Below are 142,908 nucleotides of genomic sequence, written 5' to 3'. Positions count from 1 at the left end.
GAAAGTCTTCGCTTTGCCAGAGTACAGCACGCATTGTAAAAGTAATTCTACACCATAGCAATGACATGATCAAGGGAACTTTGAGCAGGCTTTGTGACCAAGAGCATTTAACAAGTATGTGAAAAGCTTCCAAAGAGCCCTCGTGAAAGACAGAAAGGTTATAACAATAGGAGAGGCAGTTTGATAGTGGTAAATTAAGAGTCATAGGAGTGACTCTAATCAGGTTAAGCTTTAAAGAAAGAGAAGCACCTTTATATATCTTGGGTACAGGCCTGAGTGCATTAAGAACTGTTGAATTTGTGTTGGGAAGTACCCAAATCCCTGTGGGCATTCAGCAGTTGCTCCTCCTTGGGCTGAAGAATTCGACTCTGCAAAGAGAAAGGCTTTCTAGGCAAAATAAGTAAAACTGCAGAACTGGACTGAGTACCTTGGAAAAAGACTATTGAATTTTTGGGGTTTTTTAGTTACTATCTAGACCTCTTTAGGAGTTCTTATCTTTCATTTTGTTCCCTGTGGAAACCTTCTGGCAGTTCCAGTGCAAGCATGGGGACAGTATGTGCATAAAAGTAATGATGAACAATCCACACGTTACTGGTTTTTAGGATCGGTGGAGCCTGAGCCAGATGCTGCCCTGAGCTATACCCCAGTGAAGTGCATCATGTACCACATGCAAGTGACAAATATTTATATATACCATGTGTACTCATAGGCACATTGGGTACAATGGTTCTGAGCATATCATTAAAACTTTGTGTTGGTAAAGAATGTCTATAGAGATGTACACTTTAATAGAGAGTCCGGATATCCAAATAACAGCTAGAGACAGACCTTCAAGTTGTGAGAGTTAGTTTTGTTGTTTCTCACATATGGCTTATTCAACAACTTTTATGTATCTGTTACTGTGAAAAATGCTTAGAATTTATTTTGCCAAGAAAAAAGGTTATAACTTGTCTTTGTTGGGGAAAAAAAAAAGAAACTAAAAACTTGGGGCTGCCTCAATTTTGCAATTGACAGGGACACCTACAGGAAGACAAAATGAACACATTGGCATATTGGGTGTTTTCTGCTTTATTTGTTCACAGCTTGAGCCTATTACCTAATAGAGACACAAGAAAATGGCCCATCTGTTTGCAGTGGGCAAATGTGTGAGTAGCACTCTCTGGGGCTTCGTGGGAGAAGGGCTGCTTTTCAAGGATGTATTTACTTTACTCTCTGTTTTCTCAGCGGTGTATATAACTCAATACTAAAAGGCTAATTTGTTTAAGAAAACCAAACCTGACTTCTTCAGTTAATTGCTTGCAGAAAAGCTGTAGGTATTGCTTGGATTCTGTGTGCTTTGCTGAGTGTACTGGAGTGGCCTCCACTGTGTGGCCAGAGAGGATGACTAAAAGCCATGTCGATGGCAGCAAAGCACTCATTGTTCCTGTCCTGCCTGCTCTGGTGGGGCTGCAGCTCTTGGAAAAGACTGGGGATGTGTAAGGAGTGTGAGAGAGATGGAAGTCTGTCTATCAAGGAATGGGGATGAGGCAGCTGGGAGGGAGAGTCTGCTCAGGGGCATGTGGGATTTGGGATATGATTAATGCTTTGGCAAAATGTTAACGAGAACAGGATCTGGCAACTGAGAGGAAATGCCTATGTGTTCTCTTGCAACCAGCCTCGAGCCGGAATAGGAGCCTGTGCTTGTGCCAAAGTGAATCCAAGCATTTACATGTACATGAGTGGAAACAGGCTGTAATAGAAAACATGGAATTTGGAGACCCACATCCTGCTGGACCCATTCCTCCAGTGGGAGCTGGGTCTGCTTTGTAGCTCCTTTTATCAAAGAGAGACAGAAGGGAGTCTTGGTAAACAGTAATGCTCTCTCCAAACAGTGTCAGCAGTCGCTGCATCTTATCCTCATCATCTTCACCACTCAAGCTTTAAAAATAGTTTTTAAACTCCTCCAGTCAAAACCACCAATGCCAGAGGTAGGCTTTACTTCTCTCCAGCCTGCAGGGGCAGAACTGCTTGAAGGTATTAGCTATGCTAAGCTTCTTAAATAACCATTAAACACATAAAACTATTAAATGCACACAAATCCTGTGTAGCAAATGGCAAACAATAAGGAAAAGCTGATCAACCATTATACAGCAATTTAATCTATGCAATTTGCATAATTTTGCCCAACAGAAGGAGGCTATGGCAGAATTGCTTTCTGAAGAAAAGCAGAGATGCTGTACTAAACAGGTAAACAATCAGGAACGAGGATTTTGCAAGTCCTTGGCAAATTCTTGGCATATGGACAAAGGGAGTGTGATATAATTGCAAGGGATATGATGCAGATGAACCGGAGGAGACAAAAGACAAGTTGAGAGCATAAAAAAAAGTCATTTTGCAATCAAATTAGGGAATTTAGAACAAAGGTTGAATATGTACCTTTAGCTCAGTCCTTCTGTATCATTGCAGTTGACTTAGGTGTTGGCATCCTGTACCTGAGCCATAGAACTCAAAATTCCCACAGACAAACTGCAGCTACCTGCAACACCTGTGCATGTGCAGCACCTTTGTGTTTGGAGAGATCAAAGACTGGTGGATTTCAAACATTCTGCTTTACTGATGGCCACAAGGCAAAGAAGCCACCAGGACCAGCGGCCACCTCACAATATAGCCTATGTCTCCTCTGGGGCTCCTACAGAAACTGTTTTCTCTGGTTTACAGTCTGCAAGGTGGGTTTGTATTTCTGGTAATATGCCTAGCACATTGTGGACTCCACAACTCACATGTTTAGTATGCAGATATTTCAGATATTGCTTGTAAGTAAACAACTGGAGGCTGCATGTCACTGCAGAGAGCCACCTGCTTAGGGTCAGTCCCTGCACCCCATGAATTTACACCAGGAACTCATTAACAACTTCGTGTTGGGCTGCAACGCAACCTTTTTTTTTTTTTTTTTTTTTCCAGGAATATCCACTATTATATTCCCAGCAATCTGGTGGCCATCAATGCCTTGCTGATAAACTGGAAATCCTCACCTTCTTCAATCCTCACCTCTCCATGAAAGAGTCTTGGAGATCAAAGAAATCCTCTTCTGTTGTTATCCTTCGGACAGAAAACTGATGGGATTTAGCACCCATGTGGGAATATGAGCATTGGTAACTGGGGAGTGGTAGGGGTGGAAAATGATTGGGGGAGGTGGTGATGGAAGAGCCCAGAAGATGAATTACCTGGGGAGGAGGTGCATACTGAATTGTGGTCTCCATAGCAAGTGTGAGAGCACAGGAGAGAAATTACTTCCTCTGCCCCAAATAAAGATCAAGGAGTATTTGCATTCCAAGGGGTTGGGTTGTGCACGTACCTCTTTGTCCCCCTTTTTTAACTGGAAATCCTCACTAATTAATCGCTTTGCAAGTTCTGCTTCTGCACATCATATAACTGAAGGGCTTGCTTGTTCCTCCGGTGCTGACTGCATGTGTTCCTTGCCCTTGCATTTTGCTCTCCAAAGCCAAATTAAAAGTTTAAAGGAAATAGGTGAGAAAATCAGGGGATTCTATGACATTTTTAAAAGATCCTTCAATTCCAATATGTTAAAGTATAGGCCTATGTGCTACAGACAACCAAACAAAATGTCCAGTAAGAGTTATCCATTGTTCTTCCTATTTTTTTTCCCCAGCAAGTTTAGGTTTTATCTTGAATTCAACTTGTGGTCTTTTCACAGCACCTTAGGCAGACTAAAGTGGAACTGATGAATAATAAGTGATGCAACAGCTGTTATCCAGAGATAACAGAGAACTTCAGGCTGCAGATGTGCATGGGGTCAAGGGAGACAATGTTGTGCATGAAAAAGTAATACAATGGAGTTCTGTGTATTTTCCTCAGATTTCAAGAACAAAGAAGCAACGACTTTTTGTCTGCTGCTGTCATCCCCTGCTTCACCATTAAGGTAGTTTTCTTTTCTTTTTTTTTCCTTAATGGGAGGTATTTTGAAATAGACCCCTGTCAATCATGCCCTGAAAAAGATGAGCCCATCCCTGAGCAGAAGCCTTTTAAAAAGTTTAAAAATACCAAATGCCAAAACATGTGGCAGTAAGGTTAACATAGGACTTTGAATACATGTGATGTGAATATATTTATTTCAAAGACAGGTTCTTTTTTAATCACTAAGTATGTCAACTTTTAAAGGAGAAATGAAAAATCGGAGAAAACAAGACTTGTGTTCAGTGAAGATCTTTCCAGCCTCCAATAGTGATTAGGAGAACTGTGTAAGGGAGACAATTCTTCCTATGTATCCTCCTGGTACCTGGCATTCTGTGAATTGAGAATTTCTGAGTTCATGTTGTATCCATATCTTTGTGTTTAATTGCACTTATAGACCATCCTTATCTAGCTTTGTTTCTTTGTGTTTGATACTATACAGGAAGAGATAACATTCTCTGTTTCGACCTTGCTGTCTCGTTGTTTCAGGTGAAGTCCATTAATATTTTTATTGTGAGAATTGGTGAAAAACTTTTCCCTTGTTGCCTATGTTTGCCGCAATGTTACATATCACTACTGTTGCTCAGTTAGAGTCTGTGTGCTCAGACTCCCCTTTCTCAAAAATCACCTCTTCTTTTAAGCAGAAAAAAAATCACCTCTGCTTTGTGCAGTTCTTCGCCCAGTTCCTGTGTGGCTGGGCTAGGAAGCGCGGGCAAGTGCTGGGCTGTGCCCTTGTCCTGTGGAACATGCCAGGCTTGCCTGAGCCACAAGCAGTACCTGGCAATGCGGAGGGAGCAGGCAGCTCCTCCCGGCCTCTCCTGCAGGAGTGAGTGCCAAACCCCTGAAACTCTGCAGTGCCAGGTGGAAGCATGCAAGGATAAATTTGTGTAATGCTGCGCCACGGGGACAGCTTGCCAGGAAAGCCAGTGCACGTCGCCTGAGGCTGGGCATAAACCTCTGCCTTCCTCTTGTCGGGAAGGAGTGCAGCTGTGTGTTCAGGAGCCCCAGAGCAGAGCCCTGTGCCAGCTGTGTGCCAGCTGCGTGCCTGGAGCTGGGCATGCTGCCGCCTGTGAGCACCCCAGCCCAAACCTTTCCCTGGAGCTGGCCCCAGGCTGTACCACACGTTTGGCCGCCAGTCCCTGTCCCACATCCCCACCGCCCTGCCATGCAGCAATTATTTATTTCTCACCTGAGAGCCTTAACAAAGTAATTGCATTCTAACTGATGGGATTTTTTTTTTAAGGAAGGTGAGTGCTCAAGGATCATCTCCCCAGCTAGGCAGGGGTGCACTCACCCTCTGTGGAGAATCCAGCATATTTAGAAGAGTCAGAGTTGTGTTGGTCTTAGATGAGAAATGTGATTGAGAGCACACAGCAGCTATGTTCCCAGCCCAGTTGATTTTTTATGGTTCCCATCCCCAACAGAGGACAATGGCTTCTGTTGCTCGTACAATCCATGAGAAGCTGGTGTTTGACAGTACACTCCCAACGCTTCAGTTTTTTTTTTTTTTTTTCTGTTTGGGTTTTATTTTACTGTCATTTTACGATATTAGCTCTTTTTTGTTGTTGTTTTGCTTTTTTAAATTGCTTTCTCCCCTCTCCCACACTTCATTCTTTTGGTATAGGACTGCCACTCACCAGCTGTTCACAATTCCTTCACCCCTTCTGTTTTTCAGTACCACACCACGCAGGAGGCTTTCCACACCCACTGAATACATTTAATAAAAATACTTTTCTCTCTCTTTCCTACCTTGGAGAAAAGTTAATAAACCTATACTTCTTACAAAATTCAGATTGACCAATCTATCATCCTCAAACTGCCTAAGTTTGATTTATTGAATGGTTTTAGATCCTTGAATGACTTATTTTTCTCTCTTCTTGATAGAACAAGCTTATCCACAAAGTGAGTACGCAGTAAGTACTTTTCAACAAAATTTTGCTCATCCCCCCATAAATCTGATGTTTAATTCCCTGCTCTTTCCATTTTTCTTTGTGTAGTAGGATTTTTTCCTAGGCTGAAGCTTGCCCAAAAATCAGCACATTCACACATATCAGCCAATGGTACCAAAAAGAGGAAAACTGGGATGACATTGTGAAGCAATCAGTTGCAGCAGAGCTGTCTCCTGAAGGAAGAAGAGCTATCACTGGGCAATGTGCAGAGTATGGTAACTCCCACTGTTTCTAATGGGAGAAGAGGCTGCTGAACTACTCTCAGGAATGTAGTTTCAATTTCTAATTGAGTTATTTGTTCACTTGTTAAAGAACTCATTTCTTAGGGCAGCGACTCTCAAAGACAATAATAGTGACTGCATGCAGCCATCACGGAATTCATTGCAGCTACAAGACAAAAACTTGCTCTGTTTTTTCTGTTGTTTTGATTTTAGCCATCAAAACTGTGGCCACCATCAATGTATTGTAATCACATGTCACAGCTGCTTGTCTGAGAGTTCCTGGTTAGTCCCCTCTCTCTTTTAGGCTCTTGGAGCAGGAATGCCCAAGGTGAAGTTTATTGGACCACATGAATTCATCTGCTAAGCCATTCTAACACATTTCATGTGTGTTCTATGCCACATTGGCACTGTGTCTCTCATGCTTGGAGAAGGAGCATGGACGGACTCAGGGTGCTCTGTGGCTCCAGAGGAAGTGGGGACCCATCACACTAACACCTCATGTTTGCTCTCAGAGCAGATGTCTGTCAGTTCCCACTCACAAGTTCCTTCTTATGTCTAGGTTCCCTGTCCCTAGGTTGCATGTTCCAGGTGTATCCTTTGCCTGTGGAGCAACCTCACAGGCATCAAAACAGCCCCAAAGCCTGTATTTCTAAGGAAACAGCCATGCCAGACTGTGTGTAAAAAAAGACTCTAATCCAAGGGTCTCTCAAACGAGACTGGCTCAGGCCTAATTCCCTTTAAAAAAAGATCCTACTGATGAGATGGCTTTTCTTTCACTGCTGATGGACAATGACAAAATTAAACACATCATACAAATATGTTTTCCAAAGGCAAATTTGCAAAATTTCACAAAAAAGAGGCACATTATTTTTATTAGTTTTACTATTTTCTTGTTTTTTTCCTTTGGTCCTTGGAGAAACGAGTGCACAAGGAGAACCAGGAGCATGCTTCTGTGATGAAATCTGAAGGGCAACATCTTCCCTGTTTTATTGCACAATGTTCTATACTGTTCCCTTACCTTAACTGTTCCTCACATTAAAGTTTTCTCTCCTTTAAATGTTCAGGTTTTTATTGATTTTTTATTATTTACCAGCATAACATCAAACCCTCTGTTTTAACAGCCTCTATCTAAAGCCCAACTCTAGAGAAGCATTTGCTTGCACGGCTTAACGAAGGACTTGCATGTGGGTCAAGACCTGCAAAAAATAACCCAAAAGAGCAAAAGTAACTCAAGAACATCGGCTTTAAGGAAAAGCATTGACTATGGACAAATAATGTCCTAACAGTGAGATAAGAAGGTATTGATTTGCTACTGTATGAGAGCTGCTTGCAAAAGGAAAACAGGAGACCTCTGAAATTCCTGAGACATGACCAAGCACTCAGTTGGAAACTTTGTACAAAATCTGCAGCCCAGTGAAGTGAGGTATCCAGGAAAGGCTGCAGCTGAGTTCAGTAAATGCTGATGAAGGAAAGTCAACAACAACATGGGTAGGCCAGAAACAGCAGTGGGAAATGGATGCTGCTTCTGGGTTTGGGGTTCTTCACAGGGGAAAGCTGGATGAGACTCCCTGTAGAAGAGGTGAAGGCTCAGGACCAGTGAAGCTTGGATAAGGAGATGCCAAAGGCTGGCATCTGAATTACTGTGTTTTAGGAGGAGAGTTTGATCTTTCTGGCCTTGTGAACTCTTTCAGTGTTTGGGCAGATAGTCCAGGTGCATGTGCATGATCTGTGTAGGATGTGTGCAGGGGACTGGATGAGCTCTCCCTGCACAAACCTGCAGTGCAGCATGCAGGGTGTGTCTGTTGCTGCTTGAACCTCAGTTTGTCCTCTCCATGAATGCTGGGGAGTCTCCAGGGTAGATGGGGTGATGGTACCCAGGTCTGCAGCATCTGCAGTGGCCAGTAGAGGTTACTGTCTTGCCTGTGGGTTATGACATGCTCACAGTACACTGGAACAAGGCTTCTGAGCAAGAGAGGTGCTGCATTTGTGGCACATGTCCTTGTTTGCTGGTGATGAAGGAGCATGCTGCCAGCACCAGGCTGCTGTGCCTGCCTCCAGCTGCTGACAGAGCCCCTATTCTGCTGCCTCTCGTTCCTCTCAGGTAGGTGGTACATGTCTGCAAAATGCACAAGTGGCTTAAGTCCCTCAAAGTCTCACTTGCTTCTCCTTGATGTGTAGAGGCTGAGTTCAAGAGATCCAAGGAAGTTACCTGTAGCCAGATGGGACTTTGTGCCCAGACCCTCCCCAGGGATAAAGAAGGCAGCCCTTCCTTCTCCTTTACTCTCTCAAGCAAAACAAAAAAACAGTGATTACTCTTTTTTAAGGGTCACGTGTATTAAGACAGCCAGCCCAGTTGTGTCCGACACTGTAAATAAGGCTAAGGAAATTTAGAACCTTCTAAGATGAGGCAGCAGCTAAGCATATGCTTTATTTTGGTTTTTTGGATTTTTTTTTTTTTTTTTTTACAAATAATGACTTTGTTTTTATTTTTTTAATAAAGGAGCCAGTTTTCTCTAAATCACAATCTCTTTCTGTTCACATCCCTCCCCCACCCCAAACAGAATGTAATAAAATGAAGCTGGGTCAAAATGCCTTTGTGATGCTTCCTAAAATGCCACTGAGAACCCATGTCTTCTATGGCAAGTCACTTTTAAGGTTGAGATGTATATCTGTTTTGTGGGATGCTGTGGGCTAGTATTTGATGGTGGATGCATCCCAGACCACAGAACTGCAGCTTCAGAATCTTCAACTAAGCAAGTCCACCTTTATCCAGAATAGTTTCTGCTTTCAGCAGTGAAGGCAGCTTACATACTGTGAAACTGCTGAAGGAAACCCAAAACCATGAAAGTTTTTCCCCATACTAATACTTCAGTTCCAAAATGCACCAAGCCAACAGCAGCGTAAGGACACTGAGCAGTAGCATATGATTGCAATATAGGGCATTCTCAGCTATTACATGATCTCCTCTGTTTCAGAAAGGATAAAGTTTTCTGGTATTTTAAGCTCAAATCTGATTTTACTAGATTTGTTTTATCTTGAATTCACTGTTTTGCACCTATTTCTAGCACACATATGACATACCAATTAGAAGACACAGGTGTGCTGGAGAAGCCAATGTGCAAAATAATGGTGTATGCTGGCTAACACTAGGCACAAGGGAGAGGCATGGCAGCTTGCTTCTGTGCTTATCCAAATCCTTTGCTCCCCAAGAAGTGCCAGTGATCAAAACTGGGCTTCTTCCAGGTGAGAAGGGCACTGGGGTGAGGAGGGCACTGGAGTGTGGACCAGCTCTGCCAATTTCCCAGGGCTCATCTGCACAAACAGAAGGGCTGCAGCAAGCCCGCCCTTTCACACAAGGGAGGGAGCTGGGGGGTGCAACCTCCGTGCTTGTCAATCCATAGCCATGTGACAATATTTTATGCTTCTCTGGCAGATTTGATATGATCAGCTTTGTTTTCAAGTACTGTTGTGGAGATTTGTCATCAATTTCTCCATCGCATCATCACTCTGTCCTCCTCCCCTCCCTGCCCTCTGCCCCCTTATCAGTGCCCCTCCACCTTCCCCCTGCTCAATTGCACTCAACAACACATTCTGAATTTTCCATATCTATTTTTTTTTTCTTTTCCCCCTCTTTTGTCTTCTGGCAACAGTGTTTGGCATTTTCCAGACAGCCCGTACTCCATAAGGCCTCAGTGTCTGAATACGAGGACGGCTTGAACGTTGCCTGCTGAGACTGAAGAAGAACTTGAGTTAAAATAATCCTCTCTTTTGTTCCGCTTGGGTTGCTTTTTGTTTGCCTGACAGATGTTCGGCCCCTGTGCATGTGCAAGGAGCGGCTCCTCCGCCGGGCCCTCTGATCTGCCAGCTTATTGATTTCTGCCTATCTGTGCGGCTTGTTTCCAGCTCTTACAGATGCGAGGGCTGGGGCGGCAGCCTCTCTCCTTCTCACACAAATAGGGCAATCCTCTATTGTGAGGGGGCCAGCGGAGGAGAGTGAGCCTCGCTCCCTCTTGAGCCATTGTGACAAGTTCAGGCGGGTTTTGCAGGGCAGAGGGGAGATTAGGCGTGAAGCATGGATGCTGCGTTCTGACAGCTTGTGACGCTACTGCACAGGTGCCTGAGGAAACGGGAAGGAAGTGGCTGAGGGCATGAAGGCCTTAGAGCTCTTCACTGTGCCTGTGACCCATATTTCAGTCATTTTACTGGGGAACATAAGGATCAAAGTTGTGGCTAGGGAAAATGTTGAAAACCATAGTTTTGCTCTGCTCCTCCTAAATGGCCTTGCTGTCCACTGCTCCAAGTTTCACTGACTGGACTGACCATGCACTGCGTGCAAGACTTCCATCTTGCAGTTAATGGCATTGCAAGCCACATGTAATACTTTTCTTCTATCTTGCTTTGCTTGTTTTGTTTTGGTTTGTTTTTTGACTTGATTTTCTGCCTCCTGAGAAGTGTGTCAGATAAGCACACTGTAGACCTGCATCCATGTTTTGGCATACAGTTGCAAGCTCACTTTGCTGCTGACAGCAGCTTGGCTTTTGTTTAACCCTTGACATAAGCCTGCAGAGGTCTGACCTGTCACCGGCTCTAGTGCTCTGGATGGAGTGTGGAAAAGGAGGCAGTTGTTGTGCAGCACTCAGCTGTCTCTCCTCGTTAAGCCCATGTCCCTGGAAAGCAGTCATTGTGCATGCTGCCCACCACATCCCTGTGACAGCAACTCTTCACTGGTGTCTGTGATGCACGTGCATGGAGGATGCACTCACAAGGAACACCCCTTTCTCTGGGGTTGGGGCAAAGGCCATAAGAGCAGCTCCAGGGTGTGTATCTCCCACCCTGCCAACCTTTTGCAGCTGCAGTGAGCTCACTGTCTGCAGAGCAGCTATTCTACTCTGTGCCAAGTTGCTCTGCCTTGTCTTCCCTCTCTCTGAAGCACATAATTTGTTGCTGTGCATATCAGAATCTCCAGAGCTATTACTCTGTGGTGGCCAGGAATGGCACATCCTTTGGCTTCACTGATGCTACCAGGCACTAGGTTGTCATTTACTGCCATGGTAGCTGGATACCAATTTATTGAAAGCTACCTAGTTATGTGTTAATGACCTGCTGCTTGACAGAATATTTTACCCCACAGAAACAAATATAGACACGTTAAGTGTTGGTCTTTGCTCACAAGGGTTGGGGTAGCTCAGTTTGGACTTGTTAAGGCAAAATTCCCACTCTGACATGTTGTGGTCTGCTGGATCTCACTGAGAGGCTGTCAAGAGCTGGCAGAGGTACTTCACATGGTGTCAAGTGATTTATACTAACATGAAAAGCAGGCAGAGAGTTTTGAGCCTGTGATGGCCTGAGTTGCAGCTCCAGCTATGTTATAGTTACTGGATCTAAGACAGAAACCACAGCATGGTGCCTCAGTCCTTGGTGGATGCTTCCCACCAACAGCTTACTGGGACAGGGCTCAGTCAGAGCTGATGGCAAAGGAGGTGGCTCTGTGTAATATCTCTTTGAATAATGACTAGCAGTAGGCTGGGAAGAGAGACTTGGACAGCATATACGGGGCAGAACAGATGTTCCACACAGTCACATGCAGCCCTGCTGCCCACAACCTTCTCAGTGTACTACAGTATCACAGGGGTCCCCTTCACTCTCATGAGTAACAGGAACAAAGTGTCCTCTCAGCATCAGCTCAGGTCTTGAGATTTGCTTTTATGATCTGTGTGTCATGCAGTCCAAGAGGGGTGTGTTTATAGATCTTTAATTTAGGGAAAATTATTTTGACAAGCCACAGTGAATTCTGGAGCTAGCAACTTTCATTACTCTGTTAGTCTTGGATCCTCCTTGACACATATTTAAAAATAAGGCAAAGTGGCTCATTTGGAAAGAAGAGCTTTGTAAAATGCTCTCTGGTTTGACAAGCAGGACCTTGCCATGCCTGTGGGACCTTCTCTTTGATGTCTCTTTCAGCATCAGCAGAAGAGGATTGTTACCACTGAGAACTGCTCAATGCATACTCTGCAAAGGAAATTTTAACTTGGAAGCATCACCCAAACACTCCATTGATTGGATTGTGTCCTAGTGACATTTAAGATGTTGGCCTCAACATGCTGAAAACAAGTGAGACCTTACCTGTAGCAAGCTGTGGGAATGGCCAGACTCCTAGTTCAAACCAGGAGGGACAGCAGGTGATGTATGAACTGGTACCCAAGAGAGGAGGAAGAGACAAAATTCCAAAACCCATATCCCTTGATCCTCTGCAGGGATCACACCTGCAAGTCAGAGTGTGGAGTGATAAAAATTTCCTCTGGCTTTCAGGAAGGAAATGCCTTGTGGGTGAAGGTGGATCAGTGAATACAGCCCTGTGTATCAGTTGGTATCTGTAGGACAATGTAATGCACTGCCTGGCACAAGTGATTTTATATATGTGCATTTTTGCAAAGGCCATGCTATAACTCTCTGTAGACTCTGTTGGACCAATAATACAGTGGGAGTTACGTACAGCAGTTGGTGTTTCAGAGATGGTACCTGAAACCCAAGCTGTGCCCATGCTGAGTGTTAGAAAGAGAAAAATCAGTATTTGGATTAATTCCTTTCACTTGTTTTTACTTTACGCTTACCGCCTTTCCCCTTGCTCCACAGCCTGTGGGTGATGTTGTTGTTTGCAGGGCTGTGTGCGAGCTATTCTGTGACTTTTCTTTAATAGCAGTTCTTTGAAATTCTGCTGCTCCTGCAATGGGGGTTGAGCGCAGTTACGTCACTGTTGTGATGCTCTGTCAAGCCATCTAATTGGTTTGTCTCATTAAAACTTACAACTGGCGTTTACAAGGCAGCAGTCCTGTAGTCCAACACTGTAGCTGGAGCCACACTAGCTGACCAAGTGCTTGCACGTGGGTTTTGGGATATGGATGGAAAACTGTGTCTCTTGTGAATTCATCCCACAGCTCCTAAGATAAATCTGGAATGTATCAGACCACCTCTGACTTCACCTTCTCTGTAGTGAGACTAACTGGAGGAATTCACTTAAAATCAACAAACAGCTGGCTTTTAATCTCCAGTTCAGAGCCAAGACTGCTGGGATCTCAAACGGGACACTCAAGGGCTATCCATGAGTTGCTGTTGGATAACTTGGCCTGTTAGATATTCTTTTGTTGACAAGAGTTTGAGGAAGAAATGGTGCAAGAAAAGGGCAGATTTGTGCAGCCTCTGATAGAAACTAAATTCTTGGAGTAGTTCCAAAATGCATTTTGGCTTTGAATGGAAACATTCGTGAAAACAACCCTCTACCTGTGCAGGTCAAAATATTAGTTAAAACACTGCAAATGCATTCTCTTATGAGAAGTCTATTTTTTATTTTATTTTTAATCTGAGCCAACTAGTCAAAAGGACCTCACTTACTTCAGAAGTCTGATTCATTTTCCTTTTATAATTTAAATTGTAATGATGACTTCTGGCAGCATACCAATGCTTACCTTGTGCTTGAGAGCACAAATTAGAGTTCAGAGCTCTAGGTTTGTGCAGAGAATGAATATCAGTGTAGCTTTTCTGCTAACACTGGGCTTAAACTAAGTAGTGGGCTTAAACTAAACACCAGAATCTCCTGTTAAATGTTTGTCCAGGAATTTTACGGGTTAAATTTAGGCATGTGAATGCCAGCATATAGATACTGCTTTGGCCACTGTAACTTCCCAGCTCCTTGGAGAAGAGCATCTTGTCTGTTTGATGCTTTGCTTTGTTTGATGGAGAGTGTTCCTTTGATAGAGAAGCATCTTAACAGAGGTGAAGGGCACCACAGCCACTGACTTTAACAGCTGTAGAGCCAAACAAAATACATTGAGTGGTTTAGATGTAACAGCCTGCACTGAATCAAGAGTCTCTCTATTCAAGGCTGTAAGCTCAACAGCTCTGCACTGAGAGGCTGGAAAAATGAGGAGGAAACGAGGTCCCCCGGTTCCTCTGGAAATGCTTTTGTCTGCAATCGAGCTATGTACCAGCTGAAAACACTTTGCATCACCCTTTAAAATGTTTTCACTTCAAATTTTGAAGGTTAGCTCAGGGTAAGTATTTCTCTTGGCTTTTGAGAAAAGCCATAAAAACCTAGAATTTGTGACCTATTTTAAATCAGAGAATGAAAACATATTTCATGGCCCTTCCAAAGACAAATTATCTTCAATTTTTAAAAATCTGTATTTTAAAAATATGCTGCCCATCTAATTGTCATTAATCAAGCCATCCCCTGTGCTAATAAGATGGAGGCAGAGAATGGAATGCAAATCTGGCTCAGGCAGCTGTTGTGCATGTCAACCAGTTTCAAAACGCTTTGCAAAAGTTGTAAATGCAGTTCTAATGAGATTGGCTTGTCTGCAACTAGCAAACACACACCAGCCGCACCAAAATGTTTGTTTGCCCTGGGACTAAGTGGAGATTGTGTTGACTGTTCTGCATTCAAGGGTACATGTCAAGAAAAGTTCAGATCAAGCACAAGGCAGTGACACTGGAATGCAGCTTTCTCCAGAGCAGTCACTTATATAAACCCTGACAAAAAGCTTCCACCTCAGTTCATGGTTTTTGTCATGTGTGGGGGCTGTTTCCCCATCACGACTCTTGACTTTCTGGTATCTCAGTGCACAAGGTTCTCTGCATAGGCTGCATAAGCAAGCTACAAACAGAAGTGTGTTTGCTACTGGGATGTTTGAGGATAGGCTCCTGGTAGGAGACCAACTTCCAAGGCATTCTACAGCATCTCTCACCTGCCAGGTACCTCCAGCTGGTTATGCCTCCATCAGCTGCCCAGGATGGAGAGGAGGTGCTCAGGGGCTGAGCCACCCTGGGGCTCCAGTGTGGGAGTGTAGCCCTGAAAGAACAATGACCAGCTCAATCATCCACCCAGCCTGACTGCCAAGCTCATCACAGCCAGTTCCACAAAGCCTGGTTAAACAGAGGATTGGTCCAGAGGGGCTGCAATCCCATTCAGCTAAGCCACCTCAGTGAGCCAGGCACTGTGGTGTCACATACCCACACCTGGATGGGCACCTAGGTGAATCAGCACATTGGTGACTTCTTGTAGAGCCATCAAGGAAATCACCAAACCTGTGCAGCTGCACAAAGCTGAGCAACAGAAATACCTATGTTTCAGAGAAGCCAAGTCTCAGGAAAGTCAATAGCACTTTACCTCAACCATGAAGTATCTATGTAACACCACAAGCTTTGACACCTTGTTCCTTTTCCTCAGCACAAAAGGGAATCCTGTTTTTTAACTTTCCTTTTATGGTTCTTTGAGCTAAAGTAGAAAGGACTGGTTACATTTCTGGTACCGTGACTACTCTCTTGCCAGTAGCCCTTTAATCTGTGCCTTGTGCCAAAGAATATTAATTATTGTAGGCTGCAGTGAAGTCCATCCCTACTCCCACTTGAGCCTCTGAAATGAACAGTGAAGATGAACTTTGCCAGCAACTGTTAGGAAAGGGGCCAAGAACAGCTTAACAGGAAAGATACTCGGGATTTTTTGTTTGTTTTTTCTGCTAAACCATGTTTTTGTAATTATGAATACTTTGTTGAAATTGCTTGGAAAAGGAAGTACACAGAAAATGGTCCATACAATTAAACTAACTACATATTAATGTTGAAAGAATATAAAATTGGTCTCACTCTGTTGCACTCACACAGACAAAACCTCTTCTCAGAAGGAATTTGGCTTGAGAAGAGAGATCTGGAGACAAATCTTAGTTAACTTCAGGCCCATGTGCCTTATTGTCTGGTTTAAGACTGCCCCAAATGGCCTAAAAGTAAAGGACATTCACACTAAACAAAAGCAAGGGCTGAAAGAAAGAGAAAAGAGGAATTTGAAAGCTGTCATTTCCAAATCCCTTCTACTCAAAAGTTGATTCCTGACTTTCCATAAGGAACCCTGAATAAGGCAGCAGTTACTTTATACTCCTAAAAACTATCTTCAACTAGACTGGAGAGAAGGACTACTTTATTCTGCTTGGATGCATGTGAATGCTGCTTTAATCAGTCCCCACTTGCTTCTGCCACCTTTCCCCAAGTTTAGGTTTGTAAAATCCCGAATTGCTAAATATAGAGAAAAAAAAATTGCCAAAGCAGCTTTCTAGGATGCATGAGTACAGGGTATCAAAAAAGGTTTATCAAATGTCAAAAATTACAACTTTGTCCCCTAAGTTAATAAATACTTAAGAATATAAAGGAGTAAGATGCAGTAGGACCACTTCAAACTACTGTACTTCACATAGTGTTTTATAATTTCCATTTAAATGGTTTTCTCTAGTCAGCAGCCTGGACCTGGCTCCCATCACACTAAGGCATATGTAGTGTTACAGGCATATCACAGTGTAAAAGGAGAAACATCACCCTACAGTGAGAAAGCTTGGTACTTGGTTTATATAACAACATCTTATGATTCAACCTCAAGAAAGTCTTGGTTTTAGTTAAAATAAACTGAAACTTATTAAGTTTAATAAAATTAAACTTAAAATTAAATTGACTGATACAGTGAACTAAGCTTTTAGAAGCATATATGCAATATTTATGTCCTGTCAAGCACTTTCCATAGTAGCAAGCCCCCTCTTTGGTACATAAAATGGATTTAATGTATAAACAATGTTGCTGAAAACAGGTCCAAAATCAGTAAAGAAAACTTTGCTTTACAAATCTAGTTTTTTAAGCCTGATTGTGACCTTGTACAGTCCCTTACACAAGCAAAGGTACACAGCATTTGGCTGAGATCAAAATAAAGCCTCCCATCTTCTCAACAAACAGTACCCCAAAGTGCATTACAGTGGGACGCTGGGAAGTGCGTATGGCTATTTCCACCCGCCCCGCGGGGAATTGTGCCGAGACCTGCGAGAGCAAGCGGCTAGTGCCACCTTAGGGCGGCCCTTAGTACTGCTGCAGGTGAAGCGAAGCTGCCTGCTCCTGTCTTGTTGTACACCCTTAGAGCTGAAAGTGCTTGCTCCAAGGTTATTCCAATCCTGCAGCGCAACCCTCTCTCAAAAGGTACACATGTTTAAAATCAATAAAAGGTTTTCAAGATGAACATTTTCGCTCTCTCTTCTTACATGAAATTGTATTAAAGATGCCTAATCTCCATCCAAGTAGATCTGCCACACCCAGCCCTTTGCTTCTAGCACCTCTAAGTGGCGTTGTTGTTACAATTGTTTTGCCTAGCTGCACCTCTGTAGCCCGTCTAGGCAGTTCTGTAACCACGTAAGGCTCAAAATGCTTCATAAACTGTTAATTTACACTGCAGACACAGTGCTAGATGAATACTAAGCTGATTTATACATGGCAAGTACAGGCACGGTACTAAGGAGAGCTGCAGACAGTCAGGGCCTTCCCACCTTTCATCCTGAGGTGATGGGAGTCTTCAGAGTCTTCACAAACCAAGCCAGGGAGTGTGGTGGATCAAAAAAAAAAAAAAGGCTTTCATCCATAATATACATCTGACATTTGGGATGTTTTAATATGACTAAGCAAGTAACTTCTAGCTGAGCAGCCTGTGAATACTTTTGTACTCACACATCTCCTGTCACTCCTGCAACTCCTTACTCAGAGCACAAACAGTGATGGCATCAGGGTAGGGCATAACTGCAAAGTTAAAAATGTGGGAAACAAGCCTCCCCATCTCACTGGTTCCAAACCCATCCACAAAGGGAGTGGACACAGTGCTACATTCTTTGATGAAAAAAACTTGGTATTTTCAGTCCAATGAGCCTGTGAAAAAGCTTCCTTTCCTGCTGGTTCTTCAGCTGGAAGAGAAGAAGGGAAATCGGCAGGGAAATCTGAAAAGGAGACAAAATGGCCGTCTCACATCAGTGCAAGTGCACCAACAGGATGGCACAGAATCAAAACAGGTACCTGCTCTTATACCTCTTCTGAGACTGCAAATGACACCTGAACTTACAGAGGCAAGCCTAGCCACATCAAACTAAAGCCAGTAACTCCTAACATCTGTCAACATGCATTTATTTTGGATGTAAAATCTACCCTTAAATATAAGAGCAGCCAAATTTATCAGAACTTTTGAGTTAAATCACTGCAACTCTTCTATATGTCTGGCATCCTGCAAGAACCTTGAATTAGTTCATGTAGAAATTAGATCGTTCCCCTTGTTTGTTGCTCTTCACTGTTTAGACCTTATATATTGCAAACAGACCCGTCCAAAAGGCAGGCATATGAACACCTCCCGCTTTTCTTTCCAACTGAAATGCTATTTAGTTTCATTAGATTTCAACACTTTTGCATAAAACCCCAATAGCCTATTGTGAAATGCTTGAGCAATTCAACATAAATCTGGTATCAAAGACAGGTGATTTTAAGGTGCTTTAACTTAATTTTACAGATGTAACAGAGCAGGTATTTAATTCGGTATTACTGATTTTTATTTTAAATAGGCACAGGCTGTTTCTTAGAATTATTGCATTGCATCCCATTTGCTCAGTACAGACAGCATACAGCTATAGTCATTTATACAATCAACCTTGTCCAGCTGAGATGACTTTTGCAAATGTTAAACATTTCCTTAACACACCTGAACATGCCTGAAGTTCTAACTTGCGTAGCCAAGTGACTTCAGCCACAGCATTACTCAGACTGAGGTGCTGCGTGCCTTTCTTTATGCCCAACTACCTAGGAAGGTGCTGCTCCCTCCTTACCTGGTCCAACACTGGCACCCAGTGGTCAAGTGCCTTCACAAACACCTCGGGAGAGTTGATGGATTTCCTGAACACAGTCAGTCTGTTTAAAAGCACTAGTTGTTCGTTTACTGATGTTCAAAATGCTACCCACTATCTAAACTGTCTACAAAGCCTGAGACTGTCATCTCTAGTCAAGACCAGCCAGAGCTAGGAATAAAGCATGGCACCCAAAATGCTGCACTGAAATCAGCCAGTCACATCCAAACAAGAGACAATGTTACCATAGGGTCAAGCATATCAGCAAAATTGTTACATTAAGGAACTAGTATGCCACCTGAAGCAACGAGATATTTTATATGTCCTTTTTTAAGGAGCTACAGACTGTGAAAGGACTCTTGGACAAGAGAAAACTATCTTGTCCTTGATGCTGCAGCTGTTTTTCTAAAGGTCCTAATACTGAAGCCAATTTCCAGGACTGTGATACAGCACATCAAACAAACTACACTTGATGCAATTTCCCAAGAATCAAAGGCAGCAGTATGCCTAACAAAGGACCCAGGCATTAAAAGGCACTCAGGAATCCCCATTCTAAGTTATTTTCGCAAGGGGACAATGCTTCAAATTCGGGGCCTTAACCAAACAGAAACACGCAGAGGTGAACCCAGAGGCAGAGTCCAGGACTAAAATTTGAAAGATTCCATTTAACATTCTTCCCTCTAACACAGTAATATTGGTTTCAGATGACCAATAGAGTCTTTGCAAATAAGTACACAAAATCAAATGTCAGGATAGCACATCAGAGAAATAAAGGAGAAGATAGGAAAACGAAGCTATGGAAGTGCAGAAAAGGCAGTATGAACAGAGCAAATGTTTTACTCGCTAAATCAAGACTGAACTGAAAGAATTATCAGTATAGTCTGTGAGCCTAAATTTTAATACTCCCCCATAGTTCAGCATAAGGGATTGTGAGAAGGGGATTAAACTTCCATTAGAATTAGCCTGATTGATAGATTAAGATATGATGAAGGAAACTGACTTGTAACTTTAAGCTGCTTCCTCACCATGAACTGCTCTAGTTTCTTAAAAAAACAACTTCTAACAAAGACAGAAAATACTCAGCACCACAGTAGTTGAACTTCTTGAAAAAAATTTAATTGGACAAATGTCTTCATTACACAGGTAAATTGTACATCACAGATAAGTTGCTTACACATGAATTGAATTAGTCTTTTCGTAACTGGACAGTTTGCTCTTTAATTCCATCTTTTGTGACAATGCAAATCTTTAGTGCATCCCCAGTGTACACATCTCTCTCAGCAGCAGAAATGAAGACGTCCTTAACCAGCTGCAAAGCCTTTTCCAGGGTTAGAGGTACATGCTCCACATTTTGCATGTTCTTGAAGCCAATCTAAGAAAATATGAAAATTTATTTTATCCATCTATGAAAACTGATTCAGTCTCTGCACTAGAATAAACAGATTTAGATGAATTAAAAAGAAGAAATGGCCCATCTATTTTAAAAACCCCAAAGCTGAAAAATCATTCCTCCACACAGTTTACAGTTGGGAACTTTGCCAATACCAATACTCTGAGAAAATTACCTAGAAGCAGATCCAATATACAGCCAGCATAGCTCCTCCTGCTCATTCAGCATGTACAAGATCACAATGAACATTTGGATCTGATCTAACTCCTACACACAAGGTTGGCAGTACCAGAACTGTACATGAGTGTTTTTTTCTCTGGTCACTTGTAGTTAGGAACATTTCTTAAAAGCAAATATTCCCTAAGATACCGAGACTTCAAAACTAAGTCTACATTGGAGCATATCTGGTCCTACCAAATAGCATTATTAGCTCATAAATACAGGTGTCAACTTAAGCATCAGAACAGGTAAAGGAGAAGAGTCCCATGTTTTGCCTGAAACCCATAAGCAATAAAAAATTACTTATGACAACTTGGGTTTTGCAGAACATATTTCCTTCAGTTAATAGAGTTAAAAAAAAAAAAAGAAAAAAAAGGAAATACTCTATTCCTTTCTCATCTGGTAAGAGTCGAGAATGCTTACCACTTTTCTAAGCACAAAAGCTGGTGAACATCAGGTTCAAGTGACTAAATACCAACACCAATGTCAAAAACTTAAAATAAGTAAAATATGTTTTGGCATTTCTCCCATTCAATTATTAACAGCTTCAACTAAATATGAAAATATTCTTCAAGAATTTCAGACAGATTTAACTGAATGAGTTTCCAGCAGTTTTATGTAAGAACACTCTTTCTAAAAAATGGTATCTGAGTGGTACAAAACTGAAGACTTAAACAAGGGTATGTTAAATTATGAAATGTATGTATTAATTCTATCTTCTTAATTTGGTATTATTTCATACTAAGTAACAGACACATTTATGTTATCAGCCAAGAAAAAACTCCCAAAACCCAGAAAAAAACCCCTTCCCAACAACTTCTGGGATAAACATAATTCCCCAATTAAAACATTTCTGTCTTTTAAACAGGCACTGCAAATACAAATAATGTATTAAAAACCTGAACAGATCCCAAAGCAAAACTTTTATTTCTCCTGAGAAAGTAAAGCCACATAGTATATAAATGTATGGATTACCAGATCCTACCTGGGTAATAGATTTAAAACTTCTCTCAAAAGTAATATTCTGCAGAAGTAAAGCTACATTAATTTGAATGTCACAAGTCTTTACTGAGATAAGGAAAAAACCAAACCAAAACAAAAGCCAACAAGCTATTTTACCTGGTTATCCAGCAAAGGCTGTAACATTGCACTTGCTGATCCACCTGCTTTGAAAGTATCTCTCTCATAAGAGCCCACTGGATCAAAGCTATAAACTGCTCCCTTCCCTGAAAAAAACCCAAAGAATTAATATGTAATCACAATTCAGAAAGCTGCCCAATACTGACGAGCATCTTCAACAAAACCAGCTCTCTGGATAAGCAGTATCTGGAACACTGCAGATCCCAGTAAACCTTTACCAAACAACACTATGTTCAGATGATGCTTTTTACGAAGACTCGCTATGGCTGCAGCCTGGTACAATATCCAAGGTTATTTTCTTTATTTAAGCCACAACTATGCTTCAACAGATGTTTCCTACAGTACTTACCACAGAAAAAGTGCTGATCAGAGTAATCAAAGCAGAAAAATGAACTAGAGTATAGTGCTGCACAAAAAAAAAAAAGCCACAGGGGTTCCGAGGCAAACACAAACAAGCAGCTCAGACATCGTTCCTCAATGATACACTTCTTGAATTACCTCCAGAAAGCGTGCCTGGATGCCTCTGCATTGAACTCCCAGAACCAGGGATGATGCTCTGGTCTCTTGCATACTTCCCTCTGAAGCCAGACCAGGTGGTGCAAAGCTTACTGGCTTGCACCAACACCAGAGGTACAGACACACTGTAGCTCTGAAGCATTAGGGTTTGACTAGGACATGCCAGTCAGAATGCAGCAGCTGGCCAAGCCCAGCCTTTCTGTTCAGACAGGCTGCACCCAATTCAATTAACTGGCCAGTGCCCTTGGCAGCAGAGCACAGGAGCTGAACAGCTCTGAGAAAGCCAGCCAAATCAACAATCAATCTTGCTAGACCCTCATTTAGTCCATGCAAGCAAACCTGCACTCTGATTCTTATCAGCTGCCCTTATAATCCAAGATTTACCATTATGGAGGGCAGACTAATCCCCTGCCAGATCCCAGAAATCATAGACATGTCTTAGCAAGACTGGGAAAGCAGTATAACTTACTGGTAAAAATAAACTGCAGGGGATGGCTAAAATTATCCAAACAAGACCACCTCTGAGCTCCTTCACAAAGCCAGACAACACAGTATTTCAGCAACTCAACCAAATCACTGGGCAGGTGCCGAATAAGTTCTGGAAGGGCTGTACATTATACTACAGCTTCTGTGTAGAAGTCATGATTTTCATTAGAGATTAGTTAACATTTAGAAATAACTTTGTAGAAACCTGCATCTGGAGTAAGTCTTCATATTAAATAGTCTTTACCACACTCACAGGTCTGAGTGAAACATATACAATTTTACTGGTGACATCTACTTTAAAGATGCAATTAAAAAATCTAGCAAAACAGTTGTAAAATGTTCCAGTCTAAAGTATGAATTATTTCACTTTAGAGATTTTATTTGTAATCAAATAATTATAACATAGCTTTTAAGACTTTCAGACCTTTAGAAATGAAAAATCAAATTAATAACAAAAACTAGGAAACAAGCCAGATACACAGTATGTATTAAATCTGTCAAAGTACCATAATGCCTAAAGGCAGGTGTTAGGAATAGCAACACCAACTTTGTTATTCAATCAGTACACTTGAAATGTAAAGGAATAGCTATCCACCCACAGAAATGCAGTATTTTTCCTTTTTTTTTTCTGTTTGAAGTCTTACCTTCTTCATCAAGTCCACCAATTATATTGTAAACGTAGTAGGGAAAGAAACGTCGAGAGTAGAGGATTGTAGACAGCATTGCTGCAATAGCCCCTGTAGTCATGGCCTTGTTGTTGGAATGCTTGTACATCTGCCAGTGGTAGAGCACATCCAAGAAGAAAGTCAAACACTAAAGCTGACATTCAACCAAAATTACATTTCCTGTAACCTTGCTACAGAAGAATCTGACTCTAAACAAAATTATTAACCAGCACAATTAGTGAGAACAGGCTGGTCTAAAAGGTAAAGCCTCTTTACAAGCCAAAGATTAACATATCTTCAAATTTTTGTAATTAATAGGTGTTGCCTCATTTACAATATTCCTTTCCAGCTCTTCCATTCTATAAATTTGTCACACTTAATAAGAACACAGCACCAATTTTCCCTGCCAGATCTTTCACTAGCAAAACAGTTATGATACAAACACTTGGGAAAAAACAGCAGAAAAGTTATATATAAAACATTATATTATTAGTCTCAAGTATAATATTAAGAATCTAAGTTTCTAAATACAGTAACATTCGTCGTTACCTTTAATCTGGCTTCAATAATTTTAGTAAGGGTAAGGCAGTCTCCATGGAAACCAGTGCATCCAATGACAGTTTGTTCTGTTCTGAAAAATGTAAAATTTTATTGCAATTTTAGGCTTAGCACAAACTACAGCAATTTCTTATACAGTAGGTTATTACGAAAACACCAAATGTATTTTCAGTTTTTCTAGTGCTGCCAAAACCAGTAGTAACGTAGTAACAAATCTGTGGTGTATAAAAGACAACTGCAACCTACATCTTGAAGAGGACTCAATAAACGCAGAACCATGCAGATGTCTTTCTTCAACCACTTCCTTCTTCAGCTGTCAGTAAGACTGAAAAAAAGAAATTCTCCATTTCTTCATGCACCCCTGACTCCAGCTGTAGCAATTCAGTCTTAGACTGTTATACACTGGGGAGCCACAGATCCTATCACTCAGTCCAATTTTTACTCCATCAGACCAGAGGGCTGCATTAAGCTTGTATAATGGTTATGTGACATTTATGGTTTTGGTGGCTTCTGTCAGCACAAACAGAAGTTACCTGGCTGCAGATGCACTAGAGAAGCTTAGCTCTCTGCTCAATTTTGAAATGTTTTATGAACACTAACCATGGGAACACACTTGAAATTTTAATTCTAGGAAATAAAAGAGTCTAGAAACATTAATACACACCGACCAACCCAAAGCAGTCATTCAGAAAATATCTTAAAACAAAATCTTCTCTCAGCCTGTCACTAGAATTACAAAAAAGCCACCGTGTGCAATATGTATACTGTACCAGACTAATCTCCATCTGGACAGTATCAGAGAGTCAAACATATAGTAGTAACAAGTTAGCCAGGAGAAACCAAGTTATTTTGATTTCATGTCATCAATTTAGAAAAAGTAACAATAACCCAGACAAAAAAAAATGTTTACGTAGTTGATGACAGCCTACAAGGCAAGTACCTGCTGCAGTAAAATAAACGTAAATAATGTGTAGCTGTAAACCAAGAAGATGCTACCCAGGTGAGTCAAACTAAGCATAAAATGAGACTAGAAAGTTCAATTCTGGAACTACTGATAGGTTTACCTCCCCTAAAACAAACACATCTCTAAAGTGCCAGGTAATTAACTAGAGAGATACAGTACAACGGGCAGCAGTGGGCACACTTGCATACCATCACCAGATCTCCTGATGAAGTAGAATGAGTTATCATAGGATTAAGTTTTGCTACAGTTAAGTTAAAAATTTTTCCGATTATCCAGCCAAAAAGCTCCATGTTAAGGTTTGTTTAATGCTAAAAATGTTCTGTTCTCACTTAACTTCAAGAGCATGAAACAAGAAATAAGGCTATATTTACAACATCACATCACATATTGCATTACAGCAAAGGTCACCACAACTCCAAAATCTACTTTGTTACTGTGCTTTTTCTTCTAAGAATTCTGCTTAAATCAGGAGACAGGTGACATGGTCAGCAAAACAAAAAATTTTTCATCTTTTTCAATCCTTGCAGATCTGGACTTACAGCTTGTAGCATTTTGGACTGTCTCGGGAGTGAATTGAATAGCCTTCACTCAGACGCGTGTCAGAGGCAATGATACAAAAGTCTTCTCCAGCAATCGCCAGCACAGTCCTTAAAAAAAGAGTATTGGTAAATCATGGCCTTCAGCACAAGCATCTTCTTAAGCAACACAGAAACAAGCTAGATAGTAATTCTACACCCAAACTCACATTCTGTCAAGTATCTTACATTCCTTGCTATGTTTCCCACTATGCACATTCCTACTCAAGACAAAAGGAAGAAGACACTAAACAGATTGAAGAAAATATACACATGTGGCCCTCTACTCTGATTTAAACTGTATGGAAACTTGGTAAAAGAGAGACTCTACACCAGGCAAGAACCAGACCCAATGGATGAGGTATTTTATATGCCTGATAACTCATCCTTCGAAAACAAGCAAAGTACTGAGCAACAGTATCTCTACACTTAAATAAATGTCACTTTTAAAATCTGATGTTATTACTTGCTAACAACTAGTACTGTGATCACCACAGGTGTACTACCATTAAGTAACAAAGAGATGTCCTTTATAAAGCAGTAGTCATCGTAAGGAAAAAAACCTACCTGGCCAGATCATGCCACCAACTCAGGTGTGTAAAACATCACCTGCCTTTAACAGTTTACAGCAACGTAGCATTCAACCCAGGAAGACGTTTACCAGCAGCTTGGTAAAAAGCAAAGGCCATAAACTAAAACACAAGAAGTTCCACCTCAACATCAGGAAGAACTTCTTAACTTTGAGGGTGGCAGACCACTGGAACAGGCTGCCCAGGGAAGTCGTGGAGTCTCCCTCTCTGAAGACATTCAAAACCCACCTGGACACATTGTGGTGTCACCTGCTCGAGGTGACCCTGCCTTAGTAGGGGGGTTGGATTGGATGATCTTCACAGCACCCGTCCAGCCCTAACATCTCTGTTACAGGACTCTGTAACAGAACCATTACCTGGGTTTCCTAAGCCACTATAAAGAAGCAACCCTGCGGGGAACAAAAGATGCGTACTTTAAGACCAATCGGAGTTTAGGGAGCCCGAGTGTTCCAAAAGCCACACGGACAGGCAAGAACACCCTGAAAGGCTGCAAGGCCTCAAGGCAAGCCCGAGCCTAGCTCCTGCTTGTGCTGCCGCTCTCTCCCTACAAAGAGGAGACCGTGAGGGGAGATAAACCCGCACTGGGCACCGAGGAGAAGCAGGAGTAAGGCAAACCCCCATCCCCGGCGCCGCTCTCCCCTGGGCCCCATGCCCCGGGCCGCGGATGCTCCATCCCGCCCGCTGCCTGCCCGGGCCCCTCACCCTCCGTTGAAGGTGTACGGCGAGAAGCGGTAATGCTGCACGGGCGCCTCCAGTCCCGTCTCAGGGCGGGAGAGCCCGCATCCCGCGGTGGACAGCATCGCGGCCACCCGATCGCTGCTGTCTCACGGCGAAATGGCGGCACCGGAGGCGGAAGCGGAGCCGCTCTGGGAGGAGAGAGCAGCACCGCCTCCTCTCGGCTGCTCGGCCGGGCGGCGAGTGCCGGGGCCTGGCCGGAGGGCGGCGGGGCCGCCGTGGAGCGGAACGCGGCCCGGCCCCGCCTGCGGCAAGGTGTGTGCCTGGGCTCCAGGGCAGCGCCGGCATCGGCTCTTGTCCAAGCGCTGCCCTGTCGCCTGCGTGCCCGCTCGTGGAAACACGCAGGCTGATCAGAAGCTGTGGTGAGGCCATCACACACCAATCGTGTTTGGGCGGGTGGGCAGGAGCGTGGCTCCTGTTATGTAGGGAGAGCACTTTTGGAACCACCGTGAAGAGCAAGAGTCGGGAATCATATAATCATCGAGTGGTTGGAGTTGGAAGGGACCTTAAAGATCATCTATCCTTTCACAGGCAGGGACACCTTTCACTAGACCAAGCCGCTCAGAGCTCCATCCTGCTTGGCATTGAACACTTCCAGGGATGGGGCACCCACAACTTCCCTGGGCAACCTATGCCAGTATTGCACCACCCTCACAACAAAGAACTTCTTCCTAATAGTTAATCTAAACCGTCTCTCTTTCAGTTTGAGGCCATTCCCCCTTGTCCTGTCACTACATGCTCTTGTGAAAAGTCCCTCTCCACCTTTCTAGTAGGTCACCCTGAAGCCTTCTCTTATCCAGGCTGAATAATCAAAATTATCTCAGCTTTTCCTTGTGCTTCATCCCTCTAAGCATCTTGGAGGCCCTCCTCTCAACTTGCTCCAACAGGTCCAGGCCTTTCTTGAGCTGGACACAGTACTGCAGATGGGGTCTCAGCAGGTCCTCGAGGTTGGCCATAGGTTGTGGTGCCAGGCACCATGGCACAAGTGGAAACAAGTGGGAAGGACTGGGATAGAAGCTCGAAGAGGTACTAGGGGAGGACAGGGCGGGACAGTGAGATGCAGGGGACACATGGTGCTCCTGAGGAAAAGTGTGTTGGCCAGAAGTGTGTTGCCAGCACAGCCGTGGTGGCTGCAGTCTCCATGGGCACTGTGCAGACACAGCGGCGAGATCTGCAGGTGGCAGCACAGCAGTGTAGAACTTTGTACAGCTCCAATGCGAGGAACCACAGCTCCTGTGAGGGCCTGGTGCACTGCCAGGGACCCCCACAGATTCACAGGATTTGGAAGGGACCACAGGGGGTCATCTGGAGCAACCTTTTTTGCTCAAGCAGGGCCATCCTAGAGCACCTGACACAGGGTTGTGTCCAGATGGTTCTTGAACATCTCCAGTGAGGGAAACTCCACAACCTCTCAGGACAATCTACTCCAGTGCTTGGTCACCTGCACAATAAAGAAGTTCTTCCTTATATCCAGGTGGAACTTCCCATGCATCTGTATCTGCCCATTGCCTCTTGTCCTACTGCTTGGCACCACCAAGATAAGCCCAGATGAATCCTCTTCACACCCACCCTTTAGATATTTATTCACATTTATGAGGTCCCCTCTCAGTCGTGTCTTCTCGAGGCTGAACAGGCCCAGGTCCCTCAGCCTTTCCTCATAAGTGGATGCTCCAATCTTTAATCATCTCTGTAGTCCTCTGCTGCATCTGCCCCAGGAGCTCCATGTCTCTCCTGTCCTGAAGAGCCCAGAACAGGACACAGCACTCCAGACGTGGTCTCGCCAGGGCTGAGTAGAGGGGCAGGATCGACCTGCTGGCAATGCTCTTCCTAATGCACCCCAGGGAGCCCCAGGTGCTTCTCCACAGAGCTGCTTCCCAGCAGTGCATGGTGCATATGGTTACGCCTCTCCAGGTGCAGGACCCTGCACTCGCCCTCGAAAATTTCCGAAGTCCCTCCCTGCGAAGGCTCTTGTCCCGCTGGCGGCGGGAAGTGACGCGCCGGGCGCGCCGGTGGTGCGGGGGCGGGGCGAGGCGAGGCCGGGCTCCGGCGGGCGCTGAGCGCGGCGGGAGCGGAGCGAGCGCCAGGTACCGAGTGCCCGCCGCTCCCCCGCGGCCGTCGCTCGCCCCCCGCCCGCGGACAGGCTGGTGGGGCGCGATGGTGTGGGGCAGGCCGGGCCTGGAGGGCGGGGACGATGCGCGGGCCGGGCTCGCTCCGCACCTCCCGGGCGGCCTGAGCCGCGGCCGGGGGAAGCGGGGAGGGACTCCCGCGGCGCGGAGGCGGCGGCCGCCTTTCTCTCCCCCGCCGCGGCTCGGGGACGAGAGGCGGCGGTGGTGCCGGCCGCGGGATGGGCGCGGGCAGCGGCGGGACCCTACGAGGGCGGGCGGGGGCTGCGCGGGGCCGGGGCCGGTGTTGGATGGGGAGCGAGGAGGGCTGGGGGGCGCGGGCAGGCTGTGGCCGCACGCCGAGCGCTGCTGTGTGGCTGGTGGCGAGCCCGAAAAGGGCCTCTCGGTGGTGGGTCGGGGCCTCCTCCGGGCTGTCTGCGGCTTCTGGACTCTGTTCCCTCGACCGAAATGTCGTCCGACGTTTGTAGTGGAGATCCGAGCAAGCCGCCTTAAGTGGGTAGAGGAGGGACCTCTTCGTAGATGGTGCCCTGGGTGCAGGTTTTGGCATGCCTGGTATCCAGCCTTCTTACTAAATAGCTGGGCTGTCGAGGAGTTGACTTTGTTTCTTCCAGGATAATATTTAGGCCTCTAATGTACCCACGTTGTAAAACCTGGGTGCTCTGCTTGATATCTTTGGTGAAGGTAAAGATGATAATATCTTATGGCCATGGGTGGAAAAAAGCAGGCCTTTCTAGCTGCAGTGTAAATATTAATGTAGTTTTAAGCTCTCATATCTTAAAAAAAAGAGAGGCTGCATAGGCTGTCTTCAGATTTTGAGATGGTCTGATAATGACCTTGAGTATTTCTTGGCAATAGTTAAGAAACTTACAAATAATGGGATAATATTTTATATCATTGGTATAGTAACATTTAAATTCTCTACTTCTGTTTATTTCCATAACACAGCAACAGAAGTATAGCTTAAAATGAAAGAAAATCATTGTATGTTTCACTTCTGTACTTGGAATTGGTTTTCACATATTTCTTTTTTCCTCACAAAATGCATGTCATTACAGTTTGAAATCTGTCAGTGCTTTGTTTTATGGAACTGGATAGAAGAGGTTTTCCTAGCTGTGATTTGAGCTGCGATGCTTTTCTCATAGAAGAAAAAAAGTAATTTTTGAAAGCCCAAGCCTTAAAATGGCCAGCAAGAGACTTACAAGCAATGTCAATTAGTAGCCAAGGGAATTAAATTCTTAAAAAATCAGTGCTTTTGCAGCTGAAGTGAAGCTTGGAGTAGAATGAACATCAACAGCTTGAGCTGTTAGTGCTGGAGGGTTTGGTTAGACAGAGGCCTGCCCATGTGAGTCAGGTGACCTGCCAGGGACTTCAGCAGAATCATAGTGCAAAGTTTCTATGGAGTGTGCCTGAAAAAGGTTATTTTTATGGATTCTGCATGCATGTGTGCGTGAATGTTCTTATATGTATTTGTACGTGGGTGTCTCTTATCTGAGTCAGCAGCTGATAGGTTTGCTTTTGGGTTTGTGTTTAGATATTATTCTCAAGATACTACTTTTTTTCTTTCCAGACTTTGGTTAGTGTTGTAGACTCATATTTCTCTGAAGCTGATGTTTTCCTAACACTTTCAGCTTGGCTTTAAAAGCTAGTTCGCTGGAATGTTTTAAATGGTTAAAAAATCTCTAGGATTTGAAGTTTATTTAAATTAATTGAAGGAAATTCTTCTGGCCTCACCAAAGAAATAACTGGAATCATGGATCAGAACAACAGTTTGCCACCCTACGCTCAAGGCTTAGCCTCCCCTCAGGTAAAAACAAATTATTTAAAATGTAACTGTGATCTGAATTTCCTTTATGAAAGTGCTTTCCTCTTTCTTGCATCTAGTTTCACTTTTTTTTTGTTTACAGATCTGAAAAATTCTGCTAGGTATCGAATAATACTAGTATAAAGCAGATTTTTGAAACCATTGCTGTCTGTATTTAGAAGTATAAGAAACACATGGTTTCTTATACACAGAGTGTAAGAATATAAGTGTGATTTCTTAATGGGGTTCCTCTTAAGTTGACACATGACTGACAGGTTGGAAAGATTAATTTAATTTAGGTGGTTGCTCCTTAAACTGTGTACATAATGGATTGTTGCTGGGCTATGAATGCAGTGGGTACAGTGAGCACAGTTGGTGTTCAGACAGTTTCAAGTTAAATTGTGGGTCAAAGTTGAGATATACTTGCAAGGTAGTGTGAGAAGCATGTCATGTTCCCTAGATTCCTTTGGGTAATATTTTATTCTTTAGAATAAAATGCATTTCCATGGATTTTCTGATTTTAATGATTTACTACTATATACTTCAGGTTTGATATGAGCAACTCAGCTAACAGATTTTTTTTTGACTCCTCCCGAAAACTTTTGTCTCTTAAAAACAAAATGGAGTCGTCATGATCTGTGGTTTTCATGTCATGTTCTGTAGGGTGCAATGACTCCAGGAATTCCAATTTTCAGCCCGATGATGCCCTATGGCACAGGACTGACACCACAGCCTGTCCAGAGCACCAACAGTCTGTCCATACTGGAGGAACAGCAGCGGCAGCAGCAGCAAGCAGCACAGCAATCCACGTCACAGCAAGCAACACAGGGAACATCTGGTCAAACCCCCCAGCTCTTCCATTCACAGACTCTTACCACAGCCCCTTTACCGGGAACCACACCTCTGTACTCCTCTCCAATGACTCCAATGACTCCCATAACTCCTGCAACACCGGCATCAGAGAGCTCTGGCATAGTGCCACAACTACAGTGAGTGCCCCATGTGTTAGTGCATCATGTCCTTTCTCAGATAGCCCTTTAAAGACTTAGGACCAAAGTCACATCAGGAATTAGGTACTGCATTTTGGTGGGATGGGAGGTCCTGAGAAATTATGAGTCTCCTGTAGCAATATGAGTAATTTTTACTTTTATTTTTAGCTTCGCTTCATTACTAAACCACTTAGTAATATAAACAGTTTCTTAGTGATTTGTTAACGGTCCATCTTTGGAGCATACCAATGGAGGGTTATATATGTCTTCATTTAACACCATGGTAATTTTTAACTCCTTGCACTTTAGGAGTTCAAGATGTTTTGTTTTCCAATGCATGGCTAACACTGAGTTTGTGAGAAGGTAAAAAAACCTAGAACTAGTTCTAAGTTCAGGTATGGAAGTATTTTCAGTGAACTTCAGTTTTAAAGAAAAAGTTACTTCAGAAATTTATGGAAGGGAAAACAAGAAATGGTTGATACCAAGAATTGAAAGAGTAGTTTCTCATATTTTTCTTACTTTTTTTCCCTCATCGAGGACCTTTATATTTCAGGTTTTTCCCAGAAAACAAAGTTTTTATCTAGTAACCTTTTAAAACTTTCTGGAGACCTGCTATCCCATCTCCTGGCAATGCATTTACCTCCTGGTTCATTCCCACTTAGTTTTGCTCCTTGAAGGGCATAGCAAGGAAAATTTCAGATGGTACTATCTCATTTTCTCCTATTTCCAGCAGCTTCCCTGATTGTGGTGAGGGCTCTCAGCATCAGTAAATTTTCCTGCCAAACTGAAATAGAGATTCTTCTCCTGGGACACTTTTCATAACAGCTGACAGATAAGCAGACAGAATCAGTAATTATGCCTTAGGAGCTTCACAAAAGGAGGTTCCTGAGCCAAAACACTGCTCAGTGCTCCTGTTAGTAGGAAAGATGCCATTCAAACTTGCTTGGAGAAACAAAATAATCAAAAAAACAAAATTGATTAGGCTTGGTTAAAAATAAGGAAGACACATGAATTCCTTACTGTTTTTTTAATATATTTCTCTGATCTGTCTTTAGGAATATTGTGTCCACAGTGAATCTTGGTTGCAAACTTGACCTAAAAACTATTGCACTTCGTGCCCGAAATGCTGAATATAATCCCAAGGTAAGAGAAATGTATTAAGAGTTCATTCTATAACAGATAAATTAAAGGCACAGGTTGTGGCTGCAGGCTGCTGCAATAGGCTGAAAAACCTACCTGCTATATATGCAGTTTTATACTGTAGTTAAAAGGAAAGCTTTAATAAACTTAGGATGTTCAAATTAGTAAAAAGCATTTTTATGCTGAGGTAGCTGTGCACCAGGTTGTAAGTTGTTAGATTTAGAAAAAACTTAACCAACAGTGTAGTATACTGGCCAGGCTTTTTGTGGAGGAGTTGGCCTCTGCGTTCATATGGCATATTTGTTTGTAGTGCTCAGTGAGCTCTTTTTGCTTATTACTGTGAAATATATGATGATTAAATCTTGTTCCCTATCTCCCAACAAGGAGAAAGAAAAGAAGAACTAAAATCCTGGACTCCTGCCTGAGCTGTGGTTTCTTCCACCTAGCTGCTCCTCTGGAATTCTTACTGTCTCAGGGCATTCGCTTATTTTTCATAGCCTCGCTTCCCTCTGTTCTTTCATGTTCTCCTCCAGTACTTCTGCCATCTCATTGCTTCTGACGGCTGAGTTTGATGGAACATTAAAATGGATCAAAATCAATTAAATTGATTTTTTTACATACTGACTTCAAAGTTGCCTGCTGCTTCTTAATAGTAGTAGGGTTCTAAATAAGTAGTATCTTTTTAGCTTGGGAAATCTGAACAGGTCCAGCAAAGGACCTGGAGCATTAATCAAGAAAATAATGTTGCTTCATGTTTCTTTTGGGTGGCTCCTCTTGAAAATGTATCTTTGCAACAACAGTAGCTGGACACTAATAAAAGTTTAGATGTTGCATAGTTGAATTGGCTTGTCTTGGGAAGGCTTCAGTTTTCCTGGGGGGTGTGTGTGTTTTTCTTGTTTTAGCATTTAATATTTTGCTGCAGTTGACCTGCTCTGCTCTCAAAGGTTAAAGCACACATGCAGGCATATATGATAAATGACTGTTCTGTAAGTTAATACCAGTGATGCTGTTACATAATTGCGAGTAAGATATTAGAGCAGCAAAAATTTGAGCATGCCTTGGTAACTCCTAATGTAGGGGGTAGGTGGCTGTGTAAAAATTGTAGGCTAGAATAATCAATGTGAAACACTGTTTCCTATGGCAGAGGGATAGAAGGGTTATGTAACATACTCCTGGCATTTAGTCAGTAGATTCATCTATCAAAGAAAGCTGTTGCTTGGCTGTATTATTTAAGTCATATTTTGACAAATGTACTGTTGGGTAACCCACGCTACTTCCTTGGTTATGTCAGCAGAACAATTCATGGGACTGCAGGGTGAGCTGTTTCAAGTTAAATTTAACAAACAGGGTTTTTTTTTGTGTGTGTGTGTGCCCACCTCAATTTCCAGTATCTCTTGCTTCAAGGAACTTAAGAATATTTGGAAATGCTTACTGAGAATAAAAAGTTAGAGCTAATCAGGCTGCTGTGTCCTACAGTGGTAGCTGAGGTGACTTCTGTTTACACAGGACTTTGATCTCCAGCTGTTCTGTTTGCTGGTAATGTAGCCCTGTCCATTTTTTTTTATAGTCTTCCATCCGACTTACAAGAGATAAAATTCCAACATATGGAGGAATTTTTTAAAATTTATTTTTAAAATTGTTTCTATTGCTCTGATGCAAATGTTAGTGTTATTTATATGTTGCATATATAGTAATGAGAGATGAACAAGAATGCAGTGGTAAATATCCTTTCTGCCTGTCTCTATCTCTCAGTGTGTGTGCTTGAAGGTACTTATGGTTTAAGCGTGTCAAGTAAACTTTGAGTGATCTGTAAGTATGTTTGACCTTAGTTTTCCTTGCACTGCAGTGTAACTTACATGATGCAGATTTGGTTTTAATGTAATAATGACAGCAGTATATCACTAACAGTCTCAATGCTCACACTTCAGCGTTTTGCTGCTGTTATTATGAGAATAAGAGAACCACGTACTACTGCACTGATATTCAGCTCTGGAAAAATGGTGTGCACAGGAGCAAAAAGGTATGTTTAGGCATTATGAGGAAACTAACTCAGGCTGTCTTTTCTCATGTACCATGATGCTTGTTTATATAGACACATCAAAGTTGTACAGGTACAACTAATCTTGCTTCACAGTTACCTCAGGTTATACACATTTCTACAGAAAATGCCTGTTTGTGATTGAAGGGACTTCCTAACTTATGGGGAAATGGTAGTTCTATTTCTGAAGCGCTTTTATTCAGTCTGATAAACTGGTTTGCAGAGGTTATTATATTCTTTTTTTTTTTGGCTTTGCAGTTATCTGCTTTTTCTAATAATTTAAAAAATTCAGCAACTATGCATTGGAACTGCTTAAAGTGTAAGGACGGTGTCAGAAGGATTTTATATTTGAATAGCTTCATTCATCACAGGACAAGAGCTCCAAATATCTGGTTCCTGTAATCTGATCCTGTAGTGATCATGTAGTTCTTAACATGACCATTGAAGCACAAGAATTGAAAACTAAACATAAGCTTAACTCCAGTGGGCGGGAAAAAAATTCTGCTCTGAAGAAGTCTAGTAAGAATCCAGAAGGAAAAAACTAATAAGCAGAGATGAATGAATAGATCTGTACAGGGAAACACTTTCTCTGCCTGGTGACACTTGAAATTCAAGTTGTCTTACTCTGTGTCAGCAACAAACAGATTCTCAGCTATTTACAAACCTGAAGCAAACTGAATTCTGCAACAGTTGGTAAGGCTGTGCAGTTGTATTAAACCCATGTTTGAATGCCTGGGCTGAATCAAGCAGAAGATTTTGCCAGTTGACAGATTTTTATAGAAATACGTATTTTCTAGCAGTAGTAGTTCAAGGTTGTTCTAAGGTGAAAACTTAAGTAACAATCTTAATGTCCCATTGGAGGGACTCTGGCCAATATTTTAAAAATGTAAAATTTATGGATTTATAATTTACTGTTTTATGTCTCGTGAACAGTGAGTGCAATACTAATGGTGACCAGACGCCTATTACCAAAATTAGCATGAAAACCAGTCAGTGCTAGCTGTTAATTTTGGATGCAAAAGTTTTGCATTTGAACTCCCCTCTCCCCCCACACAGACTTTTTTCCCCAGTTAGGTATTTGTGGTTTAATGCTGTTTGCTTGAAGTAATACTTAACTGAGGCAGTAATATGGATATCCTTTTCTCACTTCAGTGAGGAGCAATCCAGACTGGCTGCAAGGAAGTATGCAAGAGTTGTCCAGAAACTGGGTTTTCCTGCAAAATTTTTGGATTTTAAAATTCAGAATATGGTGGGCAGCTGTGATGTGAAATTTCCCATCAGATTGGAAGGATTGGTACTCACACACCAGCAGTTCAGCAGGTAAAAAAAGGCTTGCTTATGTTTCATTCTTGTTACATACTATCTTAGAAGGTAACATCTGTTTAGATTATTCCCTTGCACCACAGGGAAACCTGCATCTTTGTTCCCATCTCTGCACTGCCTCAGGTGTAACTGAGGCTGCCCAATGTGAACCTGTCAAAATGATGTTCCCTGCTACACTCCCCAAGTTTCATATCAAACCTGAAGTATATAGTTTCAGGGAAGTCTGCATCTGCTCTGCCTGGTCCTAGACTGGGCCCAGAAGATAGGGTGGAACATGGGTCTGCAAGCATGTTTAAACACACTCTCTTCTCTTACAGCTACGAGCCGGAATTGTTTCCTGGCTTAATCTACAGAATGATTAAGCCAAGAATTGTTCTGCTTATTTTTGTTTCTGGAAAAGTGGTTTTAACTGGTAAGTGAAGACAGTATCTTACTCCAAGAGGTGAGACTGTATGACAGAGGACAGGGATACATAAGCTGCTAGGTACTTTTCCTTTAGAGATGACAGTACTGAGAAAGGAGTGTTAATAGAGTATTCCATGAATGGCGATGTTAAGGAAACTTCCCTGTGCAGCCATCCAGCAGCCAATCTGGCAAGTCAGAGCCACACCAGCTGCAGCAGGACCAAAGCCTGTTTGCAGCGGGCAGCTCCAGTGAAGCCAACAGGTGTCCTGCTTGACTCCCCACACTCAGCACCAGGCTTTGTTATGCAAAGATTCAGCAGTTCAGGCCTCTTGCCTGGGTGTCCTTCACCCAGAGCTCAACCTACAGCTCAGCACTGCCACTGCACACACAGCTACCTGCACTATGTTCCTTAACAGATGGGAATGCACAAAGCAACAGCACATTTGGCTAGATGAAAGGAACAATCATCGTGAACCTATCATCAGGTGCCCAAAAAGCTGTAAGAATGCAGGTGATTTTTCTGGCAAAATCAGAAAGACTGTTTCTGTGGCTGAGCATGTGACTGAGCTAGCTTTTCTCTGGCAGCTTGGTTGCAGGCTGCTGCCATGCTCTATGATATAGCAACCAAAGAAGGGGAGATACTTGAGCTCTAGGACTTCCTCAGCCTAGAGTGCTCAATCTATTCCCTCCATTTTTTCTCATGCTGTGTCTTACTATGAAGAAGAAATCCACAAGACCCACAGACAAAAGGATCATGTCCCTGCAGTGTGGGGAAATGCAGTTCTCTGCAGTGGTCTCCGTTACCAGACGTCCCTCCCCCTGATACTCACACTCTCAAAAAAAGCTCCACCAGTTAGGCCGTTCTGCACAAACATCCTACAGGGCTGTGCTTTGTTGTTGGGTCTCCTGTGGCAATCATGTATATGAAAATTCCATTTGCAACCTAGCATCATCACAGAGATGCTAGTGAAAGTTTTAGCAGTTGTCAGATTAAACAGAGAAGGCTGGTAATGTAAGCTCTCTATGAAATGTCTTAAAAAGGATTGTAAAAATGGAGATTTATGGAAACACGTAGGTTTTATATAGAGTTGCATTCAAATACACATTCTAAAAGTTAAGTATTTGGCAAAAGGTACAAACTAATTTAATCCCTTCTCTTTTTCCAGGTGCTAAAGTACGAGCAGAAATCTATGAAGCATTTGAAAACATCTATCCTATTTTAAAGGGATTCAGAAAGACAACGTAACAGTTTCTATGCATTTCAGAGAAATCAGGGGTATATTTTAAAAGGTATTGTGTATGGCACAGCACTAACAAGAAACGGATTTCCAGTGCAACTGCAACACCAGGACTTGGACTATTTCCCAGTTAGTGCCTACTTCCCTAATGCTCAAGGGGAACTGTTTTCTTGAATATGTCTACGGAGTTACTGTGAGTTGCTTTACTGGGCTGTTCCTGGAGCAGCCCCTCCAACTTTTATTTATATTCTAGATTTTAAATAGATTTAATGCCAGTTCTATTAATAGAAAATCTGTAAGTTGGTTTAAAGACAAATGCAACTTCGTCACTCAGTGTATAAACCACTTTAATTGCCGTGTATATATGTTTTAAGTTCCTTCCATAAGACCATGGTTTTTATAATTTACAGAACTTTAGCTTTTAAATTTTTTCAATTTTAAATTTCTTTGGTGCCAGACACATTCCCTCTTTCCAGTGTTAAGCAAGATAGAATAAATTTACTAATTGAAATGGCTCATTGTACATATATATATAATATATACCTTTCTTCTCTTCTTCAACTCCACATGTACAATAAACCCTGTTTATACAACTATGGGAACTGTCTTAATAAATTTTAAAATTACCCAGCTGGTAGAATGAAATACATTGAATTACTTTTTTTATTTAAGAGATTATTTAATATCAGATGTACTGCTGTAAGTGACATGTTGCTTTGAGAGAATCTTAGCAGTGCTCTGCCTTGCATACCAGCAGTCACATCCTTGGCAATGTCTACCTTGAATATTTCCAATATGTTAAAGCAAAAGAGATGACTGGTTAAACTAGCTTGTGTTTGAGTAGTTGCCTTATGTTCAACAGATGGGATTTAGGCAAATCTTAAATAGCTGCACTTGACTGAAACAATAGATCCCTGCTTAGCTTCTAGAATTTCTTTAAATTACTACCTTTGTATTTTACCAGCTATGACAGCCTCACTATATTAGTGTTCCTGTAAAATGTCAAAGCCCTTTCAATATGTACATAATCTTCCTTCTGAATGATGCTTGAAGCCTAATAGGCTCAGAGCTAAAAACAGACTTTTTTTTTTCTTCAGTACATTTCCAGGAATAATAACCTCTCTATGACTTACACATTATTTCAAACAGCTTTTATCTGAAACTAACCCAAATGTAAATAATGGTCTCATTACTAAGTTGGTGTTTCATTCCAGACAAAATTAAGTTTTGGCTGGCTTTGATACTGCTCCACTTGCAAATCCTGAGTGACCTTAATCTTCAGTCTTCTCTCTACACCAGTGTCTCTCCAGGTGTTTTAGTGACTGGTTTAATGGATCTTATTAATGTATACTCAAACAGGATATACTCAAACACTGTGTTGCCTTCAGTGCTGTGCCACTCTGTGCTGTGAGCTCATGAATGTTCCTGAGAGCTCTTGGCTATAACTGTATGGCTGTCCATGGTTTTGCAGGACCTGAACTATTACCAACTTACGTGCAAAACCCTTCAACTCTTCAGAAATCTTGAAGCCTTAAGAAACCATAGGACAGTTTTCAACAAAATCAGTTGTGCTCTACTACAGTGACTTAAGACAGTTTGCTCTTTCACAACACGGACCAGGGCTTCAAACTACCCTGCTAGAAATTAAGTTCTGTGATAACAAAACCGCTTCCAGGTACAGCATTCTCTGCCTGCTTATTTGAGTACTTTCAACATCTAAATGATTTCAAAAACCCCACAGAGTCACAGGTAAGCAGCCATGAATGGTTGGAGCAGGGTAAGGGAATATGTAACTGAAGTCAATTCTATAGGGAAACACATAAAAAAAGCCTTTTTTGGAAATACCACTATAGCCGTAGGAGTAGTTAAGCAACTACCACAGTAAAGCTCAGCTTTATGGTTTCACTGTTGTCTTGCTTCAGCTATATGGCAGTCATACAGTTGAGGAATCCCTACAGAGGACACTTATTTTTAAACTTCACCAATTATGGCAGACTTAAGGTACAATTCAGCTGAAAATCTGCTGCTACAGGCACTGTGTAACAAGACAAATGTGTTCTGGTAGAGCTGACTTTAACTGCCTCTGCACCAGGAATGGAGTTAAACTACTTCTGCATGGGGCAAATAGTTTTAAAGTCAGATAAAACACTTAATTTTGTGCATTTTACCTCAAATAACCACTCAGAACACGTGACAAACTCCCAAGTTAGGTTTAGTGTACCTGTTGAGAAAGGGAAGCGGATTTAAATTCCACATCAAAAGGCTATGCAGCTTTGTTTTAGCTGACTCCTGTCAGCTCTTCAACATAAGCACTCAAATGGGTTTACAGTAGTCTGCTTTTCTTTGAATGAATGTTAATTTTTGAGAAGCCCAATGAAAATCCTGACAGACTACAATCTTTTTAAGTTTTTGGAGTTCCATAACCAACAAAAGATAATTTCACCAATCCAAAAGCTTTTCATATTTATTTAATAAGCTTCCAGAAATGAGATTTGAAATTAAGCTTTCTGAACAAATGCATCTGGTTTCATCACCATGTTGAAGTAAAAGCTCCTCTGGAGCACAAGAGAGGCTGGCAAGGTCTAGTTACAGCAGTTTATCACTGTTACAAGATGCAGTTATCAGTGACTTCAGTTCAACTACCTGTTTGCATAGTGCAGAGATGCAATGAAACAAATCAAGTTTTCCATTTGGATGACACAGCTTCATAAAGTACAGCCCATGGAATAGTCTTGTTTCCATATGAACTCTTCCAGGTATTCACTTCCCCCACTGCAGCTCTCAGCACAAGTGTACACCACCAGCGTTCCCCAGTCAATGCTCTCTCCAAGGCTGTCAACCTGAAGGTGATTCAGGAGCTGTGGCATAATCTTCAAGGAAAACCAAAAGGTTTAGAGACAGGCCACAGACTTCTCCCCTCTCCCCACTTCTCCTCCTGAAGAACAATCCTGTGTTTGGTGTAAGAATTTATATTCTCTTACACCAAAATCCCAGCTGAAGCTACTATGTATATGGCAACTTAAGTAAAACAAATTTGGAATTCTAGGTAAGTTTTATTTGGCCTTGTAAGACTTGCCTGATCTGTGAGCCTCCCACCGTTTGTAATTCCATTAGTAACTATGTTTTGCCTTTGCTTGACATTAAGCGTGTTCACCATACATACACCTCTAGCATTCAAAGTTCTACAGCTGAATGCTTCCAGCCAAACTTATTTATAATGCACATAATAAAGTGAAAAAGCACTTATAAGAGTAAATAAAGGCTCTGTACAATAATTTAGTGTAGTTAGTTTGTTGCAACTTCAACCTTGCTCAAACTACAAGACAACACTCTATACAATCAGATCCTGAGTCAGAACTACATTACCTGTGTTATTTTAAAATGCGCTTACATACCTGGAATTCAAATATCCTTTTGGCACCACATATACAATTTGGGATATCTTTTTCTTCAGGCCTGTTTTCACCTGACACCCAGAGTGGACCTTCTCCTCCTCTGCAGTATCTAATAATCTGAAATACAGCAGAAATTTAAGTTCTCACGACTATCCTTTCATCTTGGTATAAAAGAGGTATTTAGTGACACAGACAAAACTGTAGATGGAGCAGAAAAAGGTCAGTTCTTTGAAGTAATAACCATGGCATAATATCATTTGCAAATGCACCATTCTAAATAAGACAGGTTGCTTATATGAGTTTTCTTAACTATGTGAATCATGCAAGTATTCATAGCACATTTTTTCAGTGATCCAGGGATTATCTGCAGTGATTTGTAATTCCCTAACCAAGGGACCCGGAAATGCAAGGTTGTGTATGTTACAGTCTTGAGACAGAGAAAAAGCAGCTGGATAATCAGCATACAGACCTGCACACAGTCAGGAATGCAATCCAGATCTTTCTGTCTGCAGTTCTGCATCTAAATACAAGCAGATTATCCTATTGTTCAAGAAGGTATTTTCAGACATATCCTTTGTTTTTCAGCTACTAGCAAATCACACATTATCGGCAAAAGGACACTTGGACAGATCAGTCAGTACAGATGGTCAGAGAGAGTGATGTACATACCTAAGGCAGAGAAGGGAATAGACTCAAAGTCTCCTACTTTCTGAGTGTGTACCTTAACCCCTCAACTATCAGGCAAAACATGGAGAGAATTTCTTCTTCACCACTTTGATGGATTTAGGACTGTGTCTTCTCTGAATGAAACCAGGGACCATGGTTTTGTTTGACAATGTAGCTTTTTAGCCTTTTGCAGTAATAAGAAATAGCATGGGGGGAAAATTTCTGTTTTAAATAGTGGAAATTCTAAAGCCATCCTTCAACCTTAAAAAAAGCCAAGCCACCCCCCACTGCAGCTGGTGACAGTGACAGAGCTCTTCTCTGCATTTTTTTTTCTGCTGGAAGGAAAGCTAACATGGCTGCAGGCTGGGGAACAATGCAGTGGTTCCCCACATCCTTTGGTTCAAACCACATCACAGGATGGTGGCTCCTTCCACACTGTGGGGGATTCAGCACCCTCGTGCCACCTCATCCTGACCAGCAGCTATTTAAGATGGATGAGCAGGTGCTAAACTCTTACTTCAGCATGAATTAAGTTCAGCACATAAGGAAGATGAGAGTGTGTGGGTTAGGTGTGTGGAGGATGAGAAGGCATCCCCATTTCTAACTAGGTACAAAAGGCAGTGAAACATTGCAGATGCAGCAGGGTGCTGTGTCAGAACCACTACATTCAAAGGCCGCCCGATCTTCTGACCTGCTCTGGTTCAGCAGCTACTTGTTTTTTAAACATTTGGAAGATCTTTTCTTCTTCAGTCTCATGTTTTGCCATTGCTTCCAATGTCTCTTCATCTAAGGACTGAAATGCTTCATCTGAGCAAGAAAAAAGAACAGTAAAACTTACAGGCTGATATAAGACACTGAAAAACAGTATTAGCACGTGTAAATTTATTTTGCTTCATAAGTAATTCCTGGCATAAATCTAAGATTTTTTTTTTTTTTCTTTTCATGGCATGTTAAGATTTGGTCACACATAGGTCCATTTACTAATTTTAGTTGCATTTTAAACACAGATGTCAGTACTGGAATACTGGAAAGGGAAGGAGTTAATCTACCAAAGTTTATGGCTCCCAGCAGGTATCACTGAGACTACAGAACTTTCAGGATACAACATCTGAAAAAGGCTCGTGTGCTGCGCATGTGCCAGACTTCAGTTTTTAGCACTGAAGAGTGTATCTGTTACACTCCAACAACCAAATCAACTGGGGGCACTAAACACTCGTGAGACAGCTTTGAACCACAGCAAGGGACCACCAGGAACCCAGCATAATTCCCTGGCACCACCACAAACTCTCCACCCTGGGTGTGCTCAAAGCCAGTGTGGTTGCAGCAAACCCATCATGAATTTAGGGGGAGCAGGGAGGAAGGAGCCTGCACTACAACTGCTTCAAAGTCAGTTAAAATATCCTCAAACCAGTTTTCTGCTAGCACAGAGAAGGAAATTTTATTTTCCATAAAGTAAGACAAATTGACCTAAGTCAAGCCAAGACAATCTAACAATTTCCTGATTTCAACAGCATCCAGCAGGTGCTCAGTCCTGTCCTTCTCACTTGAGTTGTTCCTTACCTATTGGAAGCACACAGGGACACAGTGTAACTCCAAGCTATCTGCAGCAACAGCTGCTTCAACAGCTCAGGGGGTCAGAGCTTAGTAAGTCTCTCCCATAAAAGCAACTTATGGGATGTCTACAACAAACTAGCATTGCAAATGACTGCACATTTAGCCTTTTTTCACCAGTAGTTTACAAGGAACGGTTAAAAATCACAGTATTTGATATTTTAAAGATGTGATAATAGGCATAACTGGGAAGAATTACAGGCAGCACTTTATTTCTGACCTGCAGTGCCTGCAGCTCTAAGTTCCTCTTGTTCTTTTGTGTCTTTCGATGTTTCTTCAGCTTCTTGTTCATCATCAGTGCTGTCAGCAGGAAATTCTGGTTCCTCAGGTTCTATCAAAATTTCATATTCTGGAAAAAGGAATTCATTATGCTCTGGAATTGAATCTGCCGAGTCATCTATAAAACAGAAGAGATACCACTTCACAACGTCATCTTGTATTTCACGTCCTTCTCCTCATAAAGCTACACATCAAATTACATAGCAGAAACACTGCACGAGCAAGCAAGATTTACATCACTGCTAGACCTGACCTGAAGGTAGGAAACACTGTTATGTTAAGGACAGTGGAAAACTGCAACAGGCGTCCTGTTGTTTTGAACCTCTGTAAATCCACGTGGCGCCGAAGGCACACCAAACAGTGCTAGCAGCAGCATTTAAGGACTCAAAAGCTGCGGCTCGGCAGCTAGGTGCAGTATTAACCACAGGCTGGCACGCGTGTCGAGTTCCACCATCCCAGAGGTCCCTGATGGCCACGGACTTACCTCCGGCGGCGTGCTGGCCGCAGGAGCGGCGGTGCCCGCGCCGCCAGTCCAGTGCCTGGTGCTCGGGCCCGCAGTAGGCGGCGCGGCGGCAGCGCCCGCAGCAGCGCGGCCCGAGGCAGCCGCATACACGGCAGAGCGCGGCGCCGCTGCCCAGCCGCCGCGGGGGCGCGGGGGCCGGGCCCGGGGGCGGCTCCTCGGGGGGCGGCTCCTCGGGGTACGTGTCGTTCCACCGCGGCAGCTGGTTCCGGAACACTGCGGGAGAGACGTGCCGGTCAGCGGAGCGGCGGCCGGCGGCCCTCGCCCCGTCCCTCCCTGCATCCCCGCGCCTCACCGCGGAAAGGCCCGCACGGGCCCGCCAGGCGGTAGCAGGCGGGGCTGCGGCAGGCGAACACGAAGAGGGTGCGGTGAAAGGCGTCGGGGCGGCCGGGCAGTGGCGCGTACAGCTGGAGCAGGAAGGCGCAGGGCTGCTGGCAGCGGCCGCAGCGCAGAATGGCGGGGCCCGGCAGCCCGGACTCGCCCAGCCACGCCGGCCGCCCCCCGACCTTGCTGGGGAAGTAGGTGCTGTGCAGCCGCCAGGCACCGCCCGGGCCCTCCGCCGCCGCCGCGAAACCCAGCTCCACGCCGGGAGCCATGCCGTTTCCCGTCGGCCGCCAGGCACCGAGAGGGGCGGGCGCTGCGCCGGCCCCGCCCGGCCCGGCCGGCAGCGTCCCCGGCTCGGCCCGCTCTCCCCGCCAGCCCCCTTCCGGGCTGAGCCCCGCCCCTGCCCCGGCTCTGCCTTGGTAACGCGGCAGCAGGCAGAGGACTGGGAAAAATAAAAATCCTGGAAGACGAGGGCAGAACTCTGTCGCCTTAAGGTACAGCGCAATCAGCGGTGAGACGGAGGGAGAGACGACAGACACGTAATCGACGGTGCTTTAATTCAATGTTTAAATATAACATTCATTAAGTAATTAAAATAATGCCAAGCTGCCTTAAAAAAACCAAAATCAACAAAACCAAAACCAACCCAAACACAAATTACCAAAACACAAAACCCGACAGATTTATCAGTTCTAGTTATTGCCCAAGGTTTGATTTGTGCTCTTTATTCATGAGGGCCTCGCCTCACATTTAGCCAGCCAGCAACATTTTTTTTCTAAATATTAATTTTAATAGCAAGTCTTTTAATTCCCTGTTACATTTCACATCCATGAAATATTTGAAACCAATCACATTCCTTGTTACAAGCCTAGAAAAATGTATTTAGGTAGCCATTGCTGTGCACATCTCTTTCAATATTTATTAAAAAAAGAGACAATGTTTAATCTGTTTTTAAAAACAAAACACGGTGAGGATGTACATACACCTCTAAGCCCCTCAGCAGCAATTCCTAAGTGGCAATGGAGAGCTGTGCAGCTGAAGAAACAGTTCTGTGCCTCCCACGCTTGCAGGCTGGCTGGGCAAGAGGGGAACCTTATCTGTTCCTATCCCTGCTCCAGCAGGGCAGTGGTCCATGTTCTCAGCAGGAGCTTACATCCACTCACAGCATCAGAAACCATTTAGAGTCGTGCAGCCACAGGTTTCTGTACAGGTATCCGAGCATCTAACAAAAAAACCCATACTAAATATTTCTGATCAACATGCTGTAAACACCACGCGCATAAACGATTTCTTACTTTACTGCCCTCAGCCACTGGATTGCACAGTATGTGAAATAAAGAAGGGAGATTCAAAGCTGCAGCTAATGATATTGGAAAAAGCATTGTAAAAAAGTATTACTAAGATTTTTATGCAATTAAGTCTTGGAATTACTATAATGGAATTACTAGTTAAAAAGCACTACATCTAACATATGTGCATTCTCCAAAGTAATTTATAACTTGAGAAGCTCACTTCAAATTAGAGAACACTTACCAAACATGTCCAGGATTTTACTAACAGCCTCTTGATTTACATTGTAAGTGAATCCATTGGGCCTACAGTTACAAAAAGAAAGTTTACTCAACAAGTATTTCTTATTCCAGTAATTTCTACACAAATAATCAGAATTAAACATTTTCATAATTACATAGTATTTTTCATCCTACCAGCATACATATCAAATTTAAGGACATGTTAGACTTCAACTGAAGAACAGTCATGGTTTCTTTACCTTTTTTCTTGTTTACAGTCCCCAAATTCTCTTGCACACAATTTATTCCTTTTACTTGAAGGGGAATTTAGCTATAGATATTTATCTTAATCTATTAATTTCATCAACAGAGGCATAAGGAAATAGCTCAGGTCATCAGTTGCCAACTATGTTCTGTGAAACACTCAAGACACTTCAGAGATTGTTTTATTGGGGACTTCCATGATCATACTTTTAAACACAGTAAGAAGCACCACAACACAAATTCTCTTGGTAACAGAATAATGCAAAATACAGCAACAGCTGCATTTTAATCTTAGGCCTATAAACCATGAGCTGTGTAAAAAGACTAGAATGATTAAGCTTTCAGTTTAACTGCTTTGAGATTAGTTCAGTGCTGAAGTCCCCCAAAACTAGCAGTATTCCTGATTATTGCTTGCATTGCCTGACAAGGCTTACTGTAGCACACAAAGAAGCAGTGCTGTTCTTTTCTTATCAGAGCCTTGGGAGGACAGTTGAAAACCAAAGGGTAAAGGGAATCAGAAGCAGCCTAATAGTGAGTTAATTAATTTTGTTGTTAGGTCCCACAGGAGTCTTTCCACTATGAGGGCATGCCATTACACTTCCACATCATGTACAGAAAGGAACTCCATGACTCCAGTAAATCCAGTCAACCTCTGGTGCTCAGGCAGTTGGGGTTCTGCGGTTCTCCTAGGAGCTCAGACATTAAGAATTGCCATTAAGACTTCTATGCACCAGAAATTTAACATTACTTACATTTTCTTCTTCTTCATTGCACCTAGTTGCACAAGAGCTGATAAGGCATTTTTCTGCATGTCAGAAGACAGCGCTTCATAACATTGTGTACTCCCTATGCAAAAGGTAGAAACACAATTAAAATTTTTATAATTTTCAATTAACAGGCTACTCTTGTAAAATCATATTGAGTAACAGCTGTACAAACCCTTCTCCAGAAGTTGAAAAACAAAGTTGCGGATTCCAGGTATAAACTGCTTCTCAGTAAATGCTTCTTTCATTTCCTTTGAGAGGTATCTGAAAATTAACTAACAGGTTCAAGAAAATGAGCATTCCTTTCTTTTAGATTGTCAGCTTGTAATGAGTTAAAAACAGACGTGTCCTTGTACGTAACACTATTCCACTTTGAAAAGCATAGGAGAGGAACTACATAGGGCATCTGAAAGTTTTATTACTGTTTTACAGGTAAGAGAATCCCAATATTAAAGTAAGACTCCGTATTTCTATAATAGCTACTTTAGACATTAATTTTACATTCTTGTTCCTACAACCAAAAACAGTTTAGCTTTTTTAAAGCAATACCTGTTCTGAAGATGAGAAAAAACGGGCACATCAGTACACCTCCACTCACCTCACACATAAGATCACTAACTACATTCCACTATGTTAAACACCTAGTCTCACCAATCTTATACTGACTTACCTGAGATTTTAGCCTTCTGAGTTTGTATGTATTACTAACTACAGGAATGTAAATGTTTAATCTTATAAAAACCTTGGGAAAACCAGAAGAATTTAAAGAAATATGGATGGAATTAATGTCTCCCATAAAAGCTGTCAGATAGGAGATACAAACTCATTTCCACACCTGGCAGGACAACCACATAAAATGAATTAAGCAAGAGCTCCTCATAAAAAAGAACAATGAACCTGGTAGCAGCACACTCCCTGTGAATCTTATAAACCCACAATGAGCCATCACATTACACAGTAGTTATTGCTTTAGTAAATTGGACAAGTCTAAGCCAAAAGCTAAAATTGGAATCCTTGGGGGAGGGTGATGTTTTAGATTCATTACTGCTATTTCTTAATTTTTGCATTTCTCAGCCTATTTACACGGAAGTATCACAGCTCTCTTACTTTCCCTATAAAACACAGGGGAAAAAAAGAGATAATTTTCTGAAGGACAACATACCTGATAACCTTCCACAAAAGGTCTGAACATAGCTGACAAGAAAGACACTGTACCACTTCCTTTGTCAGTAGGGTAAATCTCCTGTTGACTCGTTTGAATGGCATCACATTTTGTGAGTAGAAAACATCCTTCCTCAAAATCCTGGGTAAGAAATGCATAACTAAAATTCTAACATTTACAGAAGTGCAGCTACCATTTCCCACAAAATCAACAACAGAAACCACAACAGGGCACCACTTTCATTTCTGAACTCAGTTGTCAAGAGACTTGAACCAAAATTTTCCTGTCTCCCAAAAATACCCATATAAAAAGGCAGTGAGAACATGTTCTTAAACACAGCAGTTCCTCAATGCACAATAGACCTTGGCACAAAGAAAGTGGCTGTAGTTGCTATTGCAATAGCCAGCCTGCTCCGTCAGGATTTTGTCAAAACAGGGTCAGGTTGTCCAGTTTAGGGTTTTTTCCTGTGGGTGTTTTAAATTTATTTATCTATTTTTAAACTAAGGGTTTGCCTTTATCTCATGTCCAGTGTTTGCAATAAATGATAATACAGATCACCAACCTGCCCTCTACCAAACAGAAAACAAATGGCCAAAAACTTACAAAGTATGGAAATGTCAAGGTCAAAACCATTTTACTGCCAATATGGGCAAAAGCAGGACAGATTACACAAAGGGATGGGACAAGAACATGACAGACATATGAATGAATAAAGCAGTGAGTGGGTGGCTAAAAGATCCCTTAGCATCACAGAAACTATTTCATCTGACTCCCGCAAAGTCAATCATAGCCAGCCACCTTCCTGCTACCTGCTGCTTTCTGCTATTTCAAGAAAGCTGCAAGAGGCAACAATTGTCAACAAATAAAACTTAACAGTGCCAGTCAGCCTTTAAAAAGGCCCAATTCTCATCTATATAAAAATCTATGAGATTTTAATACATTTGCAAGTCTTGAACATTCTTGTGAAAATTATACTTCTCTCTTTTTTAATGCAGGAAAGATCATAACTATCACCATCATATATTTGTCCTCAGCATTGATAAAATAACATTCAATCAGTTTAAAATCCAATTAAAAAGTACACATACCAATTTATATTGGGTGTGAGGCTGATCCAGTTTTTTTACTGATAAACTTGTTTTCACCTGCATTTCAAGCAGGCTGGACCAGAGCTAGCTCTGACCCAGCAGGTTTATGTACAAACTGACAGAGGAAGTCCTGCAGAGAGCCAAGGACTGCCTGCAGTTTTCCCAGCTTGCCTGTATCCAGCTGTGCCAGGAGTGCACACAGGCACACTGAGCCCTGGAATAAGGCAGTGTGCAGGAACAATACTGGCTTTGTCTGACTGATGCCTGCATGGGGCAGGAGGTAAAATGAAGGGAAACTCTTTTCAAGCAAAAAAGGATGCAAGTAAAGCTTCCAAAGACTCTAAGAGGGAAACTATTATGCCATTAGGAAAGCTCTCACTTCAAAAACCTACACAGGCTGTACCCCTAACAGCATTTACACTTCATTGAAAAGACTGTTTTAACATGGATTTTCAGATCTGTGGTGGAAGACTGTTAGCTTTATGCGAAAAAGCCGAACTTGTGCTATAGTTCATTTTAATAGTTCAGAATTGGGCAATTTCATGATTTTTAGTTTTTTTACTGGATTGGAGAAAAAAATTGCATCAGCAACCTTGTGGATTCAGATAATGTTTTGCAATCAACATAACGAAGTTCTCCCTTTGAAGTTCTCCCTCCCACTTATAGATCAAGGTGATATCCCTGTGGGTGTTTTTTACAAAGCACTTGTTTGGCAGAGCCCTGGAATCATGCTATTTTAATTGGTTGCATTACTATGAGTATTTTTGTATAAGGGATGTTTTTACCTTCAATGAAATGCCAGGAAAGAAGATGAACTCATCAGAAAAAACATCTCTTAAGAAATTGAAGCAGCTATAGACTTCATCTGAAAAAAATATTGTAAATGCAAGTGAAGAGCCATTTACTCCTTATTTAAGAGTACCTACTTCAAATAAAATATGGACTTGACATTTGAAGCATACATACAATGGCAGAAACCCCAACATAACAGCAAGTACGCAAAGCACTTTATTCAACTGTTAAGCAAAGGAAAGAGCAGAGGCTTGCAGCTTCTCAGAACATGCATTAAATGCCACAATCAAATCCTACAAAAGGATCAAAGGGTAAACAAAAAAAAGGCAAGCAAAATATCCCCACGCCCTCCCAACACATCCACCATATCCCAAGTATAACAGTCTCGCATAGCTCCTGCTAGCAGTCACAGGAACCTGGTGCTCATCTCCCAGCTGATGGCACAAGGAGCAAAGCCAGCAGCTTCTCAGAACCCCAGCATACCTTTTCTGAAGCTGGGTGCCATCTGCAAGGCGATTGCCACCAGGGCCGGGCGCACGAAGACGTTCAGCAGCTGGTTCCTGTAAGTGGCACACATGAGCACGGCCAGCGCGTGCCTGAAGACAATTTCCCCTATGGCTCCATCTTCCACTCCCCTGTCATTCAGGACCACGTGGCCATCAACAAGGCGAGCGACGTTGGAATGCAGGGTAAGGCCAGACAGGACTGCTTTTTTGGCACACAGGTTATCTAGGAGGAAAGTACAATACTTAGGAAGTTGCAAAAGGGAGCATGACTCTATTGGAACAGCCTAAAATGCACCAATATTTCAGACACTACACCGAACTTTCAGTTAGAGAGATGTTCCAATATAATCCATACCAGGAATTGGCAAACTAGGCATAGTATGATATGGAGAAAACAAATTTCAGAATTTCTGTAATTAAAACACTTTGAATTCTTCCACTTACTAACAGCTGCAAATGGTAATTGTTCCTTTGTCTCTGGAACAAATATTCTGAGCCTCCAAATACAAAAAGGATATATCTGTTTGATGGAAACATTCATTAGTAAGGAAATGGAGACTGTACTTCTGCTTAAGCATTTCCAACACTACAAGTTTTGAATCAGAGGTACAAGTCTTTTTATAAACTCTTTCATCAACTCTCATACATAAGCACGGCCTCGTCCCAAATTAAATTTATAAAAATTCTTAACATAAATATTGTTATATAACATACCTACTCAATGAGAAACATTCTCTGCATCAAATTGGAATCAATGCGACAAGCAAGCAATAAAAACTTCATACCGAATGCTAAAATACACTTTACATGTTCAGAGCACCACAGGCATATCACTATAGCCTCTGACAAAAAAAGCCCATCATATTCCTTTCCCTTAATACAGATTTCATGTATAGTCTCCTTGCATCTTATTTACTCTTTCAACCTACTTTGTTTGAATTTTGCTAAAGCTCCCAAGTTTCTCAATGCAATAGGAAGCAGAAGTCTGTGCAAGTAATTTTGCAGTTCCTGTTTTGAATATAAAATTTTGCAAATGTTCTGCCTGTAACAACCAACCAGCATGACAAGATCAGAAATAACCAGCTGTTTGGAGACCGAAGAATGGAGAGCATACATGCAGTTGCTGGCATCAGCAAATTGGCCTTTAAAATGTATTTCTTCTTTCAAATTGACAATCCAAACCAAAACAACAAACCCAGTATGCAGGTGATGCCTTGAGCAAAGACAGCACACTTCAACAAAATCCACTCAGCTGTTTTCACTCCTCCATTTCATTACCATGCCTATTTGCTATTCCCTGACTACATCACAACTCTACTAAAGCAAATGCTTACATATTGTTGCTAAGAAAATGAACAAAATAAATAACCAAATCTCGATGTAGTATGTATTTCAGTTTACTGTGTAGTAAGATTCTAAATGTTGTTTAAGTATTGCCATGAAATTCTTGCTTTTACCAGCCTGGCAGAAACAGACCTTGCCTGCATTCCTTGCAGTGCTGATCCCTCAAAAAAGTAGTTTTTTTTCCAGAGGTGACAGAGTTCTTTTATATCAGTAGCCTGCTCCTAATTCTTTATTGTAGCAGTGAGAGGGATCCTCGATTATACATAGGACTACAAAAGCAAAGATCCTTGGCTTAAGTCTACCTACAGCAGAAAGGTAAATGTACTTGCATTACACAATACTGTTCTTTGCTAGCTTTACCACTTACATCCTGAGGTTCTAAAATTGCCTGTGTCACTCTGGCTAACAGAGGGAAGTTTCAAACACAGTTTGAAAGCACAATCAACCTTTCAGCAGCCAATATATACACTATATATATATATATATATATATATATATATATATATATATAAAAAAAAGGGGATGTGTATGCAAGTATATAAATAAAACCACCAAAGAAGCCTTCCCTTAAAAGTCGTAATTGTTTCTGAAGATAAAGTGAAATTTAAAAATAAATAGACAACTGAGAGTTTTGATTTCCTCTACCCATTTGTTTCTGCTAGTTCTTTGCACCAGTAACAACTTATACTGTAGTCAGTAACAAGCAGGAAATGTAGCATTACACGGCATTAAGTGGTGCAGATCAGGCAACTGCCTGTGACTTAGACACAGTTCAGAAAGACAGACACTACACAAACCATAGTACTCTGATAAAGTACCTGATAATTTCCCTCTCACACGATAATTTCCCTCCCTTCATGATACTAGAGTAAAATGTCTGTTCTGTTTCCACCTAACTGTTTTTCAAAGTATTATCTTCAACAGGTTAAGTCAAAACCTGTCAGGTTTCAGTATGATTTTTAGCATATCCTAAAATCCATTTATAACTGTTAGAATTCTGTAAAGCTGTTACCATATATTCCTTCCATAGAAATATAATTTATCTTTCATAAGCAACAAGAGGAACAGAAATAACACTTTCTCTGCATACCAGGCCATTCAATGAATCCTCCAAAAGTCTGTGTTAAGCCTTTAAGCCACAGAGTCTTTTCTATTAGAAGCTCAAATTCCATGGCTGGCAAATTCTGGAGCAGAACAGCAGCAACTAGCACCCATGGACTCAAAACCATGTTTTCTATTTGCAGGAGCTCCATTTTATAAGCTACGTCACTGACAAATTCCTGGATATCCTCAGATGGCTTTTGGGGAAGATGCCTGAAAAAACAATGCAATTTAAGGTAAAGAGCTCAAAAAGTCTAACATAAATAACACCCCTCTTTATTTCTTTCATATTGTTCCTAGATCTGTAACTTTACAGCACCTAACATCTGCAGGGTGATTCTATGTGCAATGTAAAACAGAAGTATAGAGCGAAGCATCAGTAGCTGCATGACAGTACCTCAAGCACAGACCTCTGTACTGATGCTGTACATTTGCTGTCTTCAAACAAAATTCAAAAGCATTATGTTTTATAGAAAAAATTGCAAAAGCAACACAATCCAGTCACAGCTACAGCTCTCCCTGACATATGGTCACTTAGCAGCTTGCAGGAATAATGCAAGAAGTGAGAGAAAGGTGAAAATTTTAAGTGGCAAAAGCACCACATTCTCAGAAAACAGAGTTTTGCCTGGTGCATGCATCACCATTACATTTTAAAGTGGCGTCTTCTCAACACAGGTAAAGCCACAAGTAACAATTCATTTCAAAAACACCCAGTCACAAGCACAATAAGCCTCTGCTCAGACCAAACAGGTTCAGCAGTCTGAACAGTCAGATGGAGGGAGATGAGAGAAGATGAAAACAAAGTACAAGAGAACATCTTACTTAGTTCACATAGGTGTAGACTAAACAAATGTTTTTCCTGTGCATACACCATGGAAAGATGCAGTACCTGGGAACCAAATTGTATGGGCACCGATTGATCCTCCCAGATGCCAAGGTTCTAAGGGATACTGGCTGGCCAACGTAGATATGTATGGTACCAAAATTGTCACTGAGGATTCTCCTGGCTTTTAACAACCCCTATGAAAACAGGAAGAGGAAAACTTAAATTCTGGTGCTACAGCATGTGTATACATCCACTTATGTTCTGTTTTTAAGGAATTTACATACAGATGTAGATTCTTTGGGCTTTGGGACTCCTAGGAGTTCATATGCATAGAGAGATTCTTCTAATATCCTCTCATAGCTGATGCTGATGGGAACAAGGTACGTGTCAAAGACTTCACGTTTGAAAAAGGGTTCCATCACAATGCTGAGAAGACCTGACAATTGGGAAAAAAAAAACATGAATCACCCTTCTCTTTCAAAGAGGGAAAAGCAACTGCAATTTCACTTTGAAAAGGATATCTCTGCATTTTAGAAACTGCTAATAGGTGTGCACTGTGCCTGTTCTCTCTTCAAGCAAGCAGAAGCAAAAGACATTGCCCAAACCTTAAAACAGAAGGTAAATGGAAGCAACACTCTTGGACAGCTGTTTGTGCTCTTTTCAGCAGCACTGCTCTGTGCTTGCACGGCATCTTCCTTCTAAAGATTCCCTGTTACTTTTGCAGTTAGAACTACAATATTTCTCTGCTGGCCAGGGGATGCCTATTGTCTAGGAAGAAAATGGTGAAGAGTAATTGAATTTAATACACAATGGGGCAAAGGGAGCAAAAGCAGCAGAGTGCAAGTGAAATGTATTGCTGTTCTTTCTATGGCCTTGGAACCAAGGCATGGTGTTTTCCATACTCGCACAGACCTCCCCAGTTTCCCTCTACATTAACATCCCTTTCTATCCAAAGAACTTACAAAGCACATAGCCACTAATGAAAATGCTAATAATATTAGAAGTTCCAAATCTTAAATAAACATACCAAATTTTGGAGTCAGAGTCTTGGCAGTGCGGCTTCTAGTCCCCTCAAGGAAAAATTCAATTGGGGCATAGCCACTCTTCAAAAGTAAAACAAACAAAAAGCTACTCAGAGAAAACATTACTTCTTTATTTTCCACAAACAGTTTTAAGTACTTCAAATGTAAGTAAGTTGTTTTTTTTTAATGAAAGACAAACATATCTAACTTCAGTCATCTATAAGCCTACATTCATCCATTTGCCACACCATATAGTTTAATTAATGAAAATAATGTGTCTGTCATGAGATATGGACACACAATCCAAAGCAACAGTAATTTATCACTTACTGAACTGCGTCATAATAATAGAGTGCACACATGGTCCTCAGCTACATCAAATCTGAGGTAAAAAGCACTTAATCAGATCACCATGAAGATTTTCAATCACACAGCCAAGACATCCTGCATATCTCACAAGAATTGTTCCAATAGAGTATTTCTTAAGTATACATCTTGAGAGCTCAGCAAGTTATTTACCCTTAACATGGTTTTTACATATTCAGCAAACACTGCCCAGTAGAGTCTGTTCCCACCAAAGGAACGTCGCATAAAAAAGGCACCTGCCCTTCGTAGCAGCTCACCGACTATTTTCATTCCTAGGAAATCTGAAAAACAATCAAAGAAAAAACAGAACCTTACACACAAAATTTATTGATTAATATCAGCCAGCAGAATCAACCACAAAATTTCTAGCATGCTGACTACCAGAATACAGAAGATCTCTTTCAAGGATTCCTTTATTGCCAACATATTTATTTGCTTTCAAATTGTCTAGCAAGGCTTGTACAGACAAGAATGGCATAGCATAATATGCTTTCCATTATTTTTAAGCTGCATTCACTTAGAGCAATTTATTTTCATAACTTAGATGGCCAGAGTTCAGCCATAATAAAGACTGCATTTCTGAAGTACATTGTCTCACTCATCTTTAGAAAAAAGCAGCTCCTACTGAACATATTCCAGAAGACACAGAAATTAGGCAGCCAATTAAACTTTATCAGACCATCTATGATCCTGACCCATCATTTTGGGGGATGTACACCAAATCAGCTAAAATTATTTTATTGTTTTTCAGTTTTAAGCAATGATAGTCAATGCTTAACTTGTCAAAAGCAGGAAAAAACACTTAATGTTAACAAAGTCCTTATGGAAGCATTTAAAACAAATCCACACATCAGCTGGCAACATGCCATACCAACCTCCTTGCCACCTCAATCCATGAAACACTGGAGAGCAGATATTCACTCAGTCAAATAAATTCACATTTCTAGTTGCAACACTGACAATGACTGCGCTGAAGATGTCACAGGTGCCAGAAACATCATCCCAACACCAGCTAGATTCCTGCTAATGTTTAAGGATGTACTGGCAACTGTTTACCTTCCCTTAGCTAATCCCTACAGATCTATATGTATGCTTGAAGCCAAGAGATAACTAACAAAGTAAAGGCACTTATCACCTGTATCAGGATAGTGTCTCCACTCAGCACAAGTGCTGATCTGAGAGTGAGTTTATAAACCACATCTTGTGAACCTCTAACATGATATGCAGTTATGAAATACAGATACAACCATAGCAAACTGTATTTTCTCCAGAAGAATTTAAAATAATACACACGTGCAGGCAGCATCAAGCTAAAAGCCCCTAATTCTTTAGGAGAGCTTTGACCCTGAGGCATTCAAAGCATTCAAAAAATGTTAATCATTAAAAAAAAATCCTTGTAAGCTAATCCTAAGATACTATTTTGAGGTCCAAAACTCAGAAATACTCTAATCCAAGTCAGCAAAGGATTACACCAATAACAACATGTGAGCAGATCCTGAATAATACACAACAGGCAAACTGCAACACCTTGATCAAGACAGCTGTGAAACATGGACTTGTGAATGTAATCTGCATCATCCAGATGCAGCAAACTCTAAGACCAGAGAAATGTCATCTTCCATAGCAAGCACAGCTTCTATTAGTCTTGCTAAGTTTTTGATTGGAAAAGCAGACTACAATAAAGCAGAAGGTTCCAAGATCTCTGCTAGGTTACCTTACCTGTGCATATTACAGCGCTGCACCAGACCTGAGGTGGTTTTCTGCCTGCTTAGAAGACCTGTTTGATACTCGTGACTTCCAAGATCAGGTTTCTAAGTTAAGCGCTAACAGCATCCGGATTATCAATCAGCATATTAACTTGGAAGACATTTACTGTTCAAGCCCTCAAGAATTGTTTCCTACAAATATACTGGCTTCATCTGCTTTACAACTAAGTATGCCCAAAATTCTCTGACCTCTGATATGCCATATCACTTCCCTGCCAGCTCTGTTCTCAGCATGTCACAAAGTTCTGCCAATACCTCAAAGGAATCAGTCACATCAGAAACAAGCATGAGGTGTCTGGTGCTTTGTATCTGGCTGCTGTGACTGCACTTTAAAATGTATGAAGTATCACAAAAAGTTCTGCATCCACAGTAGCACCTGGCCAAGTTCTTGCCTGTTACCAAGTTATGAAAGCAAATAGAAGTATTCTTCACAACCCTTATCTTTGCCCCAGCCTCAGGTCTACAGATGGAGTACTTCTGGGTGAACTTGCTATGAAAAAAATTCACCTTTGACAGGACTCAGCACCAATGAGAAGCTTTCAAACACTCTAAGCACCTTACCCAAGGAGGATTTAACAAGATATATTTGGAGCAGAAGTTAAACACAACTACTTATAGTTCACCTACCAGAGAATGCTACCAATTCTCTGAATCCTGAAAACATTGTTAAAAACATACTTGCCTATTCCTGCTGCAATGACAGGCAAGGCCAAGTCATACGTGTATAGCAAATAAGACAGCATCAAAAAGTCTATGTAGCTTCGGTGGCTGGGCAGCAGCACAACAGGATGCTCCTGAATGGCGTGTTGTAACTGAAAAAGAACAGTGCAAACAATATTGTCCCTGTATTTATTGACTGTTGAAATTTGCAAATATAGACCGGCACAGGGCTTAAGGCAAACAAAACCCCATTTGCTTGAGGGTTGTTTCTCTGTCCACACAATCAATACCTCTTTCAGCCAAGAATCCATTGGAAATTTGGAGCAGTTGTTTCCAAAGTAGTAACCTGAGGCTCACAAGCATCACAGGACTCAAAAACGAGGGGCACCCCATCATGGGATAGTTTAATTCCAATCCCTTTTGATGGGGATGGGAAACCAAATTGGGGCTATCAGGACTGACGTTGCTTACTTCCAGAGAATGCACTGCACCCTCCAGAACAGCAATATCCTGAAATGAAATAGGGGGACAACAGTTCCCAAAAACTGGGGAAAACCTAACATATCTCCTGCCTCAGAGGTGCACAGTGTTTCACCACCCTTAGTATGAGGGTTTTGCTGAACAGCCAGTCCACTCAGCCATATAATATTAGCTCCAATTCAGCTAAATTCATTATTATTTTATAATATCAGATAGAAAACACTCTCAGTGGCTGATCTAACATAATCACAGGCACATGGGATTCCTTACCATAGGAAGCATTTGGAAAATATAGAAAAAATCCTGATAGCTGTTTGCCTTTAAAATACTTACATATCATCTTTCCTCCCAAATTTACTAAGAAATGCACTAATAAACGAAAGTGAGTGCAGTCTTTTTGGTTTTTTTAGAGGGTATTTTTCACATTTGTTATTTGTGATTAGAGCTCTTGTCCAAGTGACTGGTCTGAAAACATGAAAACATTTTAACTTTTTCCTCCCACCAGTACTCACTCTCTGCATTCCTTCTTCATTCACACAAACTCTCTGGAAAAGCTGTTTAAATATTTTGCTTAGAGTGAAGGCAAAAAATCTGACAGCTCCTAGTTGCATACGGTGGCCCATCTCAGCAAGGATTTCTGTGGCTTCTTCTTGAATAATATCAGGTGATTCTCCCATTTCTTTTGCTAACTAAGAAGAAACAAAACAGCAGTGACAAGTTGTTCCCTCCTCCTTGCCAATGCACACCATTCTAATGTGCCACAGCTGCTATGGGAGAACTACTGCAATAATCCACAAGAGTTTGTTTTATGTGATAGGCATGGATCTAATTAATGTCTGGTGCCAGCCAACACGACAAAGCCAAGTTAAAGCTGCCCAAAACCCAAAATAACCTTAGATGTCAATTGCAGGGGGAGGACATACAGCAATCCTCCCCGCAAACAGAAAATCCTCCCCCCATATGAATGTTTTAACTTGCAGCATATTCAGAGGATATTTAAGTTCAAAGAATATTTCCTCTATTATCAGTCTGAAGAAGACTCTCTGCATTTTTCTTTCAATAGTAAAATGAAGCCTGTGTTTGTAGAGACAGTCAAAATGTAAATATTTTAAGTGCATTTGGGTTAGTTTACAAAGAACCTCAGCCTTATCACACTTCCATTTCTTTGTGATGCATTCCTTTGGCAATGGAGAGCTGAATTGCATACAAAGCACTGTCTTTACCAACTGTGCATATCAATGATCTTTCTTCTGTTGCCATGCACATTTCCTTTTGAAGTTCCTTGAAACAGACTTAAATAATGGCCATCCCTCCAATTTGGTATTTGAATCTAGAAATATTTAATTGAAAAGTTAAGGCTTTTACTGTTATGGAATAAGGAATATGACTTTTACTCAGAGGAGTAAACTCCTTTTGCAGAGGAGGAAATGAAAGGAATGTCAGAAGAAAAAGCCTCCAAAAAAGCACATCTGCTTGGAAGCCAGTGCTGCTTACCTACTATTTCCATTTTGTGACATATGAGAAAATCCATCTCCTTCAATCTACCTTGATATACCTTACATCTACTAGATCAAATGTGTTTTCTTAAATGCATTACCAATTATCTTATGTACTTCCACATGTAGTTTAAACTGATTATTTTAGCCACTTAAAGAAGCCAAAAACTGCTTCCACCTAAGCCTGAGAAAATCAGTCTTGCTTAGGAAGCCAAAGAATTCTTCTTGTTATTCAGCAGGAAGAGATTCTGTTCTCATTCACCAGCAAAAGGCTTACCATACAGTTCACTTGTGTGATTTAAGGGCAAATCCCCTATGGAACTAAGAACTTCCCAAAATCAGAAATCAAAAACCCAGACCAGTCACATATAGCAACCTAAAACAAACAAATGATCTTAACTTCCCACACTAAACTTTAGTAACCACAACAATTTGGCACAAGAACAAATTCTAGCATGCCTGTGTAAAGCTGTGCAAACCCTCCCTGCCCAGGCAGGAGGAACCCTAATTGTAGAGTGCTGGGCACATTGCCCAACACACTCTCAGTTTGAAAATTCCAGTAACCTCTAGTGCAAAACTGGTAACCAGGCTGCAATGGCAGGTCTGCTAACTCCCTTCAACCACTTGATGCAGCCAGAAAACAGCCATCAAAATAATTTCCTATCAAAAAAGACTTCCTTTTCAGAAGAAAACATCACACAAACATCTTTCTGTCAAATCATCTGTAAAGTATTTTCTTTCAATAAATTTTTGAGTGTCTCTGGAGTTGAAAGATTTTTTTTGGCTTTCATACTACTTAGCAATCCATAATGGAAACAGAACTACTTTGTGGTGTAGAGTGACATACTTTACTTTGTCACATTATAACACATTTTGATGTATCACAGGTAATACTAGCCATTCAAAGAAACAAATAGAAAAAATTTACAGTAGCCTGTCAACTCAGGACTAACCAAAACATCTTACATATTTCCACACACTTGCAATTATTTTTTATGGCTACTGAAATTAGTTACCCTGCTAATTAACACACACACATACTTCAGGCATTTAAACACAGTGCAAAGTATCAGCCAGCCTAACCATAAAATACTTTGTTATAAAGTAATAGCTGCTCTTCATGTTAGAACACAAAAAATATGGTTACATCTTAAACAGTGTTTCTAATTCAAAGAATTACCTGTGAAATAGAACTCTCATTTTAGTGAAAGTAGCATTTAGGACTTGTTCATAAATGCATCATTAACCTATAAAATTCCTACAAGACACCCTCAAAGTACAAAAATGTCTGCTAAGAAGGAGAGTGATAATGTCTTTCACAATGCTGTTCTGTTGTGAGAACAGTGGAGTATGAGGAAAAAGAGAAAAAAAGAAGAAGTCAGGCACACTGGGTAAATTAATGATGAAGTGTTGTATATGCAAAATCAAAACATGTTTCATGAACCTGACAGTTTTAGTGGCCCCTCCTGTATTTTTTTTCCTGCCAAAAGAGTAATTTATTTACTGGACCATCTTCCATACAGTTACCATTTTAACAAGGTCAGCAACAATCTCTTTTTCCCTGCTGCCATACAAAGCTTGGCTGTGTTCAATCCACCTCATCTTAGAGCTCGTTGTCCAGACTCACCTGCTTGATAACATACTGAACTTGCTCTGAGTGGAGAACAGCACTTTTGATAGCGTTTGGCTTGCAAGGTGAAAGGCCCTTGTAGATCACCGGGGTGTAACATTTCATGGCATATCTCAAGTCACTGGACAACCGTCTTTCCTCCAAGATATCCTCAAACTCATCTCTTTTCTTTGATGTGAGCTCTTTCTGCTAGGAACATACAAATGAAGAATGAGACACTGTCTTGAGCTATTTGGTGACCTGCTTGGCTATAGCACCACAATAATGATATGCACTACTTCTGCAACATTTAGGGCTTCTTAGCTTCAATAATGTCTGCATGCTACACTCTGTGACTGCAGGAACCAATACTACGTGCTTGCAAGAGTGATCCAAAAAGAAACTAAAAAGCAAAATAAACAAACACACACACCCTACCCCTAAAAAAAACCCTCACCCTAATTCCTTTCAATTACAAATTACAAAGATCCCCAAATCACCCTATACCATGTTACTTAATTCTACCTCCCCCCCAAAAAAACCCTCACCCTAATCCCTTAAACTGCAAAGATCTTCAAATTACCCTATGCCACATTACTTAATTCCACACAACAGGAAAAAAGTGAGAGAAGACATAGGCTTTTAAAGCTGAAGTGCCTTGCCTCCAGCCTCTCCGTGATTAATAAGGATTAACTAAAAGACCTTTGATTCCAACTCTCATTAAGACAATGCCATGACTGACATTATAAACACCCAATCATCAACACACAGGAAATAATCCTTGGTATTTAAAAGTTGCATCTGGGGCCTTGGTGACTTGTGGCTTTCACAAAGCTTGGATGTAAGGTACAGCAAACTACCAGGGAGGAGGCTGACCTCACTGTCAGCCACATGACTGCAATACAGTGCACACACAGGTAAAAAGAGAGCACAGCCTCTGAGTAATTTTTCACTGCTAAGCAGGAAAAACCACAGGACATCAAGAACTAATTGTGGATCCATCCTGCTGCAAAAAATTCAGACAAAACTCTTCCCTTTGAGCCAGCAGACCCTTGCGCTGGAGAGAGATGTCTCCTATTATCTCCTATATCACTACAGTTTGTACGAATGACCTCTCAGTCTTCCCAAGAGTGAAATTGTATTTCTCCAAGCTTCAAACCAGCAGCAACAGCCACCAGTTAAGTAAGACAACTGGTGTAAGCCTCTGTTAAATAAAAAATGTATTAGTTATGACCAAGCATATTTATTAGAAGACATTAAAAATAAAAATTCTTATGTCTTCCTCCACAGTTCCATTTGAAGGGTAGCACTGGCAATCTTGTCATTCATTCCACCTCCTCTTTCTATATATGACCCATGCAGAACCAAACTGATAATGAAGGATAAAACATGCTTCATGAGCTCCTTCAGTGACCTTTTCTGGTGCTGAGTGGAATGCCTGGCAAGCAAACACACAGGGCAGCACCAGCAACAGATAAACAAGATGCCCAGCAGTGGCAGCTGGGTTTTCAATCATGGGTGAGGGAGTCGGGTCGGAGTCTACCAGCCAAACAGAACCACATCAGTAACACTGTCAGAGCAGCTGACATTTAGCAGAGAGCAAACCTTTAGCTCCTGTCCATTCATCACCACAAGGTAATTTGGTGGAACAAAACAAAACAACTCAAATAAGGAATATCTCCACTTAAGAATGACAAAAAATCATTCAAAGCCTCATCAGTATCAAAAGTCAGTTTTGTTTTATTGGAGGACACAAATCCCACTAAAATGGTTGACCTTCTCAAGTTCTTTTACCCACACAGGACAGGCAAATTTGGAGATCATCCCTCTACTATAATTGCATTTAGTAGCTTGTATAACTTTTCTTTCCACAGCTGCAGTTTAGAGAATTACCTCACAGTATCTGCAGAACAAACTCAGCAGGAACTTTCAAAACTATGCCATACAGGTATTAAACCCAGACCTCTATTAATGTAAAACTTTTAGGGGTTTTTGTCTTGTATGATTTAGCATTACAGCTTTCAACCTCTCTTCTTTCACAGCTTTCAGTTGGTTAAGTATTTTGCAAGAGCTGAGTAAGCTAAGATCTGTTAAGATGACTGACAAGTTTCTATCAGCCATCTGTTGCTGTTGACACCTTATATCAATCTCTTTGATTAAAATAAAACAGAAATAAATCCCTTATGTTGTATAATGGCAAAAAAGATAGCTCAGAATAGTAGCAGAAAATATTATTTAGCTCTAGGTATCACCTACTCAGATCAGTATGTGACAAGTCATTGCTCACAAAATCTAAGCAACGTTTGTGTCAGTTACAAAAGTTCAAGTCCTGCAATCTGCAACTACATGAAATGCAGACAAAGAAAGCCAGCACTCAGCATGGGCATTATCAGCCACATCAGCAGTCACTGCACTGCTGCAGCTGTTCCCAGTGCAACTCTGGTGCGCAGAGTTTTGCAAGGGCCATGGCCCACTGAAAAATCACCTCTCTGCCTCTGCTCTTTGTCTAAGACTTGATGTGCAACTGATTTCTCTCCATGGCAATAGTTATTTTCACACCTTGTTCTGAAGGAGCACTGAGGGAGCCAAACCACGCACTTTACCAAACACTAAAGATTTGTAACTGTGCTTTTACACATTACAACCAAGCTGTTGTTCCAGCTTTAATTGCCATCTGGTAGAGAATACACTTAGAGAACACACTGTTGGAAACCTGGACATCAGAAAATTCAATGACATGCACTGTTACTGCAACAGTGGTGAAGTATGGAAGCAAAACAGCAGGAGCCTGGAACTCCTCTGCTTCCATAAAAGTAGGATATACAATGTAACGATGGTGCTCGCTATGTCCTTGGGATACCATTACACAGACAAGACACAGAAGAGAAGTTTGGGAAACTCTGCCGAAACACAGAGCTGGTTCTCTCTCTCCCTAGTCCCCTCCTCCAAATGCTCGTAGAGAGATGGGGTTTAGCACCCCACACCCAAACCTCCTGGTCTGAGGTTGGCAAAGGAGCTGCAGGGAACGAACAAGGTCAATAAATTAATCTCCACTACATATCACGGGAAAACCCACTTCGGCCACTCCATCCCCACGACAACCTCCCAGCGCTGAGTTCACCATGGCTGGCAGGACAGGTTGCTGCGGTGCTGAAGCCCTGCGGAGCGCCCGGTGCCCGGACACCTGCCACCGCAGCGAGCCGCTCCGGGACACTGCCTCCATAAGGAAGAGATACTTCCCACCTCCCCTACGCCGGCGGGCCTTCCGCAGCAGCCTTGAGGGGAGATGGGGAACTCTGGCTGTCGCGACAGACAGTGCAGGAGCAGCCGAGGCAGAGAAGGACGTGCGGGAAGGTGAACTGGTGACGGAAAACGTCCAATCCCGCCGGGGCCCGGGAAAGGCCTCGTCCTTCCCTTCGGAGCACGGTTCCCCTTCCCCGGGGACACAAACCGGGGCTAAGGGATGGAGGGGCAGACAGCGCCAAGCGCCGTCATTCCCCTTCAGAGAGAGCGGCACCGCCGCGGCACGGGTGAGGTGAGCACCCCCTTCCCCGCGGCACCACTCCCGCCGCCACCTACCGAGTACATGGGCGCCCCTCGCCGCGCCCGCCCGGGCGCCGCCGCCGCCGCTGTCGCCATGGTCCTGCGAGCTCCGCCGCGCCGCCCCGCGCCCCGCTCGCCCGCCCTACCCCGTCGCGCTGCCCTGCCGCCCGCCGCCGCCTCCCGCGGCGTCCATGGCCCCGCACCACCCCGGCCCGGCTGCCTGGTGCGGTGCGGCGGCGGAAGGCGGGAGCACTGCGCCATGGGCGGCGCCATGTCGGGTGCGACGGAAGCCGCCGGGGGTCACGCGCCGGCCCGCCCACCCGCCCGGCGCGGCAGCCATGGGACCGCGGGAGCCGCGCTGCCGGCTGGAGGCGGTGCTCGGCGCCCTCTACGACCTGGGTGGGTGGCGCGGGACCGGGCCGGCCGCTGTGCCGGCACCACGGTCCTCCCTGGGGTCCGGGTGAGGGGGCCGGGCGTGGGCGCTCTGGAGCGGAGCGGCGGCGGCGGCGCGGAGATGACCCACAGCATGTGCTTGGCACAGGTGAGGAGCCCGGCGGTGCTCGGCGCGCTGCAGAGAACGGCGAAGCGAGAGCAGTGCCGCCGTCGGCGCAGGAAGAAGAGGAGGAAGAGGAGAGACGGGAGCCGCAGTCGGCGGCGGGCGGGCGGCGCGGGGCCCGCAGCTTCTTCGGGGAGTTGCGGGCCGAGCTGAGCGCTGCCGGCACTGCCCCGCCGCCCCCCGCGGCCCCGCCCGCCGTGGAGGTCGTGGTGTTCCGCAGGAGGAAGAGGAAGGAGCGGCAAAGCCCCTCGGCAGCGCCGGTCGGCGGAGCACAGGTAGAGCCGGGCGGGCGCGGTTCCCGCTGCCCCCAGCCGCCCCTTCCCGAAGGGTGGGCGCCGTGGGGCGGGGTGCGCTCCCTGGACGCGGCGCCAGCCCTGTTGCTGATACAGCTGCCTGGAAATCCGGATGCTTTGGCGATCCGGGTGCTCAGCTCGATGGCATCTGGTCCTGCTGATTCCCAGTGGGGCTGCTGGAAACAGAGGCAGGATGAAGTAGGGGAGGGGGCAGGACTTGAAGACCAATTTTTTTCAATTTCAGATCTCTAGATAAGAATCCTATGTTTGAAATAGGCGCATTTCAGCAAAATAAATTGATTTGCTGACAGGCCTGATGTTACAGCAAGAAGTGAAAGAGATGGAAGACAAAGCCTCTTGGTTACTTCAGTGCCCAGGAGTTTTGTATGCTGCTCTGTTCCTGTCAGTAGCTGTTGTGAGGTGCCAAAACTTGCTTCTCTTTTCTGGCATCGCAACAGCACTGGGCCGTTGACAAGCAGCATTTGTTCTTGGAAGATCGGCGTTGGGTAGTCAGTGGGAGAAGGCATGACAGCATTACATCTCAGTCCTCTGGTTTGGTTTGTTGCTGCTGAACTGCTTTGCACTACCAAAAACTGTAGCTGAGTTCCTTCAACTGGAAGGTCTGGATAGGTTTGACTGGAAGCTGAGCAGAGGGGTTGATTGTTTTCCGGATTTTATAGCTTCTCTGGTTGTTTTCCTTGAGTTGTCTTTATGGCCATAACTTCAGAAGCCCATTCTAAAATAAGCTTTGATGGGCCAACATATGGCTGTCTTGAATTCAGAGTGACTTACTGATACTGGGGGTTTGATTGCTTGGAATTGGGGACTTCAAGCAGTTGTTTGAATCCATAAGCTTTTGTGTTTTTTCCAGCATGTTTTCCTCTAAAGTTTTTCTTAAGTTTTTTATAGCTGGAGTTTTTTTACCTGAAAATACTGGTGTTACGCTTGTTAGCAAAATGCTCTGAAGATAACCAGGTTTATTTGTGGTTGAAATCGAAATTCTCTATAGAAGCCTTTGCAGAGCTGAGAGGAGTTTGGCTGTGGTGCATGCAGAGGGAAGCCCTGGTGTAACCCCTGGGCCTGAACCTGTGACTCACTGTGCCCTGAGGTCTTGGAGAGTGAAACAGAAATGCATGAAATGTATTTCAGTTCAGCTTTAATGCTTATGTAGTACTCTTGTTTCCTCTGAGTGGATTGTATCTTTGGGAGCAAACGGGGAAGGTGAACAGGGTAATCTCTTGAACAGATTGCCTGCCTGCATGCATCAGCATGCTTCGGAGTGGGCAGAGCTTCCACTCGGAGAGGTGGCTCAGCACATCTTCCCTGAAATCAGAAAGCAGACAGTCTAAAATAACCCTGGGAGATTTGTAACTGCTCCACGTGTGGGACACTCTTGTAACAAGCAAGCCTGAAACTCTCTCCCTGGAGATTTTGTGCTTCTTTTTCTTTATAGGATATAGTGTGTTCCCCCTGGAGAGTAGCCCTCCAAACTGAGAACTGCTGATGGAAGTCTGCTGATGTCTGTGTAAATCATGGAGTAGAGAAGATATAGTTTTCACTGAGCTCATTTTGAGCAAGTCCTTTCTTCAGCCTGCGCTAAGTGGGTTCTGCTATTTGCTGACCCTTTGGAGCTGTTTCTCTGGCATTAGTGAAGCTGGATATGGACACTAATATATGTCGATGCAGTTAGGAATTAAGCTTATTTTACATATTGCCCCAGCTGCAAGTACATGCACTATTACCACTGCACTGTCTCAAACAAAATTACTTAAAATTTGTGAGCTATCCTACATTAGCTGTTTGGTGTGGGTTTGGAAGTGGAAATATGAGTGATACATAGCTCACATGTGGCAGTTTTTCTTTTACTTACATAGAAAAAATGCCATTGAAACTATCTCTTTTAACAGATCCTGGTAATAAAGCTAGAAAAAAGTGCTGCTGGAAACCTGTGTATTATTCCATACAACTGACTTTACATTTCACTGCTTTTCAAAAAGCTATCCCAGTCAGCATTTAAACTGGTGTTACTTGTCATATTAATTTGAAATGTTTTGTTTTGTTTTGTTTTGTTTATAGACCCAAATAGTGAATGAAGAGAAAAATGCAGTCAGACAAGAATTTAACTTTGAAAAGGTAAGTCAGTAGGATCAGACTAATGTCACTAGTTTAGTGTACAGTTATGTGTACGTGTATGTCGCCTTTTTTGTCCCCACCCGGCTTCTGTTCTTCCCAGGTGCTGGCCAGCGGTTTGCTGTGGTGGGGGCGGGGTGCTAGGCAACACACACACCGCTGCTCCTGTGTCTCTGCCGAGAATCCAGGTAGCAGTTGGGACGCTGTGATATGGGCTGCACTGTTCTAAGAACGCTACTAGGACTGAGATAAAGAGACAAGAGAGGACACCTGTGTGCAGTTTGAAGAAAGTTGTATTGCTCGAACGCCGCAGGGACAAGTGACCCTGGGTGGGGGTTTGGTTAGAGCTTTTATAGGGAAACATAGGTGATAAGGTAAAACCAATAGAAACAGTGTCCAGTCTGAATACATCACAGGTCAAGTCCAATGGAAATAGCTTCAGGGGGAGGGATGAATATACAGAAAAATACCGAAATGAAACTCCAACTTCAGATTCACAAAGCTTTTTGCCCTTTTGCGTAGCTACGCACCACCACACGTGTATGCTTCAGAAAGCTGTGGTGGGACTGATGGGAAACCCTTACAGAAATGCCTAGGTGAGGATTTTCTAATAGGAAATCTCTCTTGTAGGTGAGGATTTCCTAATAGGTAATTCTGGCTACATGCCATGCCAAAGGAGGAATAGGCTGGCAGCAGTCAGCTGTTCAGTGTGGAGAGAGGTGTGTTACAACTTCATGGCCTTTCTTTCTGATCTTCCAGTGAGAATTTGAGGAGGATGCGTAAAGGTGCTTGAATTCCCATAATGTTTAGCATAGTTCTTGCAGCCCTATGGTGTCAAATCTCTGACATCTCATGTGGGAAGGAAAAAAAAAGTGTATTGGCATCTGTTCTTGAAACAACAAATGGCTTTTTCCATTTGTCTTTTTATTCTCATCTGTTCTTATATGAGCATAACTAGCACTGGCCATCTTAGCTCCTAATTTGTTTATGGATCTGTGCAAATTGTTTTATGTGCCTAATCGCTGCTCAGGGATGTGTTATGATCCAGTGGAATCTCTCTCTGGAGATTCTGCATGGAGCTGTCTACTGCTAAGAAGGGTGGGGATTTAATCACGGATTTAAAAAATATTATGGATTCATTAGTGATTTTGCCAAGGTGTGCTTGTATAGTGTTAACTCTACCTATGTCTGTAGTCAAACCACCATCTGCCAGTCCATGCTGAGTGGTTAAGTGCTCATTTTCTACACGGAGGAAATCCGTGTTACTTTATGTGAAATGAGGAGAATTGAAAATTGTCCCCCTGACAGCCCTCACCATCCAGAGATTAGTTGGACAGTGGTTAACTGCTCTGCAGTATAGCTCTGAACTCAGTTTTATTTTATAGCACGCCAATTTCCAGTATTAGCCAGGATTTCCTCAGGCGTATGACTTCATTGCACTCTGCCAGGCATTGCTTTACAACAGATTGGACATTATGAAACGCCTGCAATTTTCTGCAATGTTCTAGGCTCGCCTGGAAGTGCACAAGTTTGGAATCACTGGCTACAAGAAGCAGGAGCAACGTGTTTGGGAACAGGAGCGTGCTATCATGCTAGGAGCCAAGGTAATTGTCCCTTGGTTTGTGCTGGAGGTCACCCAGCTCTTACAGTGCAGAAAAGCAATAAAGAACATGAGGAACTTTGATATTACCCTTTTAAAACACAAAATCCCCTGCCTTGACCCTTCTCCCACTTCATCCTTACTTTTACATCATCTGTTCTGTCTTGTCTATTTTCTATAGATGATTGGAAAATTAGTATGGTTGTGTTATCAGGAAAGTATTAAAGATTAAATATGACTGATCAGGATGAAAAACAACATTTACTAATTTTTAATCAGGCAATTAAAAAATAAATAGTTGGACTGTGGGGCTCAGTTTTTAAATCTTCATTCTCACAGTGAGATAAAGATGGAGAAAAGTTTTTAGTTCATCATAGCTAGTATAAAAGAAAAAAATAATGTTTTAGGTGTTTTTTAAGAAGTGGGTTTGGTTTTTTTTGCTCAGAAGTGTGTATGTAAACCTTATAGGACTGATAACAGAATATTTTTCCCTCTCTCTGCTGTCCTCACTAAGAAAGAAACAATTTGTGACTACCTGATGCTTCTTAAGTCCATTCCTCTCACCCGAAAGGAAATTAGGATTTCTAATGTTTTGCCACTATCACGTGAAAAATGCTGTCTGTGCAAGTGTGTGAATAATTTTTGAACCTATTTGAAAATTTAATCAGCAGTATCCTTCCCAATCTTTTTTGCAGCCCCCTAAAAAGGTACATGTGAACTACAGGACTTACCAAGAGAAGCTGAAAGAGAAAAAAGCAGTGAAAGATGCTGATAAAGAAACGGTTTGTATGAAATTTTCTGTTGAAAAAGGCAGTGTGTAGGAGCCAGCCCAAGAGCCTGACAGATAACCCCTCAGGTGCAGGACGAGTGCCCAAGCTTGACACCTGCTGGTCCCTGAGGATTGGCTTCCTAGCTCCTACAAGATTAATCTCATTGGTAAAAGCTGGTTGTGTGCAGTATGAAGGTGCAGAGTTAGGCTTGTGTTGTGGTTGGTTTCACTGCCTCACCCTTCCAGGCTGATAGACTGATGATACAAAATCAGCAGGGTTTTTTTTTTTTTTTTTTACCCTTTCCTCTTTAGAGGAAACAGAATGGTCCCCAATTAAAGTTTGTTGGATGTTGTCTAACCACAGAGTGCTGGATCTTCAACTGCTTTTTTATCAGCACAATTCCATCTAGGATCCTACTCATTATTTAAAACAAGGGTGAGGCTTCTGTTGCATCCATCCTCTAGCACAGCCTATCTGGCTCTAAGCCTACTTTCTGCCTCCCTATGGAGCCTTCCCATGTAGGTGGGAGCAGGCTGGTAGGGTTGATAATTGCTCTTTCAGACGGTTTCCTGCCACCCTCTTTCCCAGGGACCTACTTCTCCTCCTCTGTCATGTGGCTCAAAGTGCATGACCAGTCACAGCTGAACCCTGTCATTTCACAGCTGCCCTCAGCTGGGTGACAGGACACACCTGCCTGGTAGCAAGTCCATCTTCTGAGCCTGGGATCTGTCACATGCCTGAGAAGGAAGCCTCTGCTTTTGCACCTGGCAAGAGCAGCCCGTTGGTTGTGAGTGGCCTGTACTTCCCATAAGGCATTAGGGAGGGCTCTGGGCACTTCTGGCAGTGGCTCCATAATGTGTTGCATTACTTGTTCTGTCAGAAGGTCTCCCAGCTTCCTTTAAGTGCCTGCTGCTCTGTGAAGCAAAAGCTATTTACTGAATGTTCTTTGTGCAGATGGTTGTTTAACCAACATGATCTGTTCCTTTTTCATTAAAATATGTGTCTTTAAAAACAGGAACATAAAGGTGATTCTATTAAGAAGAAGAAGAAAGAACAGAAGGAGAGGTGAGGTGTTTTTAACATGGTCTCCCCAGTTTATCTCCCCCGTGTAATTGCACAGTCTTACCCCAGAAATCATGCACATCACAGTGCAACAAAATTCTCCAGCTGCTGAGCTCCTCAAAAAAAGGTGACACTACTCTGTGCCTAGCAGTTCCAGAGGCTTCAGTTCCACAGCTTTACTTGAAAGTATATCAGGTCTGCCCCAACACGTCTCAAGGCTGCAGTTGGAGGTCAGAGGGATGAAAATCCCTGTGTGCAGACTCAAGAGACACCACTTGCTCAGAGCATTTGCCCTAAGAAATAATTTGTGTGAAGCACAGGCTACAGTATACAGAGGCTTGAAAGTGAGCTGATATTTCCTAATCCTAGTGCAGCAGATTCCCTCTGTACTCTATCTTCCTTCATTATCTAAAAATCTTCATGTTTCTAAACATTTAAAAATATAAATCATGCTGTAATGTGCTGTACATTTTGCATGTCTATGAAGGAAATATGTTCTAAAGTCTTTGCATGCTATGGTTTGATACTCCATAATACCAAACCCTGCATAAATAGGTGACTTTGTCGCCATATTAAGCGTTTACATGTGTTTCTGCTGTTTCTTTTAATTTTTGTTTTTCCTCTCCCTCTTTCAGGAAGGCCAAAAGGAAGAAATCAGTGCATAGCATTTGGCCTGCAGGTCAAGTTGGAAAATTCAGAAATGGGACCTTGATTCTGCAAAGCCATGACATAAAGAAAATTAAATAATCTAAAGTTAGTAAATGAACTTCATGATACAGAATGAAATGGACAATATGCATAAGAGAAATCACATTGCTACCAACACAGACTTCTGAGGCCTTTTGCCTATCCACCATATCCTAATTTTTTAATATTATTTGTTATATCAGAATTTTTATGTACCATTCTGCCTTGGGATGATTATTAGAATTTACCATTTTATAAATAAAGATTAGAGTTCTTATTAAGAAGGTTATACAGGCTATTTTTATTAGTCAATATGTGCTAAAAAAACATTTCTTTTTGTAGAATCAGCTTATTGGCTGTAAGTAAAATACTAATTTAATCCATAAATTAATGGATTAATATATATATATATATATATATATCTTTCATACGGAAGGAATTTGGAAAAAGCAGTATCTTACTCACTCTTGAACTGGAAGTAGGTGTTCTCCAAACATTTATTGGACAGAAATCTCTATCCTTATGGATTACTGGTGGATAATGGAACTGCACAGTAATTTTTCTGTCCAGCAAAACCTCTTAACGTTTCAAAATTATCTGCTTTGGAATGAAAATAATACTCTTCTGAAGTTTTGTCCCAGGCAAGCATTACACACTCATCTTGTATATCTCTGTAGAGATCTCCAAGTAAGCACTTTGGAATAGTGGTTTGGTGGCTTGGCTGTTTGGTTTTTAAAAACAAAACCATGTAAGACTGAGCCAAATGAGCATGGACACTCAAAAGCTACTGGTTGATCCGGTTAACTCGTGTTTGTTTTGGTTCCATTCTTCTTAAGGTTTTTCTATGAAATCTTTACCAAAACTGCCTTTTAGTGCTATTTGGATTTCACCAGTCTGGTGTTTCTGGAACAATGTTGATTATCTTCTGTAGCTAAATATTTTATTTTGTTGCTTTTAAGGTCCATCCATTAGAAATGGCAATTGTTAGTAACACTTCCAAAATGAAAGTTCAGTATTTTAGGGGGAGACAAGGATAAGGATAACTTAAATGACAGAATTTTTTCTGTGTTGTAAGGAGATGTGGAGCTTGTTGGAACAGCTCTGGCAGTGAAGGATGTGTACATGGTAAGGAAAACAGCCCTTACAGCAGAAACTTGTTCTAGGTCTTCTGGTACCCTTGTGGGCTGGGAGCCTGAGCAAGGTGATCCCTGACCCCAAGGTCTATGTCTTACTGAGCTTGCAGCACCATCGGAGGCTGCCCCCTCCCAGGATGGGAAAGTGTTCTGGGATAGGGAGAGCCACACTGTGGACAGGGATGCATTCTGGCACGCTACTTCCCCCACACCTTACCTTACTTGCATGTCCTGTAGACATGTGTCTGCCAGCACAAAGACGACCAAGAGGAGGAAGAGGGTTTGGAGGGATCAAGTGCCTGATGACAAGCAGAAGGGAGTGTTTCTGGGGCCATGTAGGAACAGAAGGGGTGTGCAGAGTTTCGTTGCTAAATGCTGTTATCACATTTCATAATTTCATAATTTGATTTCTTCTTATTCAGTATTGGTTGAAGATTCAAACTGGAATTAAGATTCCTGTCTGGTTACAGACTTAATGACTTAATTGACATTAGAAAAATGTCAAATCACGATGGCGTGTGAAAGTGTAACCACTAAGAATTTAGTACAGAGCATCAAGACTGGTTGAGGCAACAGATGGGCTTTGGATGTTGTAAGAGAACCTGTATTTTATAATTCCTGGTTAATCCTTGAGCTTAGTTTTTACTGCTCACTTCTTGATAAAGTTTTGTTTGTCTCACTTGGCATATAATGTGGGACTTCATGTTCTACATCAGCTTTGGTAAGTTAAAATGTTCACTTTCCACCTCCACAGCTCCCAAAAGCTATTTGGTGTTATAAATAGAGGTGAATAATTTGTTCAGCCTTTCAAGAGTCAATCAGAAATTTATTGATTACAGCAAGCGATGGCAAGCAAACAGCGCTGGGTGCAGCCGGGGAGTCCCCGCTCCGCCTATGGCTCACACACCGTTTTCCCCCTTCCCGCAGTCTTTTTATACTCTCTTTCTTCCGTGTCCGCGTTATCTCTGGGTGTACTCTGCGCTTGCGCCCTCTCTTGCTAGGGGGTCGTCTTCTACTCTCTGGTGGTCGTTTGACGAAGGCTCCTCTCTTCTTCCTTGGTGAAAGTCCACGGCCCTGTAATGGTCTTTTCCACCTAAGTTCTAATTACACAACTAGCTTAAGTAATCAACATATTAGCGAGTTTCTGTCTGGCAGTTTTCTGTTATCTACACAAGGCTTCTCCTTTGGCTCTCTGTTATCTTACACAAGGCTTCTCCTTTGATTTTCTGTTATCTACACAAGGCTTCTCCTTTCTGTCTTGATGAACAAAGAGTCTTCTCTAACTTATCACATTTGGGAGTGAAACTTAGTCAGAATGGAGTGTAACTCTTGCAGTCGAGCTTGTAAGATTGTAAAAAGTTGAAAAAAAATCAGTTCTTAAACTGAAAAGTTGAAACCTGAAATGCCAAGTTGACCGTGGAATGTGAAAGTTTTTGGGGGAAGGAAACTGTTCTGGCTTGTAAGATAAACATATATTCTATTTGCCATCTGTCAGAGGTGAGGCAGGTATCTTCTGTTAAGTTGGGCAGTTTTCTTATCTCTTCCAAGAACAATGTCTCCCTCCGGGGAGGTATCTTCTGTTAATGTGCCATTGAATGGCTCACTGCGTGACTGAGAAAGTTACATCATCCCATTGTAAGGTGCTCCACCCAGAGAGAGGAGCCAAGCATCCCTACCTGCATAAAATCAGCATTTCTTGAGACAGCAACTCAGCGTCTTCACTAGATTCCCAGAGGAAGACAAGGCCCATCTACTCTATCACCAGATCTTCAGAGAAAACTACACCCTTCTACTGGATCATCGCTTCATCAGCATTTCATCTGCCACTCCAGGAGAAGGAGGAGCAGCCACCATTTAACTGGACTATCACCAACACCCTGACTCCTCAGGGTGTCAGGTTTCTGACTCTATCCGTAGTTTTGTTTGTACTAATTACATGTTTTTTTTAATTTCGTTTTTTTCCTAGTAAAGAACTGTTATTCCCATTCCCATATCTTTGCCTGAGAGCCTTTTTATTTTGAAATTGTGGTAATTTGGAGGGAGGGGGTTTACCTTTTCCATTTCACGGGAGGCCCTTGCCTTCCTTCACAGACTCCTGTCTTTTCAAACAAAGACAGAAATGAAAAGTTTATTCAAAGTTTTGCATTTTCACACTTGTTTAATGTGTGTATGCATTATGAAAGGCCTCTGTTACATGGAGATAGGTTTGCTTTTTCATATCATGTCTCTAAGGTGTTTTGAGCTGGGCGTGCTACATTTCTTTTGGAATGCTGTGCTCAGGTAAGCATGGTACTTTCAGTCCTGTTTTGTTAGTAGATGCATCAACAACAACGAGAGTGTTGAGAACCTGTTGCACCTAGTGTTTCTGGGCTGACGTGTGTTGGTGATGAGCAGAGTATACAAGTGTACCATCAGCAAGCTGTGTTGGTTTTGGAGCACACATTGATACATGAAAGCCACTGTTGACTGAATAACATTGATTATGGGAAGAAGACAGCAGGGCACATCTTATTTTGCCCTCTTCTGCAGTTGCATAGAGGAATGAGATGTAAAGGAAGAACTCAAGGATGTCTCCTTATATGCTCTCTTTCTCATGGCTTTTCATATTGCAGTTATCTTTATTCCCTGTTTCCCTGTGTGTTAAGCCACATGTGATTATCTTTTTTCCCAGTCAAACCTTTGCCATAAAGGAGTTGATGACAAGTTGTATTTTTTGCAGGAGAAAAAAAGAAAGGCTGTGATTGATGGTGTCTCCACACTGTTGTCTGTACTTTCTTCTGATTGTTTTGGCTGGGTTCCTGTTTCTTAACCCTGGTGCTGCTATCACTGTGTCAGAATGCTTTATTCTGCCTTACTGACAGATGTCTGTGAAGGTTGTGTAGCTTTGTAAATGCGTTTTTGCAGGGACTGAGTGTGCTGGGTGTGCTGCCTCTGAAGTGCTGTTGAGTCCCTCACAGGCCATCTGCTTGATAGAGTTGTGCAGCTCCAAGACTATCAGTCATTTCAAACCATCTCACAAAGTCTGTGTCGTCCCTGCCGTGACAAGCTTTCTGCTGCCCAGTCTTTTACACTTACCAAAGGGCTTTCCAGTGAGAACCTACTGATGCTATGGTTCTTTCCAGCCTCTGCTTATTCCAGTGTTAGAACTTTCTGGAGACTGGGTGATTTCCCAAAGTGTCTAAGGTGGGTTGCAGCTTTCCCAGGTGTTCTATAATCGACATGAGCCAGAGCTAGTAGAGTGGTGCTGACAAGGAGAGGTGTTCCATGCCACTGAATTGGGACATGTCTGAAGTTGAGGTACAGATGGTTGCTCTAAGGAAGGACACTCTTGGCTTTCTCCATTTACTGGATTATTCTTGACTGTAAGTAACAAAGCAGTATCAACAGTAGGAGAGGCATGCAAACTGTATGAATGCCTCATCTAAGTAATCATAATTTGTAATAATAAATAGGGTAGTGATGCTGGATTTGTTGGCAATGTTATAAGACTTTATTTATAAACTGTAAAACAGCATAAACTTATATGTCAGGTTTTCCAAAAGGGTAATAATAGTAATAATACACAAAGTTTTAGTTGGACCAAAAGACAAAAAGCAGTTTGTTTCTAATTCAAAAAATACAAACGTTTGCTACAGGTACAAAATTATAAAAAGTTTGTATTTTCCTCTTGATCTGGTGAGAGACACATATAGCAGAGATGTATATTTCACCAGCTGCAAATTCATATAAGCTATGGGAAACAATAGTAAAGAAAAAAAATGCTGTAGTTAAGAAAACATAGAAACAACTTCTTGTCTTCCATTTAACCAGAACTGAACACCATTTTGTTATTCCTTTGCAGTATTTTAGTTGCCAACATTTAAATTAGTGTTACTCATGCTTCATATAACAATCAGAAAGAACAGCAGGTTTACCTCATGCATTTATTTTTAATATTCATCACATAATGTCTTCTCACCATGCTACCTAGGAAGGTTAGTGTTTTTATTGACAACATTTAAGGGAGGTGGAGGATGAGGAATGCAATCAGCATCCAGGAATATTCCTATCTACTGCTTCACAAGAAAATGTTAAAAATTCTCCAATTAGCATAAAAATATTTTTAAAATTAATTCTGCTTGGAACTGTTTGCAATAACAAATGTAACAAAAAGGTCATTTAACAGAAGGTGAAAATGCTGCTGAGTGCCTCTGTCAGTGAAACACACGTCTGTCTCCTGTATTGTGCAAAGATGCAGGAGCCCCACGCATCTAGTCTCTGAGGTTTGCATATGGGCTTCTTTCTGCACCTGAGAAGACCCAAGTGTGTCTTAATAATGACAGATTTGTGCTTTAGGCTGCTGCTCCACCTGGCTGTGCAGGTGCAGCATTCAGTAGAGCTGGGCAGAGGAACCACCAGAAATGTTGTCAGTAAAAACTAGAAGCAGCTCACATTTTTTTTTTCCTAAAAAAAAAAAAAAAAAAAAAAAAAAAAAAGGACTCTCCATCTCTACCTGGTAATTTTCGGTGACAAGTGCCCTTTACATTTGCAATGTGGTTGATCTGTAACTGTAATCTCCCTTCCAAAGTTGATCTAGCCAAGATGCTTAGTGTTTTCATATTACCTAGCCTGGTTCAAAATTGAATTCTTGGTTTTGCTATTTAAAGCAGAATGCTGCAAAGCTGGTAAGGCCTGAGATAAGGTCTAACAACTCTCCTTCCTCATCTTTCTGTTTGTGACCAAAGGATGTACTAGATGGCACCAGAAAGCTGCTGTTCCCAGGTTGTGGAATTTTGCGTCCCTTCTCACAGGGTGATCTGAATTGTGATCCAGAAATGCACTACCTCTTTTTTGGCAGTTGCAAACACAGTGTTTTTCATACACTCTGATAATGGTGGTGGCAGCTTAGCCTTAATCTCATCTCTCTTACCTTAAGAAATATTATCATGTAAGAAAAAAAAAAAAAAAAAAGCTGCATCTCACATTTCTTCTTGCTCTAGAACAACTGGGAAACCACAGTGTGGGGTGGTCTCCGGCATCTTTACTAACTATGCTTTGAAGAAAAAAAAATAAAAAACAACTTACACAGCACTACCACAGAACTCTATCACCAGCCAAGAACAAACTACAGCAATACACTATCATGGCATTATTTACAACATGATGGAATGTTATGCATATAATAAATAACATTTAATACTTTTTCCTCTTAAACTCTTATAAAGGTAAGCTCATGCTTATTTATTTTGTTCATTCCAATATATTTTTCTCTATGTATCTTAAGTGCATAGGCAAGTATAGGAGGTGACAGTGCTGTTTGCCCATCTTTTCTGTTTTTAGAAGTCAAATTGCTTTCCAAATTTGTAATGCATCACAGTATGTTATTTTCCTCACTGAGATTTATTTTACAGCACATACCTTTCCACAGCAGAAGGAGCAAGGGATTGTCAGCTACATGTGTGCTTATATTGACATTAAGTCTTAGTAAGAGATATTGTGAGCTCGCTTCAAGTTGATGAGGGAAAAGGAGGAAGTGGAATTTATATAGCATTGCATGCCTTGGGAAGTCTGACAGTGCTCCTGAACTTAACAGAAATTTGCAGAGGAAAGAGCAAGGAAGAGGGTTTACAAAAGGCTAAGGTTGGGGCTCCCAGGGGTAGGTGAAAACTGAGAGTCCTTTGTTGCTCTGCAGGACAGAAAGTTTGACTGCTGTATTTATTTTGCAGCTGTTCAGAGGTTCCATACTGGTGTGTGCAGAGGTCAAGCTTTGTTTTGTTAATAAGGGGAGGCCTTGCTTGTGTTTTGGTGGGTTTTTTAAAATATTAAGTCAATTTACAGCTACTTTGTGTGGGCTCTGTACCATAGTGGATGGGATTTATCCCAGTGCAAGAGGCCAGGTTGCTCTCCTGCTTATAAGAAGCAACCTGGCCTCTAGGAGCTGAAGAGTCTCATGACAGGCAGCTTTGGGTGGGCCCAGGTGCCAGAGGAGCTTGGAGCCCAAGAGAGCTGCAGAAATACTCTGAGGGAACAAAAGGAAGAAGAGAACACAAAGTGGTCCCCTTGGGTATCTGTGCCACTCTTCTGCACCCTGGGTTCTCCTTGAACAGTCAGCAACACAGTTTCTACAGGGACTAAAGGCTGACTCCCTCCTAAAGAAAGGATTTGGAGGAAACAAAAACTGGCATAAGAGATACTATAGATGAAGAATGTGCAAACTGATGGGTTTATAATGAGATGGACCTTGGGGAAGTTGCCTGCAGAGAAGGAAACTATCTCCAGCCTGAGCAGAGCAGTGGGAGTGCCCCACCTCTCCCCACCTAATGCTATTCCGCAAAGGAAAATTCTGCTCTGCTTGTGTTCAGATGGCCCTGGCATGCTCTGCATAAATATTTATGTATGGAGTTGTTGGTTTCCTAGAGTAATTTTAACTACTTAAGCATTATTTCTGTTAATCAAACTATGAAGATGTATCCAGCTGAAGTCACAAGAGTGCACTTTATGAGGATAGCGGGTTTATTGCTACAGGCCATGCCAAATGTAAGTCCTTGACTGTGTACACAACCAACACATGCAAACACTTTATTTAGTTTTTTACCTAGGGTAATCTTACTAATGCAGGTAGCCTACTTCTAACTGTATTCCTTTTAACTTATTTGCATTTGTGCTAGGTTAAAAGGAGACTATAATGGTAGCTACCCTACTTCTGTGAACATTGGAATGCATAGAGGGTAAAAACTGAGCTTCTCTACTCATTGTTCCTACCTACTGTCCATATATTCATTAGAAATCAACAACATGTCACTCAATGTGTTCTCCCCAAGATATAATACACCAGGAACCGACACCCAAGCAACTATGAAAATGAAAACTGAGTACTGCAAACACTTCTAAAACCCATTCAGAATTAAAGATCTGCCAATGGTTGAAGATTGGAAAGATGTAAATTCATTTGAGTTTCCTTTACAGAAGTTGGGACTAAAGTCAAAGGTTCTGTCCCAAAAGGAACAATGTCCTGTCTTTTTTAATACAAGTGAAAGTGGAATGCCTTCCATATTAAAATTATCACAGGATGTTTCCTCATATAAAAAACTATGTGCAATTTATGTACAATATTCCCATACACTACTCTGGCTGGCAATACTCAAAGCCAATGCTATGATTACAAGTGTTAGGTTTGTAGAAGAGCACACTCGAGAGGAAATTTGGGGTCTGGTAGCATTCTAGCTGAGGTAGGTTAAAACAGACCTGCTAGTTAGAAAATCTTGCATGAGTTCGTATGGTATTGAATGAAACTGAAGATTATAACACAGTTGGTCTCTGATATTCTTTACAAAACCAAGATAAGCATAGCACAGTTATTCCATTGTCTACAAGTTTACTAATACAATCTGTTCCAGACTTTAAAGGAAGTGCTGTTGCCTCCTCACTTAATAGCATATGTTATTTTTTTTCCATCGTTGGTTTTATTTCCTATTTCAGTCTTGATGTTGCTGAAGGTGCATCCTGATGTTGCTGTCCTGCAGGAGAGGTGGGCTACAGGATGCTTGGTTACAGGCAGCTGGATGGCAGATTGCTTTGTGTCTGTGCAATAGCCCAATTCTGTTCTGGGCTGCCTTTCCCTTCCCACAGTGGCTGTGAGGTGGGATGACCCATGGAGAATTCTGGCTGTTTGCCGCAGAGAAGCCTTGCCATCACTCAGCACTACCTAAGTGATGTGTTCCAGACAGAGACCAGAAGTGGGCCTGCAGCAGGATATTTGGAGGCTGGCAGGCTGCCTGAAGGCAGGCCTGGGCTGTTTGTCCTGTGGCTGTGCTTTAATGCAAAGCAGTAAGCTGGATTTCATTTGGAATATTTATTTTCAGGTTTAATAATTACATGCCTGATAAGAATATGCATGTGCATATTTGCTTGAGGAGGAAAATTTGTATAAGCAGCAGGATTTTAAAAAAGGAAATAGTACATTGATAGGATTTGAAAGTTTATGCTTTTCCTTGATAGCACCACACTTCTGTAGGGTTAAAGTGACAAGAATCCAAGATGTCATGGGCTCACCAAGCCTGCTGCATCTCATCCTCATGCATTGCCACTATACACACACACACACTTGCACACGTTAACCAGGTTCAGAGGGAATGAAGCACCACAGGCAAACCAGTGTTTGGTTTTCTGACAACTGCATGCAGGTGACAGTGCCATGGCTGTGAGAAAAGATCACTGTCAGTCAGACTCCAGTTGTCACGGCCAGCACCTGAAATGGCTGCTCATTTATGTGGGAGATGCCAGGCACAGGTCAAGTCTTGCAAAAGATTTATGTCCCAGTCCAGAAAAATTCTTAGGGATGGGTTTTGCATTACTGCTATTAAGCTCTCTCAAGTGTTTCATTAGGATCAAGACATTAATTAGCTCACAGAAATCTAATAGAAAATTAAGGCTTCAGATCTCAAAGCTACATTGGAACTACAGCTGCACAGTTTTTATTAGGCTCAAGGCTGGAAAGCAGCATTTCTCAATGTGGGAGACTTAGCATGTACCATACTTAAATAAATTGTGTATCATTTCTGTTCAAAGGAATCTCCCATGCACTGTTTTTTCAAGAATTGTGCTGATAACCACAATCAGATCTTCTTTAAGTGTCTCCACAGTCCTGCCTAAATAACAAACACTAAAATGCATCAAGGATGTTTTTCTTTCTACTTTCTGTACCTGAATTCTGCATGTATCATGGTGTTAGCTAAAATGAGCCTAGCTATTTCATGGCAGCGCTTGGGAACCGATCTTGTTCACATAATAAAACAGATAATAAATTCTGCCACTGAATTCTAAGGGGATGTTATCTTATATCTTACTGCAGTCTAGAGTTAGAAGGAATAATCCATGGTCATTTGAGCCCCTGAATGTAATTGACAACCAGGAATTCTTGAGCATATAACCTCCACTTCAGCTGTCAAAACATATGCTTTATTTAAGGACTTCAGGTTGCAAGGGAATCCAGTTCATCTACTGGTAAACTGCTCCAACATCCATTGTCCTACAGTCTCACCCATTTTTCCAACATATTTAAGCACAAATCCAACCATGAGAGAGAAAATACACTCATTTAACCTTTTGCTTTACAGATGTGTTTGTGTGTGTGCATGAGTGTACCTATGTATGCAATGCACAGTAGATATGTTCAGGTACCCATCAGCAGTCGAGTGCCAGTCCAGTGGATGTGCTTGCTATGGCTGTTAAATTGAAAATGGAGTGGCCTAGCTCTAACCAGACGATTATTTGGTGAGCAGCATGCTGCACAATGTTTGAAGTCAGGGAAGAGGATGCTTTTTTTACTGACTTACTGAAAAGTGCCAAAACACACTGAGAAAGCTTACAGAATCCAGCACAGTGTCAGATGGGGGCTTCATTAATTGTTGGGCAACTTGGGCTGTTTTACAGATTGTGGCACCTCCAGTCCTGTGTGCAAGGTCACCTGCACAAAGAAGAAATAATGTTAGATTCGAAAGTGAGACATCTTCAGCAAAGAGCATTTGTGAAGGCAAGTGCAGGCAAATGACATGGAAAGGGCTGCAGGACTGCAGGTCCAAATTTAAATCAAGACTATTAATGGAGATGATATCTAGTCTTTGAAATAAACAAGCCTCCTTCCCCCTTTTCCCCTGAATAACTTTGGGACCGAGAAGCCAGGTGTCTGTATCTTTTCCCAAATCTAGCCACCAGTTGTAGGTATCCAGAAGTGCTGCTTGATAAGTACAAGGTGGATGGATGTCTGCATGAGGGACCCCAAGTGCTTCAGGACAGAGGTCACATAGTGGAGCCCATGTACGATGAGTGTTACACCCTAGCTGTTCTGCCTGCCTGACCTAACCTGACCTCCTTCAGTCCTCAGGCTCCTGAGTATTTCCACAGGTTCTCTCTACCACACTTGGTTTCTAGCCATAAGCAGTGATCTTGAAGTAAAAATGCATTATATTTAAAGACAGCTCCTCCAAGAGGAAAGCCTCTTGTACACGGAGCACAAGAATGATGGGCTGACTGATTTGCTCTGTTGTGCCAATTCTCTGACCTATGTTGCCTTTGCTCTCCTTACCACTGTGCTGCTCATACTTCAGTCATTTGCCAGTGTTAATTATCTCCAAACATGAGATCTAGGAGGAATTAAGATGGTTTTTAGTCAAACTAGGAGGGAAGAAGTTTAGAGACACTGCTTTCTAAGTGGAGCATCACGGGAAAATCAGAGCACGAATTAATGCATGCAGGTACTTTCACTTGTTTTACAGCATTACTCTTCACATTGGTTAGGCAAGTCAGAAGGTCAAATGTAGTCCAAAAAGTGTGAGTAGCCTAGATATAAGCCCAAGAAGGAAAAGAGCCCCTCTCTGTACTGACTACCCATAGATGATGCTATCAGCTCCTTTAGTTGGAAAGGGTAAGTGGGGCTGGACTGCAGGAGATTTACCTGGACATTTCGATTGAGGCTCAATGCAGGCATGAAGACACCCTCGATGTTTTCAAACGCTGGAGGCCCTTGCTGCTGCCCATTTATGTAAAAGGTCAGGTTGTGCTTGTTCAGATCCAGGAGCACACCAACAGTGGTGCCTTTAGAAACTCCTCCTTCAGTCCTAAGGTACAAAGGGCACATTGTTGGTGAAGGCAGAGCACACTGTGCTGCTCTCTCTAGGACAAACCAGCCTTACTAAGCAGAGTGGAGCAGCATAGAGAAATTATTATCCCTGAGGCATTTGGTGATGACTGAGCCACACCTTTATCTGAAGCATACATACCACATCCATGGGAGCCTAATGAAGGGATCCTAAACAGAAATTAGATCCACTTCTCCTGCAACTGCAATTTAAGAGGTGAAAATGGGATCCAGAGCTAAAAGCTAATGACAAACTGGGAGGTGAGCCAATGGAGTCCTGGAGACATGGCACCTCTGAGTATCGCTATTACAGTGAAGTGATGCATGGCAGGAAATGAAAAAGCAGGAACCTGTTTTGCTAAGTGTTCATTTCTAATCAATATTCCTGCTAACAACTACAGAGAGAGACTTCCAGCTCAACTATTCACCTTGGCTTGCTCTAAGGGAACCCAGATTTCCAGAGCCCAGGGAACCAGCACAGGTACAACAGACAATGGTTTTGGGGAGGAAGGGAAGTTGGGACTGGTTAGGCCTAAGCGTAGCTTCTGCTTGACAAGGTGCTCAGCTATAGGACTGGGAGATGTCTCGAGTGTGCAGGCACAGTTATTAATAACAGTGATAATTGGTTGTGTCAGGAGCAGCTGCTGAGAGCTACTGCAATGTCAGAGCTTGCCAGGACAGACTCAGCCAATTACACACTTGGGTGATTTGACATTAATGCACTTTGACTTGGGGGTTAGTCAAACTCAGTATTACTTTAAAGGACACTGAGCAAAAATACCCACTAGATATGCAGATTGGCCACAGGCACTTCTATTCCACTGATATCATGGGGCTCTGCAATGGATTTACAGCCTGACACAATTTGTTCAGGGTAAACCAGATTTCAAATAATTTGCAGTAGGAAAGGAAGCAGCTGTCTTTTGTCCCAAGCACTCACCTCAGGCACACAACATTCACAAGATTAATGGTATTTTATCATAAAATTTATCACAATAGGTAGGCAAAACATAAAAAATAAAAAATGAGGATGGGGACGGGAATATGATTAGGAAGAATATAGTGCAGGATAAGAAATTTTTCTCTTGTCCACTAGGTGTCACAAACTGTTCTCCTTTAGACTAAATGTGGCACGTGGCACTTCATCTGAAGGTAGATTATAGAAAACTGTTCTGAGTTCTCCCTTTAAAGCTCTTCAAACAATAATAGTATAGCTAAGAATCATGGATTGACTCTGAGAGGTGTTAGATGTGAAAAATCACCGTAGTCAGATGCCCTTGATTTGATTTCTGGTCCTGTAAGCATTCATAGGTTTCTCTCTGAGCTCTTCTCCAAAACCACAAAATAAATTATTTTCCATCAAAACTTAAGATGCTTACCTACCCTGAGTATTTCACTATATAGACTGTTTTTATTAAAAGCCCTCAATCATAAAACTCACTATGAGATTGTGGGAAGCAACAGTACTATGATTTGGAGCTATTTACAAGTAGATTACTTTTTTTTTTTTCCTTTGTTGAGGAACAGCTTTGCATAGAGTACACCACATTTTAGATCCTGCTTAAAATGGATTTTATTACATCCTTTTGAATGACATAAATTCTCTTATGGAAACAGAAACAGCAACATCACATTTTTGAGATTATGATGTTCTTTCCTATACGACAAGCTAATTTGTTTCTTGTGGGCTAATTAGCTGTGTGCTGCACAGTGACATTGAATGACTCCTCTGCAACCCCTAGGGACAGCCCCACTGAAGAGGAGATAGATTCTGCCTGCAGATTCCATCCAAGCAAGGGCAGGACCCAGCTGAGGCCCCTACACAAGCCACAGGGGTGTGGGAGCAGAGCAGAAAGATGGGGACCTTCTCCCTTTATTCCTGCCCCAAGTTCTGCAGGAATTCAGCAGGTAGATTGCCCCATTCCTACTCTGCCATTTCCCCACAGTGAGAAACTGGCTTTGGCAGGATTTAGGGAGGACAGAAGCAGGCAGGAGCTCTTCACCACACTGCTACAAGGGAGGCTGGACTTCTGGGGCTGAACAGCTGCTCTTACTCAGCATTTCATCCTTCCTTGGGAACAGTACTTTGAGGACTCCAGCACTTTTTGGACTATTTTCCTGGTTGCTTTCTCTAGGAGGAGAGCTGGGAGAGTCTGTTTTATGAGAAAACTTACGTAATACATTTCCTTATTCTTATGTACCATTTAGACAGCATTACAGGATAATTTTTCTAATAAATGCTTTTGTTGTGGTAAAAAAGCCAAATAGCTCAAGAGACTCAAAGTGATGTTGCTCCCTCCTGGTACACTTCTGTGGCACCACGTAAAAACATCCTCCTTTACTGTAATGCATTTTTAAGCTACTTAATGACACTTATACCACACAACCCAAGTAACCTTTCATGCAAAAGGAAAATACAACTTTTTTGTTGCAATGCTCCCTTAATAAATACTTAGTATTTATTAAAGGACAATCCAACTCAGGAGATAGGCAACACTGTTTCATTTTTTCAAGTAAATCATTTGAACATTTTGATTTCTGTGCGCAACACTAAGTCCTGAGTGCAGAAGTGCTGTGCAGAAGCCCGGATGGTCAGAGTATAGAAAGGGGAATTTGGCTACCATGAAAAATGCAGTTGCCTGTGGCAGTAGAGGCTGTTATTCCAAGATGCTTTTAGTAACAGCTTGGACAATGTGCAGAATATGATTGCATGAACTGGCTTGAGGAATTAAGAAAAGTAGTTTCACTATTATTTAAAAATAAATATTAAAAATTTATGAACAATTTAATAAACTGAATAATTAATTCAACTCTCCATTACAATACTTTAAGTGTTAGCTTTACAGCATCTTAAAAACTTTATGATATCTGTTGCCAATGATAGCATTTTTCATTCAGTTGTAGCATTTTTGTATGATAAAAAAACCTGCTCTTGAGATATCTGAAGTCAATGAAGAGACTCTCCTGATTGCAAGGGACTTTTAAGGCTAAAATACAAATATTTTACATTTCAACTTTCTGTTTTTCAGTATAAAATATTTCATTATAAAATATTTCAAGGACATTTACATCTCCTTCTTTCCATAGACATGTAGTGGCTGGAGTACTGCCTGTAGCAGCTTGTAGTCCTGCTCTTGGGAACTCTGCCAAGGAACAGATCTATTGCATTGAATGTCAGTGCCTCTTGTTAATGGGTATTCAGCACCTCTCAGAATAGTTTGGATTGGAAGGGACCTTTAAAGGTCATCCAGTCCAACCCCCATGCAAAAAGCAGGGACATCTTAACTAGGTCAAGCTGCTCAGAAGCCAATCCAATCTGACCTTGAATGTTTCTAACGATGGGGCATTCATCACCTCTCTGAGTAACCAGTTCCAGTGTTTCACCATCCTCATTGTAAAGAAATGTCTTCCTTATAGCTAGTCTGAATTTATCCTCTTTCAGTTCAAAACTATCTCCCCTTGTCCTTGTACAACAAGCCCTGCTAAAAAGGCTATTCCCATCTTTCTTATAAACCTCCTCTAAGTACTGAAGGACCATGATCAGATCTCCCTGGAGCTTTCTCTTCTCCAGGCTGAGCGTCTCCGTCTCTCTCAGCCTTCCTTCAAAGGAGCGATGTTCCATTCCTCTGACAATTTTTGCCCAGGATACAGTTGTCCTTCTGGGCTGCAAGTGCACGCTGACACCATGATCAGCCTCTCAGGCACCAATATCCCCAAGTTCTTCTTGGCAGGGGTGCTGTCAATCCCTTCATCCTCCATCCTGCCCTGACCCACATGCAGGACTGTGCACTTTGCTTTGTTGAAGCCCATGAGGTTTCCATGGCCCCACTTCTTGAACTTGTCCAGGTCCCTTTAGGTGGCATCTTGTCCCTCAGGTGTGTCAACCACACCACACATCTTGGTGTCATCTGTGACCTTGCTGAGGGTGCACTTGATCCCACTCTTTATGACATTGATGAAGACAATAAATAGAACTGGCCCCAGTATGGACCCCGGAGGGACACCACTTGTCACCAGCCTTCATCTGAACATGTAGCTGCTGACCACTACCCTCTGGATGTGACTATCCAACCAATTCCTTACCCATCGGACATTCATCAAATCCATGTGTCTACAATTTGGAGAGAAGGATTTTATGGGGGACCATATCAAGGGCCTTACAGAAGTGCAGATGGATGTTGCCCATAGCTCTTCCCTTGTCCACTGCTGTAGTCATTCCATCATAGAAGGACTTGCCCTTGGTAAAGCCATGCTCGCTGACTTCAATTACCTTCCTGTCCCCCATGTGCCTTAGCACAGGTTCTGGTAGGATCTGTTCTATAATTTTCTCAGGCTCAGATTTTTGGGAACAACAAGACTTAAAGGTGCCTCCCAAACGTATATTTCTGCCCTAAAGCATTTTCTTAACCAGTTTCCTCAGCCTGTTCTCAAAAGTATCCCTATGTTTCTGGATGCATTAAAGTCTCCTGTTCATACCTCTTCCAGCATTACTGAAGTCATGCTAAATCAAATTTTGCATGCTGTGAGTGAAAGGAACAGAAAAGTCCTCTAAATGTGACAGGTCACACAAATTAGTCTTTCAAGCTCTATCTCAGGTTATCCTTGAAACTAGTCATTTATTAATAACCCTAATTTATTTTCATTAAGATTAGGAAGCAAGAAACTATTACTATGGTATAACTTTCATCACAACAACATCCCAGAGGCTAAAAGTTGACAATGAATTTGCTTTGGATTGTGATACTGTGCTGACATGCTGTCCAGTGGGGAAAAACAAATAGGCAGGAATAACTGTTTCCACAAGACTATTACAGCTAATGAGTTAAAAAACTGACCTAGTTGACTGTCACAGTTAAAAATATGACGCCTAGACCTAATTTCATTGAAGCGCATGTGATTTCATAAGACTACATGCCTTTTGTGAGTGTACTTCCCTTGAACAGATATTCCATGGGTCTGTCCGTACCTTGCATATGCCTTGGTGTTTTATCAGGTAAAAACTGGGAAACTATCATCAATAGAAAGCACTTTGTTCTCTTGGTTAAGCAGGATGATTTGAAATCCTAATTGTATCCATTGCTTGTGTTTCCCAGAAAAAAAGCTTTTGCTTAGCTTGTGTGTTGCTTGCCGGAAAGAGCATGCTGAGGACCAAATCCATAAAATAGGTTTCTGGGACAGTGGTGCACAGAATGGTTGCCAGCTTTTTTCCAGAAAACATAAGCTGTTCCACAGAGCATTAAAATTAATACAGCTTAACATTACTTCCACCCTGAATTGAATGAAGATGTTAAAGGGACAGAGAACTTTTTGGTATATTTATTATACTGATGTTATTTTACTCTATATTGTCTTAGGACATGACCTACGGTCTTTGGACACATGGAAAACAATCCAAGCGACTTCAGATAGCTTTTGATCCAGCTACAAGGTCCTTCCACCTGTCTGTAATGAACTGCAAAATCAAACCACGTTTCAAACAGAAATTCCCAGCAATTGTAGTGTACTTATTTAAAGCATAGGTATTACACTGCAATCAACCTTAGGATACAGTGCATGTTGACATGACCTTATCACTTTAATGAGACATCTGCATTTCGGTGTTTTAAAAATCACTGTAAAACTTTGTTTTGATCATCTGGTATAAGAGAATGAACACCTGAGACAGTGAGAGTGGAAGACCTGCTGGGACAGTCAGTAGAAAACTAAACAGCTGATTCCAGCTCTGCCACAGACCTGCTACATATCCTTAGTCAGTCACTTTACTCATACATCAATCTCCCATTTTGATAGAACAGGTATATGATTAGACCATTTTCCAAAATAAGCAAAGGACTTCAGATCTTTTTCAGAGGAGATCTTCTTAAGGGTCTCAGTACCCAGCTGACCTTCAGCTAAGGCAGACTCTCTCATGGGACACAGAAAGAGAGCAGTGCAGTTCTGCTCTCATACCTTCAAGCAAAGCTAACCATGTGTCCCCTGCGCAGTCTGGCATCACTTCGATGAAACAGAAACCAGCACTAGGCAGAGGTAATTATCCTGAGCAATGAAAGTCATGCAACCATGTCAGCACAATACAGGATCTGTGCTGACAGTTGTTCTCTCTGTGTGATCCATCCCTGGAGGTACCTGCAGCTAGAACATGTCTCTCCCCTGCTCAGTAGCATTGAGAACACAGAGCCTCTGAGCTGTGGGAGAGAGAGGCTGGGTAACAGCTTGGGGGCCTTCTGAAATCCTCCTCTCTCTAAGTTGGCTGTACTAGTTGAAGTGCTTTTCCAAACTCTTCGGTGCAGTGGCTCAGGAGTCATTCAATGTCACTTAGCCCACACTGCCAAACAGTCCCTTGTATCAAGATCTGCCTCAGTGTGACCTACAGCAAAACCCTTAATAGCTGTCAGAACTGGAAACAAACACCTGCAGCCTAATTATTGTACTATCTGCAGCCAAGATTCCTCCTAATGAAGAGAATCAACCACCTTTCTCCCTCCAGCAATGAGAGAAGTCCTGTGTCCCATTGTGCTGTGCCCCTGTCTGCTGATGTAGGTGGGACACGCAATAATGGGTTTAAATCACAGCAGGGGGGATTTAGGCAAGAATTAAGGGAAAAACTGATATCAGTGAGAATAACAAACACCAACACAGACTGTTAAGGTGCAATCACTGTCACTAGTGATTTTAAAGAAGGAATAAAATAAGTACATTTAGCCGGGAGCTGGACTAGATGGCTTGCTGAGACACCTGCTTCTGATGCAGGGCAGAAGAAATATCTGTGAGGAGAAAAGCCCCTGGGCAGCACTCACCGATTGGTGTGGGAATTGCAGTGCATGAACCAGCTGCGGTTGTTGTCCACATACATGGCCCATGCCTTGTCGTCCTTGCCCAGCATTGTGTCCTTGACCACGTTAATCCTGGCAATGCCAAAGGCTGGGTCCGGGTGGTTGTCGTAGCGGTCCACATGCAGTTCCCAGTAATGCACGCCCTTGGAGAAGGCAGCGGTGCCCAGAACCACCCGGTCATCATAGCTGTTGCAGGTGGCAGTCTGGTTGTCATTCGACAGCACTATGTCTCTGTGAGCTGAGGAGGGGTCAAAGGTGAACCACGCCACTGTGGAATGGGAAAAGGAAAGGCAGGATTAGATCAAGAGGGGTTGTGTCCAAGAGTTGTCTGGTTTACTTCAGTAAGAAGGATAAAATTCTGCCTTTGTAAAGACCCCACTGTACTCTGAGGTAATAAAGACCATCTTTCCTTGTTACTGTAGGCAGCTACACAAGATTAATCTGAGCTGGTACCCTGCTGTTCTTCAGCTCGGAAGTGCTTTACATAATTTGCGCTTGTTCCCCTGAAATTTAGCTGCTAAGGTTAGTGACATTCTGTCCACACACAGTAACAAGAGAGTCACTGAGGAGACAAAGGCTGCTCCATGACATGGAGACTGTTCATGTAGGTGAATTGGTTCAGGATCACCTTTAATGGAAATGGAGATTAGCTGCATCCATGCTGGTTAGGATTGACTTCACTAGTTTTTCAAAGTGAAGGGGCTTTTATAAAAAAGGAAAAAATACCCCAAAAGCTCTTAAAGTATAAATATTTTATACTGGCCTATTTTGGCAATGCAGCATAAAAGTGGAAGTGATAATAGCATGCATTTCTCAATTCATTACAATATCATTAATGAAGATAAACTTCCTGTAATGTCCGTGTAGATGTCAAGTATAATTACAGAGGAATAAGCATGAGTTCCCATTTCTCTATTATCAAACCTTGCAGGGAAATTAAAGCAGTAGTGAGGAAAAAGGCAAATCCCAAAGATATATGTAGAGAGGGAGACAGAGTGGAACAAAAAATGTCCTATGAGTTGCATAACTGTTTCTGTACGATACAGAAAGTATCTTAGTTAGATCCTAGACTTTTACAGCCAACTAAAATCACACAACTTGAAGCCTGAAGTGTTACTTATCATGGAAAATGCCAGTAGTTGTCAAATACATTAATGGGTATAAAGGGATGAAAGTGTCCTGCCACTGAGACCTGCAGCTTTTCATTTAGAAAGTGGCAAACCCCCAGCTCACCATCCGACGTCTGTAAAATGACTGTCTTGCTGTAAGGACCAATGCCCGAGGAGTTAAAAGCTTTGACTCTGGCATTGTAAGTGCTGTTGAAATGAAGGCCGTCAATAGTGCAGAGGGTCTCCTTGCCAACATATACTTCCTAAACATTCCAAAAAAATGAGAAAGAGAGAGAAAGAGAGAGAGAATGAGGGACATAATTTAATATAGTTAAGACTTCTAAATATAAGCCAAAAGCGAACAGCTTCTCTTTGCTTCCCAGGATGAATGAGTTATGATGTTATGATAGACAGCCACAGCATGGGAGACATCAAGGATGACTAGCACTGGACAAATTAAGGTGAATATGAAGCTGGAAGGGTAAAGCAATAAAGGGCAACACAAAAAGATCTTCATGTTCCTCTTATCATAAGTATCTACTCCAAACCACTATTTTGGAGAGTAGTCCCAGTATCTGACATACTGTGGCTGCTATTTTATGTAAGACAAAAAAAAAAGTGGGCATATAAGAATAAATAAAAACAAGAGCATGTTTGTTCTGTTGGAAAGGTTCTCTCATGCCTAGGTTAAAATATAATTTTGAAACCCGAAAACACAGATCCAGAAGAAAATGAACTCCTAAAAATTAGGAATACATGCACCACATGATGAAACAGTATCTAGACTACAGAGACATCAAAAAGGTCTTCAAATATTTATCATACAGCAAGTACTTCTGTAACGTGAAATATTTCAGAGGGAGGAACATCTAGGCAGACCAATGAAGAGGATCAGATTACGCAGACTACGATGAACTGAAAGAAGCCTAGAAAATCCTGTCTTGGCAGCAGGTTGAAAGATAATTCCTTTCCACTTCTGATTTCTCTGATTCTGTAAAATATGTAGGTTTATGGTAGCAAAGGCACCAAACTGCTTAAACCTGTACTAAGCAAACCACTCAGATCCCAGTTCAGTTAAGACTTTAGTAATGCCTAGGAATAGTTCTGATGGTTAAGGTTCTTTCATATAAACCCAAAAGGATGTGATGAGTAAGAAAGGAATTGATTAAGTTTACAGCAAGACATGTGTTTGTCCTCTTTGCTACTATGGTGGCTGCTACAAACAACAAAATCTCTTGGGTCCTGAGTTAGCTGGTGATCGTTCATGGAGACAAAGTTTTAATAGAATAACTTCATTTACCTCCATGTCCTAACAGATGCTGACTGTGAAAAGTTTTGTATTTGTTTAACAACTCTCACATTTTCTAACCCACTTCATGTTTACCACTGTTCACTGCTTTGGTTTATGCAGGCTGATGCTCTCTTCTTCTACAAAGATGTTTTTTAAATCCACCCATCAAATACTGATAAATTGCAGTCAATGACTTTGCTTTCAGATATAGAATTCTCCATTTAAAAGGTCAGCAAACCCTTATTGAAATGGCACTGCTGAGAAGCCTGCCTTTTATCTTTTAACAGGTAAAACCACGGATGTTTGTACCACAGAAAGCAGAACATTCCCCTTAGAAGTTGTCACCTAACGTTTTTAAGGATTGAGATGATTTTGTATCTTTTTCAATCCAAAACCTTAACATGGCACTGCTGGCAGTCCTAAAACCTTGGCAGTACCAAAACTCACCCACACAAATGAGCTTGGATATGTACCAGGCTGAAATCTTGTAATTCACAAGACATGAATACCACTTTAAAAGATTTATCCTGGATAAAAAATATTGGAATTCTAACACCTTATTCTAACTCTTCATTCATCACACACTGATAACCCTCTTACCAACTAACATTGACTATATTGGCAGCTCTCAGCAGCCATTCACAAAAGTACCTTTTCACAATTTCAATAGTGGAAACCAGGCTCTTCAGATCTCTGTGAAATGTTACTTGGACAAAGGAACTGAGGAGACCTTCCAAAAACCATAATGTCTTCTTCAAAATGCCCTGCCAATATTGCTGCCTCTTCTAACGAGGAGTGTCCAAATCAGGTACCTTTGCTGGCTATGGGTGTAGTGGTTTCACAATTCCTTAGGTGGATCCATGCCAGGACATTTTCAGCTTGAGAAAAATCTTTAGGTTTCCAGGGAGGAGCCAGATTGCAGCTCCAGAAGAAATGCCATCACATGTTTTTGGCAAAATTCCCCATTTGTGAAGAGAGCAGCTGTACTCCACAATGATGTCCAGATGCTTTCGAGGCACCAGCCCCTAGGGAAAGCACTGGGTCAGCCTGGTCCTGAGCAACAGGAGCATGAAGCCTGCTTGAGGTGGAAGGACCACAGCTTAGAGGAGGACATGGCTAAAAGAAAGCTGATTGAATTGCTTCTCTAGTTTGTTTATCAGGATATGTCTTAAAAATATGGGAGCCCATAAGCACCCTGCACCTGTAACCAGGAGTATCACGTTGTGGCGTCACCCAGAGGATCTGGAAGGACAGCACTTGGGAAGCCTTTCCTCATTTATCAATTCCATCACAGTGTGACAGTGGAAAAAGCTTTCACCAACCTGGTCTCATCCACTCCCAGGGGAAAGATTTAGAAACCCTGTATTTTTATGCAGGATCATATTTTTACTCAGAAAATTGGGAAAGACTGAGTTGCATTTCTGGTCCAAGAATATCAGCTGTTGAAACAGGGTGCAATGGACAGATGAGAGTAGGGGCTTCAAAGAAGTTTCTGGTTTGTTCAATGAACTACTTCCAGCTTCTTGTATTCAGCAGGTTCATGTGAGATTTTCTACTCTGGAACGCACTGGGCATACCTCAAGGCCCTCTTTCCAAGAGCCCTGAGAATAACCTCAAACAAATTTCCTACCTAGGCCAGTGGTCCTTCTATTAAGCAGCATCTGTACTGCTTTGTCCACCAGCACAATGGAATTACAGATGTTTTGACAACCCACATCTTCCCTACCCCTCTCCCCACTCTCAAACAGAAACAAATCCATATCTGGAGGAAACTCACATACAAAGAAACACAAATAAATGCTGAATGAAATTCTCACTCGGAATTGGCCACCATCTCCATCATCAAGTTCCAAGATATAACCCTCCACTGGGTTATGACTCAAAGGTGGCATCCTCCAGGCCAATGTCACACTGTTATTCCTGGTGCAGCACTTCTCCAGCTGCAGTAATGGGACGGGTGGCACTGAAACAGGAACTGGGTACAGGTTAGTGTAACTCTGCCCTACCCCATTAGTCTGTGCTGTGAGCAGTATGGCAACTGCTCACCTCCTTCCCCTTGCAGGGGAGCCAATGTTTGTTAGGAAGAGAGTCCATTCTCTTCCTTGAAACAAAAGGCAGTAAAATTACATAACAAAATGTTGTTACCCAGTTAGACAAATCATTTCACTGAAATATGTAGACAGAAACATATCTGGACTTGATTGTCATGTCTCATAAGAACTAGCGTCTGGGGAATCCATGTGTGGTTTCCTTCCCAGGAGTCACTGTCTGGAAGAATTCTTTTTCACACCAGAGCATGCACTGTCCCCAAAAGGAGGGGCAGGGGGTGTTAAAAATCTAATTTACTACCCCTCCCTCTCCCCCTATTTTTTTGTCACAAACACCTTGGATATGTTACCTTTATGGCAACCACACTTAAAATAAACTGTTGAAGCAAATTGTTCTGTTTGCAAACTTTATCTAAATCCCATGGTTCAGGTAGCAAAAGGAACTTCTGCATCACAGGAGACTCTTCATGGAAATTACAAATGCAAATTTTTCTACAACATGCCTTTTCAGTTGCTCAGAAGAAACACCAAGAGACTGTTTACCAGACCAGCATCTTAAAAATAAAACGAAATAGAGTAAAATATTCAGCTGTGTCTCTGTGGGAAAGAGACCTCTATCCAACCTCTCCTAAACAAAACTAAACTCTCAGTGTTCACTCTTTGCTGGCAATTATAAAGTGACATTTAGTCTTCTGGATAGAGCTGGCATGCATCTTATGCACTGTTGAAACCATACAGGTTAAGTAGGATGCAAGTGATGCACAAAGCCTGCCTGGTCTTCTGCCCAAAGCTAAATTTTACCATTCAATATCTCAATATAATTTCTCCTGAGCTCAGTCATGTCTTAGAAGAAACTGAGTGCTCTGAGAATTCATTGGCTTAATAATATCAGTTTGCTCTTCTTTTAAACACTCTGCTTTGACCCTCTAGTTTATTTTCCTCCTCCTGTCTGCGTGAGAACTAAGCCCTTGAGCTGTTCCTTTCATCCTATTTTATGTTTCTGGATAAAAGAGGACTGTTCATGTTCTGTGTAACAAGCAGACTGTGGGAAAATGGATGCTACTGTGTGACAGGGCTGAGGCTTCACCCCCACTTTGGAAGTGACTCGAAAGTCAACATCACACTTGTGATAAGCAGCACAGAAGCTACCATGGCTTTCCGCTGGCATTATCCATCACCACAGTGAACACAGATGGTTGGTAGCCCGGAAGAATGAAACAAAAGAGCTTTATAAATTAGCTCTTGAAGGTTTTTCCGTGAAAATGAAGCCTTGTTCTTATTCCTTGATATTTAAGGATGATTCGGAGGGTGTCATAAATAAAAACCTGCTTGTTTTCTCACATGGAAAGTTCAGACTTTTCTCTAGGAGATATTGTGTCTGGAGAAGTCACAGAAATGTGACAAGAGTCAAAAACTTGAAAATGAGGAATTCAGAGGTAATGGAATTTCTTAGGTGAACCATTTTAAGTTAGAATTTTGTCTGTGTTTGTTAACCTATGTATTCCTGACTGACAAGCCTGGGAGAAGATAGGGCTCTATCAGCCATCCACACTCCTGCCACTTTTGCTAGCTGGTTAGCCCTCTCAGGAGGCATTTGTCTGGCCCTCTCCATTTCTGAGACTTCTCCTGGCAAGACTGGATGAAAACCTAATTCCTGAAGTTTATAAGATGCAAAAAAAACAATGTCCCTTCACCTCTGAATAAACTAACCTTTTCAACCTCTGAAAAAAACCTCCTAACTCCTAAGAACACTTGATAGGAGGCTTTCAGGAACTGTTCATATAATGCACAATGCTGAAAAAAAGAGCAGAATTTTTGGGGGAGGGTATGTCTTTGACAATTCCCTTTTAACTATGTAAACAGGAATGCTGTCTAGGAATAAAATATGTTTTCATCCCGTAGAGTTCTATTGTTCCCACTTCCCAGTGGAAGTGTGAATTTTGGCCCAATGCATGAGAGTCTCATATATTATGGGGAAGTGCCTTGGCTTCTTTAATGTGTTGCTGGATATTCAGGGCTTTGTGGGTAATCCATATCAGCCTCCTGCTCTCTTTGATCCAGCCTGTGGCCTGAACTGCACAACTCTCCTGAAGGAGAGGCAAGAAACTTCTGCCAAGCAGCTGTGCAGCTTTGCTGCATGATGTTCTCTGTGCCTGACCTCCTGCTTTCTTCACTGGATGTGGATGGGCAGAGATTTGCCTCGATCTCAAATTCCCTATGGGAGGAGAAAAGATGAACACTTGTGAAAATCATAGGAAAGTGCAAAGTGAATTGAATAGTCGGGACACTGGTATATACCTCACAGCAACAAGCAATGGAATAGGACTAAGGAAAGAAAAAATACCAGGAAAAAAAAGACTCAGATGTTAAATTGCAGTTCTGTCCCACTTCCTGACCAATTTAAAGTTCTCGAGAGATTTTTTGGAAGGAAAACATTAAAATTTTTTTGGAAGGAAAACATTAAATTGTGGTTCTGTCCCACTTCCTGACCAATTTAAAGTTCTCAAGAGATTTTTTTGGAAGGAAAACATTAAAAATATAAAGGGAGAAATGATACTGCATTGGCACAGCAGGACTTATTAATGAGTCTGAATGATGTCCTGCTATTTTAAAAGTGCTTCGTGGAGGTCACTCTTTGATAAAAAATGTGACACTGACTAATACCTCTTGTCAACTGAGCAGTCCCCAAAACACATTGCTCAATGCATCTCATGGCTGATCAGGCTAGTCCCTTCACAGGGTACAGTAGGGCTGCCCTAAGATATTGTCTTTTGTCCTCTTGACAAGCAAGTGGTGCAATGATGTCATCCACCTTCCCAGACTAGTTTTTAAAGGACTAAATGCACCAAAATAATGGGACCCCCCAGAAACAGGAAAACTTTTACTTCCTCCAAAACTGCAGTACAGCCCTGGAATAGCTTGAGTTACTGCTGTAGCAAGTGCCTTACAATGTTAAGAGAGAAGGAGAGACCACAAGGAGCTGAGTCCATGACACAGAGCAGAAAAAAACAGAGGTAAAGCTTAAGGTGAAAGAGTTGTCCTTTAATTATCAGGGCATACAGCTCATGCCTGGAGACGCAGAGAAGATTTGAGGCAGATGTGACTGGGGAATCTTCATGGTTTGCAGAAGAGGGAAGGAGTCATCAGGACAAGGAGAAGGGGTATATGAATGAATGTTCAGAGGTGGTACAGAGAAGTAGAGTAGCTATATTTTTTCCTATTTTGTATCTAGTCTTGTTTTTCAGGCAATGAAGACTGCATGCCAGTTACAGCTGTGTGAACAAAACAAACCCGGAATGTGCATTTGCCTGTGCCAATAGTTTAAATTGAGAATGCGTGAAGTACACATTAAGCCAGGCATCAGAGGACAGGAATTTCGTGACAAGGCACTCAGTAAAAGCAACAGAGAGAAGAAAACATGGACAGAGAAAATTATCTAGGAAAGCTCAAAATGCTGGCAACTACTAGAGCTGTGTGAGTGTCTCTCAGGTCAGCTGACCCAGGGAGTGTGGGACTCAGTGAGACCCTTTGATTAACATGAATGCCTAAGCATTACTTCTGCACATATCATATCTCTGCACATTTAATTTGTTCTCAGATTGCTTCTTCTTTCTGTAAAAAAAGAAAAAGAACCCTATGATCTCTACTTTGAAATGAGCTTTAGATCTGTGCTTATAGAGAGTGCATCAGTAATGTAAATGAACATGTCATCAAAGCAAATGAAATGTGATTTGTTCTCATTTTCATTCTTTGTCTAACACAGTGAATCAATGTTTACTTACAAGCATGCTTTCACTCTAAATGACCCATGCAAGTTCAATGAGGTTGAATGAGGCCAGAGTTTGAAAAAAAAAATAGAAATTCAGTCATGTACTAAGCACTGATAACAATAATACAGATATTACATTGCAAAGCTTTTGGGAAAAAAAAACAACTTACAGTTGGAAAAGCCATGCTTGCCCTATTCTCCTAGATCTCCCCCAAACTTCCTTTACAGATCAGTGATATCATTAAAGCATCTGCTCTTGTCAGATCAGCCAGTAAAATGACTTAATAACACTCACCTCAACACCAACATTTGGCAAAGACTGATGACTTGTTGGTGTGCTGGAGTAGGCTGGATTGAAGAAAGAGGAGCAGATGTGAAGAGACATATACATTTTTTCTTTGTGAAACTGGATGCTCAGAAATATGGAAATCACAGAACAGGTCACTTTGGAAGGGACCTCCTTGCTCAAGCAACTTCCTTGCTCTAGGAATTCCTAGAGCATGTGGCACAGGATTGTGTCCCTACAGTTCTTGAACATTTCCAGTGAGGGAGATGCCATGACCTCTCTGGGCAATCTGTTACAGTGCTCATGGTGATAAATAACAAAACATAACCATGCAACTGCAGCTTCTCCTTACAGTCAGCAAAGTGATGTTCCCAATTAGTTTGGGTGCTTGCTCCTGAAATGCTTAGTTGATTACTCTGTGATACCTGTATTTCTAGATGCAAGACCACTCTGCATGAGAAAATGCAAACAGTGCATCTGAAGAAGGGCAAATTATGTCTAGCAAATTTGGTGGCCCTCTATGACAGAATAACAGCAGTGACAGATGAAGGGAAAGGATCTGATGTCACCTACCTGGACTTGTACAAAGCATTTGACACAGTCCCACATGACATCCCTGTCTCTAAAATGGAGAGACAATAATTTTAATGGATGGACCTCTCAGCTGATAAGGAATTGGCTGCATGGCTGCACTGAAAGAGTTATGGTCAATGGCTCCATGTACCATGTCCATCTCCAGGGCCCCCAACATAGGAAGGACATGGAACTGTTGGAGTAGGTCTGGAAGAGTGCCACAAAGGTGATCAGAGGGCTGGAGCACATCTCCAATGAACACAGGCTGAGAGAGCTGGGGTTGCTCAGCCTGAAGAAGACTCCAGGGAGACCATATTGTGGCCTTCCAGTACTTAAAGGGGGCCTACTAGAGAGCTGGAGATGAGTTTTCACAAGGGCATGCAGTAATGGGACAAGGGAGGATGGCTTCAAACTGAAAGAGAGACAGTTTAGATTAGATATTAGGAGGAAAGCCTTTACTGTGAGGGTGGTGAGGCACGGGAACAGGGTGACCAGGAAAGCCGTGGATGCCCCATTCCTGGAAGTGTTCAAGGCCAGGCAGGATGGGTCTCTGAGCAAACCTGATCTAGTGAAAAGTGTCCCTTCCCGTGACAGGGCACTGGGACTAGATGATCCTTAAGGCTCCCTTCCAACCCAGACCACTTGATGATTCTTAAATAATGCAGAGTTGGTTGAGAACAAAATTTCAGAAAAAAAAAAAGGCCGAAGTCTCAGACTGAGAAGTTCAAATGGAAATAGGCTTGCTGTCATAAATGGAGAAGGATAAATACATGTCTATATACTAAACACTCCCCAATACCTATGAATGCTAGCTTGGAACTGGTCAGTGACTTGTTCTGCTTGGGCACACAGAGGTGTGAAGGGGAATAATACCATCCTTGATGCACCTTAAGGAATGGTGGCCCTTTCAGTGTGCATGGTCACACTGGTTGTGCTGACCAACCTGATGGGAGATGCGACAAATAATCCCTGGCAGGACGAAGACAGCTCAAGCAAAAGCCCTTCCTGAGGGCTAATCCTGCCTCTGGGGAACAAAGCCCAAGGGTGTTTGGAAGCTCTGCACATTTGGCTGCAAAAGTCGTCTTCTTGTCGGCTCCTCAGATTGCATCTAACTCAGTACCAGAGCTTCCCTGCCATCTTATGATAAATGAGAGCGTAGCAGATAAGACTATAATTCAAAAAGCACAAATGAATCTGGCTCAATTAAATTTTTGTAAGTCTTCAAGCTTAAAGCCAGGTGAATGTCCACAAGCCAAATGCCTAAGCTGCTCTCACCTCATGTAACCTGTGGTTAATTAGCAATCTATGTGACTAGTTTAACTAAATTTTTCCTATGTTTGTAAAGGAGAGTGGTGGGAGAGTAGTATTAAACATATTTCACAATAAATATGGCTAGCATTAAATATAAGCTGATTTTTAAATGACAAGTGTAGACAGCATTCAGAGTAGTTTTATCAGTGATATTCCTTCTCTCTTGACTCCACTTGCCTGTCTGACAACATTTCAAAGGAGCAGTTCACAGATGTTTATTGAATAACTTTAACACAGCCTGTTTATGCCAAGATGCAAAGCATTTTTGGTGAGAAGACTCTGGCCTTTAACTGTTTGTACATTGTTTCTCCACATATCTGCCAAATTATCTACCCTAATTACTTCATTTTGGGTGTCTTAGATGCAGAATTAGGCCCAGAGAGAACATATAAGTGGAACAAAGTTGTTTTTTTTTTTTAAAAAAAAAAAAAAGCACATCTGACATCACTACACAAATATCCTTAACTCATTCACTGACTTCTGACAACCTCTATCCTGTCACCCACATGTATAACTAAGGCTTGAATCACCACTGAGAGAAGCTAATGACATCATTCCCAGGACCACAATGGCTTTCAAACTCAACTGTTCTGTGGATCTGTCTAATTCTGATGCAGTTCTCATCCTACTCCATATAAACTAACTCCACTACAAGCTCATTATGTTAATTTTCTTTTTTTTAATGTCAATGACATGTCCTGTTCATCAGCTTCTTCTTCTAGATACATTTTTAACCTCAGTTCCCTCTAGCCTGTCCATCAGAATTATCCAGATACCTGGAACCATGGAATGGTACAGCCATGGAGCTACTTTCCCCTTGTGTGGTACAGCCTTGGTGTGGTACTTTCCCCTTGTGAGTCTCTTCCTCGTGACTTTTTTCATTAAGATGGGCAATTTTTGCAGCACAGTCCAGATACAAGTCAAAGGTCAAAGGCTGGGGTTTTTTTTCCCTATTCAAGCATATGTGTATGTCTAATATTTATTTTCTACTTCAGCTGTTTCTGACAAGATAGGGGTAACTGGTATCTTGAATTAACCATGTCAAACCTAGGAATGCTACAAAATGGCATGAAGTTTCATGCAGCTCATGTCTTATTAATCTTCAAAGCCCTACTCTGAAAAAGTTATCTTTACAATCTTTAAGTGCATCTGGTATTTCTATCTGAGCTTGTTCAGCTCAAATTCATGCACTTAAAGGTTACACATGTGAGGGGAGCACACCTTTCCAGGAAACAGCCAGTAGCCTGAATTTGTCTGAAAACCTTTTAAAACTATCCAGCAAATTCAAGTCATTCCTCCTTCCTCCTTCAGTGTCCTCACACCTCCCAGAACTGTCTCAACACATGCATGAAAAACAAGAAAGGGAAAATCATAAAAGCTCACCCCTACATTTCATCTGAATAAAATCCAGCTGGTGAATTGACTGCAGTAAAGGTTCACTATCCAGAGTCAAGTCAAACTCAGCAGACACTTTTGGCTCCAAGGCTCCTTTGACCCACTGTTCCTGAGATACCTGAACTCGCTTGATTAAAGCATCTGAAATCTGAAAGAGAGTATCAGGTTTATAATAAAATGGCAGATGCACACATTAAAAATGACAGAATGCCTGTGAGATACAGCACAAAGGAAACAGGATTAAGACAGCAAAACACATGAGATGGGATCTGGTCGTTTTGGGGTGAGGTCCATTTATGTTGCATCCTTTCATCTTGTCTTTTAAAAATAAATCTTATATTAGGCTAGGAAAGTAAAACCTGCATTTAATAAGCCCATTAAGATTATGTTGTGTGTCATGCCTTTGAATGCCACATATAATTCTATACTCTGTTCTCTGATCTGCATGGTCTACTTTTGCTCTCCTGTTTAAAAAGAAGTTGCACAAAGAGAGGCTTAAATGTTTGAGTCTCTCCATTCAGCAGAGATGATTAAGTGGATGAAAGCTAAAGGATTAAAAAAAAATCAAATGGTAAGGAAGGTGTATATTACTCACACTGAGAGTGATAAACTGTCAGATAGATTTTCACATATATGATGGATTTTCTACCATTACATCAAAACTGAACTTAATTTTTAAAAATTTGCCCTAGCTCAGCCCACAGATAATCAGACCAAAAGTCAAACTAAAATGATCACAACAGACACTTCAGGAAGTTAAATCCTGGCTCTGTGGGAATCAATGAACTCAACTGTCCTTGAGTTCAGTGAAGCTGCCATTTGGATATCTGGAGTCCCTGACAGTGAACTTCCTGTAAGTCACAGGGAGTAGATTTTTTTTTCTGGTTATAACAGAGAGTTTTCCTTTGCTGCAGGAATTTTTCCTCATTTCTTTTACTGAGGGCACTCATGTCTGAGCCTCTGCATCAACAGCTCCTAATCAGTCTGTGCAGTAGGTGGAGGAGCATCCCACAGCCTCCTGCAACCTTGGAGTCATTTATTGGGATGCTGGATCCCTTGGCCATGTCTCAATATCCTGGCTGCAGAAGTAGTTGCTCAAAGTAATGCAGTGCCTGTGTGTCTGCTGGCTGTCTTGAAAGCATCATTAGATTAACCAGGAGACAGTAAAAGCAAAAATGGTTTTGGGTTTTTTTTATAAAGGAGGCTGCAAAAACTGAAGCCACAGAAGTTACAGGGAAAGTAAGCTGAAAAGAAAGTAAAGCATGTATCTAGATAGCATGTAGGTAAGACCTAAAGGTTTTGTTTGTCCTGTAGTGTCCAACCAACAGCCTGTTAAAATCTGTGCAACCTTGAGATTAATCTACACCACATATTCCCCTCTCTTGCTTGAGACCAGACATGACAGTAACAATCAGTCTGGAGTGTTAATAGGTTTAGGTTGGCTAATTCTTATCATGTATTTTAGGGATGCTCTGACAAACCCCTGAGACTTATGCATTCATGTGTGCAGGTCATTTTGTTTGATGTACCTTTCTTTTTAGGCAATAAATAAGGCAACAAAACTACTAGGGCAAAATAAAATTATTAATAAACATGTAAGAATAAATTAAGTAAAATAATTTATGGGGAAAAAACACTGTTATGTTTTGTCTCATCAATAGATATTTTCACTGTTTGCACCTAAGAAACAATATCCTGCAAATTAAGGCAATTATTGGCTAGGCCATATTTTGCAAAGAAAAGGTACCTGGAGCTGTCATAGGTCTTGATGCAACAATCTCAGTGAAGCAAACACTTCAGACTAGATTTCCTTACAGGGAAGGTGCTGAAAGGACTCTTACACGGGAAAGCAAAGGGGAGAAGCACAAGGGGGAGAAATACTACTCTGCTGAGTCACTGACCTCTCCAAATTAATCAGTGAGTTCTGTTGGGTTTCTCAGATAAGAATAAAATAATATCCTGCAAAAAGCTATCATTAGCTGCATAGCATCTTTTTCTCAGTCCAGAAGGAAGGGCTGGCAAGAGGAAAGACATCAGGAGTTAGGGGAGTTGTGTGACCACTAACACCTCACCTCAGACAGGGTGCCGCTGTTAAAGCCATCTCTTTGCTGGGACACTCATGTAGTCACCAGGCTCTCTGAGTTTTTAGACAGTACTTACAGGAGTTAAGGTGAACTGCCTTGGAGGTGGAAGGGACTAAAACAAAGCCACACATTTTTATACTTAGCTTTAATGTATTTTGTTTGTTTTTTTCTTTCCCAGAACATTAGGAAGAGAAATACCTGTAAAAACCCAGAGGGATCATTTTCTTTGATAACTTCTAGGCAGTATTCCATAAGCCCTGTTGACTGGTGTAGCTTCAGTGTACAGTGATTTATCTGGTCCCAAACAATCTGGAAAACAAACATCAGTACAGTTCTATGACTGCCTCAGCTTGCAGTCAATTGTATAAAGTTATTTCAGTAGAGACGGGGAATGGGAGAGTGTGTTAAATCTATGCTTAATTTAGCTGCCATATGGCTATTGCCATATCTCCATCAGCTTCACTCACTTGCTTTGTACTGTAAATAGCGATAATTAGCTTGGCAAAATGTTGTGCACAGGGAATCTCATTTTTTAGAGCAGATTAATTTCTCAAAGATTAGGCTTGCTTGGGGCAGAGAGGGCACAGAACATGTCTCTGCATTTGCAGTGTTCACATTTCCAGTCACACTTTCACTAACATCTGAGCTTTTAAAAAGTCCTTCACTTCAGAGGCAAACTGCTGAAGTGGTTTCTCACAGATAATACCCTAACATTCTCTTCACAATTTATCATTGAACCTTCTCTGCTTAAGAACACATTGCTGGAATTAAGAAATAAAATAGCTGCATTCCATTTTTGCAGATTTTGGCCTTGATTCTGCTGCCACATGGCTGTGGACTAGGTCTAGTAGCACTGTGTTCTGTAGGACGATTTGTGACAGACATAAACTGCAGAGTTTGCTGTCCTGTTAGCAGTATGTCCTGAGTGCTGGTTCTTGTTAAGCAAGCTGAATGCTGATCTCAGGTGGATTTTGTTAACTGATATGTTAGATAATCCATTTCAGTTTTTCCTTCTTAGATACTTTTAACGTGAATGGCACCATAGTACCTCAAAATCACATAAAGATCTGCATTTTCAGAAATGTGTCTATTTAAATATTTCTTGACTGCTACTTCATTCAACCACTTTAGATTTCTTCTTGCCATCTCCTTTTATTGCATTTCTTTAACATATTTTGAGTAGCTCATGTATTTTTGGAGGTGGCTTACCTGAATTTAAAGATTCGAGGAGATACCAAAATTACAACTGTTTCCTTGGGCATAAGGTGCCAAAATCCAAACCACACACAGGTTTCACTGATAAGCACCTCTCAAGAGATAGCCCCAAACCGTCAGATAAATAAAGATTGATGGCCTGATTCAACAAACTGCTGAAGTATATCCATCATTTAATGTGCGTAGGCACAGTTCCATTAAACTGCTGAACTGGAACCTGCCAAAGGAACTTTGGAATTTGGTCAGTAGGAGATTTCATGGTGTAAAGGGTTGGGGAACTTGACAAACCACACCAGGTATCTATCAGCAGCTGTGATGAGCTGATGAGAGGAGTGCTCACCTTCAGCTTGTGCTCACGTTCCTTGGTGACCTTTGTGAGCAGTTTTGCCTTTTGCCGTGTTAATGCGTCAACCAAGGCATCGCACTGAGCCACAAGACAGGCTTCGTAATCCAACCCGTTCTCCTACAACAAGGACATAGTCATACCCATCAAAGAATGCACAGTTTGCACCTTAAGCTACTGCTCATACCTGCTTTTCTGTTCAGAAAAGATTACCTTTCAAGACCCTCCGCAGTTTTGTTGCCTTTCTGATTTCGTTACAGTTGTACCAGTAATAGCTGCATACTGCAAAATGAAACAGTAACATGCCATGCCACAAATGGTCTTACTCAAAACCATGATTTACTGACACTTTCCTGATGACAGATGTAGTACAACATAATGTAAATGCTAAATGTAACATACACAGTGCATACATACATAAGAGGATTCTACTCCAATCTGTTTCAATTATCCCACTGTAGCAACTTTGAAATCACTGGCTCTGTACCACAGCAATTAGAACAGAATTATAGACCAGAATCTGGTCTACTGGCTTATTACAAGGAAATTAATGAGGTACAAAGCCCTAAGGTTTGCTTTGAGTACTTTTTTTTTTAAATAACTAGCACTTGGCAGTGGAGCTATGTACTTGATTAGCTTTTAAAAAGAGAGACAACTTTCTACTCACATTATGGTAAAATTCTTTGCTAGGCAGAAACCAGCATGAGGTATACAACACTAAGCCTTTAGTAGGTTCTGGGAACAATTTAGCATTACATAAATCCCTGGAACTGCTTCTATAGTACCCATTCAAAGGAAGACTCTCCCTCACCTCCTCTGCTCATGAGACTAGAAGGAGAAAACTTTCAAGCTCCTCTTCCAATGAGATGTTTATGTGTGCTATCAGCTTTCCTCCCAAATATCCCAATTTAAAAAAGAAAAAAAAATCATTAAATGTGAGAAGACTTTAAACATGTACTGAAGGAGAAGCACTTCTTTGCTAAGACATTGTACTCCCCTAACTCATTACTATCTCTTAGCTTGTTTGCTTTTCTCTTATTTTCTACTCATTTGCTTTGTCTTCTTTGAGTTCAAAATTTTCAGCACTGTCCTCCCTTCCCTCACTGTGACCCATGCATCCCATTCTCCAGCTGATGGATGCAGGGTCAGTGTTCCCTGAGAGGCCCCCACTGCAGTCCTAGACCTGCTGGCAAGATGTGGGCAGGGGTTTATCTGAGGGTGGGGAGACACCAAATGGCTCAGCTGCTGCTCACAGGTTTGTCTTGGACTCTTCCTGTTTGCATCTCTCCTTCCTCGGCTTGTATCACACCCAGCTCCCCCTTAAGCCCATTTGCATCCTGTCACTGCTGAAATGCTGGTTTGTGCACAGAGCCTGAATCAGTCGGTGGCTGTAATGCATCATTTCTCTCCTCATTTTCTGCTCACACATCAAATGGGTGTTTGGCGATATGCCTCCTTCAAGTGAGAAAGTACGAAATTGTTACAGCAGATGGGAAAATGGGAAAATCAGATCATGACAGCAACAATGAGAAGCAAGGAAGCAACAGGAGCAATGGGGAACAGGCAGTATCTGAAAAGAAAAGACCAAGAGATATAAAAGTGACCTCAGAGAAGAGAAAGGCAGGAAAAAAGAGGGGCAAACATCAGATCTGCAAAGCAAGGAAAAGAAAAATAGATTACTAATTTGCAAACTGCCCCAGGTAAGATGAAAGCATGGTTCCTGGTAGCCCTGGCAAACTCAGAGAGGAGATAAAGAGTGTGAATGGCTGCCTGGTCTGCAGCACATTGAGACTGGATAATAAGATCTGCATGTTGCTGGCTCCTTTGTGAAAAAGTATTACTAAAATACATTTTTGCTGAGGGGTAAATGTCCATATGCAAGTGCAGCAACCGTCATAAGACTTCTGTAAATAACCTGCTCTGAGATATGTGTGTCTGGCAATAAACCTATGCACAAAGGCTACATCTGTTCCCTCACAAAGTAACAGTACAAGAATTGTGTTTTGTCCAAATGTCAAAAGGCACAGACTGGCTCATGACACATCTAAACCCTTTCCCCTCAAAGAGTGTGGCTGTACCAAAGCTGACTACCAGGAGCATTCCCTGGTATGTGCTATCATCAAAGGCAGCTTGAACATCGCATGAGAGGAATGCAATTTGTCATGGGAGAAAACCATTCCAGGAAGCTCCTTAGGGGTTCAAGTGTGTGGGTGATCATCTTGGAGCCGTGCCCCAGCCTTGTTTTCCTTAGGAATACAATATGCAGCTGATTAGTCCTGCCATTTTGGTTTACTGAACTTGATGTTTCACTCAGGCCCAGGATGAACACGTGAGGGTCAGATTCAGATTTGTGCCCAGATTTTGGCTAAATGTTAGAGGTTACTGCTGGATGTAATTTCCTCTTCTCAGCTCTCCTCTAGCATTTTAAGCAATGAGCAGCATCAAATAAATGGCTTGGTCTTTTGATCCAACTGTAGCAGCTCCCTTATGCAGAGCAATTTGGCAGTGATTTTATTGAAACACATTAAAGGATTTTACAGCATAGTCATAAATAGTCATAATAGGCCACTTCTAGGTTTCAGAAGGGAAAAATACATTTGTAATGGAGCTAGATGACTCAAGAAAGATTGGTGATAGACTATTGTTTTGGATGGATTATCCCATCCTAAAATAGCTGTTCGTACCTACAGGAAGAAATGCTCTGTATAGGTGCCTGTCTATTCTCCTTGGACTGTGAAAGAAGTCTAAATGAGTGGACTACATAACTATGTGAGCTGCATAACTGTTAAATGGGTGAGTCAGCTGAGAAAAACATCACACTCTAGCCAAAATACAGCACATTACACATGCCAGTCAGCAGCTTTGCACTGGTTTCTTTCAGTTAAATGTCCTTTAATTTTACCAGTTTCTCATTTTGGTGTATTCCCTTCCTCATGTGGCTGTGGGAGACTGTGAGGATGCATTGTTAGGCTGCCCTGGGACAACCCAAGAGCTTGGGCATCTCTTGTAGTACGAATTCATCCTCTGGGGTTTTAAGTGGAATGCTTTAATGAATAAATAATAACCTTTTTGAATTTCTGCTTTGGTTTTCTGTTACTAATAAGCACAGGACTTGTTGATGAATGATGAGCAAGCAGCAGAGTGGACTACTGAAGAGCAGGTGATGCATATCCCATTGCTGTTGAGCATTGCTGCAGCAGAAAACAAGTGTCCCCTCCTGGACACTGTGCAGCTCAAACTAGAGGGGCACATTTCCAGGTACATTCCGCAGGGTGAGAAGGACATTGAGGATCATCTGAGCTCCAGCACTGATGAGTCTAAATTTGATTGAAATTAAGGCTTGTTTCATTTTGGGTTTGTGCCCTCAATTACTGCACACTCTATGAGCTCTTTTTCTGACTATTAAATCTGGACAATTACAGGCATGAAGATAACTTACGCTCCAATAAATGACACATTGATTTAGCAGTAGTTACTTTTTTTTTTTTTTTTGTAGAATATTCCTGTATTTTTGAGTATGTGTAGGACTTTCTTAGAAGCACTCTAATAGGCAGGCTGACTGGATTTTTTTCAGAAATTAGTGCATTTTTAGGAAATGAAAGATGAAAAGCTAGCAGTAAATTTTGAATGTGTTAAAATGAGAATTTATCCTGAATGCCAAATTCAAGCAATTGAAGTCAGGGAAGAGCCTAGAAGCATGACTAATGGATTCAATCAAACACTAATCAACACAGCTCAGATGTCCAGTATTCAGTATCAGCTTTTTGCAACAAACAGCAAACAATCTAGAAGCTAAGAGGGCCTTGTGGGCATTCTTTGATGAATAATTTTACCTAGCAAATCCATTAAAGGAAGGTCAGATGATTCCAGGAAAGATGAGAATAGCATAGGTGACAAAGTCATCAAATAAATTATTCACTCAGTTCTATTGATTACTGTATTATCAAAACAAATTATATGCTACAGTTACCTGGATCTGCTGCAATAAATTTTTCAGCTGAACCAAAAATTCTTTAGCTTCCTTTGCTTTGTCTGAAACACCATTTAAAGCCTGAGACAGCTGTGCCTGCAACGGAGAAAAAAGGAAGAGAAAAAAGAAAAAGTTAGTGATAAATGCAAATGTTTTTCTTAGTAATCCTTGGATTTAATTATTAATAATGTGCCAAAAGGCTTACATGTATTCCTAATTCCACAAAGTGTTTGTGCTAGAAAAGAATAGTTAAGATATTTACTGTAATCAGATTTAATGAGGGTGAAATATGCATTGGAGGGGCAGTCAAGTATTGTGTCTGCACGTTCCACTTTATTGCAGCAACTTGGTAAGTCAAACCCCTTTTTATAAAACAGCTACCCACATGCATAAGGAGGTAGTAGTCTTACACTTACACAGTAGCATCTGTCATGCTGAAAAATCCCCAAGTGCTTTCCGAAATGACGCTTCTTTTTAATCCAAGTCTGAAATCTTTATAAATGTGGTAGATCCTATTAAACCTGAGATATACTAGGACTTTAAAGACAAATCTGCCTTCTCAGACTTCATAGTAATGTCCCTTTGGGGCTCCAGTTTTCCATACTCCAACTCAACAAATGGGTGAGTGTTTCTTCAAAAGCTGGGAAAAAAACCTTCCTCTAACTTTTGACCGGTAAGGCACATAGAATATGTCTTTTTTAAGTCCACCCTCTAGGCCTGAACTTCCCTTTCCTCAGCTAACACCTGAGATCTTTAAGCTGAACCACAGGCTTATCAATGAACTTTGAGGACAGGAAGGGAAGAGTGGTTTTGCCCCTGGCAGACCCAGTGATGCATTTTGGGGTCCCAGTGCCCTGAGCTGGAGGACTATGACTGTGAGAATGATTAACTCCCAGTCAACCCCAAATTTGTGCAGGATTTGCTACTCCAGATAGATCCCTGTAAGTCTAGAAGTCCCAATAGGATTCACTAAGTGTACTCAAAGAACTGTCTGATGTCATTGTGAGGTTTTGCACCTGGGATGGAGCAACCCTGAATGTATGCAAGACTGGGGAACAAGAGGCTGGAAAGTGGCCCCTTGAAAGCACATTAGTGCTAAAATCTAAATGAGAATATGCTTTACAAAATTCATTTGCAACAAATGTAAAGGGAAGACACATTATTGCGCCTATTTCTCAATATTTAAATCTTTGCTATTTTCCTACACAAATCCTTGTTAATGCACAAAAACCTGAAATGATGAAGTTTGATATTAACACTACAGGAGGCCACAGAAGCAAACTCCATGGTCCATGAAAAAATCTCTGTTTTCTGTGAGATCAGACAATCAAGAGTTAAGGTCAGCTCTGCACAGGCTGATCATGTTTGCCAAAGTTTGAAGCCTACCTTTTTTGATCACACTTTCTGTTCCACTCACAGGGCACATCTGAGCCTTTGATTTGTCAAGATGACACAGAACAAGGTTAAAGCAGCACACAACAAAGCAGCTGGGTTGTCAGCAAGAAAAAAATAGGTGGCAGAAGCATTATATTCTCTGTCATTGACTGTCCTGACCAAATTGTCCCAGGGAGGCAAGGGTTCCTTTCTTTTAAATCAAAACCAATGGTTGGTCCCGACAAAAGTAAAACTTCCACTTTCCCAACATCTGCCCCAGCTCTCAAATAATCTCAAAGAGCATTTCACCAGATCAGAAGAGACAAAACCAGTATGTGGGCATCACAGCAGCTGTAGAAAACCGCCACAGATGAATTGTAAGCAGCATATATACCAATGGCAATCAGCACAGTCACTCCTGGCTCCTGGCACCTGGCACACTGCCATCACAGAGCTGCAACGGAAACTCAGCCATGTCACTGTCTGAAGGGCTCATAAGCAAATTGATCTGTTCATTAAAACCTGTGGTTGCATTAACTCAACTGCAGCATGAAGCCGAATAGAAGATCAGCTTTCCATTTGTGAAACCCACTTAGAGTTAATAGCTTTGTTTTTCCAAGCATTTGTAAAAGATACCTTGCAAATCAGAGGAATTTAGGAACTTCTTGTTAAAATCAAGTGGAGCTATAGTCATATAGTCATATCTAAGCCCTCAGTAAACCAACCAAGACATAAAAAATGCCCTGTACACCCAGAGCAATCTTTCATACCGCAGAAATATTTATTGTAAGCCAAACTGAGATGTAACAAGATCCATTGACTGGGACAGTTAATAACTCCTGACGAACTGAATTCCATCTGGTGTTATCCTTACTTTAATACTTGGTCTTGCAACCAATAATCTGAGGGCTGGAGATTGATACTAAGTTTCTATTTCCATCAATTACAGGAACACAGGAATCACAAGGGTAAGTAATTGAACCCAGATGGCAGAGAAGACCTCTGATTTCAGAAAATGAACCAGATAATGGCCGTGTCCTTTTTCAACCAAAGTTCATGCTCATTTAGCTTGCCTTCCCTCCATCTCTCTTTAGCAGCAGATTAACTGTTGATTAGATAAGCTTGTCCTGGTGTTGATTTCTCACAAAGCCCACATGTTTTTGGAAACACAAATCTTTCAGTCAGGAAATAAAAGCAGGCATGTAGACTCCTATACTTGCCTGCCTGCCTACCCTTCACAGACCTATACAGCTGTGGGTGTTTTCTGCATTTTGGTATGTATGTATAGTTAAGCCTTTAGAATGGGCAGAGCTGAAATGTGTCCCCCATCATTCCTCATATTCGCAGGTCAGAAGACCTACCTAGATGTGATTACAGTACCACTGTACTTGCTAAGAAGACATTAAAGGATTAAATTTCAGCAGAAGACTAAGAGTTTTTGTTAATAACCTTGAACTGTCGGTCCAGATGCACTTTTTAGGCAAGTGAATATAATGAAGTCCAGCTAAACCAGGGGATTTTCATAGATTTGTACCATTGAAGCCTCGTTGTTATTTTACACCAATTTTACTTTGTCTGTAGGACAAGTTACACACAGCAGTGCAATGGGGAACCTGTACCACTAACAGGGGCCAACCAGTCCAGTACAACTTTGGTATCAGCAGTACAGCTGAGGGTGAGTGCACATTTCTTTGCATGGCCTGCAGCACTGCCTGAACAAGGTTATACACTGTAATTTGCCACTAGGTCACTGTAATAAGACCCAGACAAAGGAGGAGCCAAACAAAGGGCTAACACAAGGAAGGCTTCTTGGTCTAAGAACAAACCTTTCAGCTGCCTCTGCCATCTATGCCTGGAGCATCTGGAGAGAACACATAAGCCTTAAATTATGTTTGGCATACCAGTCAATGTAAGTAATTTATGGTTTGGCCAAAGTAACTGCAGGTAATAAACTTGTAGAAATCGCTGTATCAGAGAACTATTTCTAAGCAGAAGTATCTAATTCCAAAACAATTTATCTGAATGGATGTGAGATGATGATTTAAGCTGCCTGGCTATACAGTTCCATTATATTTATTTTGTGCCAAGCACATTTTTCTGGAAAATATAATATTCACAAGAGCATAATTTTAGAGTCCCCAAATTACATAATTTCAAGGGTTTCTTTTCACTAGAATTTTGACATTGATTGAATATGCAAATCAAGAGAAAAATCATGTTCTGTGATACCTCAGTCACAGAAAAAAAATGCAGTAAAAATACAAACCAACTTTTTTTTTCCATATTTGACAGTAAGAAAGAGAGAAAATAACTGATTCTGAACTTTGATTACACTGGACTTGTCATGTTCCAAAAGACATCAGTTCTAACTCAAGGTAGACCACAGTACATCACAAGCTGCTCTCTCATGCTCTCCCAAACATCAGTCACATTTGAACTGTGAACTCAGACCCTGCTCATCAGAACAATTCTGCTTAGAAATGGATTCTGATACTGGGATATGAACAGCAGCTGCAAATGTTTAATCTGCTGCTTCTGGGCCAAGAGAACTTCTCTGTACAAACACTCATCATGTTAGGGATGGCTGAGCTGCTGGTAGAACATTTAAACTGAAACACCTCCAGAAGAAGTTTGTCTTTCTTCTTCGATGGATAAACAATGCAGATCAGCCCAAGGGGCATCTTCTTTGGATCTTAAAATAGAAAGCAATTTTTTTGTCTTGCCAAATACTTCAGCTTATCTTGTGCTCAGCCACTCCATGGGTGATGACACCAGTCTTGATTTTGACCTTTCCTGCAGTGTCTGAAAGGATCCCTCTGTGCTTTCTTTACTGCTAACTGCAAGCAGAGAGTAAAAAGAAGGGAATCCTGCAGCCAGCAGAGTTGGTCAAGTGCTCTTTGCACAGCTGTGGGAGAAGTCCTTTAACCCCAGTATAGCAGGAAGCTCCAAAGGATTGTCCTCAGCTCTCAGGTATTGAAGTCCCCTCTCTAAGTTCATATGTATGAACTAATCATTTTTCCAGGGTCCATCATTCTCAGCAAGAAAGAACTAACTTCATACATATCTTTAACTTCTAAGGCCACATCTTGCTCTTTATTCACATGGTTGTAAAGCCTTATTTTTAGCAAGGAAAGCATGACCAAGTGACCCACTAAATTCCTGTGTAGCCAAGCAAATGGCTCTGACCTGTTCACAGAGGAATCCAGGGAAGGGTAGGGAGCATCACTTGCAGGGAAGCATGAATCAGACAGTGGCAATACGTGAATCAGAAAAAGCTTTACTTGTCCCTAGTCCCCATCTACAATTCCTCATTTATCTTTGCATCATGAAAGTCCCTCCAGCCATTACTCCTGGCTTTTTTGGGAACCGAGTGGGAGGAGACCTCTTTAAGGCCCAGGAGAACACCCAATGTCCATGAACATCTGTACCACGCTTTCTTGTCTAAAACATTTGGGTGGCTGTGGGCCTCTCTCCCTCATTGACATACAGTTGTGGCAGCTTGCAAAGGGTCCTGGATGAAAGGGAGGTGGTGAAAAGAAGGAACAGTCACCCTGTCTCCTCACAGGTAACTGCTGCCACTGTGAGAGCATGGGAAGGCTGAGGACAGTATGGCCAAGGACCCTGTGGAAGGCAAACAAGTTGGTGAGATGGACTTGCTAATTCCAGCTATCTGCCTGAGACCTGGTGGAACCTCACTGGTCGAGGTGATGCCAACATGAGAGGGAGTCTGGGTTTTCCAACCCTGAGCAGAGGCAGCGGGGTCAGCGGAAGTCAGGAAGGGCCAAAAACCTATGAGCACCATTCTGAAGGGAGAAAAGTCTGAGAGGATGATGAACACGAAGGATCTCATGTCCCACAAACTGCACCCGCCGTTGGGGCACTGGGATGAACAAAACGCATTGCTGAGCATCACCCCAGCTTCGGGCATCACCCCCAGCTCACAGCCGGCTGTCGGGACTCACCTTGTGCTGCTTCCACATGGCTCCCAGGGCCTTTACGTCGTGCTTACTGTGCTTGCCCTCCTCCAAGCACTGATAGCAGACGGGGCTGCGGCAGCTCACGCAGTACATGCTGTAGTTCTCCAGGTCGTGCTCAGCGCACGTCGGCAGCTTACGGCCGCCGCCCGCCCCCTTCCCGCCGCCGCCGTCCCCGCCGCCGCCGGGGGCGCCCGGGTGTGCGGGCGGCGGGGCCAGGCGGTGCTTGGCGAAGGGCCCGCGGGCCGGGTGGCAGCGGAGCTGGCATGCGGCGCAGTACAGCACCTCGCACTGCTCGCACAGCACGGCGGCCGGCTCGGGAGGGCTGCGGTCGCACAGCTGGCACTTGGCGGCGGCGGCGGCGGCGGCGCGGCCCTGCTGGTAGCGCTGTACGATGGCCTCCAGCAGCCGGTTGCGCTGGAAGCCGCGGAGCCCGCGCTGGTCCAGGGACGCGCTCCGGTGGCACTGCGGGCAGGTGAGGGAGGAGCTGGCGGGGCCGGCGCCCCGCGGAGCCGCCGCCGCCCCCGGGGGCGCGGGCACCAGCGGCAGCACCCGCACGCCATTCGGGGACTTCAGGCTGGGGGTGTAGGAGCCGTAGCCGCTGTCGGTCTCGCTGTGCAGGCTCAGCTTGTCCGCGTGGTCCCCGCCGCCGCCGCCCGCCGCGCTCTCCGAGTCCAGGCAGGCGGCGGAGCCCGCGGCCGCTCCCGGCCCCGCTCCCGGCGCGGCGGCGGGCGGCGCGGGGCCCCGAGAGTGGAGTAGGGGCGGCAGGTGCTGCTCGCTCTCCGGGGTCTGCACGGCGATGGTGCGGGCGCAGGGCAAGCAGACATTGTGCGAGCAGGGCAAGATGATGGGTTCCCGGAACAGCGAGCCGCACACCGGGCACTTCAGCTCCTCTTCCATGGCAGCGGCACGGCTTTGTGCGCGGGCTCCTCAGGCGGGCGGCGCGGGGCCGCCGCCGGCTGCCCCCATCTCCCGCGGCTCCCCCTCCGCCGCCTCCCTCCGCTCCGGGCGCCGGGGCGAGGCAGGGAGGGCTCCGGCCGCCGCTGCCGCCCCGCGCGATTCAGCACCCGCCGCGCAGAGACAGCTCCGCAGGGCCGGGCAGCGCCGGCGCCGGGGGAGCCGCCCGGCGGCCGCGGGCTGCTCGGAGTAGGGAAAGGCTGCCCGCCGGCCGTGGCGCGGGCAGGGAGCGCGGTGGGACTGTTTTAACGTTGGTGGCATAGAGTAATAATATATGGGGAAGGGAGGCGGGGGGCGGAGGCAGGGCAGGAGTAGGAAGGGGCGGGAAGAGCCCTTTCCAGCAAATAAAGTGGTCGCTCTCTCTACGCCTGGGAAAGGCTAAAATGTTTTTTAAAGGATCTCTACACAGCGATATCTTCATATGTTTAAATAAAGCCATTGTTTGGGTAGCAGATTGAACGCAGGCGGGGTTTCGTTATCTCTAGTAGCCCTCTCTCCCGTCCCCGAATCAAAGGAGGATGCTCATCAACCACCTAAGCTCGTGCCTCTCCTTCACAGGGCTCTCACCATGCTGGAGCAAAAACAAGATACACAAAATGTCAGGCATTGACAGACGGAGGGATGAGAAAGGGGTTAAAAGGGAAGCACGAACCCCAGCTACGAACACTGTGGCTGGCAGGGGCGTCAGAGCGCAGCGAGAGGGGGATGTGCCACATCGCCCTAGCTCCCAGCCCTGTGACCCCAACAGGAATCTGCTGCGAAGATAAATCAGGGATGACAGCTGAGAGTTTATGAACTGAAAATAACCATCGTTAGAAGAAAGAAACCAGCAGCGGGAAATCCCCTATCTGTTTTGTTTACATATGCTTGGCATGGATGTAGCAGTGGTTTATTTCATAGTGAAGAGATTATATGTAAGAGTGATTTCACTGATTGTTATTATTGTGTTCGTCAATCTTGTTTAACAGCCACTACCATATTAAGCTCAATTCTATAAGCAGATCCTATTTTTTTGTTTGTTTTAAAATACAAACTGGTCTTTTCAGAACAGCTATTAAAAAATGAGGAACTAAGTGGTATTAAATGAAAATAAATTAAAAAAAAAAAGAAAAAAGAAGAGATAATGTATTAAAACATCATAACATTTCTCAGTAAATGACAAGGTTTTTTTGTGACACTGGTTAGGAAAAGGTTTTCTAGTTTCAGAGTTTGCTTCTGCCAGATTGTTAAAACAGTTGATGCACAGAAAAGGAGGAATGGGGTCAGAGAGTAGGAATATATTAAAGCTTCTAATTTTTTTCAGTCTTTCCTCTCTGGAGTCCCTTTTTGTATCTTGCCCAGCCAGTCTCATGACAAGCTGACGGGAAAAAATCCCCAAGGGGTTTAAGTTTTGTAGTTCTCCATTTCAGAGTGAAAAGCAGCAAGTTTGGCCTCTGGTAAACAGTAAAACATAGTAAAAACAGCCGTGACCCACATAAAGCTGCCTGTCATCTGGCTAGGCATCTTCTTCTTTTATGTGACCTCTGTGCTGAGATTGAGAGTTTCTAGACTGTGTGTTTGGGCTACCTCCAGCCAGAAACATCAGTACTGCAAGAAGTGTTCTGAAACACCACTGATTTCACAGCTACCTTATGCTACTACATAGTAAGAAAAACCCGTGGGTGAAATACTGTTATCTTCATAGTGGCTGTTCTTTGCTCTACCATCTGTCAGCAGCAGGAGTGGATGTACTCTAAAGATTTCTTGCAGACCTATAGGGGAATCCAAGTCACAAATTTCAAGTCTATGTTGAAAGCCATAATCCTAAAGGTAATTATGAAGGCATGGTAGCTTTTTCATGGACCTTTGTTTTCTTTCTTTACCTGTCCTGTGTGGAAGCTGGCAGTGATCATAACATGCATATAGTAGCATCAGGTCTGAGACATCAGAGAAAAAAAGAACTCGCAGGAAAATGGTGGAAATGTAAAGGTATGAACACCAAACCTGACCAACTACCTTTTATAGCTGCTTTTTAGCTGGGGATTGCAATTTCCAGAGTTCTAATACACTGAATTTTACATATCCATTTCCAATTCTACTCTAGAGTTTATTTAAAATCCTAGAATCGTTGGCACTTGACACAGGAAATGGCAAGAAATAAACCATCTGAGAAGCACATTCTCTTTCAAACACAACTTTTCTTCTCTCCCCAAACCTGACTTCACCTGAGAGCATATCACTATAGTAGGTGACATTTGAAATGAAGATTAAAAAGGTGATCTGTTCTTCTCTGTTCTGTGGTGTGACTTTTACATCATTCAGGATCTTTTTTAACCTGGTGAGTGAGTCTGAAATGCTAATACCCAAGAGAGCTATGGCTTTGAGACCAGGCAGAGCTACCCTTGTTTACCTGTCCTACTGGTCCCAGAACAGCCCTTGTTGCCAAGGAGTTGTAGAGTTTCAGTGCAGAAACATTCCTCCCTATGGCACCAGAGACTGCTGCTGGAAGTAGCACCTACTTTAACAATATTCAGTGCTCTATGAGTTTAGGTTGCACAGGACAGATTCTTCTCCTTATAAAAAGTATTTCTCTATATAACTGTGCTGCTGCTGATGGAAGTAAACAGTTAAAACATCACTGTAACCCTTACTATGCCAGGGGTCAGAATGGAAACTGGTCTAAGAGTTGAAAAATATCACTGAGCTTGACCAGACTGACCTTGGAAATCCTTATTCTTGATGAGGAACAGATCCCACCAAGATGATTCCACTAATTCTAATTGAACGATTCAGAATGAACTATTTGGTCTGAGCCTGAAATACTTGGGCCTTTACTATGTTTTGTAATCAAGGCATTATTATAATGGCTATGATCCATATGATTTTTCATCTTTTTATGTTCAAATGAGTCTTTAATGTGTTAGAGCTGTAGCAGTGTATGGATAACCTAGAGACCCTACACTGGAAGTCCTAGCTTTGATCTTAATTTTAATTCTTCAGTATCACTAGTATCATCCCCTTAAACTATTAACCTTTGTAAGAACTTATTAACATCTTTTATATCCCCCCAATGGGAAAAAAAAAGAAAAGCCAATGAGGTTTATTTATAGATTTACATTTTAAAAAACCATAAGGCAAGTTGTGTACAACCCTGCAGAAAGGAGAGATTTGATTAATCTTTCCTCTCTTGCTTTATTGCGTATGCCTTCTCATTCTGCTTTTGTTGACTTCTCTTTCCTTTTCTTGTAATTTTTTATATTTTATATTGCCCTCACACATTAACCCATTTTCTGATAGTTTTCCTTCTTTCTTTTCTCATTTTTTTTCCTTCAACAGCTGTCCACCAAGGTCACTTCACTTTATTCAGTTTTCTTCTTTTACCACTGCTGTTTCTCCATGGGGAATTTTTTGATTCCAGTATTCCAACATCGCTTCCAATAATGGGCATCACTCCAAGCACACATCCTCTCATCTGAAGGGCAACAGGGAAGAAAAAGGATCGTATCTCCACAGGTTCTTATTCTATTGCAAGAAGGAGAACAGAGAAATAGTTCACAAGAGCAGAGAAGATAAAATGCGCTTGAGCTAAAGTCAGCAGTTTGTGTGGTAGTGTGAGCTGAAGAGTTCCACTGCCTTGTTAAAAATGTAGAGTGCTCAATTAGCAGCAGAGGATGCCCTCAGCAACCACAGTGGACAACACAGCTGCACCTGCTGTCCATCTCTGAATTTTAGGCTGGATTCTAACCAGTGGCTGTACACCCCACACACCTCAGCATGGCTCCTACGCATAATAAAAAACAGAGCACAGTGTAATCTCTCTTGTCTGCTTATTCTTCGTCATGTTCTTTACCTAGACTCATCTTCCCAACATTACCAGCTCCAGTTGGGGCTGACACTGCATATTCTGTTTGAGGGGTGATGTGGCAAAGGGGCATAGGTAGGCAGACTTCCACTGTGGCTTAGAGGAAAAGCTGATCTATATGGTCCATGGGTCAGGGAGCTTTGGAAATGGCAGCTGTGCTCCTTGGTTTTGTAGATTTGCATTAGGTATATTATGTAGGTGTAAGAGATTTGAAATTGATTTTGTTTGGTCCTGTTTTGGTTGGGGTTTTTTGGGTTTTTTTTGAGCATGCATTTAAGTAGCTATTATATAATTTAGGGTTTTCAAATATTTGCACATTGATCTGCTCATGAACGAAGGGATGGCAAAGCTTGGCAGCAGCCCAGAAGAGTGCCACAGAAGCATGGCCACTGATAAAAAGCTTATCTGTTGGCTAGCAGAAGACTGTATCTGTAATAGAAATGCATCTACATATTGAATTTTCTCTGTCAGAGGAGTAAATCTGCCATGAAAAATGTAATTCACAGCTGAGGACAATTCCATACAATGGAATTTTATTCAGAATGTCTGCTGAGTATATGTTTGTTATGATGCTTAAATGGCAAAAAATGGTGCTTGATCCTAAATATTGTTCAACAAATACTCACACTTCTAAATCTGTTTCAGCCATATAAGAATGAAATTCAATACAAAGAAAAATAGTGCTTTAAACATATATGCCAACAAAAAGTGGGAGGTTGGCACACTCAAATCCCAGTAACAGGTCAGTTTCAATAATTCTTAACAAATTCATATCTAAAAGAAAGCACGAAGAAAGCACAAAAGGCACTAACTATAATCAGGACTCTTGAAAAATAAGAGCTCATGTTTCTGTGATGCTGTAAAAATACATCAGCCTGCAAGACTTTGGAATTACTCCAGGGACATCTTGGTTTTTCTGCTGTGCCAGGAATCCTCTCTTTCTTGCTGCTTTTGTGCAGTGGAGTCAGATATTTTTCCTTCAATGCTACAGTTCAACTTGCAAGCAGCATCCTCAGGGGTGTTTGCTCTTTTGAGAGGTGAGAGGACAAGAGCACTGGACCCTGAGCAGCTGTGTGTGAGGGACAGCAAGGAATGGGGCCCTGCTGTGGACACATTTCAGAGCACCAAAGGGTTAACATCCTCACAGAGTGATTGTTAGAGTACTTGTGTCACATTTGTTGCCTTTTTAGAAAGTAACTGTAAACTTCTCCTAGAGATGATTTGGTTTCAATGGTATTACAGCAGAAACTGGGTTAGGGTTCCTCATTTGTTCCCTAGGCCAGCTTGAGGAGAGAGGGTCGTAGGAAGCTGTTCCGAGCATGGGCTTGCAGTCTGCCTCAACCCTCTGCACCTGTCCTGACATGGTTCCCTGCTCCCTCAGCTGTCTCTATAGTCATTCCATTCAGGCCTCTAAAGAAGTGTACGCGGCACTTTAAGAAAGTCAAGGATTATATAAAATCCAAACATGTCCCAATATCCTCTTTTGGTAGGAAGGCTGGAAGCAGGAAGGAAAAAGTAATGGCATCCCAAGCATTGTGGAGTGGGAGGGATTAGAGGGGGAGGGAGGGACAAACACCCCCACAAACGAAGCAAGGGCTAAGTAATCTCAACATTGAAGCACCAGTGTTTCCTAAGAGCAAAGGAAAGGCTGAAGGAAAACATTTTTGGAAAAGAATCCAGACTGGGTTAGGCACTTGTATATACAACTGTAAAGTGGAGGTAAATTGCCACCATGTGGCAATCTCTTCTCATGTAAAGAAAATACTTACACAAAGGGGGTAGTGCAGTTTGGTCCCTGAAAGGGTGGGCAGTGTTCTGTGAACTGGGCTGGGGAAGTAATCCAAATGTCACTCACTGAGAAAAGTCTCTTCTCAAGAAGGGAGGCCCAAGTAGCTTTTCTCCTTTACTAAATGTAAGAAAGGACAAAAAAGTGCTATCCTTGTTTAGCAAGAGACAACTAGCAAGAAAATGTCCCTGAGCAATGAAGAATCTATAAATACCCTGAGAGATGGGCTTTGCTCTTCTATTCTGTAAGTAGCTCAAGTGAGCCCTGAACGTGTATTTGAAAGACTGAGAGACCTGTCAAACCTGCCTTCATTGTAGGTACTGGGACAAAATTTACATGGAGTTCTAGGGGGTTTGACCAAAACCTCCTCTATGTACTGCAATGCCATGCAGGAACATCAAAAATGAGGAGCCTTGTAAGCTGCATTGAGAAATGAGGGGTAGGAGCCAAGAAAAATGTAGATTATAACTGTGAGTGGGGCCAGATTGACAGGTTGCAGAAACAGAGGCTGCCTTGAGCTTCCCCTTCTCTTTTCAGCTTTGTTTCTGATAAGTAAACAAGAACTCCCACATTGCTATGCACCAGAGAATCAAGACAGGAGAGTCCTCTAATGTGCACAGAAACTCAGGTCCTGCCAGTTGGTGATGAGATGAGCACTGTAATCTGGCATAAATCTGTGTCACCTCTGTACAGGAAGGTTCTTTCTGACACCACCCCCAGCTGCCCATTCTCATCACCTCTCCTGCACTTACAGCAGCTTTCAGAGAGCCACAAGCATTAATCCAGACCAGGACAATTAGCTTTCAGCATCAACATCTTGATTCAGAGGTGCCCATGCCTACACAAGGACAGAAGTGAGGAGGAATGGCCCTTGCAGCACCACTGAGAATTTGTACAAGATCCAAAAAGCCATGTCTGTGGTCTGAGACAAGAACATCAGTCAAGTGGGGAGGCAAGTCCACCAGATGCCAAGATTTTATCATCAACACTCCTCACCTACATGAGATTTATGCATCCTTCTCTTCAGCAGCCCATTGAGCTGCCCAGCAGGAGGGAGCAAACAGGCATCAGCCAAATCAATCGCACTCACACCAGCAATGTATTCTTTAACTTCATTGAGTATTACATTTCCTGATTGGAAAAACACCTTCATTCTGCTTTTGTCCTCTCTTTCCCTTTGGTACATTTCCTTTTATCTATGACAGCGTCTTTGAAAATTCTTATATAAGCACAGAGATTCTGTTTCCCTCTTCCTTAGGTTGCTTTCCCTTGCTACTCTTCACTACTCCTTGATGCAGAGAAACTCCCTTGATCCTTCACCTTCCCCTCCTGACTCCTTTGCAGCATTTCTGCCTTTCTCCCACTACTCGTCTCACAAACAGAGGCCTCCTCCTTCCAAAGCTCTGCTTGTTCCCCACTTCACACCGAATCCAGCCCTAGGTGGGGGTCAGCCCCATGGACAAGAGGGAAGCGATCTGAAGAGCATGAATCCTGCAAAGAGGTGGGGTTTATCCCATCACTCCTCTGTACCGGCTATGGCAAGAAACCCTTATTCAAGAGACGGAAGATGTGCCTATCTGTCCCTTGGACACAAAGGATTGTCCTTTTCCTGCCCTCACTGCAGAAGGACCAGCCTGCTGATTGGGTATGATGCTGTCTATGAGGTTTTCTTTGTCACATCACTGTGATACAAGAGGGAGAGGATCCTCCCTGGGGAGACCCCCTTACATAAGAGATTTTATTTGTCAGTGTGCATTGCCAAATGCCAGCCCAAAACAGAAGCACAGCAGAGAGGTTTGTATAAAGATAAAGGAATCAGCATCACTCAACTCCTGTGCAGCTCCAGCAATCTGGGTCATGGAGGGAAGCTGTCACCATTTGGCCTACTGAGAAATACTAATGTAGAAGAAATGCAAGGCCCTCTCTGGTCCGGAATCAAAAGGTAATCAAAAATCAAAAGAGAACTATGAATCCCACTCTTGTAGATGCCGGCGAACCCAGTGAGAAGAAATGAGGATGTCTGACTCAATTCAGAAGGCTGAATGATTTCTTTATTATAACTATGTTAAAATACATTAATATACTATATAAAGTAAGATACTAAAACTACAAAACCTACTTGTTCTAACTATCCTCTCTAATTCACCCACAACTTGTGACCTTCTCTTGAGAGCCCAGACACAGGTGGATCTGATTGGCCATCAGGCCCAAACAATCCACCGTAATCCAATCGATCACTCCAGGTAAACAATTCTCCAAACACATTCCACAAGAGAAAAACAAGGAGCAGAAATAGAAATTGTTTTCTCTTTCATTTCTCTCTGTGCACCTTTACGAAAAATCCTGAGAGAGAGAGAAATGTGCTTGCTACATCCCACAGACTCACCAGGCAGTCTGGTCCATCATATTCTAATACTTATTTACATCAAACTTTGCACCATTGCATCCACTGATTTCAAGTGCTTGAGCTTCTTTTTCATCGTAGCCTGTACATAACATGAAGCATGCACAGAATGTGCATAAAAGTATAAACACCAGCCAGTTCCTCTATATGCTTCTGCTATCGTCCTGTAGAAATGGCTAATCCACTTTGAGGCCTCCTGTTCATTCCTCAAGCTTCATAATTTCCCAGTACACCTCACACTGGAAACCAGAATTCCATAAATTGCACTCCTCAAAAAAAAACCCCAAACCATTACCAATCTGATTTCAATTTTCTTCTTGTACTTGCTTTGATACCCACTAAGATAAATGAAATGGCAATATTTGTGAAATACCCAATCTACTGCATGTGTATTTAAAATCAAATCTGTCAGCACATTACCCCAGCTGTAGAGAGATTAGTCAGAATCTCCCTCCTCAACTTTTCCCTCCTAATTCTCTTGCTGGGCTCTTGCTTCCTATGAGTGGATTCTACTTTTAATTTTATGTTTCCATCAATAGCAGAAGAGTAAAACAACTGAAGGGAACGGATAAGGGACTTAGTCCACTCCCACCACCATCCAACTCCAAATTGGATTGACTGGCTGAGTGCCCCCAAATCCTCTATGGATATGCAATTTAATAGAAAGAAAAAGACTCCACACACAAAGAAAAATATGCAGAAAATAATAAAACCACTTTATGAAACATAATAGCTTCAGCAATGTGCATATGATTATATCCTTAATTCAAACGAAATGCAACAGACATCCTTTTATGTTAACCATGGAAAAAAGAACCAAAGCTGATGATTTAATTTCTTCTTTTACTAAATGATTTAATTTTAGCAAGCTGTTATCCAAGGAAGAACATTAAAAAGGGCCATATCGCATCAGCCTAACAATGAATCTGGTCCACCTTATCTTTGACACCAGCCAATAAAGGGAACAGGGGGAAGTGCAAAATAGAAGTGCAAAAAAACAGATGGGAATAATGCTAAGGAGAATTTGAGGAAGATGAAAAATAGGATAAAGCAGGTGGAGGAACTAAAATAATTCCCTTAGTTAGAGTGAGGCTTTATTCCCATGGATGAGCACACTGGATTTCTAGAGAGGCAGCTCCAAGCAGGATCAGTGCTCACAGGGAGCAGTGCTCTGGGCTGTACATGATTGCTTCCTTACCTGATGGCAGCAGTGGAGATCAGCTGTCCTGCCTGCACAGGCAGAGCTGCAAGGATTTGGCCAAATATTAATTTTAAATTTGTTTTTCCTTTTAACTTAAGATAGTGCCCCTAAGATTCAACCAGTTTTAACTTCAAGTTGAAATTCTGTATCTTCAAAGTATGTGTTGGTGTCTTCTGTAATTGCTCAGTTAATGGAAAAATTAGGATTGTAATAGTCCTACCAAATTCCTTTGTCCCAAACCAGGCAGATCTCTGCCCTAGTGCTATTTTGTGCTGGCCCCATCTCTCCCTCTCACTAGCCTCCTTTAAATTATTCCATTTGGCTTCACGACTTGCCTTCCCTTGATCTCCTAAGAGGATGGTAAGCCCCTGACCTCTTTCCAGGAGCTCTGCTTGAAACCTAACCTTTCCAGACTGCCAAACTTCCATTTGCTCCTCCCTTCTTCCTGCTGTGCCATCAGTCTCATCAGTCTCTTTCTAAAACTTGAGATTTCGATTTTCTTTCATTTTTTTTTCTGCTAGGAAAACTCAGCTTAGCCTATTCACTGCTCAACCACCACAGTAGTTGTTGAGTAACAAAAAATCAGTGGAACATTACAGCATTTGTAGTGGCTTATTTAACAGCACCACAAATGTTTTGTACAAAGAGAGCACCGTGATTTCTATTTGTTCCTGATATTTGGAATATCTCCAGCTCAAACGCTGCTGCATTTGATTTTTTTTTGGGGTTTTTTTTTTTTTGTTTTTTTTTTTTTTTTTGTTTTGTTTTGTTTTTTTTTTTTTGTTTTTTTTTTTTTTTTGTTTGTTTGTTTTTTGTTTTTTTTTTTTTTTTTTTTTTTTTTTTTTTTTTTTTTTTTCTTTTCTGATTTGGTAGAAGAGAGTCTCCATTCATGATCTGTGCACAGCACAGGTCACCAAGCAAGAAATGGAGGGTGGGATTGATTCCACGTGGAGACCATGGCTCATCCCTCCACGGGGCAGGTGCCTTTGGCTGCGGGGACCTGCTGTCCACTACCCTGCTGTGCCCAAGCTGCTCTAGGCAGCTAGCAAGGTTACCCATGACACCCACCCTTCTGGTGGGTCAAGCTGGCTTCAGGTGGGAAATGCTACCTGCAGGGACTTTGCTGCCTGAAGTGACAGCAGCACCAGCAGTGGGGGGCTGGAGAGATACTGCAAATGTCAACACTGGAGCAGAAGGGGTGAGAGCATCATTCCTTTGGCAAAAGGACAGGTTGCACAACAGGTCCCCAGCCCACACTCACTGCCCTACCTGCTTCTGGGTGTCAGGTTATTTCTGGCCTTGCTAACAGCCCTCTCAGTTCATACGATGGCTGTGGGTAGCGATGTTAGCTGACATTCAGTTGTAACTGACCCTCATCCCCAAGGACACAGAGCAGAAATAAGGAAGGCTATGGTATAAATATGCTGAAATATGCCACACACCCTTGTCTCAAGGGTCCTTCATCGCCTCTGCCACCGTCTTGCCCAGAGGATCAATGAGACTGCAGGTTCTCCATGGTGCCTGTCCCAGGCACAGGGCCAGGAGCAGCCTTCCCCCTGCACTGGAGATGGTCCAGCACTGGCCCCGTTGTGGGCACTGGTCCTCTCTATGGCCTCTGGTGTGCTGAGGAACATTCCCCTGGTCTTCCTCTTCATCTCAGTAACTCACTAATACTGGATGGATCACTTTGTGGATTGCTGTGCAGGGCAGTGTGTTCGACCATTTCTTCAGCGGAAGCCATCATTACCAATATTCTAGTCTGAGGTGCAAGGGCCCGTGCCAAACATCCCCTGCTCAGGCAAAAGGCTGGACATTCTAAGCTTAAAACTGGGTGATACACAGGTTGGCCTGTATTACTACCTGTGGGTAGTGACATCACCAGTGACATCATTATTTGAGACAACAGAGGTCTCAAACTAGGAGTAGAATGTTTTTTCATACATGTGAATTTTGTGTGTGGGTGTATTTACATAAGACATACCCGTTGATCATCTCTGAGTAATTACAGCCAGCTTTTCTGTATTTCCATCACAACCCAGAGAGGGTGTATGGGAATTAAGGGTGAATGAGGTCTGCAGGAATTCTAGAAGAGGCTTCTGAGGTGACCCCAGTGAGATGAGAAAGACACTCACTTCTGCCTGCCTCTTCCTCTTTAATATTTAAAATTTCAAATAGTTTTACTTAGCTATCTGTAGTCCACTAATAATAATTACAATGGCAATCACAAGATCACTGTAAGCCATAAACTGTGGGTTTGTGATGTTCTAAGACACTCCATTAGTTGAATGGTATTATAAAAAAATAAGTTCGAAATTTTTTTCTGCATTTTTTTAATTGTACATGTCTGTGTAAAAAGTAAAGACAGTATGCCTTGAATCTGTAATATAAAATAAAAAGATGCCTTGACCTTTCAGCAATACAAATACAGCACAACAAACTGTATACATGTACACCCCACCCTTGGTCTGCACAGCTGTTAACAAATACGTGTTTTCATTTAGCCATTAACTGCTGTTCAAGGTTTCTCTCTAGATGCTCAGGGATGAGCTAAACATCATTTGATTACAGAGTGGTGCATTCCCCATATCAAAAGCTAGCAAAAGTAGTTCCTTTGATAGCTAAAGAAACAGCCAATGGTGATTAAAACAAACAAATGTCCTGGGGAAGTGTTTGAAGTGAACTGCAGGCTCTGATCAAAGCACAGGTGTTGTAAGCACACAAGGCTAGCAGGAAGAAATCCCATCTTTTATTAGATCAGCACACACTACTGGAGAAAATGGGCAACTTTTCATACAAGAGCCTTTCTTCAGCTCTGTCATTTGGTGTAATAAAAGGTGTTGTGTCTCCCTACCTGTTGCCTCTCTTCTGTTCACAGACCACTGCTGAGCCAGTACTCCTGCTGCTACAGAAGAAGAAGGTCTTGCTGGTAGACATGATTGATGCCACATAGTCCCACACTTTAGGGGAATAATCTCAGAGTTTAATTATTCCAGTACAGAAATGCAAAGAGAATTTATCTGAATTAGTGAAAAAGAGCTCTGTCAGAGAAAAAAGAAACAAGCAGATGAAAGACGTATTTGTCAAAACCCAACAATTCCATTGCAACAACAGCAAAAAACTATTTTCAACATGATTCAGGTTGCCACAGAGCAAAGCTGTCTATAGTCTCAGTCTTTTATAATTGCTCTCTGGCTTTGTTCAACTTTATTCCAGTGGCTTCAGATACTTGTTTCTTAATCTGTAGCTATGCATCCCTCTGCCCTACCTGTCTGTCTGTTTGCCAAACTGAGGCAGTAAGAGCTCTTCTGCCACTTTCTCTCAAGGGCTGTGAGATTGACAAGAAGCACATCTGACAGCGAGTAGAAAGCTGAAAGGAGCCCTCTCCAACTCACATTTGCATGGGGTTCACTGCTTCTCAGCTTTTCCTCATCTCTCAGCAGCAGCTTTCTCCATCCTGAGGCCTTGCAATCTCTGCAGGGAAGGAGGCTGAACTGCTGATAAGAGCCTGAGCCACATGTGGCATGGCAGAGGGACAACAGTGAGATGGGAAGGAAGAAGGGAGAGGTAATTAACTAGGGTGATAATTCCTGCAAAGGCAGCGTTTGACATCGAGATAGGCAACAACTTGAAGAAGAGCAAGCCTCAAGTTCATGTTTTGGCTACAGAAGGACATTAAACAGATTTTGGGATTGGAATTAATTTGTCTTGAACAGATAGTTGGATGCCTTGGAGGGCCATGGGATGGGACTGAACAGGGGGAAGGCAGGTACTAGTCATGGGAGGAGTGTGGCTCTTCAGTAAGCAGCTTGTTGAAACTACCTCCCCTTCAGTGGGCTGTGTGTGAGGTTCATTCACGGGAAAAAGAAGACAAGGCCAAGAAGGACAAAATGTTAACCCAAGTCTTTATTTTTTGTACCACTAAACTAAATTCATTAGTGAAAAATTTTGATTGAAGGTAATGCTGATAGACACTCCAGCTGTAGATCTACCAGTTTGCATCCAAGCCTTCTGTGATCAGAGAAACATTTTCCCCAGCCAGCTCTGCTGCCAAACAGGCAGGCAAGCAGGAATGAGACAGGGTGGCTGACTAATTTCCAAATGTCAAAGTTTGCCTTTAATTGTCTCCTCCTCTGCGCAATTTTAGAGAGGTAGAACTACTTGTTTGTGATGGCTGTGCCTTGGGCAAAAGAACTGTTATTGCTCTTGGGACACTGGCTACCAGTGCTGACCACTGCTCCTGAAGTCCCATCACACAGCAATCCCTAAGGAATGCATCTTCATCTGTTTCTTCAGGGGATGTTTTTTCTCACTCTGTGCAATATTTTGTGAGCAAAATACTACTGTGAATTCCTGAGTAAATGTCACTTGCACTTTCCTTGTCAATGAAGAGTGGAGTTCTTGCTACAGATCCTGGCTTTGTAGCATGTACCTGTTTATTCCTCTTACAGACAGACACAGTACCCTGTGTACAAGACTCTCTCCAGAGAGCACGTAAATAGTTTAACAATAACACATCGCCAAATGTATTTCCTCTCAGCCCAGAGGCAGAAGAGACAGTATTTCCCCAAATAAACACAGTACTCATCTATCCAATCCTTCCATATTCCTGCAGACAAACACCTGGGGAAAAAGATGAAATTGTAACCTTTCCCTGAAGGCCACTGAAAGTCCTTTCCTGTCTAGGACATGGCACAGTGGAGGTCTTCACTGGAAACGTTGCATAGTTGTGGCACATTAAACCTAGGTCACAGTCTGTAAATCCCCAAAAGCTCTTAATGAAAGATTGGACTCTGCAGCAGTCAAAAATCAAATGCTGAGATATGTGCTGAAGAAAAGAAGAAACCTCTCCAACAGCTGAGTATCAGAGTGGCGGGTCCATCACTACTACCCATCATCAGTTCACACTGCAAACCATGAGATGCATGAGATGCAGCTGTGTTCTGCTGAGGCTGTAATGCCTCTGGAAACTCTCAGAGTGATGTAAAATTGGATAACCCCATCTGTAAGTCACATCACAATATAAGAAAGATATTAAGCTGTTAGAGAGTGTCCAAGGGAGGGCTACAAAGAAGATGAAGAGCCTTGAGGGGAAGCCATATGAGGAGTGGCTGAGGACACTTGGTCTGTTCAGCCTGGAGGGAAGACCTCATTGCAGTTACACCTCCCTTGTGAGAGGAAGAAGAGGTGCAGGCATTGATCTCTTCTCTGTGGTGACCAGTGACAGGACATGAGGGAATGGCCTGAAGTTGTTTCACGGAAGGTTTAGGTTGGATATTAGGAAAATGTTCTTCACCCAGAGCGTGGTTGGGCACTGGAACAGGCTCCCCAGGGAAGTGGTCACAGCACCAGCCTGACAGAGTTCAAGAAGCGTTTGGACAATGCTCTCAGGCACAGGGTGTGACCCTTGGGGTGTCCTGTGCAGGGCTGGGATTTGGACTCGATCATCCTTGTGGGTTCCTTCCAACTCGGCATATTCTGTGATTCTGTGATATATATCCATAAACATAGAAAAGTTATGTGGAAAGGTGCAAAGAAACATGTGAATGGAAAAATAAGAGCTCTTCACTACATACATTAATAGAAGCTTGAGAAAAAAACAGAGGAAGCAGAGCCCCCTCTCCCCTACATGCATTTCAGTATAAATGTTCTTCTTTTTCTCTTTTCCCACTTTGTTTAGCTTCTCCTTTTCACCATGCTGACAATTTTACTTACTGTTTTAAGGGTATTATTTTTCTCCACACTGTTTACAGAAAACATTTATTTCCTTTTGCCACATCTTTCTTTTATTTCTTTATTGTCTCACTGGTTACATACTTCACCATACCACTGGAGCAGTGTCCTCCAACAAATTTGCCTATTCCTCCTCATTATTTTTGCTCCAGCAAAAGGCCCAATGACCTTTAAACTGAGCTCCTCCTTCCCTGCTGAGAACCTAACCTCAAAAGAGGCTTTTCTTCTCTCTTCTTTCTTATTTCACTGCTTCTTTTTCAAGGTCATTATCTCTCTTTTCCACAACCAAAACAACCCCCTCAAAGCTGATCCTGTGTTTATCATCTTCCAGCATCTCTCTCATTGAATTTCCCATAAGGAACCCTACAAAAATCATGAGACCCATAGAAACCCCTGTCACAGTAATGAAAAATGTATTGGCTCTACCTGTGCTGAGAGTGGGAGCGTAATTGAGCCTCTCACGTCAGTTGTGAACTCTGCTCTTTCGCAAAGACAGTAAACCAAGCACAGACTCCTGTAGAGAAAATAAAAGCTGGAAGGGCACCCCTGGTGCTTCACATTACACTGAAGCTTCAAAAAGGTAGGAAAAAATACATTCAACCTTTGCAAGATGAGGAAGTACAGCAAAATGTTGCGGAATGGCTCATTTAAAAGAGTTTGAGAAATGTGAAGGAAATAGACAATGCTGGGTTAAGATACAAATGTGATACAGAGCAGAGTAGTATAAAACTTAGGAAACTTCAAGAAAAAAGAAGAGGACTGGGAGGAATTACAGCCAGTGAATTCAAAGTTAACCCAAACGTTGCATGTATGGAAAATCACAACCAAGTTGGCTTAGAAAGGCTTAAATCTGTCTCAGCACCTTGCTGCTCCAGGTTCTTTAACGGGGTTTGTCCCTGGACTATAGAGACTTTGACAGCTTAAACTCTCTGTAGCTTTATTAGCTCTTTGGCCCATTTTTCTGTCATCCTAAACTAGGTCTAGCACAATTTGAGTTGCAGAGGACGTACATAAGGGAATATTCTTGCACACAGGGCTGTAGTCTTTTTGAAAATTGTAAAAGCTTAGAGTAGCTAGCAATTTCTCAACCACTGACATCAATAAATTATATGAGGAAAGAAGGCTGAAGGAACTGAAGTGAACTAAGGAAGTGAACTGAATCCTTGGATGAAGTACAAGAAAAAAGAGGACAGGTACTTCTGTTGGATTATCAGAGCAAGGGCAGGAGAAAATCGAATCTTCTCATGGCTCTTTGGGCAGATTCTGAGGTACAGCCGTGGCTTGCTCTGGGGCAAGGGTACTAAACTAAAGATTTGAGCTCTTCCTGCTGCTTGTTCATGAGGCACCATGAAAAAGTAGCACCTCTGGTCAGATCATGATTATGTCCCTCCTTCACTGAATAGCTGACCTGCTACTTAAAACCTGTGACACCACTACTGACGTTTATATATGTAATTAATTTCACAATAACAAATTTTCCAGGTGAAGCTTTTGCTCAAAACCAGTGGATTCTGTTACAACTGACTTAACATGGAGCCTGTTTTCTCTAATGGTTCATAAAAACAGTCAGTTCTAACTTGATTTTTGCATTGTTTTTATATAACCATTTGCTTCTACACCAGAGAACAGATGATGCCAGCTAAACCCAAATTCACGACCTCAGTGATTGCAGTGAGGTTGAATTAAGTGATGCATTTAGCCTTGCTTGGTAGTGTTCCGTTCCTTCTGTTTCGGATAAATTTACTAGTGATGATCATGGAGTTTTAATAAACTTATGAGGTTTAATTTCTTCATACAGCTCTGAGCTTCCTATCCAATAAGCATAAGAAAAGACTTATTAATATCATTATTTTTAATCACCTTTTAACCTATGTTGTTCTTGTTTATATCCCACTTATTTAATTTTTTATTGATCTTCTCTCTTTTTTGCCTAAATACCAGTAGAAATGAAACAATGTGTGATGGCTGAGAAAAATTACCATACAAGCAATATTTAAAAGAGTGTAGTTGTACAGTGCTCCCAGTGTAAACTGGAAGGAGAGGAAGAGCCAGGGGGAATAATTCTTTATACAGGCTAGGCTGCCTCTGTCATTCAAGAGGACAAAATAAAGACAGTAGGGCATTGCCAGGCTGCACTGCCACCTCCATCTGAAAAGTGCCCAAGGGGAGTTGTGCTGTGCTAGCTCAAGCTATTTTCCTTCCCATCTGCTCAAGTTGATTTAGAGAAGTGCATTACACAACCTACCTGCTATGCTGCAGTTCAAATAAGTGTGGCAGTGCACTTAACACTTCTAGGAGATGTTTTGAGGAAAAGGAGTGATTACATAAAACCAGGCCCTTCAGTCTGTGATAGTAAAGGTATTTCTATATGGCGATTAGAAGAAACAAACAAAAACCTAGCAGGAAACCCCCACAAAACAAACCAGAAAGCCAAAACCAACCCAAACCAAACTCTTAAGAAGATGAAGATCAAAATTGAGAAAGGCTGAACCACACTCAAATGTATCAGCAAGATGGAGCAATAGTGTGAAAACCAGTGAAGATGAGAGTAAAAAGCCCTTACCTGCACAAGTTGGGTATTTGGTAGCGAAATGCTGATGTTATCGTACAACAGTAATCCAGGACATGGTCACCTGCAGCTCTTCAGATCGTCTCATATCACTGCCAGTATCAAAAGTAGCATTTGTAAATCACACATTAAGTTCTTGCCCTCACACTAAAAAAAAACCCCACACATTTAGTGACATTGTCTGTTTGTGAAATGTGATGGAACTTCGCCATTAATATTGCTTAATGAAAGCCTTCTACAAGTTCCCTACATTTTCTCTTATAAAACTGATTGAGTCCTTTACACAGGCTAGTGTTACAAATAACACCATCTTTCTTCATCCTTTTTATCTGACTATTATGCACCTCCCAGGTTTATTTGGTGAATCAGTATTGCTCTGAAGACTGAAGTCCCCTAAGGAAATCTTGACAGCAAGATTGTTTGTCAGCTCTTCTCTGAAACATCCAACATTCAGACACTAGAGGCATCCCGCTGTTTCAGACATAGGCTCTAACCCAATCCTCTCTACAGCTGAAGCCAGTGGACAGACTGACACCGAATTGCATGACATTTGGATCAAGCCTCATGGGGCTTATTCTAGGAATGACAGAGGTCTCCAGAACATATTATGAAGCATCTTCCTATGAAAATTTTGGAACATATCTTAAATTGCATACTTCTCACAGTTTTAGCTAACTGTGGCTTTGTTGATACTTCATTAAATGAATGAGAATTAAAAGTAATTAATTTTCAGAATCAAGTCTAGAGCAGAGACAGCAACATATTTCAGTTCTGAAATTATTAAAAAATCATGGTATTTATGAGTTACTGTTTATCTTCTGATCTATGATAGTTCACCAAAGTGATATCAAATTATCATTTTACCTCTTTCTACCTCAAAGCAATATCAGAGAAAACCATGAGTTGACAAGAATAAAGTTGGTAAACATAAATGTCGTCATCAAAAGAGTGTGTGCCACAGGATGCAAGTAACCTATTTTCAAAGCACTGACAAAATTATGTTCATTCTATTCTAAAAGTTTTCATTAGCATTGAAAAATAAAAGAGATGGTTCTTGATTTTTTTTCTTGAAATTTGACAATAATTGTGAGATATCTAAAAGATATTCCAGGTCACTGGTTTTCCAAAAAGTTCTAAAAACTCATAATTAAAGAGCAATTGCACTCTCAAAGTGATTTAAAAACAGTAAGTTGAACTCAAAGCATGCATACCTTGCACTCCACATCTTATTTCTCATAGTATAGGAGTTTGTGGCCTTGTATAAATGACATTTGTTTATGCTCTATATTACAATTTTAAAAAAGAAGCTAAGAGACAAAGGAGGCTAAGAAGGAAGAAGTTGCTTTTGCCTGTTGAACCTGTAAACAAGATCTTCAAAAGGTTCCACCGCTTCTAACTCCTTAGCATTCTTTAGAGATGCAAGTGGAAATAAAATTATTGATGTGCCTTAAAACCAACTTCTATTTTCACAGCAAGTGTTGGACTTGATAGCAATCCTATTTTTGATGGTTCTTATTCAGGCAGTCTCTATAGGCTTCCATCTTCCCTGGACAACTCAACAAAGAAAAGCAAAAAAGCCTTTAGATTACATTTGCCAAATGGAATGACTCTTATTTTTCCAGACTTGCCAAAAATACTTCATAAATCCTTGTTTTTCCCTCCAACTCATTTGTATACTTGTTTGTTCCTGTCAGTGACTGATTAGGGATCAGCTTGAACTGATCTCATTTCCAGCACTGATGTTTGGACTTAGCAGCTTCCCCTCTTTGTGGATATTTGCTGTCGCATTTTCACCTGCAGGGGCTTTAGCCTTTTGTTTTACTTTTAAAATTTCATTTCCTTTTGCAACCTCAACATTTACTATAGATTGCTTTTTGGGTGAGGCTCTCTCTGTGCTATGCTCCAGATGGCACCAAGTTGTAAAATGACAAAGAACTGACTGGATTATTGTATGGTTTGATCCTGTCACATCTGAGTTTTCTCCAATGTTGGAGCAGGTGCCTAAGGTGTGTGCAGGAATTGCTGCACTCCAGCACAATTCCCACCTGGCAACGGCAGCTGTTGGCATTACAGTTATTCCTCAATGTCTCTACCAATGAAGAAAAGCTAGAGGGACTTCAGGGAGGGAAGATGAACCGAACCGTTCTCTCAGTCCACATGTCAACCTGGGACAATCATGTCTGTCTGCAATAAATTGAAAAGCATGATTGTGTTGAGAGGCGCATGAGCTCAGGACACACTGATAAGGATCACCCTCCCTCCTGGCAGGCACATACAGTTCGTGAGCAGGAGATAGAGAAACAACCACACAGTTTGCGCTGCCTGAGAGGGGCTTTCCTAACAGAGAAGAAGGGGAAAAAAGACGGGTGGATTGCTTTCACACTGTTTGAAATGGAAACTGCTTTGATACAATATCTCTGCCAAGTTCACATCAGGTAAAAATCTGGTATCATGTACTTACACCAAGAAGTTTTTTTCAAGCATTATGTTTGCTGCATAGAAAGTATTGAATTTTTAAATACTGACAGTATTTCAAATATATTCCTTGGTCTGTACCATTAAAAAAATAGGTTGCCTATATGAAATAAGTCCCAAACTTGTTGCTAACTTGTTGCTGTTTAGGTGCTACGTACTAAAATGTTGCAAGAAGCAATGATCTTAGTTCAGGTAGTAGAACATCTGCCTCTAAGTCAGTAATTGCTGAATGTCCCTGCACTGAATTTAGGAGTCACTGTGGCTGCTGATGTGCTGTTCTTGTATGAAATATGAAACAAAAATTCTAGTGGCTTGTTGGCCATTAAACAACTGATGACAACTTTCATCAAAGCCTCATAATAGCTTTGCTCCTCTAACTGTGCCGGGTAATTACATTCTCTCCACCTAAATGAACTTTCAATTACGTAGAGTATCTTTCTCCTCTAAACCATTTAGAAATAACATTACATACCGTTAAATGATTTCCCCTGTCCCACCTCAGAGGTGGCTCAATTTCAGCACAAGACAAAGAGATCCAGGTCCACACAAGGATGTTCCCCTCAAGCTCTGGCCTGGTCTTAATTCGGCTGGCTGCTGTGCTCTTAGGCACCGCTGTAGCCTCATCCATCCTGTGCAACCCCAGCTGTTGTAAAGAAGAGGCCCCGCTGAAATTTGCTCATCACTCTCCCTTCTGAGTGCCTGCAGAGGAGTGCAGCCTCTTTGCAGTGGCAGGCAGAGCTCCAGGCAGGCGGAGGGCAGTATGGGACAATGGCATTTGGCACAACTGAATTGAAGGGTATGAATTGGGGCTTTTTACAGCCTCAGTTTTGAACTTAATTATTCAGCAACTCAGTTCAGGCACAAATCTATTTGCATTGCAGCAGAGGAAAGGTCCTGTTACAAGAACACAGGTACATCTGAATATAAAATTATGCCCCCCCAGCCAGCATTATAGTCATTTACAGCTGAAGAGGAATGTTTATCTCCTGAGCAGTGTAATCTACATCTATCTAGTGAAAACATGTTATCTAACAGACTTCTATATTCAGCCTGGAAAAAAAAAATCTCATATACACATTTGCTAAGGGAGAACACAGAAGAAAGAAGCAAGAAATATGATCTCTTTGCTAACATCCCCTGATAGAATAGAACATAGAAACTTCTGTGTTTGTTCCAAATGACCATTTCACAGAGAAATAAAGAATTCTTTTTTTTAGAATTACCAATGACCATTCCTCACTCAAAAAGGCCTTGAGGCAGATACGAATTGCTAGAGAATCTGCAATATACTGCACTCTGCAAGCAGAAGTCCTTCCCACTTCTGTGCACCCGCGGCCATTCCTGCTCAGCAGCTTGCTTCCCGCTGTGCCGTTTCACCTGCAGATTTAGAGCTCCCATCATTTTTACCTCAGATGACCTCAGCCCAGCTTAGACAGCATCTTCCAGATCTGATCCCAATGTAGATCTCACTAAAGGAAAGGGTCTGCTCAGTGTCACTGGGATAATAAGACAAATACCCTTAAAGCCTGTAGCTCTGATCCCCTGGCAATCTGCTCTCAGTAATCAGATTCTGGAAAGCTGTTACTGTAAGTCAAGTCGGACTGTTGAGAGTAAGAAGTGAGTTGTTGCGAGGCTAACAAAGTGAAGTAACCACAAAGACTGGTAATAAATGCCCTCTCAAACCATCTTTTGGAATAGATAAATGCTTATCAGAACTATACTGAACTCATGGGAAAGAGGAGAAAAATATCCTAAAGTGCTTTGAAGTTTGTTTGGGTTTTGTTTGTTTGTTTTGGTGGTTTTTTTGGTTTTTTTTTGGGTGTTTTGTTTGTTTGGCACAGCAAGAGGAGATGTAGGGAAGATGTTCAGAGCCACTAAGAGCTTTGGGCATGAGGCTAGTTTATTACACAGTTACCGCACAAAGTCTGCTGGATTCTTTCATTGCTGTGAGTTTTCATATAATACTGAAATTATAAATTCCTACAGCCTACCATTGTTTCTAATTTCATTTTGAGGGATTTACTTTTACCAGCTGATAAGAAATATTAAAATGTCTTGCTTTCTTAATTACAACAGAAATCCTGAAAAAAAAGGATACATTATAGGATTATGAATTTGGTGTGGTTTAAATTACAACTCTTTTTCCCTAGAGTTCTCATAATGGGGAAGAATCTATGAGGCTGGAGAGGGAGGGGGAAAAAGGCTGATACCACTACACCTAATTTAATAAAGTGAGAGGACAGAAAAAGGAGATTTTTAAACCAGTGTTGCAATGATGTACTGTGGAGAAGATTTATAGTTTGATCTAAAGTTGAACAGAGATATTAACAAACCATATTTGGCATAATCAGGAAAACAAACAGTTGGATACCTTAACTAGAGGTCCTATCAACTTTACTTTCAGATCCAGTCTTTATTTTTCCTTAGAATGATCCTTCCTATAATTCTGAGCTGAAATTTTTGATATGAAAGTACATACTTCGAGTCTTTTTTTCCCCTTCACAACACAAAACACGGCACTTGGAACTGACTGCAGTGTAAAAAAATACAGTGAGAGAGAGGAATTAGACCACTCATCACTGCAGAAATGTAACTATTTGCCATGTGCACATGCTCTTCAGATTTCCATACTGCTCCTCACTGCTCTAACTGACGGGCATAAATTAGTTCAAAATCCATACCGTCCTCATTGAGAAAAGGAGAGAGGAAAGAGAGCTCTGCTTAGAGTTGCTGCCACTTAAGAAACCAAAAGCAAAGCAAAGCAAAGCAAACCAACAACCCAACAACAGAAAAACAAAGCTCACAAGAAAAACAAAACCCTGCATGTGAATTATTGCCAGCTGGGAATTGCCATCAGTGATAAAACCGTTACTAATACACACTATTAGATCTCTACAGATCACTCTCTGTAACCTCTGATTCCTGCTGCATCTATTGCCCTTGCTTGGCCCAGTCCTAACCACCTTTCTGTCACACCTACCCCCCACACCCTAGATACATTCTCTCTCCTGTTGTCAAAATTTTCTTTTTTTTGTTTCTCCATGAAAAAGGAAGAATTAGCAGTCTGACTTCACTGCAGCAGGCTAAAGGGTAGCATCAGATATGGCAGAAAAGCTGAGGAAGATAGCAGAAAGAGTGCTGAAGAGTAAAATAAGTTTTCTTACAGAATATTAGAAATTAATTGTGTAGGCATAAGTTTAACTGCAACTTGCTTACAGCTTAGCATGAGTGGGTGCTGCTCAAAAGTTAGCATAGGTGCACTCTAAATGAACTCTGTTTGCTAACATGAATGGCTAAGCAGAGGATAAACAAAGACTGGTTATCTTCAAATAAGGACTGAGACCCTGGAGGACCCCAAGGCTGGCCCAAGCTGTAAGATAAGAGCTGCCTACCTGGGCATGGAGAAAGACTTCAATAAGGTGTTGGTGGACCCCATAAATTGCCAATAGACCCAGAGGAGCAGGGCAGGTGAAGGTGCACAGCTAGGGAGGGTATAAAGGGCCAGCGATTTCTTGGTCCAGGATCCCTCTCCAGAGACACACAGGTCGAACATCCATGTGTGGCAGCTGAAGCAAGAAAAGGCATGGATAGGAACGATGGCATTGCAGACCATAGGTAGGGGACATTGCTTTGGAACAGGGTCTATGCCAGGACAAGGACAGGATCTGGTGAAAAACCAACAACAAGGGCAACAGCAGCAGACTGAGAGAGCAAGTAGTGTGTACCAGGGTTTATAGCCACAAGAATACATTTCACCAAAAACTTTAAACTGGAACCTGGATCCACAAACCTCCATATTTGTGTTTTTAGCACTTTGTTCTGAATCCTGCAAAGGCTGAAGTGTCTTTCTTGGGTATCTATGAGGTAGCAGACCTATAAAAAAGGTAAGAGCCCTTTATTGCTCCTGTTTACTCAGGTAGCTTAAATAGGAGGATCTCTGCTCTAGATCTGGGATACCATTTTGCTAGGGGCCTAGCTGGAAGCCTCTGTGATATGTGTTAGAATATACTTGGGGTTTCACCTTTTAGGCAGAGTTACAAAAATACACCTGGGAAAAAAGTGTCAAAATTAGGACCCGACCATTTTAATTTAAAACTGGTAAAAAATGACGCCTAAGAATTGAATGATCTTTAGCTGAAAATCTAGTTTCTGTTTGGATATACCGCTACATTGCATTATATATCAGGTTCCAATTATACCCAGCAAATTCTGAATTCTCCTGCCAAGTGGCTGAGATTCCCATCATTCCCAAAGCACCACAGAAGAGTCTGATCTCTGTTTCTCCATATCAGTCATAAAAGCCGTAGGCCTCATGAGAAACAGAGTGTGTTCAGGTACTTTAACTACAGGGGCAAATGGAAGAGTAAAGCATGTGTAACTAATTATTAATTTGTCTTGCTTATGCCCAGATTGTGATATCTGGATCCTGACTGGCCCTTGACAAGTAATTCTTACTTCAAGTTAACCCAATGAGCGGCATCTTCCCAACACAAAAAGAATACTGACAGAGGAGGTCTGGTGCACCTTGTTTATCAAGTTTTAGGATATCCCTGATGCACAGCTGACAAATGTGACATGTGCCGTGTTGCTGCAAACTCTGAACTATTACTCTAAATTTCTAATGAAGGTAGCTTTAAGCAAAGGTGCTGCTCTGTGCAGGGTAGCTTGAAGCAGAGGCACATGCCTTTTTGTCAGTTCTGTTGGGTGGAAAGTCATTCCTAGGAATTGCAAACCAGGTATTTAAAATTAGTAATTTTTTTTTATCACTACCTACCTTCAGCTCCATGTCCTTGTTCCAATGTGGATAACAATACTACTTTCTAACAAAGGGCTGTCATAACAAGGAATTCTATTAACATCTGTGGATATCTCAGTTATTAGAGGGGAAAACATCAGAGAAAAAGCTGTAGGGAACAGTCTTAATGTATCAATTCAAGGTATGCTGTAATGCATATAGACCACCACATTTGGAGAAAGGGTTGTTAGTAAACAGGGATTTACATTTGAGGGATGCACAAATGATACCCAGGCATTGTGTATCCCCCAAATGAATTAGGAAATGAAAAACATCACATATGAACATGTAAATTAAACCCACGCCATAATGCATAAAGAAGATGCTATGGGACACCACTCTTTTGGAACTTTCTAATTCTTTATGGCACAGCAACATGTATTTTTAATGTGGGGGTTTTTGAGGTAACGTCCTTAGTAAAGATAATTTTTGACAAGTAACATGTTTCTGTAGTTTAATTCTGGGAACCAACAAAGACCTAGAGGTCTATACAGCTAAAAAAAGCTTGCTTCATAACCAAAAGACATAACTGGAGAAGACTTCAGCTTCCATTATCACCCTGTTATAACTACGTCGGAATAAATAAAGCAATAGCTTTAGATTTTAAAGGATAATTATGAATTTAGTATAAATGAAGGCTAGATAAGGTTGCCAGTTGAGAGAAGGGTCACTGAAAAACCAAAAAGTATTTTTTTTTTCTTTTTCAGATTACAAAACTGAGCAGTAAAACAGCATAAAGATCTGTGCAATGGTAAACATGGCAACAACGTGCCTAAAGGACACAAGTGTGAAGAAAATTCAGTCAGAATTTAATGAAATCAGGTAAACTGAAAAAAAATAGAAGGTGGTCTAGATAAAATAATACAAGCTTTTTCAAATAGCTGTCATCTGGGAGAAAAAAAAGGGGGGTGATGAATGGAGAACAAATAAACGCATTTGCTAATAAGCAGAAAAATAGTACAGTGTGTACTTTGTTAACAAACCAAAACAAAGTTTTTGCAGTCAGGCACCCTTGGTTGACACTTTTAATCTTCAATATGATGGTTTAAAATGCCTTTATTTTCATAAAAGCTATGAGCACAACTTTATTTTTCACAATCAACTTGGGCAGAAGTAGCACCACGCCTAACAGGGGGAAAAAATCTTCATTCCAGGGCAAAAAACATTAAAAAGCACATTAGGTTGTCTGAAAAATCAATCCCTAAAGTGGCATGTAAACATGAACAAAGACTGGCAAAAGCTTCCTCAACTGTAAGCAGTTTGAAAACAATTGTCACAGAGTCCAATGACATTTAAACCATGAAAAAAACCATGCGAGTCTGGGAACAAAACTGAAAGTATGTAGAGGCTTAACTCAACATCACTAGATCTGGGTATTTCTTGAAGAGAAAACCCCACAAACAATTGTTATTGAAAGGTGCTGTATCCTGTTTTTCTTAGTGGCATTGTGGTGTATGATTTTCTTGTCTCCCCACTTTCAGAAACAAAGCACGGTCATGGGAATAGGAATGCACCTCTAAACAATCTGCCTTTGTAATGGCAGCATATTCCCAGAACTCCAATTTAATACCCTGCTTTGGTTTGGATTTTGAATAATCCAAAACTGCCCTATTTTTTTTTTTTTTCCTAAGAGACTCCGGAGATGTAAACATGCCAAGGAGAAAGGGAGGAAGCATAAAAGGTTTCCTCATTAAGGTTGTGCACATTTAAGTTGTGCTGCTGTGGCCCCACTGGCAGCTTTGGGGGTTCCCGTGTCCCATTCCTGGTCCTGGAGCATGGCTCCCTCTGCACAGCCTTCTCAGGAAAGCACCTGGGTATTTCTGCAAAGCAGAGCAATAATCCTCTCTGTGAATAACGTCAGAAGACAGACAGCAGGCTAACTCTCAGATTGAGAAATTTGACTCATAAATCAGATAGACCTAGGTTTGTGTAGTTGCA

The 142,908-nt window shown here is 42.1% G+C and overlaps 5 protein-coding genes across 24 annotated transcripts; 2 read left to right on the top strand and 3 right to left on the bottom strand.

The window, feature by feature from the left end:
- Positions 1-26,633: 26,633 nt before the first annotated feature.
- TBP (TATA-box binding protein) lies at positions 26,634-38,292 on the top strand. 4 transcript variants are annotated; one of them, XM_053939267.1, is made up of 8 exons: positions 26,634-26,894; positions 30,499-30,566; positions 31,227-31,552; positions 32,608-32,695; positions 34,621-34,712; positions 35,883-36,050; positions 36,371-36,465; positions 37,625-38,292. In XM_053939267.1, exons 1-8 carry the CDS (start codon positions 26,639-26,641, stop codon positions 37,702-37,704), a joined length of 1,173 nt encoding a protein of 390 aa, XP_053795242.1. In that variant the 5' UTR covers positions 26,634-26,638; the 3' UTR covers positions 37,705-38,292. The 4 variants fall into 4 exon arrangements, with proteins under 4 accessions (XP_053795242.1, XP_053795243.1, XP_053795246.1 ...); XM_053939268.1 differs by lacking the exon at positions 26,634-26,894 and adding an exon at positions 28,660-28,723 and having other exon boundaries at positions 30,330-30,566; XM_053939271.1 differs by lacking the exon at positions 26,634-26,894 and adding an exon at positions 28,661-28,723.
- A 1,854-nt stretch (positions 38,293-40,146) lies between these two features.
- On the bottom strand, positions 40,147-44,931 carry PDCD2 (programmed cell death 2). 3 transcript variants are annotated; one of them, XM_053939263.1, is made up of 7 exons: positions 44,463-44,931; positions 44,132-44,383; positions 43,589-43,765; positions 42,449-42,564; positions 41,561-41,611; positions 41,092-41,208; positions 40,147-40,566 (listed from the first exon to the last, which is right to left on the bottom strand). In XM_053939263.1, the coding sequence occupies exons 1-7, from the start codon at positions 44,761-44,763 to the stop codon at positions 40,402-40,404; spliced, it is 1,179 nt and encodes a 392-aa protein (XP_053795238.1). In that variant the 5' UTR covers positions 44,764-44,931; the 3' UTR covers positions 40,147-40,401. The 3 variants fall into 3 exon arrangements, with proteins under 3 accessions (XP_053795238.1, XP_053795239.1, XP_053795241.1); XM_053939264.1 differs by having other exon boundaries at positions 43,589-43,717; XM_053939266.1 differs by lacking the exon at positions 41,561-41,611.
- Positions 44,932-45,031: 100 nt separating this feature from the next.
- On the bottom strand, positions 45,032-65,064 carry GNPAT (glyceronephosphate O-acyltransferase). Of its 4 annotated transcripts, none has more exons than XM_053939259.1 (16): positions 64,828-65,064; positions 61,267-61,458; positions 58,656-58,832; positions 57,686-57,815; positions 55,391-55,518; positions 54,877-54,952; positions 54,134-54,285; positions 53,913-54,043; positions 53,013-53,236; positions 50,556-50,801; positions 50,066-50,145; positions 48,193-48,333; positions 47,206-47,305; positions 47,019-47,112; positions 46,025-46,086; positions 45,032-45,713 (listed from the first exon to the last, which is right to left on the bottom strand). In XM_053939259.1, exons 1-16 carry the CDS (start codon positions 65,062-65,064, stop codon positions 45,670-45,672), a joined length of 2,214 nt encoding a protein of 737 aa, XP_053795234.1. In that variant the 3' UTR covers positions 45,032-45,669. The 4 variants fall into 4 exon arrangements, with proteins under 4 accessions (XP_053795234.1, XP_053795235.1, XP_053795237.1 ...); XM_053939260.1 differs by having other exon boundaries at positions 61,267-61,455; positions 64,828-64,912; XM_053939262.1 differs by lacking the exon at positions 58,656-58,832 and having other exon boundaries at positions 64,828-64,912.
- A 46-nt stretch (positions 65,065-65,110) lies between these two features.
- On the top strand, positions 65,111-72,173 carry C3H1orf131 (chromosome 3 C1orf131 homolog). The gene is made up of 7 exons (XM_053939656.1): positions 65,111-65,190; positions 65,333-65,622; positions 67,717-67,773; positions 69,279-69,374; positions 70,066-70,152; positions 71,156-71,205; positions 71,838-72,173. Exons 1-7 carry the CDS (start codon positions 65,130-65,132, stop codon positions 71,947-71,949), a joined length of 753 nt encoding a protein of 250 aa, XP_053795631.1. The 5' UTR covers positions 65,111-65,129; the 3' UTR covers positions 71,950-72,173.
- Positions 72,174-77,473: 5,300 nt separating this feature from the next.
- Positions 77,474-116,303, bottom strand: TRIM67 (tripartite motif containing 67). 12 transcript variants are annotated; one of them, XM_053938929.1, is made up of 12 exons: positions 115,979-116,303; positions 115,201-115,876; positions 109,865-109,960; positions 105,892-106,014; positions 104,535-104,645; positions 102,247-102,400; positions 94,688-94,845; positions 91,704-91,842; positions 91,133-91,150; positions 90,435-90,738; positions 83,455-83,617; positions 77,474-82,467 (listed from the first exon to the last, which is right to left on the bottom strand). In XM_053938929.1, the coding sequence occupies exons 1-12, from the start codon at positions 116,110-116,112 to the stop codon at positions 82,402-82,404; spliced, it is 2,142 nt and encodes a 713-aa protein (XP_053794904.1). In that variant the 5' UTR covers positions 116,113-116,303; the 3' UTR covers positions 77,474-82,401. The 12 variants fall into 12 exon arrangements, with proteins under 12 accessions (XP_053794904.1, XP_053794903.1, XP_053794906.1 ...); XM_053938928.1 differs by lacking the exon at positions 91,133-91,150; XM_053938931.1 differs by lacking the exon at positions 91,133-91,150 and having other exon boundaries at positions 90,489-90,738.
- Positions 116,304-142,908: the final 26,605 nt, after the last annotated feature.

Source organism: Vidua chalybeata, chromosome 3, assembly GCF_026979565.1.
Source record: "Vidua chalybeata isolate OUT-0048 chromosome 3, bVidCha1 merged haplotype, whole genome shotgun sequence".
Taxonomy (NCBI): domain Eukaryota; kingdom Metazoa; phylum Chordata; class Aves; order Passeriformes; family Viduidae; genus Vidua; species Vidua chalybeata.
This window is presented reverse-complemented; position numbering and strand designations above follow the sequence as displayed.

Coding starts and splice junctions, on each gene's coding strand:
- GNPAT (XM_053939259.1), bottom strand. CDS start 65,064: ATGGCGCCGCCCATGGCGCAGTGCTCCCGCCTTCCGCCGCCGCACCGC. Junction 61,459..64,827: donor GAGGGGCGCCCATGTACTCG/GTAGGTGGCGGC, acceptor GTATGTTCCTAG/CAGAAAGAGCTCACATCAAA. Junction 58,833..61,266: donor TTCAGTATGTTATCAAGCAG/GTGAGTCTGGAC, acceptor GTTTCTTCTTAG/TTAGCAAAAGAAATGGGAGA.
- PDCD2 (XM_053939263.1), bottom strand. CDS start 44,763: ATGGCTCCCGGCGTGGAGCTGGGTTTCGCGGCGGCGGCGGAGGGCCCG. Junction 42,565..43,588: donor TAGAGCTGCAGGCACTGCAG/GTCAGAAATAAA, acceptor TTTCTTGCTCAG/ATGAAGCATTTCAGTCCTTA. Junction 40,567..41,091: donor AAAGGATATTTGAATTCCAG/GTATGTAAGCGC, acceptor TTTTCCTTGAAG/ATTATGCCACAGCTCCTGAA.
- TBP (XM_053939267.1), top strand. CDS start 26,639: ATGCTGCACGGGCGCCTCCAGTCCCGTCTCAGGGCGGGAGAGCCCGCA. Junction 26,895..30,498: donor CCGGCCCCGCCTGCGGCAAG/GTGTGTGCCTGG, acceptor GCCTCACCAAAG/AAATAACTGGAATCATGGAT. Junction 30,567..31,226: donor AAGGCTTAGCCTCCCCTCAG/GTAAAAACAAAT, acceptor CATGTTCTGTAG/GGTGCAATGACTCCAGGAAT.
- TRIM67 (XM_053938923.1), bottom strand. CDS start 116,112: ATGGAAGAGGAGCTGAAGTGCCCGGTGTGCGGCTCGCTGTTCCGGGAA. Junction 104,646..105,891: donor AACGTGAGCACAAGCTGAAG/GTGAGCACTCCT, acceptor TTTGTTTTCCAG/ATTGTTTGGGACCAGATAAA. Junction 82,468..83,454: donor GCCTCAATCGAAATGTCCAG/GTAAATCTCCTG, acceptor TTCTTTGTGCAG/GTGACCTTGCACACAGGACT.
- C3H1orf131 (XM_053939656.1), top strand. CDS start 65,130: ATGGGACCGCGGGAGCCGCGCTGCCGGCTGGAGGCGGTGCTCGGCGCC. Junction 65,623..67,716: donor CGCCGGTCGGCGGAGCACAG/GTAGAGCCGGGC, acceptor TTTTGTTTATAG/ACCCAAATAGTGAATGAAGA. Junction 70,153..71,155: donor AAGATGCTGATAAAGAAACG/GTTTGTATGAAA, acceptor CTTTAAAAACAG/GAACATAAAGGTGATTCTAT.